We start from the raw sequence: 136,964 nt of genomic DNA, 5'->3' as shown, positions 1-136,964 counted from the left end.
CGCCAGAGTTTCTTCTAGTTAGTATTGTGGGAAACTCTATGGCAACCACGGAGACTGCAACAGATTTTGTTTGATAGCGATGACGATTAATTTGTGCCTTACCAAGGTTCGCTTTCACATTCCTCCTGATGTTTTCTAACGAGCAAATTTTTTACTTTAAATGCCAGTGTTTAAATCACTGTTTAGTCATATCTCATTCTCCGAAGGATCGTAATTAATCTGGAGATGTATTTATTCTATGAATAAAGTTCTACCATCCATCCACATCCTTCGCCATCACCATGACACTGTCTGAAAAAACCTCTGAAGCCAAAATTGAGACATCAAGATGTTTGTGTTGTTTCAATGTCTTGTATACGGTGAAACGTCTTACCAATTATTACAGTACTGTAGAAGTTAATTTAAAGATATTTGCATTATCTAGTTTTAAAGTAGACGCGAGTAATCATTTTAGCTGGCAGCACATTGCAACATTGCCCCGGGCAATGTTTATAGAACAAGGTCAGTTTTAAAACTCTCCGCCTCCACCTAACCCACAACACGGCGCCCAAGCTGCTTGCTGCGCCTGGTGACGCCGCCGTCGCAACCGGCTCCCTGCAGCTGGCGAAGAAGCACGAACAAAAGCGGCGGTTGCCACAGCTGCTACGGCCGTTGTGAGGGAAATCGCAATATACCGATTACCATGATTATAAATCCCTATTTACGTTTGTGAGTGGCAAATCTAGACACAGGTTACCGAAGCTACGGCGCTCTATCGGCGACAACGATTGCGAAGTGGCCGCATGCATTTGCAAGGCCGAGAACTTGCTGGGCTAGTTGGTGAATAGTTGCCATGAGCTGAAGCGCAACAAAATACACGGACGATGAATACAGAGTAGACAAGACAGGCGCCTGTGATGTATACTCTGTATTCATCGTCCGGCCGTGTTTGCGCTTGAAATCATGGCAAACTTGCAAGGCCGCGGTTTTGTGTCTGAAACTCCTCATTCGTTTACTGCATTGTCTGCCGCTTCCTATAATAGAATTTACGTTTCTTGCTGAGGCGGCTGCATGTTTAAACCGCTAAACCTAGTAATAAATGCACGCAGCAAACACTGTCAGTTAGAGTACTAAAACAGTGGATGCTTTTTATTGACAAGACACGACCATCAGCAGCTTCGCGCGGTGGATGAAGCAGAGCGGGGAGCAATGAAGCAGACGATCGCAGGCTGCCACATAATACCATGGCACCTATAAAAAAAAGCTATATACAATTGCATTTACAAGACTGCAAGAGCTATTTACAGGAGGCGAGCGGCAGCCTCTTAGGTGCCGAAAAGGCTACGCCGCAACAATTTCATGGTAACAATGCACAAAAGCTATTTTACAACAGTATTTACGAGCCAGCAAGAGCTATTCACAGAAGGCGAGCATCAGCTTACTTGCCATGAAGGCTACCTCATAATATTATCATGGCAACAATGCTCAAAAGCTGTTGACAAGAGGCAAGCCTTCTTCCTCGCATTTTTTACGTTTTCGCTAACCTGGCTCCTCTCAGCAAGAAATCGAGTGTAGAAATGCATGCGCATTGTCAAGTAGAATTTCACTATACGAACCGTGAATTCCTCGTAGTGCACATTACAGTCGACCCTTGCAAGTGTCAAATCTGAGATGATGTCAACTATCTTCCAAAACAAGTTTTCGAAGATCTTTTGTGTTTTGGTTTCCGCCTCTACAACTGACTCAACGGCACCCAGCAGCTCGGTTAGCGATTTTGATGGGTGCTTCAAGACTCCAGGCACAAATGATCTAGCTTCTGTGAGAACAGACGCGGCAGGCACGCTCTGTGTATCTGTAATCGTTGCCCTACACTCGACACATTCGGAAAACTTCAAAGCTTTCTTCACGACATATCCAGCAAGGTAGTACAAAACAGCGTCTTTGGGTGTGGCGCTGCTGTAGGAGTGTTCAGGTGCACCTTCAGGACATTCTTCAAGGTTGACCGAAGCAACAAGACTGAAGTTTCTCATTTCTGGCTTCTTTCTCCAACAAGGCTGACATCTTCATGTTGCTCAATGTCTCCTCCAGAGAAATGAGGACCGGATTGGCTTCACCTGTGCAGTTTCTCTTTGTGGCCATTTCGAGAGGCGTATGCAAGCTGAGGAGGCGGAAGACTTGGCTGAAGTTAGTAATGGTGGGGTGGTCCTCGTTACCGCCAAATGTTCGCACAACACCAAAGAAAAGCTGAGAGAAACAAACAAGACTTGCTTTATATCTTCTACTGATGTGGAAACTCTATGAATGTATATTTCTGGAAATGTGAAATTTTTGAATCAAAAGAAAAAGTGGTGCACCTCCAGTGGGTCCTGATTCAACTTAACCGTGAGTACGTACGGCACCCCTTGTTTATGAAAGAGGTCGATTACATCAAGAACAGACATCAAAGTGACTCGCAGAGACTCAACGCTCATCTGATAAGCAAACATCCTGGTCTTGTCCTCTTTGCAGCTCTTCTCAGTGGAGTTCAGCATTTCCAGAAATTCTCTTATTACCTGCTAACAAAAAATTCTTATAAGTTAGTTTTATGAACTCTAATCAAGGAATTCTTCTGCTGCGTAGCTAATGCCACCTCTATGCAACTCACCTGAATTTGACAAGAGCTCTGTATTATTCCCTCCACAGGAATTATTGCGTTTAGGGCGTCAAAGGGATTGTTCAGTATCAAGGTGAACTCCTCTGTACCATGGGTATCTGCAAAGACCGGTGTTTTTTGTTCTCTGTAGAATTTCAGGCCAATTGCAACGCTCCGGCTGAAAAGCTACAGAGGGAACAAACGTAGAGGATTAGCAAATGCAATGTGTAGGTATACTCGTAAATGACAAAACGATCGTGTCATATGGGTCCAAATTTTACATACTTGTGTTGCCAGCCGCACATTCATTTTTTGCAGCTTACTGGGGTTGACGTGAGATGTCGTAAGCTTTGGCACAACTTTCAGTTGGTTTTCTTCCTCCGTTTTGTAAAGTTGCTTTAGTTATCAAAGTTGACTTTGTGTGTGCCAGCCTAAAAGGAAATACATAAATTCAGATAAAATGAAAATTGTCTGTGCTTAACATCCATAATGCGTCACTGCTTTAGTGTTTATTAATCATTTGCATCTGTGTTGTAAAAAATTATTTTCTTTAGTGTTTACCTATTTGTAAAGCGATCGTGATCGAACACTGACATCTCCGGTAATGCCGTACCAATGCGGTCAAATCGTGGCAACTTACGGCAACTTTCACTTACATTAGTCTTGATACTTTTTGTAAAAAAATAGTACTTACCATATCATATGTGTGCGTTAATAGGTGGTTCCTGATGCACTTCATTATGTGCGGTACATCGCACAAGAAATGCAAGAACCGCCCTTCTTCTAGTGATGGATGTGGAACTTTGTTTTGTGGCTTGGTCAAGCTTTCCAGAGATTTCCAGGTGCGTCCACATCGATCGATTGTTTCCGGCACTATCAAACACCACAGCAAGAATGGATGCTCCGTGGCGTTCTAGTTCCAGTACTGACTCTAGCACCATTTTTGCGAGCACGATGCCAGGTGCTGCACCTCTGGTAGCAAAAATAGCAACTGGCTGCACCCAGGAGTCGAAAATAGGGACCAACATCACAACTAGAGCATGATAAGCAAGCTTCCCATTTTTATCGGGAGCAGTGCCAGCGAAGTCTTCAAATCCGTCAAATTTGTAGGTTGAGGGGTTGAATTCTACGGACTGGCGCAGCTTGATCTCGTCAATGAGTATAGTACCATGGTTCCACTTCTCTGGGTTGTTCTGGAAGTAGGTTTTTATGGTCTCAAGTGCGACCCTATTAAAACCATACTGGCATGGTGCTCCTGCAATGAGTTGGCTCAACCGGCTACATGTTGGCAAGGCTAGAAGGTTCATTGCTCTTATCAGCTTGTATGCTTTTGGGCTTGCGATGCGGAGGAGGAGGCAGTTCATTAGCCATGTGGTGCTATACCACATACCTTGAGAACCCTTGTCCTTCGCTTGCTTGAACGGTGATCGAAAGGATTCTTGCTGTATGGGTGGCAGAACATCGATGGCTTCTCTGAGGCTGTCATCTGGGTTCGAAGTGAGCTTTGTTTTAAGCTCTTGTATCTTGCTTAAAAGCCTGGTTTGTCGTACAGCAGCCCGTACCGCTCTCTTTTGAAATATGCCTGAGCACCTGAGTCGTTCCTGGAAGAGTTTCTTGCTCAAGTCAAGTTTTAGCTTTAAGCAAGGACCACATCTTTGGCTCTTCGTCAGGCGCTCGCACTTTGTACTTCTATGTTCGTTCAGTGCGCTACCGGCCGAACCATTTGAAGAGTCTACACACACCCTTATTTGGTCAACGTTCTGCAACAGGCTCATTAACTGAGTGATGATGTTGACACGGCTGCACGATTTCACAATGCAACCGCGGGTGCTGACAGTCACTGCTCCTAATTCGCCGATTATTACACACTTTTCGACGAAAAGCATTTTGTCCTCCACTTTCTGAACAAAGAAAGCGACGTAACTTCCACCGTCATCGCTGTCGACAATCTTTTTCCAGTTCGTTGATGGCAAACAAACTTCTGCCATCTCCGTCAACGTAAGCTCGCTACTTGCTGCCGGCACGTCTAAATCTGCCGCACTTTCTTCGGCAACAGCACTAGCGCTTGTCTTCGCTTTCTTTCGAGACGAGGTCTGCGCAACAACCTGGTCTCGGCATGGCAATTTCCTTCTTTTTGCCGGGGGCTTGGATAGATAAGGAGGCAAGTTCGGAAATATTTTTGGCACCGCTCCTTCGACGAGGCTCCACTTTCCTCGCTCCGTTTCCACTTTTTCACCTTTGATGAAGGGCGTGTACGTTTTCGCTATGTCATCCGGGTAAAAATGAACGTCGCACACGTGCGATTTGGATGAAAGGCTGCGGTCGAGACGAGGAATGGCACGGTCTCATGCTGCACGGAGGCCGGGATCACTTGGAGGCGAGAAGTGCCTTGGGGTTTTGTTTCCTCTGTAGCTGCTCGTGCAACCGGGGACACAACACGTCGGCATGACGCTTGCCGTACCATCTACAGGTGGAGCACGCGAACACACAAAGAAAATAACATGAACTGAGTCGAAATGCTGGCCGAACGATCGCGGGTGTATCCGGAGGAACGCACTGACCGCCGCCGTCAGGTGCCCCGAGCGGGAGCCGGGTGCGATTGCAGCGCCATTGATGCAGCTGAGAGCGGCGGGGCCGGGAAACACTTCCAAGTTTTAAAACTGACTTTGTTCTACAAACGTTGGCCCCGGGTGTGGCGTAGACCGACGCCCTTGTGACGTTTCGCGAGTAGGGCGAGAATTGTCGACGCCAGGAAATATTTGCCGGCGCACACAATATCCCGACTGGCATGGTTACAGTACAGTGAACAAGGTAGGAGTAGTGGATCGAGGAAATCCTCCCGGTGAGGTCGTTTTCACGGAAAGCACTAGGCGGCGCTGCGGTGCCTTTAACCGATATTGGTGCATTCATACATGAAAGTATGAGTTGGCGAAGAGTCAAGCAGCGATGCATGGAGCATTTATGGTTAAGAGTTAAAGTAGCTGGGCAGACGAAACTCCTTGGTTTGGTGTACTTGTGGACGGGAGCAAAGGCCAGAGAGGAAAACCAGGCAATGGGAGAGTGTATATCAAAGGACATTGAGGAGTTAGGAGGAGAGTGCGAGATAATTATACTAGGAGATATGAAGGAGCGCATAGAAGATATAGATGGGTATACCGACCCAGCAGGCAAAATAATCATGGATGTGTGTGAAATGCATGATTTGATCATTTTCAACAGTACCGAGAAGTGTGAAGGGCAAACAACATGGGAGGCGGGAAGGCTGCAGTCGACGATAGGTTACGCATTGATGTCACATAGGATGTATGATAAGCTCAGAGGAAGGCACATAGATGAAGGTGGCTCCAGAAGTCTGGGTAGTGATCGCAAACGTATCAAGCTAAGTTTTGGAAGAACAGTGAAAGTGGAAAGGAGAGAAGATGAGCAACTACAAGAAAATTTTTATTCAGAAAGGCAAATAGAAATAGCTACTAAACAAATTGAGAAAATAATCACTGATGGTAATAAAACAGTGTGGACATACACGAATATAATTAGACTGTTTGAGCTAGAGCTTGCTAAGACACGTGACAAGTCACCCCGGAAAAGAAGACACCAACCCAAGAGTTGGTGGGACGAGGAAGTTAAGAGAGCCATAGCAAAACGTTAGGAAGCCTCTAGGGAACACAGACATGCTAAGCAGCGGGGTGAACCAACAGATGATGTTGAATGAAAATGGGAAATCTTTCTAAGCTGTAGAAGGGATGTATCCCTTCTGATCAATGAAAAGATTAGAAGAAAGGGAGCCCATTGTCTGGCAGAAGTACATAAAAGAAGATAGAAAGGCAGCTGCGAAATTTTGGAACCAGCTAAACTCCCTAAGAAATGGGACGAGCCTAGAGCAGAGGTTTATAATTACAGCTCAAGGTGCTAGGCTAGAAGGGGATGAAGCTATTGAATATATAAGAACAAGAGTGACAAAAAATTGCCCGCAGCTTCCCTCGGGGGAACACTGAGGAGGATGCGGACCATATAATTGGTTAACGGGGTGTTAAAGTGCGACTTACTTGGGTCGATGGCTAAATTGGTTAACGTGGTTGTGAAATGGGGTGTTAAATTGCGACTTACTTGGGTCGATGGCTAAATTGGTTAACGTGGTTGTAGGAGGGGGTGTTAAATGAGTGAACACGTACACACGTATGCGAAAGGGCGGCGCTGGTCGAAGGGACGTCGATCATTGTGTTTGTGGATTCGTTGGAATTCATTTCACCGCGACCTTGGACGTCGACGCGCTGTACAAACCAACCGACGAGCGGCAACTGAGCGAGCGAGCGCCGACCTTGAGTATATATACAGCACGACGGCGCATGCACTGTCAGCTGTTGAATGTTCTCGAAGCGCGACGCCACATGCGCGTCCACTGGAGAATCAGGAGAATTGTAGATGTCGAACGCGGTGTGTAGAGGAGGAAGGGTGCACAGATGGTGGAGGAGTGAAGCGCGCGCGGTGTGTAGAGAAGGAAGGGATGCACAGATGGTGGAAGAGTGGGCGACGGCGCGACGGCGCATGCGCGCGCGTCAGCTGTCGAATGTTTGAGAAGCGGTGCGGACGGCGCGGACGGCGCGGACGGCGCACTACAAGGCGCGAGTATAAGATGCTCCGCATCTAAAATTTCAACAAAGAAGTGCTTTATGCACCACAATAGACAAGGATGGATCAAGTGGCGCAATGGCTCAATTTTCACAACGAGAGTGGAAAAGGGCTGAGAAGAGGGTTCCTATAGTACATCAACAGGCCCAGATGGCATTCCAATTATGCTGATGAAGAGATTAGGTGCGAAGTCTAGGCAGGCTTTGAGAGAGGCAGTTAGCAAAATAATAATCGATGGTGAAGGCCCCGATGGATGGAAACTTAGCAGGATGAGCATGATTCATAAAGGAAAGGGGGACAAAGCTGACAAAAACAACTACCTTCCTATAACAGTGACATCAGTGGTCTACAGGCTGGCAATGCAGATTATAAAGGAAAGACTGCAGACATAGATAGAGGATGAGGGGGTGCTGGGGGAACTGCAGAATTGATTTCGAAAACACAGGAGGTCGGAAGACAATCTGTTCTCACTGACGCAGTGCATCGAAATAGCAGAAAAGGAACGCAGGCTCTCGTAGCTAGCATTTTTGGATATCAAGGGAGCGTACGATAACGTGGTTCAATATGACTTGTGGGGAATACTGGACACACTAGGTGTGGAATTTGGAGTCACTAATCTTTTAAAGAATACCTCTAAAAGTAACAAGGTAGTTATAAAGTGGGAAAAACAGGTATCCAAGCCCACAGAGGTAAAACGGGGGCTTAGGCAGGGGTGTTTTTTGTCACCACTATTATTCATGATGTACCTACAAGAATTCGAGGCCAAATTACAGAGAAGTGGACTTGGCTTCAACCTCTCTTTCGTCAAACAAGAAAAACTCACTGAACAGGCACTACCAGCATTGATGTACGCAGATAATATAGTGCTAATGGCTGACAACAAGGAAAATTTGCAGAGATTGATGGACATCTGTGGTAATGAGGAAGATAGGTTAGATTTAAGATTCAGTAAGCAAAAACCAGCAGTCATGAATTTTAATGATAATGAAGGTAGTGAGCTTAGCATACAGGAGGTCACGCTAGAGATAACAGATAAATACAATTATCTGGGTGTATGGATAAGCAATGGGGCCGTACCTAAGGGAACACGAATTATACGTGACGACTAAAGGTAACAGGAATGCAGCGGTGGTGAAAAACAGGGCACTGTGGAATTACAGTAGGTATGATGTTGTGAGAAGAATATAGAAAGGGGTCATGGTTCCTGGTCTGACGTTCGAGAATGTGGTCTTGTGCATGAGATGAGAAGTTCAAGCTAGGTTAGAAATCAAGCAACGTGGAATAGGTAGGCTTGCTTTAGGAGCTGATGGCAATACACCTAATCAGGGAGTACATGGTGATATGGGATGGGCATCATTTGAGGGCAGGAAAGCTAGCAGCAAGATAAAATTTGAGAAGCGATCGAGAGAAATGGGGGAGGAGGGTTGGGGTAGGAAGGTATTCAGCAACTTGTACATGAAGAATATCGATACCAAATGGAGGAAGCGAACCAGAAAATTGACGGGTAAATACTCAGAAAACAGCAGGGGGTAAAATCAAAAAGAACTATCAGTTAAGAAGAAGGTGAAGGGAACGGAGACTGACATGTGGAGAATTGGCATGATTAAGAAGTGCGCACTAGATTAAGAAGTCCGCACCCCGCCCTTGGACTGCTTCGACCGGATCCCCACTTTCCTATCTCCTTCTTTTTCCGTCGCTTGCCTGTCTTCTTCTTCGTCTATTTTCCTTCTATTCTTTTTATCCCTTCTTCTCCCCACCCCTATAAGGCACTGCGCCGTGTCGCCTGAAGGCAGACAGAAATTAGGTGCCTTTTTCCTCTTCTTTCTAACCACTACCACCACCACCACTTGATAACGTTCTGTAAAGGGCTTCACCCTAGAGTTAAGGATGATGGCGCAGAGTTTTCCAAAGCACTGGGGTTTAGGGACAGGGAGGGCAAAGTAGTGTTTAAGCGGGTAGAATCAACTAGAAGGAGGTATCTGATTGGTGGCTAAAGTCAAGGCACGAGGGAAAATTAAACCATTCTAAGCAAAGTACGAGTCCTCAACTTCACTATTTAAGGAGAAAAAAATAAATCGAGATTTTGGTTCACTAGGTATTACGGCTTGGTGGCCGCCCGATCTAAAGGGTACAGCTATTTAAATCCATCCATCCATCCATCCTGAAGCGTGCCGCAGTGGACGCTTGTTTGCCGCACTTTCAAATGACGAGTGCGATATGTTTAACGCCGATGCCAGACCCCTGACTGCCTAAACTGTAAACTGAGTCAATAAAAAGAGAACAAGTTCTTTTGTCTTGAGGGCTGGAAGGCGTGAGATTTCAGAAAGAAGCCTCTCAGGGAGGAAGCTTTTGGAACTGCGCGTGGCTACTCACACAGAACGGAATGCGTCCCTGCACAGCCGATGCTTTGCTCGCAAAAAAAAGACAGAAATGAACGAAACAGCTAGAGATGAGCAATGGAATGAATGGATCAAACCATTTTAATTCACACAAGGACACTCTTCAAAAGCTCTATGTGGGAACACAAGCCCAGGCTTTCAGGTCATTTGGCTGAGCTTTTTTTTTCTTTTGCTCTCTCTCCAAGCGCAAATGCGTGATAGCACAGATTAAATAATTCTCGTGTTTGTTTCTTCCTTGTGAGTGTCACGTAGAATATCATTAGAGCAGAGAAAGTTTTTCTTCACGGGATTCCTATTGTTACAAAATAACGCTGTTTCTGTGCAGCTCCGAGACAATAGTGCACGTCTTTTGGCATAAACAGGGCAGGGCTGAGACATTCATAAAAGTATTTTGAAAGTACAGTTATCTAAATACAGGTGCTGCAAGCCTAAAAATAAAAGTACTGAGAAGTATTTATAGAAGACATAACGAGATATTCTGAAAATAATTTTGAAAAAAAATGCGCAGCAGATAATTAAAATGCAACTGAGTCAGCCGTATTGCTCGACTCAGTAACCACTGATGAGAGGTAAAGTATGCCCTTTTTTATTTATTACACACATTTTTTAAATTGAAATCGAAAATAAACGAAGGAGTTTTTGTCACCGTTACTTGGCGACGGCGACGCCTTTCCACACACATTATTGATTTGTTTTGCTAGAAATGCTCGCACTAATTACATCAAAGTAAGAGCAGCTTATAAAATGGACTGTCAGTAGACAGAGCGCAGGTTCAGTTTCGATGCAAGACTAGCGATATAGAAAAGGTTGTCTATTCTGGTAGGTGAACACAACTCTGTGTTATAGCTACTAAACATCAAAATTGTCCCCGAAAATTAAATTGATTGTGTTTCACAGGCCTGTGTTTCACCGACTGGCGTGGCGCTTTTGACTAGCTAAGTGCAAACAAGCTTTTCTCTCGATATTAGATACACATCGGCTCAGTTCCGACAAAAAAGTGGCGAGATAACCTTGTCTTCGCAGTATCGATACAAAGGAAAAGTATTTCACTACTGCGATAAAAGTACGTTTTTCAAATGTATCTCGATACAGGAACTCAAGGTGCCCCTGAGATACTACTAAATTGCGATACTGCCCGGCCCTGTACTACAAATCTTGTGAAGGGTACAAACACGGAGGAAGAAAAGGTAAGGAGAGGGCATGCCCAGCCGGCGCAGGGCGTAAAAAATGTGGCGGAAATGACATCATGGCGGCCATATTCACTAGGCACAATGGCGGCGTTGCTATGGTTATGTGTTGCGCAGTGGAGCTGGTCTAGCAGTGAGCGGCCGCAGCTGGCGGCGGAACGTGTGCCTCCCCAGGTCTCGTGCTGAGCCGTGGCGGACATATCTGTGCTCTGCGCCGCGTTAGTGGTTACGCAGTGTTCTCCTGGCTGTTACATTACTCTTAGCAACGTTTACAAATCCCTTTGTCCATCACGGCGTTTCAACAGTGCGTAGAACAAGTGCATATCCATGTGCCGTGCGGCGGATGACGCGGATAAAGCAGTTAGTGTTCAGCGAAATTGCGTTGTGCACCATGCCGAAGCTGAATGACGACGAACGCCTTGCAGCACAGTGACGGTTGGGCAGTGCTCCTGCTTGTGACAACGGACGACGCTGTTGAGGCCCAGCAAGACGCCGTGAGGACCATGTGCACATACATAGTTTCGTGTTGTGTATGTACAGTAACAACTTGCATGTGCGTATTAAAACACCTTTTCTGTTCCGCTTGGTACACTCTCCACCAGCATTGCATGTAATCTCAACGTAACAGCAACCACGTTCAACTGTCACTAGCACCGTGCTCAAAGTCACCACGGTCGCAGAATGCTGACGCCGGTGAGTTTCACGCAGAACACTGGACACAGTGGCAGGACGCTGTGTCGGCCGCGTGGCGGAATGCAACCGTAGAAGGCGTACGACCGATCGTGTTGTCTGTACAGTTGCTTAATCAATGACGTGAAAGCACTCGCCGTTGTCAGTGCATCTAGCGCGCGTTCTCTCGTAGTTGCTTCGTTGTCGGCGAGCTGTACGTTACTCCCTGTTATTACTCGGACGAAGCGATTTCGCTGAAGGTGCCCGCTGGCTCAGAGTTATGAGCCCAGTTCCATTAGTTTCGGATCGTCACGACACACGCGCTGCGCAGCCCACGTGCTTTCCGAGCCAGAGAGGGAGTCGCGCCTTCTGCTTGGCATTCATATGAAAACAAGAGAGGAGAATTTGCCTAGTCAATATGGCCGACTTCCGGCTTCATCGCGGCTTCACAACGAGGGACGTCAGGGCCTCTCCTTACCTTTCCTTCCTCCATGGGTACAAACAACACCACCTAGAGGAAATTCTTTCCAGGCCGGGGGGCTGCCTCTGTGACGTAGCCGGGATGGGGCCGACGGAAGCGGGGGAACACTTGAACAGAAGTCCTTATATTATTTATTCAGACACCCTAAGGGCGCCGGAGGGCATTACGGAGGGCATAAGTTGTGCGCTTGGCTGACTTTTTTTGCTGCTACACGTGTAATATACTTATATAATAATATCTGGGGTTTAGCATCCCCAAACCAAGATATGATTATGACAGACGCCGTAGTGGAGGGCTCCGAAAATTTTGACCACCTGGGGTTCTTTAACGTGCACCTAAATCTAAGTACTACATGTGTAATATACTGAATAAAATTAGGAAGGAAAAGACAAAAGAGACCACTCATATTTACACCCATCGCCGTTTTATTCATTTACTTGTTAGAGTTTGCAGCTTCCGCTTCTTAGACTTGTTGTCCGGGTCCGAAACTTTGTTGTTCAATCGCCGGCAAAAGTTCTTCAGCAGAATGTTCGTGCTGCACCACAATATATATTTGAGCACCACTTCACTTGCGTGTTCCTTTTCAGACGTCGAAATCTGAAGGCTCCTCGTCGCTGAGCAGTTGCAGTGTTAGTTCTGTGGCCACTTGACGTTGGTTTTGAACTTTTGAAAATTCGGCACATTTGGAAAGCTCTTCCACAACAACGTAATAAGAGCCACCGCATTCACAGCTGACACTGCTGGGTAAACCAGCCCTCCCCTGTCAATTTCTTTGACAAGACTGTACATGTGATTTTCCGGAGAAACTGCGACAGTCTTGTCAATTGTGAGGAGCTCTCTGCATTTGTCACATTTTAACCTCTGCACAGCGATGTGCGCCGAGTAACCAGCAACATAGGTAACCACTAGATTGACATCCTTCAGTTTTGATAGCGCCTCCTGGGTCACAACAACGTTGAATTTTCTACTTGGCACTGCTGCCTGCGTTTGGAGCTCTTTCCAATTTTGATTTTAGTCGTTGTCGATTGCGGACGCCGTGCTGACTTGTGGTAGTGTGGTTTGCAGTCGCAAATTGTTCTCGCACTCGTAAATCTGTCTTACGGACAAATGATACTGCGAGCCAGCCAGTCGTCGGTAACAACCAAAACGCTCTTCCAGAAGGTCTGTTTGGAACTTCCCAAGAAGCACAAAGGACATCTTGAGCTCCTCAAAGCAATATGTGCAGATTTAGATGAACGCCCGAGCCGTCTGAATAAGAGCCCCATGTGTCTCATCAGACAACTTACAGGCATCCGCTCTCCCTTTCTTCTACCCCTCCAACCAGTCCAAAAAATCGTTCAAGAAGGAAACCTTGGGGTCGAATGGAAAAGGGTAGACTGGCTTTTGCAAGTCCACCCTTAGTCTCAGTTCTTTGAAAGGAGTTTTTACGTTGACAACCTTCCACCATCTCACTATTACATCAGTGAAACTGGCGGTTTCTTCGTAGTGCTTCAGGTTGTGCTTGGCTCCAATGACTCGAAGTGCATTCGGTCCGTACTCGCTGAATACCTGCAAAGAAGGTTTAACATCCTGTTTCTCGATGTATATTGGGGAAACAGCTTTTCTGGACAAAGTGTTGCCATACCGGAGTAACTGCTCACTCTATAAATTATATGCGTCTTTAACTGTCTTGAAATACGCATACTTCATGCGCCGCTGACCCGTTGTGCTTGGTTCGAACTGAGGTAACCAGAAACACCGGTCATTTTGTTTTAACCAGTTGTTGCGCACGCACTTCAGTAAATGCACTGGGTCGATGACTAAGAACAATGGCCTGTGGGGATCTGATGGGTGCGGAAACATGAAATCATTTGCCAGTGATTTTTTTGAAACGGCTTGAGGGGTCTTGCTCACCGAATATTTAAACGGCACCGGGGGGGGGGGGCGGCACGGGGACGACGACGAAGTGATTGCTTAGCAGATCGCTGTTTCAGTAGGTGCTTTCTTTGTTCACCTAATTATAAGTGAACTTTGCTAATATCACATCCGTGTCCGTCGGTGATGGACGTGGACCCCCACGGACGTCCGCCAGTTACGGCGGCGTCGGCGGTGGCCGCATCCAGGAAGCGTATCGGACTCTACAGCGACTACGACAGCAAGGGCGCTCTTGTTTACCCAATGAGCAGCGAAGAGCCTTCCGACGACGAAGATTTTAAGCTGGTGCTTAGCCGTAAAGCGAAGAGGCGGAACGTCAGAACATCTTCGTCATCGAGTACGTTGAACGACAAAGTGCCAAGGAGACCCGTGACAAACACTATCCTTTTTGTCCCTGAGGTACCGGACGGTAACATGAAGCGCCTCAACAGGCAATCTGTTTCGGTGATGCTGGAAGGACTCGTGCCAAACGAGATCACAGACATCAGAGTGAACACGCGTAAGAACATATTGGCCATCGACGTTTTGCATGCTGCGGCACTTAATATACTGCGCAACGTCAAAGAGCTGGGGGGAATGAAAGTTCGATCCTACATTCCTGTGAGCTCCAACGTCGTCACTGGAGTCATCTACGATGTAGATACTGCCATTCCCAGCTTCGACGTCGATGTTCTGGTCAAACCGGCAAATAAAGCCAGCGTCATCGAAAAAGTTGTCCGTTTGGGAAACTCACGCTGCTTGAAGATCATGTGCAAGGGTGACTCTCTTCCTTCACACGTAAATGTGGGCCATTTTCGGCATTTTGTGCGACCTTTCGTACCGAAGCCCTTACAGTGTTATAAGTGCATGAAGATGGGCCACGTGAGAAGCGTATGCGAAAATAGGACGGTGTGTCCTCGTTGCGCGGAAGCCCATTCTGCGGATGACTGCGAAGCAACTACCCTCAAATGCTTGAATTGTCATGGGTCACATGCAGCTTCGTCAAAAGAATGCCCCAAAATCCAAAGAGAAATAGCGGTATTGAAACAAATGGTCAGAGACAATTCTTCGCATCTAGAGGCTGCCAGGACCGTCCGAAAGAGGCGTCATCGTCGCCGCAGTTCATCAAAGAATGCCGCAGACGCTGCATCGAAAGCGCCACTCCACCACCTTTTTCTTCCACCGCCCTTGCCTCCCAGACCAAAGGCGGCCAGCACGGTCAACAAACCAACGAGCAGCACTGTTGCAGATGAATCAGTTTGGCCTTCATTGCCGAAATCACAGCCACCTGCAAATCCCAAGCGCAACATCGACAGTCACATCACTCCAGCAAGCCGCTGACAAGCTGCCTGAGGAGGACACAGAAGTCATCAAAATGTTCCGAACACTGCTGGATGCCATGCGAAAGCTGTGCAGCAGCCTGAAGTCTCCACTCGCTCAGAGTGCACTACAAGTACTGGATGCTCTAAGTCCAGTATTTGCAAGTCTCCAGTAGCAACCATGGCTCGACCAATTTTCTCCTTCCGCAACGAGGTCCGACAAGCGTCGATAATGCAGTGGAACGCGGGAGGCCTGAGATCCCGCATCTCTTCATTCCGTCAGTATATATTCATGAATCGTATTCCTATAATAGTTATGTGTGAACCAAACGTGCAACAACCTCCTAAACTATAAGGGCATGAATATTTCGTTTCTTCAACGTGCGAGGAACGCAGCAAGGTGGTTGTTTACATTCGCACAGATTTCACATATGTACATCATGCAGTTCAACCGCATGACGACTATCAATATGTCTGCTTACGTGTTAAAAAGGGAAAAGTGTCATTCACTCTCATTGGTGTCTACATATCACCATCCGGACGATTTGAACAAGACCGACTACGAGACATACTGACAACAACTACGGGCCCATGGGTTATAACTGGAGACTTCAACGCACATCACTTAATCCGGGGTAGTTTGATGATCAACGCTAAAGGAAGAAACCTCGTGTCATTCGCCTCCAAGCATGACCTATGTTTCTTAAATGATGGCAGTCCTACATACCTGTGGGGCATTACGTACAGCAGTTGCCTCGATTTGACTCTGGTATCCAGAAACTTCCGGTCGCAAGTGCACTGGTTTTCAGACATCGAAACGCATGGGAGTGACCACATTCCAACTTAAATGCGAATGAGGGGTCTTACTAACTCCTCTCCTAAGACCACAATACGAAGAATTGATTGGTCCGAATTTCAGCGACTCATGGAAAATACATGCCGTGAAGACCCTGACCAGAACTTGGAGGATGTCATCAAAGAGGCAACGAGGGAAGCTTCCTGTCTCCTCCCGTTCGCCGGCAAGCGTTCAGATTTCGACGTTGAACTGGAAAAACTGTGCGCGCTTCGCCGAAGGGCGGAAAGAAGATACAGGCGGACAAAGGCTATATGCGACTTGAGGCTGGCACGACGCATACAGAAAAAAGTCCAACGACGTTTAGACAAACTTGAACAGGAACGCTGGAAATCATTCTGCGAATCATTGGATCCCCGAAAGCCGTTGTCACGCATCTGAAGCACTATTCGTGGCCTGCGCTCGCCTCCCCAACAAAGACATCCTTTCATGGCTTTAGCCCTACATTGAGGCCAGACCCAACTTGAAGTGGCAAATGAGTTTTGCACGCGAATCGCTGGTGTGTCCACCTTGTCCGCTGGCACCATTAGGAGTGCTATCCCTGAACCCCGCATCTCCGAAATGGACAATCTTTTCACTGTAGAAGAACTTGACGCATCTTTGGCGGCTTCCCGAAGATCATCTTCACCAGGACCCGACGGCATCACCTGCGCCACTCTAGACAACCTTCAACAGGAGGCAAGGGGACAGTTGTTAAGCTATTACAACCACTCATGGCAGGCGGGCATTGTTCCCCAGGATTGGAAGACAGGTCGACTTGTGCCACTACTCAAAGCAGGAAAGTCACCATCTGATTTGACATCATTTCGCCCTGTTGCCCTCGCAAGTTGCGTCAGAAAAGTCATGGAAAGGATGATACTTACACGCCTAGAATGGTACCTCGAGCGCTACAACGTATACCAAAACTGCATGAGGGGTTTTCGGCGAGGTAGGTCATCTCTTGACAACGTGATTGATCTCACAACATTTATCCAGCAACAGAAGAGCCTCAAGCGCATTCCACTGGCACTCTTCCTCGACGTCAAAGGGGCTTATGATAACGTAACACATAAAGCCATCCTAGACTCGTTGGAAGCTGTTGGAATAGGTGGTCGGATGTTCCAATGGATCCAGGATTATTTGACGAGAAGGTCCTTTTTTGTACAAACCTCAGATGGACCTACCACAAATTTCTACACCTCCCGTGGCTTCCCTCAGGGCACCATATTAAGTCCCACTTTATTTAACCTCGTGATGGTGAAATTTTGCCAAGTACTATCCTCATATCCATATATGCTGACGATATTTGTCTATGGACTTCGGCTGTAACTCGTCTACAAGTACGTGCAAGAGTCCAGCAGGCTGCCACCCTGACATGCTCATATCTCCGCAAGCAAGGTCTTTCCGTCTCAACGGAGAAATGTGCATTGGTTGCGTTTACTCGCAGAGCCATGACACAATACCCCGTTACCATCAATGGGCAAAATATTCCATACACGAAGAACCATCGCCTCCTGGGTGTGATTATTGACAGGGACCTTTCGTGGAGTGCCCACCTCAATTACCTGAAGAGAAGGCTAACTTCCATCGTCCATATAATGCGGTTCTTCTGCGGAAAAGTTTGGGGCACATCAATACGATCAGTGATGCAGCTATACAGGACACTGTTTCTGGGATTTTCGCGCTACAGCTGAGCGTTACTGGCAAGTACGTGCAAGACGAAAATCCGCACCCTCGAAAGTCTGCAAGGACAAGCACTACGCGTGTGCTTAGGATTGCCGCGATGCACCTCAACCTATGGGGCAATTATGATCGCAAGAGAGCATCCAATTCAAACATACAACACCACTGACAATTTGAGAGCCCACATAAGACACCTCTGCAGAGTTCCTGGTCACCATGTTCATGTTGCAGTGTTGCCACTTCAAAGACCACAAGCGATGTTTTCAAAAATTATTTCTGCCCATAGAAAATGCCTTCCTTTCGGCTTCACTCCAGCATTAAGACCAGCGTCACCTCCCTGGTGCCTACAACAACCACAGGTGTGCCTCACTATTCCGGGAATAACAAACAAGAGCCGTCATTCAACAGTGGTCCTACGGCAGGTGACATTGTCGCTACTCAACGAAAAATACGGCCAGAGGACCCACATTTACACCGATTGATCGATCTCGGCTGACAGCACCACAGGTGCTGTTGTCATCCCGCCGTACCAGGTCACTATAAAGCTCAAACTGTCGCATAGGAAAACATCCACAGCAACGGAGCTTGCCGCCTTACGTGCTGCTATACTTTATATCGCGGAAGCCCGACCTCAAAAATGGGCTGTGTTCTGCGACTCCAGGGCATCCTTTCAGAGCTTGCAATAAGCTTTACGACAAAGGGAGCATCAACAACTAGTGAATGAATTAAGAGAAGTGATTCACGAGGTTTTATCGAAAGGACATGACGTGGTGTTCCAGTGGTTACCGGGACATTGTGGTATTGTCGGTAATGACCTTGCTGATAATGCTGCCTGATGCGCCCACGCGGACGCCCAGACAACCCCAATTCCATTGTCGAAAACCGACGCTGCAAGGGGCCTTCACTCGTTCACTAACACCATGTCGGAAACTTGGCTTAGTGACCCCAGTGTCAGGAACCACCGCCTACACAAATTGGACCCATCGAGAAAGCTTCAAGCTCTATTGGACCTCTCCCGCCAGGATGCAACTTTACTGTGCCGCCTGTGGTTAGGAGTAGCTTTTACAAAGGCGTACTCCTTTCGCATTGGAATGGCGGATAGCTCCCGATGGGAATCGTGTGACACTGATGAGACAATAGGACATCTACTGAGTTTATGTGAACGTTTTTCGAGCGAACGCAACTTGCTACGCGAAACGTTAGAGACACTAGACAGTAGACCTTTCTCCGAAAAGAAGATCCTTGGTTCATTGCTGTACGCGTCGCCGGCCAGCAAAGCGACGCGAGCATTGCTAAGTTTTCTAAAAACGACCAGACTACGCGACCGCTTATAAGCGTGCAATGGACAAGGTCGCATCTACACACGTTGCCCTTCACTTCTCTCTCTTTTCTCCTTCGTCCCCTCACCCCTTCCCCCAGTGCAGGGTAGCAAACCGTACGTGCGTCTGGTTGACCTCCCTGCCTTTCATTCCTTTCCTTCCTCCTCCTCCTCTTCCTCCTCCTCCCCCTCCTAAACGGCACCATTGCGCTTCGATTCACGGCGTTGTTGTCGGTCACGACACACATTACTTTGTATACAATTTTTTCTAAGCCGCGAATGACATCTCCTAAAATGTTGTGCAGAAATTATCCATTAGCCTTTTGAACGGGAACAATGTGCGCTAGCTCCTTAAACTTACACATGAGGCTGTGTACCATAAATACAAATGCACTATTTGCTGCTTCTGCGTTGTTCAACGCGATACCAGCGATGTTGCCTCCCTTATAGTAAAAAAATGGCTTTAGATGAATTTCGTCAACCATCAAAGTCACTTAGCGTTGCTGCTCATTCAGCTCGGATATCTTCTTGGCCATTTAGCGGAGGAATGTATTGTCTTGATGCTCTAGTTGAGGTTCATTCCGAAAGACGAACATATTGACCTAATGGTTCTTGGGTGTGGCATGATGATGCTCCCGTGACTGCGCATGTACTTGTACGCGTGAGGCAATATAGTAAATAGTATGCAGCAGTACACCATAAATTCTACAGAGTAGCGCCGTCGTTCTTTTTTCGTTGACATTAACTTCACTTGCTCAGCGAGCAATTGAATGATCGGTGTGTTATCGCTTTCTTGAGCTGTGTATAGTTCGTTCAGAAGAGAAGCGACAGTCTCGAAGATGTCTGCGGTTGAGTTTTCAGAGCTTGACCTCTGAGCACTGTCGAACCCCTCGACTCCTTCCAGCAATTCCAGCAGCTGTCGTTTGCCGTCGATCACGGACGGAACTACCATTTTGGACCCGCGCCGCTTCACTGATGCTTTTGCGACGTTCACCGTATGAGTTAGGTTGGTTTTTACGACAACAGAGTACTTAATCCAAGGAGTGTCATAATTACAAATGTGAGCGAAAATGACGTGGTCACTGCATTCGATGACATACCAAAATGTCAGCTTCTGCCTCGAACGACGTTTGCGACATCTCTCAAACAGCAAAGCTTATCTGCTTCTTCCTCTTTTTTGGCAGTGAGAATTGACTCGGCGAGCACTTTCTCAAGGAAAGCGGCCTCTGAGTGCATTTGCTTGCTCTCTGTGTCCTCTCTTTTAGAGCTTTCTATAGACAGGTAGCTTGGGCAGTCAGGGAATACCGTCGGTACTGCCTCAGCTCAAAGCCGCAAACGTGAGAACGGTGCGGTCACTGGGCGGCCGGTGGCTTGGTCAATATAGCTTGTTTCCCGAACGATGTCTTCGGCTTTAAAGTGATCTTCGCACACCTAAAGAAAAGAAACATATCCTAGCATCAGTACGGCTACCTCGTAGCAGCAACAGTACATTGAGGGCTTTGCGTGACGCGTTTAGGCGTCACGTGCTACAAACTACAAGGCTCGCCACGCAACGGTAGGAGCAACCTCCATAAGAAAATTATAAAGCATTCAAAATTTCTTACCCTGGCATTCGCTCACACGACCAGGTTTTCACATAGAATGGCACGTATCCACGCTTGTCTTGCTTCGTCGGCTTGAGGGAACGAAAAAACGTGCACCTTTGGGCATGTCTTGTAATTGCCGTTGCACCCTGGCACACTACACTTTCCTGGCATTTCGGCGCTGATTCTAACTCTGCACGAGCCTGTTCGCCACACATAACACGCGATAAACACTTAGGTCACTCGCCGTTGCCCAACTACGCACAGAAACGAATATCCAAGCAGCAACGTGCATCCGCGCCACGAACGCTCACAGCGCGTCCAAACAGGTCACTCGCCGTTGCCCAACAACGCACAGAAACGAATATCCAAGCAGCAACGTGCATCCGCGCCACGAACGCTCACAGCGCGTCCAAACAGGTCACTCGCTGTTGCCCAACTATGCACAGAAACGAATATCCAAGCAGAAACGTGCATCCGCGCAACGAACGCTCACAGCGCGTCCAAACAGGTCACTCACCATTGCCCAACTACGCACAGAAACGAATATCTAAGCAGCAACATGCATCCGCGCCACGAAAGCTCACAGCGCGTCCAAACAGGTCACTTGCACTTGCCCAACTACGCACAGAAACGAATATCCAAGCAGCAACATGCATCCGCGCCACGAACGCTCACAGCGCGTCCAAACAGGTCACTCGCCGTTGCCCAACTATGCACTAAAACGAATATCCAAGCAGCAACGTGCATCCGCGCCACGAACGATCACAGCGCGTCCAAACAGGTCACTCGTTGTTGCCCAACTACGCACAGAAACGAATATCCAAGCAGCAACAAGCATCCGCGCCACGAACGCTCACAGCGCGTCAAAACAGGTCACTCGCCGTTGCCCAACTACGCACGGAAACGAATATCCAAGCAGCAACATGCATCCGCGCCACGAACGCTCACAGCGCGTCCAAACAGGTCACTCGCCGTTGCCCAACTACGCACAGAAACAAATATCCAAGCAGCAACATGCATCCGCGCCACGAAAGCTCACAGCACGTCCAAACAGGTCACTCGCCCTTGCCCAACTACGCACAGAAACGAATATCCAAGCAGCAACATGCATCCGCGCCACGAACGCTCACAGCGCGTCCAAACAGGTCACTCGCCGTTGCCCAACTATGCACAAAAACGAATATCCAAGAAGCAACATGCATCCGCGCCACGAACGCTCACAGCGCGTCCAAACAGGTCACTCGCCGCTGTTTACCTACGCACAGAAATGAATATCCAAGCAGCAACATGCATCCGCGCCACGAACTCTCACAGCACGTCCAAACAGGTCACTCGCTGTGGCCCAACTACGCACAAAAACGAATATCTAAGCAGCAACATGCATCCGCGCCACGAATGCTCACAGCGCGTCCAAACAGGTCACTCGCCGTTGCCGAACTACGCACAGTAACAAATATCCAAGCAGCAACATGCATCCGCGCCACGAACGCTCACAGCGTGTCCAAACAGGTCACTCGCCGTTGTTTAACTACGCACAGAAATGAATATCCAAGCAGCAACATGCACCTGCGCCACGAACGTTCACAGCGCGTCTAAACAGGTCACTCGCTGTTGCCCAACTACGCACAGAAATGAATATCCAAGCAGCAACATGCATCCGCGCGACGAACTCTCACAGCACGTCCAAACAGGTCACTCGCCGTTGTTTAACTACGCACAGAAATGAATATCCAAGCAGCAACGTGCGTCCGCGCCACGAACGATCACAGCGCGTCCAAACAGGTCACTCGTTGTTGCCCAACTACGCACAGAAACGAATATCCAAGCAGCAACAAGCATCCGCGCCACGAAAGCTCACAGCGCGTCCAAACAGGTCACTCGCCCTTGCCCAACTACGCACAGAAACGAATATCCAAGCAGCAACATGCATCCGCGCCACGAACGCTCACAGCGCGTCCAAACAGGTCACTCGCCGTTGCCCAACTATGCACAAAAACGAATATCCAAGCAGCAACATGCATCCGCGCCACGAACGCTCACAGCGCGTCCAAACAGGTCACTCGCCGTTGTTTAACTACGCACAGAAATGAATATCCAAGCAGCAACATGCATCTGCGCCGCGAACGTTTACAGCGCGTCTAAACAGGTCACTCGCTGTTGCCAACTACGCACAGAAATGAATATCCAAGCAGCAACATGCATCCGCGCCACGAACTCTCACAGCACGTCCAAACAGGTCACTCGCTGTGGCCCAACTACGCACAGAAACGAATATCTAAGCAGCAACATGCATCCGCGCCACGAATGCTCACAGCGCGTCCAAACAGGTCACTCGCCGTTGCCCAACTACGCACAGAAACGAATATCCAAGCAGCAACGTGCATCCGCGCCACGAACGCTCACAGCGCGTCCAAGCAGGTCACTCGCCGTTGCCTAACTACGCACAGAAACGAATATCCAAGCAGCAACGTGCATCCGCGCCACGAACGCTCACAGCGCGTCCAAACAGGTCACTCGCTGTTGCCCAACTATGCACAGAAACGAATATCCAAGCAGCAACGTGCATCCGCGCAACGAACGCTCACAGCGCGTCCAAACAGGTCACTCACCATTGCCCAACTACGCACAGAAACGAATATCTAAGCAGCAACATGCATCCGCGCCACGAAAGCTCACAGCGCGTCCAAACAGGTCACTTGCACTGGCCCAACTACGCACAGAAACGAATATCCAAGCAGCAACAAGCATCCGCGCCACGAACGCTCACAGCGCGTCAAAACAGGTCACTCGCCGTTGCCCAACTACGCACGGAAACGAATATCCAAGCAGCAACATGCATCCGCGCCACGAACGCTCACAGCGCGTCCAAACAGGTCACTCGCCGTTGCCCAACTACGCACAGAAACGAATATCCAAGCAGCAACATGCATCCGCGCCACGAAAGCTCACAGCGCGTCCAAACAGGTCACTCGCCCTTGCCCAACTACGCACAGAAACGAATATCCAAGCAGCAACATGCATCCGCGCCACGAACGCTCACAGCGCGTCGAAACAGGTCACTCGCCGTTGCCCATCTATGCACAAAAACGAATATCCAAGCAGCAACATGCATCCGCGCCACGAACGCTCACAGCGCGTCCAAACAGGTCACTCGCCGTTGTTTAACTACGCACAGAAATGAATATCCAAGCAGCAACATGCATCTGCGCCACGAACGTTCACAGCGCGTCTAAACAGGTCACTCGCTGTTGCCCAACTACGCACAGAAATGAATATCCAAGCAGCAACATGCATCCGCGCCACGAACTCTCACAGCACGTCCAAACAGGTCACTCGCTGTGGCCCAACTACGCACAGAAACGAATATCTAAGCAGCAACATGCATCCGCGCCACGAATGCTCACAGCGCGTCCAAACAGGTCACTCGCCGTTGCCCAACTACGCACAGAAACGAATATCCAAGCAGCAACATGCATCCGCGCCACGAACTCTCACAGCACGTCCAAACAGGTCACTCGCTGTGGCCCAACTACGCACAGAAACGAATATCTAAGCAGCAACATGCATCCGCGCCACGAATGCTCACAGCGCGTCCAAACAGGTCACTCGCCGTTGCCCAACTACGCACAGTAACAAATATCCAAGCAGCAACATGCATCCGCGCCACGAACGCTCACAGCGCGTCCAAACAGGTCACTCGTCGTTGCCCAACTACGAACAGAAACGAATATCCAAGCAGCAACATGCATCCGCGCCACGAACGCTCACAGCGCGTCCAAACAGGTCACTCGTTGTTGCCCAACTACGCACAGAAACGAATATCTAAGCAGCAACATGCATCCGCGCCACGAACTCTCACAGCGCATCCAAACAGGTCACTCGCTGTGGCCCAACTACGCACAGAAACGAATATCTAAGCAGCAACATGCATCCGCGCCACGAATGCTCACAGCGCGTCCAAACAGGTCACTCGTCGTTGCCCAACTACGCACAGTAACAAATAACCAAGCAGCAACATGCATCCGCGCCACGAACGCTCACAGCGCGTCAAAACAGGTCACTCGCCGTTGCCCAACTACGCACGGAAACGAATATCCAAGCAGCAACATGCATCCGCGCCACGAACGCTCACAGCGCGTCCAAACAGGTCACTCGCCGTTGCCCAACTACGCACAGAAACGAATATCCAAGCAGCAACATGCATCCGCGCCACGAACGCTCACAGCGCGTCCAAACAGGTCACTCGCTGTTGCCCAACTACGCAAAGAAACGAATATCCAAGCAGCAACATGCATCCGTGCCACGAACGCTCATAGCGCGTCAAAACAGGTCACTCGCCGTTGCCCAACTACGCACAGAACCGAATATCCAAGCAGCAACATGCATCCGCGCCACGAACGCTCACAGCGCGTCCAAACAGGTCACTCGCCGTTGTTTAACTACGCACAGAAATGAATATCCAAGCAGCAACATGCATCTGCGCCACGAACGTTCACAGCGCGTCTAAACAGGTCACTCGCTGTTGCCCAACTACGCACAGAAACGAATATCTAAGCAGCAACATGCATCCGCGCCACGAACTCTCACAGCGCGTCCAAACAGGTCACTCGCTGTGGCCCAACTACGCACAGAAACGAATATCTAAGCAGCAACATGCATCCGCGCCACGAATGCTCACAGCGCGTCCAAACAGGTCACTCGCCGTTGCCCAACTACGCACAGTAACAAATAATCAAGCAGCAACATGCATCCGCGCCACGAACTCTCACAGCGCGTCCAAACAGGTCACTCGCCGTTGCCCAACTACGCACAGAAACGAATATCCAAGCAGCAACATGCATCCGCGTCACGAACGCTCACAGCGCGTCAGAACAGGTCACTCGCCGTTGCCCAACTACGCACGGAAACGAATATCCAAGCAGCAACATGCATCCGCGCCACGAACTCTCACAGCACGTCCAAACAGGTCACTCACTGTTGCCCAACTACGCTCAGAAACGAATATCTAAGCAGCAACATGCATCCGCGCCACGAATGCTCACAGCGCGTCCAAACAGGTCACTCGCCGTTGCCCAACTACGCACAGTAACAAATAACCAAGCAGCAACATGCATCCGCGCCACGAACGCTCACAGCGCGTCAGAACAGGTCACTCGCCGTTGCCCAACTACGCACGGAAACGAATATCCAAGCAGCAACATGCATCCGCGCCACGAACTCTCACAGCACGTCCAAACAGGTCACTCACTGTTGCCCAACTACGCACAGAAACGAATATCCAAGCAGCAACATGCATCCGCGCCACGAACGCTCACAGCGCGTCCAAACAGGTCAGTCGTTGTTGCCCAACTACGCACAGAAACGAATATCTAAGCAGCAACATGCATCCGCGCCACGAACTCTCACAGCGCGTCCAAACAGGTCACTCGCTGTGGCCCAACTACGCACAGAAACGAATATCTAAGCAGCAACATGCATCCGCGCCACGAATGCTCACAGCGCGTCCAAACAGGTCACTCGCCGTTGCTCAACTACGCACAGTAACAAATAACCAAGCAGCAACATGCATCCGCGCCACGAACTCTCACAGCGCGTCCAAACAGGTCACTCGCCGTTGCCCAACTACGCACAGAAACGAATATCCAAGCAGCAACATGCATCCGCGCCACGAACACTCACTGCGCGTCCAAACAGGTCACTCGCTATTGCCCAACTACGCACAGAAACGAATATCGAAGCAGCAACATGCATCCGCGCCACGAACGCTCACAGCGCGTCCAAAGAGGTCACTCGCCCTTGCCCAACTACGCACAGAAACGAATATCCAAGCATCAACATGCATCCGCGCCACGAACGCTCACAGCGCGTCCAAACAGGTCACTCGCCGTTGTTTAACTACACACAGAAACGAATATCTAAGCAGCAACATGCATCCGCGCCACGAAAGCTCAAAGCGCGTCCAAAGAGGTCACTCGCCCTTGCCCAACTACGCACAGAAACGAATATCCAAGCAGCAACATGAATCCGCGTCACGAAAGTTCACAGCGCGTCCAAACAGGTCACTCACTGTTGCCCAACTACGCACAGAAACGAATATCCAAGCAGCAACATGCATCCGCGCCACGAACGCTCACAGCGCGTCCAAACAGGTCACTCGTTGTTGCCCAACTACGCACAGAAACGAATATCTAAGCAGCAACATGCATCCGCGCCACGAACTCTCACAGCGCGTCCAAACAGGTCACTCGCTGTGGCCCAACTATGCACAGAAACGAATATCTAAGCAGCAACATGCATCCGCGCCACGAATGCTCACAGCGCGTCCAAACAGGTCACTCGCCGTTGCCCAACTACGCACAGTAACAAATAACCAAGCAGCAACATGCATCCGCGTCACGAACGCTCACAGCGCGTCAGAACAGGTCACTCGCCGTTGCCCAACTACGCACGGAAACGAATATCCAAGCAGCAACATGCATCCGCGCCACGAACTCTCACAGCACGTCCAAACAGGTCACTCACTGTTGCCCAACTACGCACAGAAACGAATATCCAAGCAGCAACATGCATCCGCGCCACGAACGCTCACAGCGCGTCCAAACAGGTCAGTCGTTGTTGCCCAACTACGCACAGAAACGAATATCCAAGCAGCAACATGCATCCGCGCCACGAACGCTCACAGCGCGTCCAAACAGGTCACTCGCCGTTGCTCAACTACGCACAGTAACAAATAACCAAGCAGCAACATGCATCCGCGCCACGAACTCTCACAGCGCGTCCAAACAGGTCACTCGCCGTTGCCCAACTACGCACAGAAACGAATATCCAAGCAGCAACATGCATCCGCGCCACGAACACTCACTGCGCGTCCAAACAGGTCACTCGCTATTGCCCAACTACGCACAGAAACGAATATCGAAGCAGCAACATGCATCCGCGCCACGAACGCTCACAGCGCGTCCAAAGAGGTCACTCGCCCTTGCCCAACTACGCACAGAAACGAATATCCAAGCATCAACATGCATCCGCGCCACGAACGCTCACAGCGCGTCCAAACAGGTCACTCGCCGTTGTTTAACTACACACAGAAACGAATATCTAAGCAGCAACATGCATCCGCGCCACGAAAGCTCAAAGCGCGTCCAAAGAGGTCACTCGCCCTTGCCCAACTACGCACAGAAACGAATATCCAAGCAGCAACATGAATCCGCGTCACGAAAGTTCACAGCGCGTCCAAACAGGTCACTCACTGTTGCCCAACTACGCACAGAAACGAATATCCAAGCAGCAACATGCATCCGCGCCACGAACGCTCACAGCGCGTCCAAACAGGTCACTCGTTGTTGCCCAACTACGCACAGAAACGAATATCTAAGCAGCAACATGCATCCGCGCCACGAACTCTCACAGCGCGTCCAAACAGGTCACTCGCTGTGGCCCAACTATGCACAGAAACGAATATCTAAGCAGCAACATGCATCCGCGCCACGAATGCTCACAGCGCGTCCAAACAGGTCACTCGCCGTTGCCCAACTACGCACAGTAACAAATAACCAAGCAGCAACATGCATCCGCGTCACGAACGCTCACAGCGCGTCAGAACAGGTCACTCGCCGTTGCCCAACTACGCACGGAAACGAATATCCAAGCAGCAACATGCATCCGCGCCACGAACTCTCACAGCACGTCCAAACAGGTCACTCACTGTTGCCCAACTACGCACAGAAACGAATATCCAAGCAGCAACATGCATCCGCGCCACGAACGCTCACAGCGCGTCCAAACAGGTCAGTCGTTGTTGCCCAACTACGCACAGAAACGAATATCCAAGCAGCAACATGCATCCGCGCCACGAACGCTCACAGCGCGTCCAAACAGGTCACTCGCCGTTGCCCAACTATGCACTAAAACGAATATCCAAGCAGCAACGTGCATCCGCGCCACGAACGATCACAGCGCGTCCAAACAGGTCACTCGTTGTTGCCCAACTACGCACAGAAACGAATATCCAAGCAGCAACAAGCATCCGCGCCACGAACGCTCACAGCGCGTCAAAACAGGTCACTCGCCGTTGCCCAACTACGCACGGAAACGAATATCCAAGCAGCAACATGCATCCGCGCCACGAACGCTCACAGCGCGTCCAAACAGGTCACTCGCCGTTGCCCAACTACGCACAGAAACGAATATCCAAGCAGCAACAAGCATCCGCGCCACGAAAGCTCACAGCACGTCCAAACAGGTCACTCGCCCTTGCCCAACTACGCACAGAAACGAATATCCAAGCAGCAACATGCATCCGCGCCACGAACGCTCACAGCGCGTCCAAACAGGTCACTCGCCGTTGCCCAACTATGCACAAAAACGAATATCCAAGAAGCAACATGCATCCGCGCCACGAACGCTCACAGCGCGTCCAAACAGGTCACTCGCCGCTGTTTACCTACGCACAGAAATGAATATCCAAGCAGCAACATGCATCCGCGCCACGAACTCTCACAGCACGTCCAAACAGGTCACTCGCTGTGGCCCAACTACGCACAGAAACGAATATCTAAGCAGCAACATGCATCCGCGCCACGAACGCTCACAGCGCGTCCAAACAGGTCACTCGCCGTTGCCGAACTACGCACAGTAACAAATATCCAAGCAGCAACATGCATCCGCGCCACGAACGCTCACAGCGTGTCCAAACAGGTCACTCGCCGTTGTTTAACTACGCACAGAAAGGAATATCCAAGCAGCAACATGCACCTGCGCCACGAACGTTCACAGCGCGTCTAAACAGGTCACTCGCTGTTGCCCAACTACGCACAGAAATGAATATCCAAGCAGCAACATGCATCCGCGCGACGAACTCTCACAGCACGTCCAAACAGGTCACTCGCCGTTGTTTAACTACGCACAGAAATGAATATCAAAGCAGCAACGTGCATCCGCGCCACGAACGATCACAGCGCGTCCAAACAGGTCACTCGTTGTTGCCCAACTACGCACAGAAACGAATATCCAAGCAGCAACAAGCATCCGCGCCACGAAAGCTCACAGCGCGTCCAAACAGGTCACTCTCCCTTGCCCAACTACGCACAGAAACGAATATCCAAGCAGCAACATGCATCCGCGCCACGAACGCTCACAGCGCGTCCAAACAGGTCACTCGCCGTTGCCCAACTATGCACAAAAACGAATATCCAAGCAGCAACATGCATCCGCGCCACGAACGCTCACAGCGCGTCCAAACAGGTCACTCGCCGTTGTTTAACTACGCACAGAAATGAATATCCAAGCAGCAACATGCATCTGCGCCACGAACGTTTACAGCGCGTCTAAACAGGTCACTCGCTGTTGCCAACTACGCACAGAAATGAATATCCAAGCAGGAACATGCATCCGCGCCACGAACTCTCACAGCACGTCCAAACAGGTCACTCGCTGTGGCCCAACTACGCACAGAAACGAATATCTAAGCAGCAACATGCATCCGCGCCACGAATGCTCACAGCGCGTCCAAACAGGTCACTCGCCGTTGCCCAACTACGCACAGAAACGAATATCCAAGCAGCAACGTGCATCCGCGCCACGAACGCTCACAGCGCGTCCAAACAGGTCACTCGCCGCTGTTTACCTACGCACAGAAATGAATATCCAAGCAGCAACGTGCATCCGCGCAACGAACGCTCACAGCGCGTCCAAACAGGTCACTCACCATTGCCCAACTACGCACAGAAACGAATATCTAAGCAGCAACATGCATCCGCGCCACGAAAGCTCACAGCGCGTCCAAACAGGTCACTTGCACTTGCCCAACTACGCACAGAAACGAATATCCAAGCAGCAACATGCATCCGCGCCACGAACGCTCACAGCGCGTCCAAACAGGTCACTCGCCGTTGCCCAACTATGCACTAAAACGAATATCCAAGCAGCAACGTGCATCCACGCCACGAACGATCACAGCGCGTCCAAACAGGTCACTCGTTGTTGCCCAACTACGCACAGAAACTAATATCCAAGCAGCAACAAGCATCCGCGCCACGAACGCTCACAGCGCGTCAAAACAGGTCACTCGCCGTTGCCCAACTACGCACGGAAACGAATATCCAAGCAGCAACATGCATCCGCGCCACGAACGCTCACAGCGCGTCCAAACAGGTCACTCGCCGTTGCCCAACTACGCACAGAAACGAATATCCAAGCAGCAACATGCATCCGCGCCACGAAAGCTCACAGCGCGTCCAAACAGGTCACTCGCCCTTGCCCAACTACGCACAGAAACGAATATCCAAGCAGCAACATGCATCCGCGCCACGAACGCTCACAGCGCGTCCAAACAGGTCACTAGCCGTTGCCCATCTATGCACAAAAACGAATATCCAAGCAGCAACATGCATCCGCGCCACGAACGCTCACAGCGCGTCCAAACAGGTCACTCGCCGTTGTTTAACTACGCACAGAAATGAATATCCAAGCAGCAACATGCATCTGCGCCACGAACGTTCACAGCGCGTCTAAACAGGTCACTCGCTGTTGCCCAACTACGCACAGAAATGAATATCCAAGCAGCAACATGCATCCGCGCCACGAACTCTCACAGCACGTCCAAACAGGTCACTCGCTGTGGCCCAACTACGCACAGAAACGAATATCTAAGCAGCAACATGCATCCGCGCCACGAATGCTCACAGCGCGTCCAAACAGGTCACTCGCCGTTGCCCAACTACGCACAGAAACGAATATCCAAGCAGCAACATGCATCCGCGCCACGAACTCTCACAGCACGTCCAAACAGGTCACTCGCTGTGGCCCAACTACGCACAGAAACGAATATCTAAGCAGCAACATGCATCCGCGCCACGAATGCTCACAGCGCGTCCAAACAGGTCACTCGCCGTTGCCCAACTACGCACAGTAACAAATATCCAAGCAGCAACATGCATCCGCGCCACGAACGCTCACAGCGCGTCCAAACAGGTCACTCGTCGTTGCCCAACTACGAACAGAAACGAATATCCAAGCAGCAACATGCATCCGCGCCACGAACGCTCACAGCGCGTCCAAACAGGTCACTCGTTGTTGCCCAACTACGCACAGAAACGAATATCTAAGCAGCAACATGCATCCGCGCCACGAACTCTCACAGCGCATCCAAACAGGTCACTCGCTGTGGCCCAACTACGCACAGAAACGAATATCTAAGCAGCAACATGCATCCGCGCCACGAATGCTCACAGCGCGTCCAAACAGGCCACTCGTCGTTGCCCAACTACGCACAGTAACAAATAACCAAGCAGCAACATGCATCCGCGCCACGAACGCTCACAGCGCGTCAAAACAGGTCACTCGCCGTTGCCCAACTACGCACGGAAACGAATATCCAAGCAGCAACATGCATCCGCGCCACGAACGCTCACAGCGCGTCCAAACAGGTCACTCGCCGTTGCCCAACTACGCACAGAAACGAATATCCAAGCAGCAACATGCATCCGCGCCACGAACGCTCACAGCGCGTCCGAACAGGTCACTCGCTGTTGCCCAACTACGCAAAGAAACGAATATCCAAGCAGCAACATGCATCCGTGCCACGAACGCTCATAGCGCGTCAAAACAGGTCACTCGCCGTTGCCCAACTACGCACAGAACCGAATATCCAAGCAGCAACATGCATCCGCGCCACGAACGCTCACAGCGCGTCCAAACAGGTCACTCGCCGTTGTTTAACTACGCACAGAAATGAATATCCAAGCAGCAACATGCATCTGCGCCACGAACGTTCACAGCGCGTCTAAACAGGTCACTCGCTGTTGCCCAACTACGCACAGAAACGAATATCTAAGCAGCAACATGCATCCGCGCCACGAACTCTCACAGCGCGTCCAAACAGGTCACTCGCTGTGGCCCAACTACGCACAGAAACGAATATCTAAGCAGCAACATGCATCCGCGCCACGAATGCTCACAGCGCGTCCAAACAGGTCACTCGCCGTTGCCCAACTACGCACAGTAACAAATAATCAAGCAGCAACATGCATCCGCGCCACGAACTCTCACAGCGCGTCCAAACAGGTCACTCGCCGTTGCCCAACTACGCACAGAAACGAATATCCAAGCAGCAACATGCATCCGCGTCACGAACGCTCACAGCGCGTCAGAACAGGTCACTCGCCGTTGCCCAACTACGCACGGAAACGAATATCCAAGCAGCAACATGCATCCGCGCCACGAACTCTCACAGCACGTCCAAACAGGTCACTCACTGTTGCCCAACTACGCACAGAAACGAATATCTAAGCAGCAACATGCATCCGCGCCACGAATGCTCACAGCGCGTCCAAACAGGTCACTCGCCGTTGCCCAACTACGCACAGTAACAAATAACCAAGCAGCAACATGCATCCGCGCCACGAACGCTCACAGCGCGTCAGAACAGGTCACTCGCCGTTGCCCAACTACGCACGGAAACGAATATCCAAGCAGCAACATGCATCCGCGCCACGAACTCTCACAGCACGTCCAAACAGGTCACTCACTGTTGCCCAACTACGCACAGAAACGAATATCCAAGCAGCAACATGCATCCGCGCCACGAACGCTCACAGCGCGTCCAAACAGGTCAGTCGTTGTTGCCCAACTACGCACAGAAACGAATATCTAAGCAGCAACATGCATCCGCGCCACGAACTCTCACAGCGCGTCCAAACAGGTCACTCGCTGTGGCCCAACTACGCACAGAAACGAATATCTAAGCAGCAACATGCATCCGCGCCACGAATGCTCACAGCGCGTCCAAACAGGTCACTCGCCGTTGCTCAACTACGCACAGTAACAAATAACCAAGCAGCAACATGCATCCGCGCCACGAACTCTCACAGCGCGTCCAAACAGGTCACTCGCCGTTGCCCAACTACGCACAGAAACGAATATCCAAGCAGCAACATGCATCCGCGCCACGAACACTCACTGCGCGTCCAAACAGGTCACTCGCTATTGCCCAACTACGCACAGAAACGAATATCGAAGCAGCAACATGCATCCGCGCCACGAACGCTCACAGCGCGTCCAAAGAGGTCACTCGCCCTTGCCCAACTACGCACAGAAACGAATATCCAAGCATCAACATGCATCCGCGCCACGAACGCTCACAGCGCGTCCAAACAGGTCACTCGCCGTTGTTTAACTTCACACAGAAACGAATATCTAAGCAGCAACATGCATCCGCGCCACGAAAGCTCAAAGCGCGTCCAAAGAGGTCACTCGCCCTTGCCCAACTACGCACAGAAACGAATATCCAAGCAGCAACATGAATCCGCGTCACGAAAGTTCACAGCGCGTCCAAACAGGTCACTCACTGTTGCCCAACTACGCACAGAAACGAATATCCAAGCAGCAACATGCATCCGCGCCACGAACGCTCACAGCGCGTCCAAACAGGTCACTCGTTGTTGCCCAACTACGCACAGAAACGAATATCTAAGCAGCAACATGCATCCGCGCCACGAACTCTCACAGCGCGTCCAAACAGGTCACTCGCTGTGGCCCAACTATGCACAGAAACGAATATCTAAGCAGCAACATGCATCCGCGCCACGAATGCTCACAGCGCGTCCAAATAGGTCACTCGCCGTTGCCCAACTACGCACAGTAAGAAATAACCAAGCAGCAACATGCATCCGCGTCACGAACGCTCACAGCGCGTCAGAACAGGTCACTCGCCGTTGCCCAACTACGCACGGAAACGAATATCCAAGCAGCAACATGCATCCACGCCACGAACTCTCACAGCACGTCCAAACAGGTCACTCACTGTTGCCCAACTACGCACAGAAACGAATATCCAAGCAGCAACATGCATCCGCGCCACGAACGCTCACAGCGCGTCCAAACAGGTCAGTCGTTGTTGCCCAACTACGCACAGAAACGAATATCTAAGCAGCAACATGCATCCGCGCCACGAACTCTCACAGCGCGTCCAAACAGGTCACTCGCTGTGGCCCAACTACGCACAGAAACGAATATCTAAGCAGCAACATGCATCCGCGCCACGAATGCTCACAGCGCGTCCAAACAGGTCACTCGCCGTTGCCCAACTACGCACAGTAACAAATAACCAAGCAGCAACATGCATCCGCGCCACGAACGCTCACAGCGCGTCAAAACAGGTCACTCGCCGTTGCCCAACTACACACGGAAACGAATATCCAAGCAGCAACATGCATCCGCGCCACGAACTCTCACAGCACGTCCAAACAGGTCACTCGCTGTGGCCCAACTACGCACAGAAACGAATATCTAAGCAGCAACATGCATTCGCGCCACGAATGCTCACAGTGCGTCCAAACAGGTCACTCGCCGTTGCCCAACTACGCACAGTAACAAATATCCAAGCAGCAACATGCATCCGCGCCACGAACGCTCACAGCGCGTCCAAACAGGTCACTCGCCGTTGCCCAACTACGCACAGAAACGAATATCCAAGCAGCAACATGCATCCGCGCCACGAACGCTCACTGCGCGTCCAAACAGGTCACTCGCTATTGACCAACTACGCACAGAAACGAATATCGAAGGAGCAACATGCATCCGCGCCACGAACGCTCACAGCGCGTCCAAACAGGTCACTCGCCGTTGCCCAACTACGCACAGAAACGAATATCTAAGCAGCAACATGCATCCGCGCCACGAATGCTCACAGCGCGTCCAAACAGGTCACTCGCCGTTGCCCAACTACGCACAGTAACAAATAACCAAGCAGCAACATGCATCCGCGCCACGAACGCTCACAGCACGTCAAAACAGGTCACTCGCCGTTGCCCAACTACGCACGGAAACGAATATCCAAGCAGCAACATGCAACCGCGCCACGAACGCTCACAGCGCGTCCAAACAGGTCACTCGCCGTTGCCCAACTACGCACAGAAACGAATATCCAAGCAGCAACAAGCATCCGCGCCACGAACGCTCACAGCGCGTCCAAACAGGTCACTCGCCCTTGCCCAACTTGCACAGAAACGAATATCCAAGCAGCAACATGCATCCGCGCCACGAACGCTCACAGCGCGTCCAAACAGGTCACTCGCCGTTGTTTAACTACGCACAGAAACGAATATCTAAGCAGCAACATGCATCCGCGCCAAAGAAGCTCACAGCGCGTCCAAAGAGGTCACTCGCCCTTGCCCAACTACGCACAGAAACGAATATCCAAGCAGCAACATGCATCCGCGCCACGAAAGCTCACAGCGCGTCCAAACAGGTCACTCACTGTTGCCAAACTACGCACACAAACGAATATCCAAGCAGCAACATGCATCCGCGCCACGAACGCTCACAGCACGTCCAAACAGGTCACTCGTTGTTGCCCAACTACGCACAGAAACGAATATCTAAGCAGCAACATGCATCCGCGCCACGAACTCTCACAGCGCGTCCAAACAGGTCACTCGTTGTTGCCCAACTACGCACAGAAACGAATATCTAAGCAGCAACATGCATCCGCGCCACGAATGCTCACAGCGCGTCCAAACAGGTCACTCGCCGTTGCCCAACTACGCACAGTAACAAATAACCAAGCAGCAACATGCATCCGCGCCACGAACGCTCACAGCGCGTCAAAGCAGGTCACTCGCCGTTGCCCAACTACGCACGGAAACGAATATCCAAGCAGCAACATGCATCCGCGCCACGAACACTCACAACGCGTCCAAACATGTCACTCGCCGTTGCCCAACTACGCACAGAAACGAATATCCAAGCAGCAACATGCATCCGCGCCACGAACGCTCACAGCGCGTCCAAACAGGTCACTCGCTGTGTCCCAACTACGAACAGAAACGAATATCCAAGCAGCAACATGCATCTGCGCCACGAAAGCTCACAGCGCGTCGAAACAGGTCACTCGCTGTTGCCCAACTACGCACGGAAACGAATATCCAAGCAGCAACATGCATCCGCGCCACGAACGCTCACAGCGTGTCCAAACAGGTCACTCTCCGTTGCCCAACTACGCACAGAAACGAATATCCAAGCAGCAACATGCATCCGTGCCACGAACGCTCACAGCGCGTCCAAACAGGTCACTCGCCGTTGCCCAACTACGCACAGAAACGAATATCCAAGCAGCAACATGCATCCGCGCCACGAACGCTCGCAGCGCGTCCAAACAGGTCACTCGCCGTTGTTTAACTACGCACAGAAATGAATATCCAAGCAGCAACATGCATCTGCGCCACGAACGTTCACAGCGCGTCTAAACAGGTCACTCGCTGTTGCCCAACTACGCACAGAAACGAATATCTAAGCAGCAACATGCATCCGCGCCACGAACTCTCACAGCGCGTCCAAACGGGTCACTCGCTGTGGCCCAACTACGCACAGAAACGAATATCTAAGCAGCAACATGCATCCGCGCCACGAATGCTCACAGCGCGTCAAAACAGGTCACTCGCCGTTGCCCAACTACGCACAGTAACAAATAACCAAGTAGCAACATGCATCCGCGCCACGAACTCTTACAGCGCGTCCAAACAGGTCACTCGCCGTTGCCCAACTACGCACAGAAACGAATATCCAAGCAGCAACATGCATCCGCGCCACGAACACTCACTGCGCGTCCAAACAGGTCACTCGCTATTGCCCAACTACGCACAGAAACGAATATCGAAGCAGCAACATGCATCCGCGCCACGAACGCTCACAGCGCGTCCAAACAGGTCACTCGCCGTTGCCCAACTACGCACAGAAACGAATATCTAAGCAGCAACATGCATCCGCGCCACGAAAGCTCACAGCGCGTCCAAACAGGTCACTCGCCCTTGCCCAACTATGCACAGAAACGAATATCCAAGCAGCAACATGCATCCGCGCCACGAACGCTCACAGCGCGTCCAAACAGGTCACTCGCCGTTGCCCAACTATGCACAGAAACGAATATCCAAGCAGCAACGTGCATCCGCGCCACGAACGCTCACAGCGCGTCCAAACAGGTCACTCGCCGTTGCCCAACTACCCACAGAAGCGAATATTCAAGCAGCAACATGCATCCGCGCCACGAACGCTCACAGCGCGTCCAAACAGGTCACTCGCCGTTGCCCAACTACGCACACAAGCGAATATCCAAGCAGCAACATGCATTCGCGCCACGAACGCTCACAGCGCGTCCAAACAGGTCACTCGCCGTTGCCCAACTACGCACAGAAACGAATATCCAAGCAGCAACATGCATCCGCGCCACAAACGCTCACAGCACGTCCAAACTGGTCACTCGCTGTTGCCCAACTACGCACAGAAACGAATATCCAAGCAGCAACATGCATCCGCGCCACGAACGCTCACAGCGCGTCCAAACAGGTCACTCGTTGTTGCCCAACTACGCACAGAAACGAATATCTAAGCAGCAACATGCATCCGCGCCACGAACTCTCACAGCGCGTCCAAACAGGTCACTCGCCGTTGTTTAACTACGCACAGAAACGAATATCTAAGCAGCAACATGCATCCGCGCCACGAAAGCTCACAGCGCGTCCAAAGAGGTCACTCGCCCTTGCCCAACTACGCACAGAAACGAATATCCAAGCAGCAACATGCATCCGCGCCACGAACTCTCACAGCGCGTCCAAACAGGTCACTCAATGTTGCCCAACTACGCACAGAAACGAATATCCAAGCAGCAACATGCATCCGCGCCACGAACGCTCACAGCGCGTCCAAACAGGTCACTCGTTGTTGCCCAACTACGCACAGAAACGAATATCTAAGCAGCAACATGCATCCGCGCCACGAACTCTCACAGCGCGTCCAAACAGGTCACTCGTTGTTGCCCAACTACGCACAGAAACGAATATCTAAGCAGCAACATGCATCCGCGCCACGAATGCTCACAGCGCGTCCAAACAGGTCACTCGCCGTTGCCCAACTACGCACAGTAACAAATAACCAAGCAGCAACATGCATCCGCGCCACGAACGCTCACAGCGCGTCAAAACAGGTCACTCGCCGTTGCCCAACTACGCACGGAAACGAATATCCAAGCAGCAACATGCATCCGCGCCACGAACGCTCACAACGCGTCCAAACAGGTCACTCGCCGTTGCCCAACTACGCACAGAAACGAATATCCAAGCAGCAACATGCATCCGCGCCACGAACGCTCACAGCGCGTCCAAACAGGTCACTCGCTGTGTCCCAACTACGAACAGAAACGAATATCCAAGCAGCAACATGCATCTGCGCCACGAAAGCTCACAGCGCGTCTAAACAGGTCACTCGCTGTTGCCCAACTACGCACGGAAACGAATATCCAAGCAGCAACATGCATCCGCGCCACGAACGCTCACAGCGTGTCCAAACAGGTCACTCTCCGTTGCCCAACTACGCACAGAAACGAATATCCAAGCAGCAACATGCATCCGTGCCACGAACGCTCACAGCGCGTCCAAACAGGTCACTCGCCGTTGCCCAACTACGCACAGAAACGAATATCCAAGCAGCAACATGCATCCGCGCCACGAACGCTCGCAGCGCGTCCAAACAGGTCACTCGCCGTTGTTTAACTACGCACAGAAATGAATATCCAAGCAGCAACATGCATCTGCGCCACGAACGTTCACAGCGCGTCTAAACAGGTCAATCGCTGTTGCCCAACTACGCACAGAAACGAATATCTAAGCAGCAACATGCATCCGCGCCACGAACTCTCACAGCGCGTCCAAACAGGTCACTCGCTGTGGCCCAACTACGCACAGAAACGAATATCTAAGCAGCAACATGCATCCGCGCCACGAATGCTCACAGCGCGTCAAAACAGGTCACTCGCCGTTGCCCAACTACGCACAGTAACAAATAACCAAGTAGCAACATGCATCCGCGCCACGAACTCTTACAGCGCGTCCAAACAGGTCACTCGCCGTTGCCCAACTACGCACAGAAACGAATATCCAAGCAGCAACATGCATCCGCGCCACGAACACTCACTGCGCGTCCAAACAGGTCACTCGCTATTGCCCAACTACGCACAGAAACGAATATCGAAGCAGCAACATGCATCCGCGCCACGAACGCTCACAGCGCGTCCAAACAGGTCACTCGCTGTTGCCCAACTACGCACAGAAACGAATATCTAAGCAGCAACATGCATCCGCGCCACGAAAGCTCACAGCGCGTCCAAACAGGTCACTCGCCCTTGCCCAACTATGCACAGAAACGAATATCCAAGCAGCAACATGCATCCGCGCCACGAACGCTCACAGCGCGTCCAAACAGGTCACTCGCCGTTGCCCAACTATGCACAGAAACGAATATCCAAGCAGCAACGTGCATCCGCGCCACGAACGCTCACAGCGCGTCCAAACAGGTCACTCGCCGTTGCCCAACTACCCACAGAAGCGAATATTCAAGCAGCAACATGCATCCGCGCCACGAACGCTCACAGCGCGTCCAAACAGGTCACTCGCCGTTGCCCAACTACGCACACAAGCGAATATCCAAGCAGCAACATGCATCCGCGCCACGAACGCTCACAGCGCGTCCAAACAGGTCACTCGTTGTTGCCCAACTACGCACAGAAACGAATATCTAAGCAGCAACATGCATCCGCGCCACGAACTCTCACAGCGCGTCCAAACAGGTCACTCGTTGTTGCCCAACTACGCACAGAAACGAATATCTAAGCAGCAACATGCATCCGCGCCACGAATGCTCACAGCGCGTCCAAACAGGTCACTCGCCGTTGCCCAACTACGCACAGTAACAAATAACCAAGCAGCAACATGCATCCGCGCCACGAACGCTCACAGCGCGTCAAAACAGGTCACTCGCCGTTGCCCAACTACGCACGGAAACGAATATCCAAGCAGCAACATGCATCCGCGCCACGAACGCTCACAACGCGTCCAAACAGGTCACTCGCCGTTGCCCAACTACGCACAGAAACGAATATCCAAGCAGCAACATGCATCCGCGCCACGAACGCTCACAGCGCGTCCAAACAGGTCACTCGCTGTGTCCCAACTACGAACAGAAACGAATATCCAAGCAGCAACATGCATCTGCGCCACGAAAGCTCACAGCGCGTCTAAACAGGTCACTCGCTGTTGCCCAACTACGCACGGAAACGAATATCCAAGCAGCAACATGCATCCGCGCCACGAACGCTCACAGCGTGTCCAAACAGGTCACTCTCCGTTGCCCAACTACGCACAGAAACGAATATCCAAGCAACAACATGCATCCGTGCCACGAACGCTCACAGCGCGTCCAAACAGGTCACTCGCCGTTGCCCAACTACGCACAGAAACGAATATCCAAGCAGCAACATGCATCCGCGCCACGAACGCTCGCAGCGCGTCCAAACAGGTCACTCGCCGTTGTTTAACTACGCACAGAAATGAATATCCAAGCAGCAACATGCATCTGCGCCACGAACGTTCACAGCGCGTCTAAACAGGTCACTCGCTGTTGCCCAACTACGCACAGAAACGAATATCTAAGCAGCAACATGCATCCGCGCCACGAACTCTCACAGCGCGTCCAAACAGGTCACTCGCTGTGGCCCAACTACGCACAGAAACGAATATCTAAGCAGCAACATGCATCCGCGCCACGAATGCTCACAGCGCGTCAAAACAGGTCACTCGCCGTTGCCCAACTACGCACAGTAACAAATAACCAAGTAGCAACATGCATCCGCGCCACGAACTCTTACAGCGCGTCCAAACAGGTCACTCGCCGTTGCCCAACTACGCACAGAAACGAATATCCAAGCAGCAACATGCATCCGCGCCACGAACACTCACTGCGCGTCCAAACAGGTCACTCGCTATTGCCCAACTACGCACAGAAACGAATATCGAAGCAGCAACATGCATCCGCGCCACGAACGCTCACAGCGCGTCCAAACAGGTCACTCGCCGTTGCCCAACTACGCACAGAAACGAATATCTAAGCAGCAACATGCATCCGCGCCACGAAAGCTCACAGCGCGTCCAAACAGGTCACTCGCCCTTGCCCAACTATGCACAGAAACGAATATCCAAGCAGCAACATGCATCCGCGCCACGAACGCTCACAGCGCGTCCAAACAGGTCACTCGCCGTTGCCCAACTATGCACAGAAACGAATATCCAAGCAGCAACGTGCATCCGCGCCACGAACGCTCACAGCGCGTCCAAACAGGTCACTCGCCGTTGCCCAACTACCCACAGAAGCGAATATTCAAGCAGCAACATGCATCCGCGCCACGAACGCTCACAGCGCGTCCAAACAGGTCACTCGCCGTTGCCCAACTACGCACACAAGCGAATATCCAAGCAGCAACATGCATTCGCGCCACGAACGCTCACAGCGCGTCCAAACAGGTCACTCGCCGTTGCCCAACTACGCACAGAAACAAATATCCAAGCAGCAACATGCATCCGCGCCACAAACGCTCACAGCGTGTCCAAACTGGTCACTCGCTGTTGCCCAACTACGCACAGAAACGAATATCCAAGCAGCAACATGCATCCGCGCCACGAACGCTCACAGCGCGTCCAAACAGGTCACTCGCCGTTGCCGAACTACGCACAGAAACGAATATTCAAGCAGCAACATGCATCCGCGCCACGAACGCTCACAGCGCGTCCAAACAGGTCAGTCGCCGTTGCCCAACTACGCACAGAAACGAATATCCAAGCAGCAACATTCATCCGCGCCACGAACGCTCACAGCGCGTCCAAACAGGTCAGTCGTTGTTGCCCAACTACGCACAGAAACGAATATCCAAGCAGCAACATGCATCCGCGCCACGAACGCTCACAGCGCGTCCAAACAGGTCACTCGCCGTTGCCCAGCTACGCACAGAAACGAATATCTAAGCAGCAACATGCATCCGCGCCACGAAAGCTCACAGCGCGTCCAAACAGGTTACTCGCCCTTGCCCAACTATGCACAGAAACGAATATCCAAGCAGCAACATGCATCCGCGCCACGAACGCTCACAGCGCGTCCAAACAGGTCACTCGCCGTTGCCCAACTATGCACAGAAACGAATATCCAAGCAGCAACATGCATCCGCCCCACGAACGCTCACAGCGCGTCCAAACAGGTCACTCGCCGTTGCCCAACTACGCACAGAAACGAATAACCAAGCAGCAACGTGCATCCGTGCCACGAACGCTCACAGCGCGTCCAAACAGGTCACTCGCCGTTGCCCAACTACGCACAGAAACGAATATTCAAGCAGCAACATGCATCCGCGCCACGAACGCTCACAGCGCGTCCAAACAGGTCACTCGCCGTTGCCCAACTACGCACAGAAACGAATATCCAAGCAGCAACATTCATCCGCGCCACGAACGCTCACAGCGCGTCCAAGCAGGTCACTCGCTGTTGCCCAACTACGCACAGAAACGAATATCCAAGCAGCAACATGCATCCGCGCCACGAACGCTCACAGGGCGTCCAAACTGGTCACTCGCTGTTGCCCAACTACGCACAGAAACAAATATCCAAGCAGCAACATGCATCCGCGCCACGAACGCTCACAGGGCGTCCAAACAGGTCACTCGCCGTTGCCCAACTACGCACAGAAACGAATATCTAAGCAGCAACATGCATCCGCGCCACGAACTCTCACAGCGCGTCCAAACAGGTCACTCGCTGTGGCCCAACTACGCACAGAAACGAATATCTAAGCAGCAACATGCATCCGCGCCACGAATGCTCACAGCGCGTCAAAACAGGTCACTCGCTGTTGCCCAACTACGCACAGTAACAAATAACCAAGTAGCAACATGCATCCGCGCCACGAACTCTTACAGCGCGTCCAAACAGGTCACTCGCCGTTGCCCAACTACGCACAGAAACGAATATCCAAGCAGCAACATGCATCCGCGCCACGAACACTCACTGCGCGTCCAAACAGGTCATTCGCTATTGCCCAACTACGCACAGAAACGAATATCGAAGCAGCAACATGCATCCGCGCCACGAACGCTCACAGCGCATCCAAACAGGTCACTCGCCGTTGCCCAACTACGCACAGAAACGAATATCTAAGCAGCAACATGCATCCGCGCCACGAAAGCTCACAGCGCGTCCAAACAGGTCACTCGCCCTTGCCCAACTATGCACAGAAACGAATATCCAAGCAGCAACATGCATCCGCGCCACGAACGCTCACAGTGCGTCCAAACAGGTCACTCGCCGTTGCCCAACTATGCACAGAAACGAATATCCAAGCAGCAACGTGCATCCGCGCCACGAACGCTCACAGCGCGTCCAAACAGGTCACTCGCCGTTGCCCAACTACCCACAGAAGCGAATATTCAAGCAGCAACATGCATCCGCGCCACGAACGCTCACAGCGCGTCCAAACAGGTCACTCGCCGTTGCCCAACTACGCACACAAGCGAATATCCAAGCAGCAACATGCATTCGCGCCACGAACGCTCACAGCGCGTCCAAACAGGTCACTCGCCGTTGCCCAACTACGCACAGAAACGAATATCCAAGCAGCAACATGCATCCGCGCCACAAACGCTCACAGCGCGTCCAAACTGGTCACTCGCCATTGCCCAACTACGCACAGAAACGAATATCCAAGCAGCAACATGCATCCGCGCCACGAACACTCACTGCGCGTCCAAACAGGTCACTCGCTATTGCCCAACTACGCACAGAAACGAATATCGAAGCAGCAACATGCATCCGCGCCACGAACGCTCACAGCGCATCCAAACAGGTCACTCGCCGTTGCCCAACTACGCACAGAAACGAATATCTAAGCAGCAACATGCATCCGCGCCACGAAAGCTCACAGCGCGTCCAAACAGGTCACTCGCCCTTGCCCAACTATGCACAGAAACGAATATCCAAGCAGCAACATGCATCCGCGCCACGAACGCTCACAGTGCGTCCAAACAGGTCACTCGCCGTTGCCCAACTATGCACAGAAACGAATATCCAAGCAGCAACGTGCATCCGCGCCACGAACGCTCACAGCGCGTCCAAACAGGTCACTCGCCGTTGCCCAACTACCCACAGAAGCGAATATTCAAGCAGCAACATGCATCCGCGCCACGAACGCTCACAGCGCGTCCAAACAGGTCACTCGCCGTTTCCCAACTACGCACACAAGCGAATATCCAAGCAGCAACATGCATTCGCGCCACGAACGCTCACAGCGCGTCCAAACAGGTCACTCGCCGTTGCCCAACTACGCACAGAAACGAATATCCAAGCAGCAACATGCATCCGCGCCACAAACGCTCACAGCGCGTCCAAACTGGTCACTCGCTGTTGCCCAACTACGCACAGAAACGAATATCCAAGCAGCAACATGCATCCGCGCCACGAACGCTCACAGCGCGTCCAAACAGGTCACTCGTTGTTGCCCAACTACGCACAGAAACGAATATCTAAGCAGCAACATGCATCCGCGCCACGAACTCTCACAGCGCGTCCAAACAGGTCACTCGCCGTTGTTTAACTACGCACAGAAACGAATATCTAAGCAGCAACATGCATCCGCGCCACGAAAGCTCACAGCGCGTCCAAAGAGGTCACTCGCCCTTGCCCAACTACGCACAGAAACGAATATCCAAGCAGCAACATGCATCCGCGCCACGAAAGCTCACAGCGCGTCCAAACAGGTCACTCACTGTTGCCCAACTACGCACAGAAACGAATATCCAAGCAGCAACATGCATCCGCCCCACGAACGCTCACAGCGCGTCCAAACAGGTCACTCGCCGTTGCCCAACTACGCACAGAAACGAATAACCAAGCAGCAACGTGCATCCGTGCCACGAACGCTCACAGCGCGTCCAAACAGGTCACTCGCCGTTGCCCAACTACGCACAGAAACGAATATTCAAGCAGCAACATGCATCCGCGCCACGAACGCTCACAGCGCGTCCAAACAGGTCACTCGCCGTTGCCCAACTACGCACAGAAACGAATATCCAAGCAGCAACATTCATCCGCGCCACGAACGCTCACAGCGCGTCCAAGCAGGTCACTCGCTGTTGCCCAACTACGCACAGAAACGAATATCCAAGCAGCAACATGCATCCGCGCCACGAACGCTCACAGGGCGTCCAAACTGGTCACTCGCTGTTGCCCAACTACGCACAGAAACAAATATCCAAGCAGCAACATGCATCCGCGCCACGAACGCTCACAGGGCGTCCAAACAGGTCACTCGCCGTTGCCCAACTACGCACAGAAACGAATATCTAAGCAGCAACATGCATCCGCGCCACGAACGTTCACAGCGCGTCTAAACAGGTCACTCGCTGTTGCCCAACTACGCACAGAAACGAATATCTAAGCAGCAACATGCATCCGCGCCACGAACTCTCACAGCGCGTCCAAACAGGTCACTCGCTGTGGCCCAACTACGCACAGAAACGAATATCTAAGCAGCAACATGCATCCGCGCCACGAATGCTCACAGCGCGTCAAAACAGGTCACTCGCCGTTACCCAACTACGCACAGTAACAAATAACCAAGTAGCAACATGCATCCGCGCCACGAACTCTTACAGCGCGTCCAAACAGGTCACTCGCCGTTGCCCAACTACGCACAGAAACGAATATCCAAGCAGCAACATGCATCCGCGCCACGAACACTCACTGCGCGTCCAAACAGGTCACTCGCTATTGCCCAACTACGCACAGAAACGAATATCGAAGCAGCAACATGCATCCGCGCCACGAACGCTCACAGCGCGTCCAAACAGGTCACTCGCCGTTGCCCAACTACGCACAGAAACGAATATCTAAGCAGCAACATGCATCCGCGCCACGAAAGCTCACAGCGCGTCCAAACAGGTCACTCGCCCTTGCCCAACTATGCACAGAAACGAATATCCAAGCAGCAACATGCATCCGCGCCACGAACGCTCACAGCGCGTCCAAACAGGTCACTCGCCGTTGCCCAACTATGCACAGAAACGAATATCCAAGCAGCAACATGCATCCGCGCCACGAACGCTCACAGGGCGTCCAAACTGGTCACTCGCTGTTGCCCAACTACGCACAGAAACGAATATCCAAGCAGCAACATGCATCCGCCCCACGAACGCTCACAGCGCGTCCAAACAGGTCACTCGCCGTTGCCCAACTACGCACAGAAACGAATAACCAAGCAGCAACGTGCATCCGTGCCACGAACGCTCACAGCGCGTCCAAACAGGTCACTCGCCGTTGCCCAACTACGCACAGAAACGAATATTCAAGCAGCAACATGCATCCGCGCCACGAACGCTCACAGCGCGTCCAAACAGGTCACTCGCCGTTGCCCAACTACGCACAGAAACGAATATCCAAGCAGCAACATTCATCCGCGCCACGAACGCTCACAGCGCGTCCAAGCAGGTCACTCGCTGTTGCCCAACTACGCACAGAAACGAATATCCAAGCAGCAACATGCATCCGCGCCACGAACGCTCACAGGGCGTCCAAACTGGTCACTCGCTGTTGCCCAACTACGCACAGAAACAAATATCCAAGCAGCAACATGCATCCGCGCCACGAACGCTCACAGGGCGTCCAAACAGGTCACTCGCCGTTGCCCAACTACGCACAGAAACGAATATCTAAGCAGCAACATGCATCCGCGCCACGAACTCTCACAGCGCGTCCAAACAGGTCACTCGCTGTGGCCCAACTACGCACAGAAACGAATATCTAAGCAGCAACATGCATCCGCGCCACGAATGCTCACAGCGCGTCAAAACAGGTCACTCGCTGTTGCCCAACTACGCACAGTAACAAATAACCAAGTAGCAACATGCATCCGCGCCACGAACTCTTACAGCGCGTCCAAACAGGTCACTCGCCGTTGCCCAACTACGCACAGAAACGAATATCCAAGCAGCAACATGCATCCGCGCCACGAACACTCACTGCGCGTCCAAACAGGTCATTCGCTATTGCCCAACTACGCACAGAAACGAATATCGAAGCAGCAACATGCATCCGCGCCACGAACGCTCACAGCGCATCCAAACAGGTCACTCGCCGTTGCCCAACTACGCACAGAAACGAATATCTAAGCAGCAACATGCATCCGCGCCACGAAAGCTCACAGCGCGTCCAAACAGGTCACTCGCCCTTGCCCAACTATGCACAGAAACGAATATCCAAGCAGCAACATGCATCCGCGCCACGAACGCTCACAGTGCGTCCAAACAGGTCACTCGCCGTTGCCCAACTATGCACAGAAACGAATATCCAAGCAGCAACGTGCATCCGCGCCACGAACGCTCACAGCGCGTCCAAACAGGTCACTCGCCGTTGCCCAACTACCCACAGAAGCGAATATTCAAGCAGCAACATGCATCCGCGCCACGAACGCTCACAGCGCGTCCAAACAGGTCACTCGCCGTTGCCCAACTACGCACACAAGCGAATATCCAAGCAGCAACATGCATTCGCGCCACGAACGCTCACAGCGCGTCCAAACAGGTCACTCGCCGTTGCCCAACTACGCACAGAAACGAATATCCAAGCAGCAACATGCATCCGCGCCACAAACGCTCACAGCGCGTCCAAACTGGTCACTCGCCGTTGCCCAACTACGCACAGAAACGAATATCCAAGCAGCAACATGCATCCGCGCCACGAACACTCACTGCGCGTCCAAACAGGTCACTCGCTATTGCCCAACTACGCACAGAAACGAATATCGAAGCAGCAACATGCATCCGCGCCACGAACGCTCACAGCGCATCCAAACAGGTCACTCGCCGTTGCCCAACTACGCACAGAAACGAATATCTAAGCAGCAACATGCATCCGCGCCACGAAAGCTCACAGCGCGTCCAAACAGGTCACTCGCCCTTGCCCAACTATGCACAGAAACGAATATCCAAGCAGCAACATGCATCCGCGCCACGAACGCTCACAGTGCGTCCAAACAGGTCACTCGCCGTTGCCCAACTATGCACAGAAACGAATATCCAAGCAGCAACGTGCATCCGCGCCACGAACGCTCACAGCGCGTCCAAACAGGTCACTCGCCGTTGCCCAACTACCCACAGAAGCGAATATTCAAGCAGCAACATGCATCCGCGCCACGAACGCTCACAGCGCGTCCAAACAGGTCACTCGCCGTTGCCCAACTACGCACACAAGCGAATATCCAAGCAGCAACATGCATTCGCGCCACGAACGCTCACAGCGCGTCCAAACAGGTCACTCGCCGTTGCCCAACTACGCACAGAAACGAATATCCAAGCAGCAACATGCATCCGCGCCACAAACGCTCACAGCGCGTCCAAACTGGTCACTCGCTGTTGCCCAACTACGCACAGAAACGAATATCCAAGCAGCAACATGCATCCGCGCCACGAACGCTCACAGCGCGTCCAAACAGGTCACTCGTTGTTGCCCAACTACGCACAGAAACGAATATCTAAGCAGCAACATGCATCCGCGCCACGAACTCTCACAGCGCGTCCAAACAGGTCACTCGCCGTTGTTTAACTACGCACAGAAACGAATATCTAAGCAGCAACATGCATCCGCGCCACGAAAGCTCACAGCGCGTCCAAAGAGGTTACTCGCCCTTGCCCAACTACGCACAGAAACGAATATCCAAGCAGCAACATGCATCCGCGCCACGAAAGCTCACAGCGCGTCCAAACAGGTCACTCACTGTTGCCCAACTACGCACAGAAACGAATATCCAAGCAGCAACATGCATCCGCGCCACGAACGCTCACAGCGCGTCCAAACAGGTCACTCGTTGTTACCCAACTACGCACAGAAACGAATATCTAAGCAGCAACATGCATCCGCGCCACGAACTCTCACAGCGCGTCCAAACAGGTCACTCGTTGTTGCCCAACTACGCACAGAAACGAATATCTAAGCAGCAACATGCATCCGCGCCACGAATGCTCACAGCGCGTCCAAACAGGTCACTCGCCGTTGCCCAACTACGCACAGTAACAAATAACCAAGCAGCAACATGCATCCGCGCCACGAACGCTCACAGCGCGTCAAAACAGGTCACTCGCCGTTGCCCAACTACGCACGGAAACGAATATCCAAGCAGCAACATGCATCCGCGCCACGAACGCTCACAACGCGTCCAAACAGGTCACTCGCCGTTGCCCAACTACGCACAGAAACGAATATCCAAGCAGCAACATGCATCCGCGCCACGAACGCTCACAGCGCGTCCAAACAGGTCACTCGCTGTGTCCCAACTACGAACAGAAACGAATATCCAAGCAGCAACATGCATCTGCGCCACGAAAGCTCACAGCGCGTCTAAACACGTCACTCGCTGTTGCCCAACTACGCACGGAAACGAATATCCAAGCAGCAACATGCATCCGCGCCACGAACGCTCACAGCGTGTCCAAACAGGTCACTCTCCGTTGCCCAACTACGCACAGAAACGAATATCCAAGCAGCAACATGCATCCGTGCCACGAACGCTCACAGCGCGTCCAAACAGGTCACTCGCCGTTGCCCAACTACGCACAGAAACGAATATCCAAGCAGCAACATGCATCCGCGCCACGAACGCTCGCAGCGCGTCCAAACAGGTCACTCGCCGTTGTTTAACTACGCACAGAAATGAATATCCAAGCAGCAACATGCATCTGCGCCACGAACGTTCACAGCGCGTCTAAACAGGTCACTCGCTGTTGCCCAACTACACACAGAAACGAATATCTAAGCAGCAACATGCATCCGCGCCACGAACTCTCACAGCGCGTCCAAACAGGTCACTCGCTGTGGCCCAACTACGCACAGAAACGAATATCTAAGCAGCAACATGCATCCGCGCCACGAACGCTCACAGCGCGTCAAAACAGGTCACTCGCTGTTGCCCAACTACGCACAGAAACGAATATCCAAGCAGCAACATGCATCCGCGCCACGAACGCTCACAGCGCGTCCAAACAGGTCACTCGCCGTTGCAAAGCTACGCACAGAAACGAATATCTAAGCAGCAACATGCATCCGCGCCACGAAAGCTCACAGCGCGTCCAAACAGGTTACTCGCCCTTGCCCAACTATGCACAGAAACGAATATCCAAGCAGCAACATGCATCCGCGCCACGAACGCTCACAGCGCGTCCAAACAGGTCACTCGCCATTGCCCAACTATGCACAGAAACGAATATCCAAGCAGCAACATGCATCCGCCCCACGAACGCTCACAGCGCGTCCAAACAGGTCACTCGCCGTTGCCCAACTACGCACAGAAACGAATAACCAAGCAGCAACGTGCATCCGTGCCACGAACGCTCACAGCGCGTCCAAACAGGTCACTCGCCGTTGCCCAACTACGCACAGAAACGAATATTCAAGCAGCAACATGCATCCGCGCCACGAACGCTCACAGCGCGTCCAAACAGGTCACTCGCCGTTGCCCAACTACGCACAGAAACGAATATCCAAGCAGCAACATTCATCCGCGCCACGAACGCTCACAGCGCGTCCAAGCAGGTCACTCGCTGTTGCCCAACTACGCACAGAAACGAATATCCAAGCAGCAACATGCATCCGCGCCACGAACGCTCACAGGGCGTCCAAACTGGTCACTCGCTGTTGCCCAACTACGCACAGAAACAAATATCCAAGCAGCAACATGCATCCGCGCCACGAACGCTCACAGGGCGTCCAAACAGGTCACTCGCCGTTGCCCAACTACGCACAGAAACGAATATCTAAGCAGCAACATGCATCCGCGCCACGAAAGCTCTCAGCGCGTCCAAACAGGTCACTCGCCCTTGCCCAACTACGCACTGAAACGAATATCCAAGCAGCAACATGCATCCGCGCCACGAACGCTCACAGCGCGTCCAAACAGGTCACTCGCCGTTGCCCAACTACGCACAGAAACGAATAACCAAGCAGCAACGTGCATCCGTGCCACGAACGCTCACAGCGCGTCCAAACAGGTCACTCGCCGTTGCCTAACTACGCACAGAAACGAATATTCAAGCAGCAACATGCATCCGCGCCACGAACGCTCACAGCGCGTCCAAACAGGTCACTCGCCGTTGCCCAACTACGCACAGAAACGAATATCCAAGCAGCAACATGCATCCGCGCCACGAACGCTCACAGCGCGTCCAAACTGGTCACTCGCTGTTGCCCAACTACGCACAGAAACGAATATCCAAGCAGCAACATGCATCCGCGCCACGAACGCTCACAGCGCGTCCAAACAGGTCACTCGCCGTTGCCCAGCTACGCACAGAAACGAATATTTAAGCAGCAACATGCATCCGCGCCACGAAAGCTCACAGCGCGTCCAAAGAGGTCACTCGCCCTTGCCCAACTACGCACAGAAACGAATATCCAAGCAGCAACATGCATCCGCGCCACGAACGCTCACAGCGCGTCCAAACAGGTCACTCGCCGTTGCCCAACTATGCACAAAAACGAATATCCAAGCAGCAACATGCATCCGCGCCACGAACGCTCACAGCGCGTCCAAACAGGTCACTCGCCGTTGTTTAACTACGCACAGAAATGAATATCCAAGCAGCAACATGCATCTGCGCCACGAACGTTCACAGCGCGTCTAAACAGGTCACTCGCTGTTGTCCAACTACGCACAGAAACGAATATCCAAGCAGCAACATGCATCCGCGCCACGAACTCTCACAGCACGTCCAAACAGGTCACTCGCTGTGGCCCAACTACGCACAGAAATGAATATCTTAGCAGCAACATGCATCCGCGCCACGAATGCTCACAGCGCGTCCAAACAGGTCACTCGCCGTTGCCCAACTACGCACAGTAACAAATATCCAAGCAGCAACATGCATCCGCGCCACGAACGCTCACAGCGCGTCCAAACAGGTCACTCGCCGTTGCCCAACTACGCACAGAAACGAATATCCAAGCAGCAACATGCATCCGCGCCACGAACGCTCACTGCGCGTCCAAACAGGTCACTCGCCGTTGCCCAACTACGCACAGAAACGAATATCCAAGCAGCAACATGCATCCGCGCCACGAACGCTCACAGCGCGTCCAAACAGGTCACTCGCCGTTGCCCAACTACGCACAGAAACGAATATCTAAGCAGCAACATGCATCCGCGCCACGAACGCTCACAGCGCGTCCAAACAGGTCACTCGCTGTTGCCCAACTACGCACAGAAACGAATATCCAAGCAGCAACATGCATCCGCGCCACGATCGCTCACAGCGCGTCCAAACAGGTCACTCGCCGTTGCCCAACTACGCACAGAAACGAATATCTAAGCAGCAACATGCATCCGCGCCACGAAAGCTCACAGCGCGTCCAAACAGGTCACTCGCCCTTGCCCAACTACGCACAGAAACGAATATCCAAGCAGCAACATGCATCCGCGCCACAAACGCTCACAGCGCGTCCAAACAGGTCACTCGCCGTTGCCCAACTATGCACAGAAACGAATATCCAAGCAGCAACATGCATCCGCGCCACGAACGCTCACAGCGCGTCCAAACAGGTCACTCGCCCTTGCCCAACTACGCACAGAAACGAATATCCAAGCAGCAACATGCATCCGCGCCACGAACGCTCACAGCGCGTCCAAACAGGTCACTCGCTGTTGCCCAACTACGCACAGAAACGAATATCCAAGCAGCAACGTGCATCCGCGCCACGAACGCTCACAGCGCGTCCAAACGTGCCCGCCGCGCCGAGGCTGCCGAGGCCCCGCCGCTCAGGGAACCAACGCCATGTAGTGGAGACGTGGGACCAGGCCTCTTACTGATGACGTATATTCACGGCCCGACGGGAGCCCCCCGGCCTTGAGTCAGTCTCGGTGGCGTTGGTACAAACGACCACCCCAGTCATTCAGTGTTGTCAGACGGCAGCATTTTCATTCTGTGATACCCAGTTCTACAACCTTGCGCAAAGAATAATTCTTCCGCCGAGGTTTTCCTATCTAACTCAGCGTTACCACCACCAAACATAGCACGCACAAACAAGTACAATCTTCAGTGCCTGGGAGTAGCGACAGCATGCGACGGACGCGAATCACATCGGCTCCGGTTCACGTTCATTTTCAAGAAGAATTTCTTTCTGGCGATCTGTTGCGATGATACGAACTTTTTCCTAGCATCACCACTGTCAAGCTTATACCAGACTTCAACCTGTGAGTGCGCTTTTAAACGTCTTAACGCTTTCGAAAGTTCTTGAAGAGGTCCACCTCGCTAACCCTAACAAGCCAGAGACGCGGCATGGACAGAACGCCACCCTGCTCTACAGCGGAGTGCGAGCGTCTCTGGGAGCGTCGCAGCCGACGAGAGGCACTCATTGCCCTCTCGCTCCATGGACCACATGATGGATACGCAGACCAGTCAAGACGCTAATACGCAGGTGAGCAATGAGCACAACGCACATCCATGGATCACTGTTACCAAGAGAGCGAACAAACGCCGACAGCTGCAACCCCATACACTACCGACTCAACAGCTGCCCAGCACGCCGTCTGAGCCCGCTCTATGCCAGAGCCGGCCTAAGACGCGTCTACCAAGACTCCCATCGCTGCCTGCCGAGAACTACAAGCTAGCAATCCGTCCCCATGGTGGATAAAATCTGAGCAAGGTTAGCCCGAAGACGTTACTTCTCGCCGTAGTTCATGCAGCAAATATACGCAGTGAGAAGCCTGATATCAAGCTTCGAGTCGACGAAAATCAAAATGTACTAACAATAAGCACCTCGTCTGAACGCATCGCCACGGCACTTGGACAAATCACCAAAATTACAGTCCACGCAGCAACCTACGACATCACCTCTTATGGTATTGCGCCTGATAATTCGTGCAAAGGGGTGGTCAACGGAATAGGCCATGAAATCACACCAGACGACTTCTTGACAGAAGTTGAAGTACCGGGCTACGAGGTCCTTACGTGCAGACGCCTCGACAACTCCGGAGCAGTGGTGCTCACATTTTGTGGCAAGCGAGTCCCTTTCTTCGTCAATGCGTACGGACAGGCTCTTCGCTGCTACCTCTACAAACGGACTATTCCCCACTGTAGAAAGTGCAACAAAACAGGACACCGCGAGGATGTGTGCCCACAGCCTCATGACACACCGAAATGTCGAGTGTGCGGGGATTCACTATCACCCAACAACCACGAGTGCCACCCTTCTTGCATGCTTTGTGGTGGCGACCACCCGACGGCTGCCAAACCATGCCCAAAGCGGTTTTTGCCACCAGTCAACCGACGCAAACCACCCCGGTCAGCTACTCCCACCAAGAAGGCCCAGTCACCATCCCCCAGCCCCGGACGGCAGAGCAGTGCGTCCGGGAGTGCAGCCAGGCGAAGGAGCCATTCCAGGGATAAGTCGGGGCCCAAGCGAGGAAACTCGTCATCGCGGAGCGGTTTCGCTGGCCAGCCGGGATCTCAAGGCTGGCCCACGGACGGGACAACGCATCATCATGGCCAGCAAAGCGGTTTCCACAAGAAAGCACAAACGGTAAGCTGGGCAGGGCAGTTCCCTCCTCTTCCTCCTTCTCCACACCAGTCCCACTCCCTCACACAAACATCAACGCAGGAAAGAACACTACTACCAACGCCACCTAGACTACCACAACCCATGTCAGTAGACACTCAGCTTCACCCTGACATGTTGTCAACTACGGCACGTTCCGACTATTGCACACGAGAGGCGTTGAACGAAATGGCTACTTCTTTAAGGAACGAATTTGCAGCTATGATGCAGGTGGAAATGCAGAAAATGAAGGATGGCATTACGGCTGAACTAACAGCTCCACTCCAACAATTGATCCAGCAGGCCCCGCAACCTGCTATCCAGCAGATTGTAACGGATGTTAAACAGCAGATATCGGCTGCACTTGCACAACTTAATATTTTGCCATCTGCACCAAAACGCACCATGTCTCCGACACGTGAAACACAGCGACCGCATCCTTACATACGCCTCTCCCGTTTCCTATCACCGTCCAGAAAAACCGTCCCAACAGCCGCAGCTGCTGCAGTCCCGCTTCCCACCACCCTCCACCAAGATTTAGCACAGTCCGAAATGCCTCCGCATACTACCGAGGCCCTGCTATTGCATGATCATGGCGAGAAACCGTAGGTCAACGCGTGACACCCCTCAACTCCTACGTGTGTGGCAGTGGAATTGCAGGGGGTATCGTAGGAAACGCGGAGCTCTAATGCAATTCATTGCGACGCACCGGATTACTCCCGATGTCTTGCGTTACAAGAAGTACAATGTACCCCTACGCTTCCGGGTTACACCACATACACGGACGTAACGAACAATACACCACATCGCACAGCTACATTAGTTTCTAAGCATGTCACTGTCATAGAACACACCCTTCAAAGCACCTCCATCTCACACGTACTTCTCGAAGTAGTCCCGTGCTCTCGTTCCAGTAGCAGCCTGTACGTGCTTAACGTTTACAGTGCACCTAACGCCAGGAACGATGACTTCGGTCATCTATTTGCACAACTATGCAAGTTGGGTAAACAAATAGTTATTGTAGGAGATTTTAATGCCCCCCATCCGGCGTGGGGCTACGCAACAGAAACGCCTAAAGGCCGACGACTTGCACAGGTTCTCGCGATTCATCGCATGACCCTGCTGACAGAACCTGATCAACCCACTATAGTGTGAGCAGGGACACATGCCCCGACCTTACGATAGTCAAGGGCGTTAGTCACCATTCCTGGTGCAACCTCATGGTGAACCCAGGCAGTGATCACCATATACTAACTACAGAGCTCCAAGTAGCAGCCACGCGTACCCCAGAGCGCATCATAAAACTAACGAATTGGGATGCATTTAGGCGTAATCGTACAACTACTCATCAAGACTCTCCTTCCCTAGAGGCTTGGATATTACAACTTCACTCCGATTTTCAAAGAGCTACCAAGCTCATCGCTGTGACGACAGAAACGCCGGATGTGGACCGGCGTCTGCTACATCTCTGAAATGCCCCCAGAGGTTTGACACGGCGGTGGCGCCGACAGAAACATAACCAAAAACTTCGTCTCCAAATCGCCCAACTAGCTACTGAGGCACATGACTATGCGAACATCCTCACTAGCAACAATTGGTATAACTTCTGTGATCGACTCAACGGCTCACTAAGTACACCTCGAACGTGGCGTATACTCCGTGCTCTTTTAAATCCCACGCAGACAAAATCACACACTGCTAATGCAATCCGCACTATTCTCCACAAATCAGGGCTCGACGATGCCACTCTGCTGTACACCTTAAAGCAACACTATGTATCCACGGGCCCCCGTCCCGCCTACCGTGATTATCCACACGTACACGATACGCCTCTAGATGAGGACATTACAGAAGCAGAGGTTAGGGCAGCTTTGCAAAGCGTTAAGCGCAACACAGCACCCGGTACAGACGGGATTACGTACACACTTCTGCGTAATTTAGATGACCCGTCCATCGAATATTTAACCGCTTTTTACAACGAACATTGAAAAAACGGCACGCTACCGCAGGAGTGGCGACACGCAGAAATCATACTTATTCCAAAGCCTGGCAAGCCGCTATCCCTCCAGAATCTTCGCCCTATATCCTCAACTTCATGTGTAGCTAAACTCTTTGAACGCGTTGTCTTCTCTCGACTACAACCATTTCTTGAAGACAATCGCTTTTTTCCTGATACACTACTCGGCTGCCGTCCTGGTATCTCTACACAGGACGTATTATTACAGCTTAAGGAGGACGTGTTGGATAGCCCCACTTCAAACCAGGTCCGAGCTATTCTGGCCCTAGATCTGAAGGGTGCTTTTGACAACGTCTGCCACGACCTTATTCTTGACAATCTCGCTTCATCTCAGTGTGGCTCACGTATCTACAATTACGTCAGGTCCTTTCTTTCTGACCGCACGGCCACTATTGGGATTGGAGACTTCCGGTCGGACGTCATTCGTCTCGCAGGCAGAGGAACACCACAGGGCTCGGTTCTCTCGCCCACTTTGTTCAACGTGGCTATGGCTAGACTTCCTTATCTATTACAACAGGTTCCCAACATCCAGCATGCCATATATGCAGATGACATTACAATTTGGGCAACCAAAGGAGCAGACGGAACCATTCAGGACGCCCTACAGGAAGCTGTGTCTGTGGTACAAGACTATGCTGCTGCCGGCAGCCTTACGTGCTCAGTGGATAAGTCGGAGTTGTTATTGGTATACAAGCGGCACCGCAAAACCGCTGATTCTCCTGACATTTCGCTGTTTTTTGATGGCCATCCTATCCCTCTGGTACCATGAATTCGCATATTAGGCCTCTAACTTCAGTCCAACAGCAAGGCCTCGCACACTACACACCTTCTGGCTCAGCAAATAACTCAAATTACACTTATGATCCAACGCATCGCCAATCGCAGGAGAGGCCTCTGTGAGAAGGGTGTCCTCCGCTTAATACAAGCACTCATAGTTAGTCGGCTCACCTATCATCTTCCCTTTCACAATCTCCTGCTTGCTCAAATCAAAAAGATGGACATCCTTCTACGGACAGCTGTGAAGGTGGCTATCGGCTTGCCTACACACGCATCTACACAATGCCTCCTTCAATTAGGAGTCCACAACACCGTAACCGAACTCATTGAGGCCCAGCACAACAGTCAGCTCCAATGGCTCAGGCAGACCCGTCAGGGCTGCGCCATCCTGTCTCGTCTTGGCTACCCGATTCCCCAAAAACCCGCACAAGTACCGCGACATAAACTTGCTTCTACTGTCCGCGCACTCATCAAAGTGCCTCCGATTCCACGCAATATGAATCCCTCCCGCCACGCCAGTCGTCGACATGCCCGAGTTCAGGCTATGACACGCGTCTTTGGTGGTGGTACCTCAGACTTACAAGTACTTTACACTGATGCAGCACGCTACCCAGAGAAGTCAGCCATGTGTTTAGCCGTGACAGATGACACAGACGCCCTTGTGGCGTCTGCCACACTTCGCACTACAGACAGTGTCTGGCAGAGGAGGGAGATCTCGCTCTGGCAATTGTTCACGCTACGACACTGTCACATGACTCCCCTGTCACTATTGTAACAGATTCACAAGCTGCTTGCCGTGCCTTCGCTGAAGGACTTGTGGCTGCACATACACACAATATCCTCTCTTCTGTCTCACCATCCGCATTAAGTCCTGTGCGTATCGTCTGGACTCCTGGACACGCCTCTCTCCATGGTAATGAACGCGTTCATGTGGTTGCCCGAGAGCTGACCGGCCGGGCTCCATAAGAAGAGCTGTCCAATCCAGACGACGCATCGACAGAACCACTAAACTACAACGCTACGCTGGAGTACTACCGACAGAGCCGTTATACGTATCCTCCCCCTCATCCTTCACTCAACAGAGCAGATGCTGTCGCTTGGCGGCAACTACAGACCAATTCATTTCCTTGCCTGTATATGCTGAATCGCTTTCATCCGACTCTCTACCCCTCCTACTGCCCCTTCTGTGGATCCGTACCGACGGTGTACCACTCCACGCGGGAATGCTCTGCCCCACAGGGCGTTCCTCTCATTCCCAATCCCACACCTTTTTCTTGGGAGTCTGCACTGCTCAGCTTACGCCGGCAGGAACAGCAGCAGCCGGTCCAGCGGGCTCGCAAGGCAATGGAGCCCTGGACTGAGGGCCCCACCCAAAGAAGGCTCAGTGTGCATTTGTTGTTAATAAAAGTTTATTCTCTCTCTCTCTTCAGTGCCCGCTGTCAAACGCACGTTGCTGGACTGAGGCTTCAGGAGAAAGGCACAGTGGCGCGACCACACCACGCCCAAAGATTTCCGTGTGTTTCGCCTCGCCACCGCTCCTTGCTTTCGCTCTCCGCTCGTGCCACTGCCCCTGTCTAGTTTACTGTAGTTACGGTAGCACGGTCTCGGCGAGGATTATATATTGTACGTCATCCTCTCGCTTTCTTGTCGGGGTGTTGCGGCTGTTCTTTTTCCTGGAGGGACGCACTAAAATGCTTTCCTTTTTCCTGAGGGGGACGCGCTGAAAGCACCCACATCGTTTCATTGTTTTCCACTGCGTTCAGCGTCACCGCGTGTTCAGTGTCACCTTCTTATTATGTGATTCTTAAAGGGAAAAGAAGAGAAAAGTGAGCCCCGTAACTGTCTGCATCAGAGTGTGACACCTCAACAATAGCTCACAAGGGATGGGGGTAAGAAGGGATTAAAAGGATAGGATTAGAAGGTACATATAGAGGGAGCAAGGAGAGAGCGAGGCGCAGGGACAGAGAGCGACGGAAGTAAAGAGGAGATAGAAAAAATAGACATAGTCGCCCGAGTCCGAGGATGGGGCACCACTCGGCGAGAGCTCTTGTCGGCGTCAGGAGATGGCGTAGGGGGAGCCCAGTCGGCTAGAGCTGCGCTGTCGTCGGAGATCGCGGGGGCACAACCAGTCGGCACGAAATCCAGTGAGCGAGTCCAGTGTCACCTAAACTGATTGATTGATTGATATGTGGGGTTTAACGTCCCAAAACCACCATATGATTATGAGAGACACCGTAGTGGAGGGCTCCGGAAATTTCGACCACTTGGGGTTCTTTAACGTGCGCCCAAATCTGAGCACACGGGCCTACAACATTTTCGCCTCCATCGGAAATGCAGCCGCCGCAGCCGGGATTCGATCCCGCGACCTGCGGGTTAGCAGCCGAGTACCTTAGCCACTAGACCACCACGGCGGGGCTCACCTAAACTGAGCGTTTCACAAATGCGCGTTCAGCGTTCATCGTATTGACGCGCGAGTGTGCCAGTGGCGGCGACAACGAAGCAGCGTGAGTGCCCTTGGCCCAGGGCAGAGACGAAGAAGACGTTGCAGTCTTTGAGGAGTTACCTTTATGTCAGGTTATAGCCTCCTAGATTTCCCTTGCCTGCCAGATGAGCGCGAAACGCCTGTCATATATGGTGGCGCTGTCCACGTATCGGTAAGGGTCTTTGTACTTGGCCTTTGAGATCGGCAATTATGGCGTTTGCTACTAGTTTCAGAGGCTATACCCTGTATTGAAGGAGTTGTCTGTTGAATGACGGCGTCACTTACGTAGGGTTATTGATAACTATGCTTACGCCGTTCAAAAACTTTTTACGTTATTTTTGTTGCACAGAAGCTCCAAAACGTAAAAAATCATTTGAAAACACTCCTACTTAGGTGGCGCCACCACCATAGTTCCGACGACCACTGATAATCCGGCAGGCAAGGGAAATCTAGGAGGCTATGGTCATGTTTGCGAAGAAATGGAAACGATAAATCATTTTTTTTACTCCGTCGCCAGTATTCTTATCAGCGGGAAAGATACATAATAGCTACACTAGAAAAATTAGGATTAGAATTGAATGTAGCCGTAATTTTATTGTTTGGCAGCATTAAAATTGGTTATAGCCACAGGGTCATCTGCTCTGCGGTATTTGACTACAGAATTGAAATAAAGTGATTGCTATGTTAAAGTGCCTTATATATATATATATATATATATATATATATATATATATATATATATATATATATATATATATATATATATATATATTATTCGTTTTAGACCCATCATTACCTCTGTCTCAAATCGCATCTGACAGCCTGCATCGATTCTGCTCAAATATTCTCCTTTTACGATTTTTGGCTTTTCTTTCTATAAAATTTTTTTCAGTTCAAAATTTGTGTTTGTAAAACCATAAGCCTTTTACTTAAAGATCCTGCCACCCGATTCTTGGCCGATCCCTCTTTGTGATGTGTGCCAGAGTAACAACGATCATCATCATCATCATCTTTATCGATAAAGCGTATTTGTTCGAGGTGCTTCTTGTGCTCGTCGATCCCGCGTCGTCACACTGGTGGAGGTGCTGGGTAGTCATCGTGCTTGGCACCCCTCCGCGGACCCGACATTAGAGCCCGAAATCACTACCACGCGTCGACACACCCGTCCACCGTTTCAGTCGCCGTCTACTAGGCCTGGCTCCTGAGCTCAATTCCTTGCGAGAAACTGCCAGCAATCGCTTGCCTCCTTCAGCCACCATGGCCATTGCAGCTCCAGTGCACATGACACTACATAATCCCATGATTCCTGATTGTTTTCATGGTGAGGCTTATGAAGACGCCCAAGACTGGCTGGACCAGTTCGAACGCTGTGTGAAGTACAACCAGTGGGCCACCCCAGAAGACGAAGTTCGCGAATGTGTACTTTTACCTGAAAGGCGACGGCCAGGCATGGTACATCGACAGGGAAAGAAGCTTGGCCCGTGGGATGACTTCCGCAACCAGCTGGTTGACACCTTTACCAGTCTCGACAGAAAGGAGATTGCGCAATGCCTTTTGGAAGTTCAAATTCAAAAACCGAATGAGAGCGTTGCTATGTTCGCTGTGGACATGGCCCGTGTTTTCGGCAGGGTGGATCCCGAGATGCCGGAAGACAGGAAGCTGCGGTATCTAATGCGAGGCATGAAGGAGCAACTGTTTGCTGGGCTTGTGAGAAATCCACCAACCACAGTAGCTGAGTTCACGAAAGAAGCCACAACTATTGAACGGACCCTACAGCAACGGTACCACAAGCAGAACCCGGTAAACTTTCGAGCGAGTAGTCCTGTTACGGCTGTGATGAGCCTCTCCGACGACGACTGGCCTCTGCGGGAAGTCATCCAGGAGATTTTGAGGGAGGAGCTTGGGCAGCTTGGTTTAATTCCAGCAACCCAACCGACGCCGTCATTGTCTTTTGTCACCGATGCTGTCCGGGATGAGGTCCGTCAGGCTCTCTCTTCATCGGGCTATGGTGATGTGCGACGACATCTTATGCGGATGCACTTTGACGCCCCGTCGTCGCGCCTTCGGCACAACGGGCTCCAATGGCTGGACCACCACCAACCCTGCAAACACAGCTGCTCTCAGCACCGACGACTTTCCCAACCTCGCCGATTTCTCCGACAAGGCGAATGCCATATAGCCAACATGTGAACCCCACAACGTGGCCCAGTAGTGAGTACCCGCTTACCTACCAGCGTCGGAAAACCAATTTGTCGCGTACCGCTGACCGTCGACCGGTATGCTTTCTTTGTGGCGAAGCTGAGCACTTCTACAGAGTTTGCCGTTATCGCGACGCTCAGTGCTCGAAATATCCTCGCTACACTGGTTACGCTACGTACAACGATCGACGCATGCACAACGACGCTCCTGTGAACACACCACCGCAGAATCCAGTAATGCCCGGATCACGTTCTCCATTTCCTGTGCGGGCCAGTTCACCAAATCGTCACAGTTTTGCCGACGTCATCAAGGGCAGGTTCCCTAGCCCGCGAAGCGGAAAATAGACGCAGTGACCTCGGGGGGCGGGGTTGCCAATAATCGGAATTCCGAACAGCCCCCGTTGCAGACAAATGACAGCTCGAAGCCACCGATGGCGAATAAGATGACAGCAACCACTAATCCGATGAATGGGACAAATGCCGACGTAACCGACGTTATCAGCGTTGACTTCGTTGTTCACATTGACGGCCACCAAGTGACGGCTCTTGCGGACACTGGCTTCCACATTTTTATAATAAGCCTACAGCTATAGCCGAAAGACTAAGGAAGTTGAAAATGCCATGGCACGGACACAATATAAGAACTGCAGGAGGTCAGTTGATGACGCCGGTTGGAAAGTGCACGGCCCGACTCTTCTTCGCTGGTTCCACCTTTGTTGGTCTAGTGGCTAAGATACTCGGCTGCTGGCCCGCAGGTCGCGGGATCAAATCCCGGCTGTGGCGGCTGAATTTCCGATGGAGACAGAAACGTTGTAGGCCCGTGTACTCAGATTTGGGTGCACGTTAAAGAACCCCAGGTGGTCGAAATTTCCGGAGCCCTCCACTACGGCATCTCTCATAATCAAATAGTGGTTTTGGGATGTTAAACTACACAAATCAATCGATTCACCTACCATCGAGCACTTAGTGTCACTTTGACCTTCTTGTCCCACCATGGCTTCCGACGCACCCCTCCACGAGAGTTAACGCATACTTCATGTGCTTCCATTATCTGTTGCAGAGCTTCTACATATTGGTCATAGGAAGGTGACTCCATATTCATGAGCCTGCCTTCAAACTCTTGGGCGATGTCTTCATATGTCTCTTCCGGTAGGTAACGTGCGGCCGACTCACGACAGTTTGTCCGTTTTTGGCGCCATGATGAAGTCGAGAAGGTCAATTTAATTCGGTTGCAATCACTTCACACACTGAACTTCCCATCCTCGTCTATTGTGATTGATGTAGCGTGGCGGAACAGCTTGGGTGAAATAAGTACATAGTCGATGCATGAATGAGTGTTCCTAAGACACTATGTGAATTCACCCTCGCTGTCAAAGTGAAGGTTGGCTATTTCCAAGTTTTGTTCACGTGCTGTCAGGTTTACCAGGTCTACATTAAAGTCCTGGAACCCGTTCAGTGCCTGCAGGTGGCCATTGAAGTCGCCCGTGAGTAAAACTTCTCAGTCAGCTGCCGATCGTTGTACATCCATTGACACATATTTCATGATTCGAGCATTTCTGTCATGTTGGCCTTTGCTCACTGCAAGGTAGACCACACCTACTATCACGGGAATCCCTAAGATGCTACCACGGAGCCACATGTGTTCTGTGCATGGGTAGGTCAATCGTTCCCACATCGCTCCGGACTGCCATAGGATACGTATTCCCCCGCCTTTGCGTGTATTCCCTTCGCGGTTGGAGCATGACCAATCCTAGATTGGATGTACAGGGGGTTCCTCCAGCCCACGATGGTGCGTCTCTGTTAGCGCATAAAGTTCCATTTTTTTACTCTCTAGCATCGCACATAGCTCTTCCCACTTGATCGGCTTTCTTGCGCCATGAACATTGAGAAGACCCACGTTGGTTTCCCTTACACATAGGCCACGGTGGTGGTGACGGCGGTGTACATGCTTTACTTCTGACGGGAGGAATGAGGGGGCTTTCTGCGCGTCACGTCACCTGGTACTGTTTCTCTGCCATCTGTAGCATCGCCTGTCCGAGGGCTGCCATAAGCGGTGCCAGGGGGTGCGAGTAACCGCTTGTTAGTATCCGCATTATTGTAAGTCCAACCGGCTTGAGTCCCAAAAAACACAAAGCCTGTGTCCTGTTCCTCAGCCGTGCCGACCTTTTAGAGCAAGCTGTACACCCTACCTGTCGGCGCTCGTGTGGTGCTTACAAACTCCACTTGTTGGCCAGTTCGTCGCAGACCTTCCGGAGCTTTTCGTTCCACAGCTTGAATTTGCTCAGCATGACGTCATTACAGTGTTCCGGTCCAGGAACACCGTACGCAATAAAGTGATGCTCATTGGATCTCACCTGCCTCGTCTGCATAGCCTTGAGCTCCTGTATTATGTATCTGGGGAGGCATCATTATCCACGATATCGCTGCTTCCGCAATTTACGACCACAACTGCCTCTGGTGCGCACCAAATGTCCACCGCAGCATTCATTTTATCCATCACATTCTGGAGGGTGGCATTCTTCCATGTGAACGGCTGAACTAGCCTGCTTCACTTCACAGCACGTAAAGTGGTGCGCTTCAATTTGAAGGCATTCTTGTCTCCATATATGAAAGCACACCGACTTTCGTCGGGCGCCTCCATGAAGCGCTTTTTGTTGTTTAAGAACCTATTTGTTGGAAGATCCCGTTTCTCTCGAGCTCTTTCCTAGCTCCTTACGCCTTTTGTTTCCCAAGGTGGGCCTCCACCCTTGGAGCTCCAAGGCACATTCGTCATCCAGTTGGCTGCAGTGTTGCCATCGCTGAGCGTCAGACATCCGCTAAAAAGCAATGAGAAATCCACCAGATTCCGCTAGATTCTAAAGCATATACGCTAAGCTTCCCGCTAGGGCCTATTTTATTGAAAACACTGCAATTTCGTATGATAAATACTTTTATTGTTCTTTAAAACTCTCCAAAACTACCAGAGCAGGAATAACATACAAAAAAGTTTTTCAAGGAGTCTAACTAGAACACTTGAGGCTTCAGTGATGCGGTGGTCGTCATTGGTGGATCTTATTACAGATGAGGCTAAAAGTTATAAATGTTCACTCTGAATAAAATAAAAAAACTCACAGGTCCACGCAAAACACATCGATGTCTTTGTTGCCGCTGTTGTGGTCTGATGCCATCTACACAGAACCATTGGTACTTGTTGAGGGACCAGACAGGTGACTTGGCTTTACATACGTTGCAGATGTCCCGATTGCACTAACTGCCACAGGAAATTCATAATCAAAACAACTTTTCTGGTGTCGCTTGAGCCCCGCTCTTACTACAAGGGTGACTTTGTTGTTTCAGGCTTGAGCTTGCTCCTCAGCTTGGATTTTATCATGTTAAACTGACCAAATGCCCTCTCTACTTCGGCATTTGAATACGGCAGCACGAGCATCGACATGGATAATCTGGCCAGCTCGGCGAACGGGTTTTCACCGCAGGCGTCATTACAGGAGTGAACTTCACACCAGAACGACTGCGTGGATGATATTTGCTTCCAGACCAGGAGGGCGACTTTGCCCCTCTGGTTTTGAATTTTTGCGATCGTTTCAGTGGGCACTACCATTGCTTACAGCAGAGAAAGCAATGGCTATTTCAAGACGCACAAAGCGTTTTCGACCGATAACAGTGATGTTTTTTTAAAGAACTGTGATGTTGTCGGGGAGTCACTATCTGATTTGATCTACTAGCACAGTAATAAACCTTATGCAGCTTTCTTGCACCACAGCTTCATCTGCCACAGAGAACTCGTCGGTCTTCTGAGCTTTCATGTTGTCAACGTACGTCTCAAACAGGTAGCTTAGATGTGGCTTGGGATTCAAGTGGTCCTCAAGTATGGACGCCAGAACGTGAATCTGCTCTGTCGGAAATACGACTTTTTCAACCAAGCTTGAAACTAATGTCATGAGGTATTTCAGCAGCTTTGTTTAACTCGCATCTTTCACCTCGAATGCCTTGTTAACCTTCTGAACATCTGTCAGAATCAGTCTACAAAAAGCAAGTACCCCAGATTGATCTGCTTTTCGTACATAATACACAGTACCTCTGCCGCATAGCACTTTTCAGTGCGCCTTGCAATCTCGAAGTGCGCCTTCAATTCGGTCCACTGGTCTATGATCCTCAATACAGCTATTTCGAGAGATAGCCATCGCGTCCTGCACGCTTGCACAATCTTCAGTGGTTCATCGCCGTCATTCATAAGACTGTAGAGCTTCTTGTGCGCCATTTGTCGGGCAGGGAATTTTGTGACCCAGTTGTTCGTTTAGCTTATTAAATACTCAAGTATTTTTCAAGTATTAAATACTCCAAGATTCTCGGCAATGCTTCCATCGTAGCAGCTGACGTGGCTAGCTGCAAAGAGTGGCAGGCGCCGCGTATCAGTACGAGGTGGGGAGCCTCAGCTTTCAACTTCCGATGAACGCCATTATTGGTCCCCTTCATAACGCTAGCATTGTCTGTCCTTACGCCTGTCATCCTTTCCAGTTTAAGACAGTACTAACATGGGAATTTAAGACAGTAACACGGAAATGGTTTCTTGCAGGGCGATTTGAATCGGTCCACTGCGTGAGGCATTCACCAGAAAGCCGATATGTATAAAAATGGCCCGTCAAATAATTCGCTAGCCGCTAGACAAATTTTTCTCGTCAAAACAAAATAAAATCCGTCAGACTTAGCGGGAAATCTGCTAAATTGGCATCACTGGTTGGCTGCGCTGTTCCCTTCTCGGTTCGAGTGATTCTGAGCAGCTTCCCGCAGCTGCCTGGCTACGCACTTTGTCACGTGTGGGACGTTCCTTGCCTTGATCTTGTGGCAAACGTGACGTGCCTTTGTCCTCCGTTGCAGCATGATGCGACCCTTCTGGCTTTTCCATCCGGGACACTTCCGTCACGCTCTTTAATGTGTCTGCAGCTGAGAAACCCGCGGCTGGAGTTCTTCGCGATGCGGGTCTCTCACCTCAGCTTAGAAAGAGCGTCGTTCAGCTTTGTATCAGTATTCTCAAGCTGTAACACACACTCCTCCGGCTGCGGCGGCTGCATTTCCGATGGAGGCGTAAATGTTGTAGGCCTGCGTGCTCAGATTTGGGCGCACGTTAAAGAACCCCAGGTGGTCAAAATTTTCGGAGCCCTTCACTATAGCGTCTATCACAATCATATCGTGGTTTTGGGACGTTAAACCCCACAAATAAATAAATCAATCAAACACACACTCCCCTTTATGCTGCCGCAACAACTGCGCAAATTCCTCTCGCAAGACGTTCAGCCGGACGCACTGCTTGCAGTCATAACGTGCTGTCGCGCTTGCCTCCACTACACTTTCAAAAGGCGTGTCCTCATTGTCGATCCACACAACGCAACTTGTACACGCCACCCAGCTCTCTCTCTTGTTATTGGCTTCGGCGGACGGGCTTCTTTTCGCTCGCGTTCTGCCCATGCTGCGGTTCTTGGCCACCTTTAGTGCTCAAGTATACCGCTTCCACGTACCACCACGATCGAAGTCACGCTGCTAGTGCCATCTGGTATCTGCCTCGTCAAGTAGCTTGTTACCGATGGGTCAACGGTCAGTTGGTTAGGCCTACCTTTTCGATGGCATGGTAAGCTGCACATTGACCAACGGGGACAGCAGACAGAGCCTCACGACATGCACCTCACTCACAGCCCAACACACCGCACAGCACTTCTCGCAGATCGCGGCAAAATCACAGACACATCATTCAAGACGTCCCAACGGCGCACACAACGCACAGGCAAGATCACACAAATCACACACCATTTGCAAAAAAAAAAAAAACACGGGACAGGAGGTACCATCTAGCGCGGTGCAGTTGAAACAAAAACGTCTGCAATCTCGAAGCCATATGGCGGGAAATTAAACAATGGCCGTTGTTGCTGCTGTGGCTCCCGCTGCTTTAGGTCTGCTGCTACTAGTGCAGTAAAGCCGGGCAATGTTGTGCACCGCAACAGTGACGTGAGACGGTCCGGTCGGTCCGCTTCTTGAGGCGGGTAAATTGAAGTGCGCTAACCCGATGCGGAGCACTAAAACGAGATTTTGTTTCGAAATGGGCCCTTCCTTGGCCCTAAAGTAACACTACAAGATTTCTAGACTGCCATTTCAACAATCAACCTTGACCTATTAGTTGGCTTTAGTGTTCTTTCAAGTGAAAAGCATAAAGACATTGTTTCATTTAAAAAGTGTTTGTTGGACTTGTGGCCCCCAGATACACAAAAACGGGCTCAATGGAGATGGATGAATTTTCTGATAGCATTAACATTGAGTGGAGAGGCATTGTAATATTTAGAATTCATTCCGTAGATCAAATTGTGTCTCTCTTTTTTTTCTAAAGCTGGACACGCTATTAAAGCATACTTTTTTCTTACAGTCAGAGGCTCCTTGTAATGCTGGTAATCTGGCAGCCAACACTTCTTAGCGAATATTGTGCAGTCCCATCGAGGTCATCATGATCGTCGACCACCTATGCTCGCTCGGGTGGGTGAGGTCGAGGAAGAAGAGGTGCAACTGGGCCTCGCTCGTTGGCGCTGAACAGGTAGCGACCGGCGGCGATGCGGTGGCGATTTGGAGCCCAAGGCACGCCCGTCGTCTCCAACGTCATGTAAAACCGGGCAGCGTGCTTTCCATCAGTGGGTTATCGACGTCATCCACCGTGGCCGAGCACTGCCGGAGCAAAGTGGTCCACGAAGGGATGCGTTCGAGTCGGCCTGACACGTACGCTTCATTTTGCTTTCTTCGCTTCATTACAACTCATTTGTAAGCTTTAGCGTTGGCTTCAGTGTAGGGCACCTTCCAGCTTTTTAACAAGTATTCATAAAATTAACGCACTATTGTAGTTTGTATCACGAGTGGACTTATTGACAGGATTAGGAGGCAGCTGTACGTGGCACCATCTCTCCGTGGCCGCCACGGCGTCCCTCTATAACAATGGGTAGTATGCAAAAAAAATTTACACTTTTGCCGCAAAGGTGAAGCAATGAACGTGATAGCAACAAATTGGAAAGCCACGCGTGGAATGCTTAGCATATCGAAAAGTGCCCAGCATTTCTCACGCATAAATGACGCACGAAATGTACTCACAGGTACAGATGAACGCGAATAAGCGTCTACGTGGTTACTTCGCTGTGCGTTAGTGAGTGAAACAACTTTAATGTTGATCCGGCATAAAAGGGGAAAAGGTAGGAGAATCAAAGCAAGACTCCAGCATCCCGGAGCAGCAGCCAGCTCCGTGGTTAACCAGCTCCGTGGCTCAGTGGTTAACGCCTCGCATTCGCGATTCAGCGGTTCCATGTTCGATTTCGCGCGCCGGAGTCTTTTATGGGTGAAGCTCCTTAAGACATGGGTCTGCACATGATCTGATGTATGTAGTAGTAGTAGTAGTAGTAGTAGTAGTAGTAGTAGTAGTGGTAGTAGTAGTAGTAGTAGTAGTAGTTTTAAGTAGCCATCAATAGCACATAACCGCTCTAGAGCGGGCATGTGCCACAAGGGAAGCGAGATGGAAGATGGCGGTACTTGGAGTGTTCACTAGATGGACGCACGGATGGACAGACAGACAGACTAGCAGACGGACGACGGATGGTCGGACGCGTGGACGTACGGATGAATGGACGCACGAACCGACGGACAGATGGATGGACAGACTCACGGATGGACGTATGAATAGTCGCGCGGAAGGACGAAAGCAAGAACGAACGGACGGACGGAAGCACGGACGGGCTGACGGATGCTTTGCCCATGGTCAGTGATGGCGACGTCGACGTCAGCGGCAAAATGCAGCCAAAATTCAGCTGATAGCAATATAAGTGCTATCGCGATAAAAACAATATCAGACGAAAAAAGCTAGTTTTCAAGGATGGCTCACGATTATATGCCGCAGGGACCCGCTGCAGCCTACCGGTAAAATTGCAGTATCACACTACAAAGCGCGTGGCTTCCCAGGAGCACCACCCAATAAACATGCATGTTATCTCATAGTAAAGTATTAAGCACCCTGCGAAGCCAGGCGTTTTGCAGGGTGACACTATAATTTTACCAGAATGTTTCAGTGGGTCTCTGCTGAATTTCGCCGGGATTTACCCTGGGTAAGCAGGTCGTTTCGTCAGATATGATTTTTTTAGTGTCTTCACCTATAAGTTAGAGTAGGCCACCACTGTCGCCGACGAGAGGTGGCGCTACGTGCAGCAGGTCTTGCAGCACGGCACTGCTACATTGCAGTCCTGCTAGTATTTGTAAGCACTGAAATCTTCTCATTAGTAATATAATGATTAATATGGAACACTGGGCGAGTTGATGCAGATTCATCGTGGCTAGCAGCACAAAAACACACAGACTAGAAGTGGACACGCCACAGCGGTGGCCTGCATGCGCTTCTTAGTCTGTGTCTGTTTCTTGTGCTGTTAGCCACAATAATATGATTATCGGCGTTTAGGTCCCAAAACAATGATACGATTACCAGGGACGCTGCGAAAGAGGGCTTTGAAAATATAAGTCCTCTGGTGTTGCTTAACGGGAACCTAAATTCAAGTACATGGGCTTCTGGTGACTGCCACGACCAGGATTTAATCTCATTAACTTTTGGTTTAGTCATAGGTTGGGGAAATCGCGTATAAGTCGACTCACTCAGACCGAGATTGAGCCACGTGTTGGAGTGACTCCGGGGGGGGGGTAATATTGTGGTGAGTTTGAGTTGGAATGAGTTTGATTCAAGGACATTTCGGCGAGACTGAGTCCGAGTGAGTCCAAAGTGCAAGATATATTCCCTGAGTGAGTTCCACTGTTTTTGTGGACTTGTGGCCCCATCTACTCATCTTCAGCATTGCTATCAGCCTTACCTGGATTCATGTTTATACTCTCGTTTACTCGCACGTATTCCAAAGCAGTGTGGTTCATGAATCATTTCAATATTCATTGATCAGAGGCGCAACGCGAGCACTTATGGTAATGGAACGTGTCGCGTGGACTTACCGTTGTGTATGAGTATGGTGCTGGGAGTCGTCAGCGTATAGCGATTCAAGCTGACACTTTGTGGTGAGTGATGGAAACACGTCGTTACTTTCGTGCAAAGTTTCTTGCCTTTCGCCGCTTTCTAGAACTAGAAATAGTTCACTCGTCTTTTCATCCACTTACGTTTTTAGGCTAACCGTAGATTTAACTACTAGTACGTATATCTGACTCCCGACTTAGGGACACTGTCTACTTCCGTGAGCCATCCGTGAGCCCGTCCATGCACCTGTCTGTGTGTCCGTTCGTCCATCTATTCAACACTCCAAGTACCACCATCTCGCATCTTTTCATCATATATTCCGCATATGCACCGCCATCCAGCGGACATTCTAAGGATTAAACGGGAGGTGGCTCATGCACATTTTCTCATGGCTTGCGCTTTGTGTCTACTTCCCACCTTAAACCACCTCAAGTTCATGGTATATACTATTTCACTGTATTCATGGCACTATGGCCCAACGCTCGGTAAACCTTTCTAAAACGAAGAAGGTTATGCCCAGCTAGTATAACGTAGCAACCCTTGTTGTCAGATAGTGCTCAAAGTACATGCCAATGGCTGCTAAGGGGGAATGAAAGACAGCAGAATTCAGCTTTTAGTTAAGCGCACGCTGCACACTTTTTATTGTTCAACAACGCACAGAAGGAATCTCTCACCGGCACCACCTTGGAGGTTAAATTGTAAGACTGGTTACACACTACGACTACTACTACGACTACGAGAGACGAACGGGGGCCGCTATAAGGAGCTTTGCCCCTAAAAGAAAATAATATGCACGCGCAAGTTTGGTTTTTCTGCACCTGCTCGCTAAGCTACGCATTGGAAGACTCGGTTTTGCTGCGCCAACTCGTTACGGTGTGTTCTGGAGCTACCATCAGATCTCGTAAACTGCATTGCCGTGTTCCTATATTCGGCGGCAACTTTTCTTGACACGGAAGTGATAGCTACGGAGGCGGAGCTTCTGCACATGTAGCACTACACGAAGTAGTCTGTTCTGGCGCGCGTCTCGTAACGCTGTGGAAAGTGACTGGGGCGCATCATGAGCGTTTCATGTAGACACAGACGCCGCTTAGCGCTTCTTGAGGTGCACGTAAAAAGGCCTACTTTTCACGTGGTAAAAAACGCGAAGTCAGAACAGATAACAGAAATATGAATATCTTGCAGGTGTGAGCTGCGTCCTGTCTCAAATAGCCCCACGTAGAAAAAAATTGGCAGATCTCACATACAGTGGTAATCGATGATATGCGAAGCACGAATGAGAAAAGCTGATATGTCATTTTAAAATCAGAACATTGCTGCGAGGTGGAGGTAAATTATGCTGTACATGACTTCCATGTCCTGATTATCATGTTTAGATGTGTCGTTTACTTTTGTCATCTATTCACATCACGTGAGCAAAACGACCGTGAGCACGCTATGAGTGTGGTATGTTGTCATGTTCTTACATGACACGCGTGTCAGGATTACCATGTTTGTACCAGTAATACACTTTCGTCCTCCATTGACGTCACCTAACACGAAATTTGGTGAATGTGGAGGTAGCAGAACGGCCGCGAGCGCATCATGAAGAGCCCATCATACTGCAATGTAGCGTTGACGCGTGCGCACAGCGACGCTACGTTAGCACAACGCGAGCACTCTACATTCTTACGCCAGGTGCGACCAACGCTGTTGGCGTGGCCTGATGGCAACTGGCGCGAAATGCGACCTGCTGCGTTTCGTGCCGATGCGCTACCCAGAGAACACTGCGTCTCCCTCTTTTTGTGACGGAGGGACGCTGGATGCGCTGAAATGCGCATGCGTCAAAGCAACGTAGCTCGAGGCGCGCGGGGACGCTCGGGAGGCGCTCACGAGTGAAGACGCGCTCACATTGAGCTCCTGCGTTTTGGGTATCTTTGTGCAAATTCTTCAGGTGCAAGGGCCATAAATGTGCTTATCGTCTTCCTAAGGTGAACAGAAACCCAACGACATCGATATTTCGGGCGTGGACGTCTCCACATCCGAAAATTCACCGAAAGTAAACCGGCTGCAAGCGGGCACGACGCCTACCCTAGCATCGACGCCGGCGGCGTTGCGGTGACGAGGTGGATGAGCGGTAGCTCGCAGCGACGCTGAGGGACGCCCTGAGCCCTGTGACGATGAATTATGGACCGAAACTAACTTCGGAAACCACAAGTGCCAGTGGTGAGCCTTTTTGAATCATTTACGCTCGCCCGCGATCAACCGTCAGGCAGCGCAAAGTGGCAGACGCCACGTTTGGAAGATTATGCAGTACGCTGTAGAAGGCGTATAACTAGACCCAGCGGAGCTCGAAGACGGCACCTGGGTCACACCAAAAACGACGCAGGGTGGCTTAGACCCCCTAGATCTGCAGCACAAGTACAGAACGGCTGCGCCCAAGCCCTCAAAGGCAATGTCTGAACGCGCCAGTACCCCGGCACTCGTCGTGCAAGCAGTGCGCCCACCGCAGCTTCCACGCCGGAGGCCCATGCTGAGGCTGCCAAGCGATTATTACAAAATTGTAATTCGACCCAGACAACCAATCAACCTGTCGAACAGTGGCCTCACTACGCTGATGGAAGGCATCCGAAACACTGCCAAAGTCGACCCGGCCCGAGCAGAAGAAGAAGACCAAATAAGAAATCACCCTGTTAAAAATACCCTTACAGTCAGTACACCCGAGAGAATCAGGGCAGAAGCCTACCGCTCACTGGAAGTGCTCAGAAGTCAGAGGTACAATATAAACTTGCCAGTGGCCACCTACGTACCGGCGCCGGACGACTGCATCCAAGGAGTAGTTTACAAGGCCTACACGGACGAAACAGACCACGATCTTCAAGCACAACCCATGAAGAAAAACCCTGACATCCCCGTAGTAAATGCCAGGAGACTAGGCTCATCAAAACACCTGGTCATCACCTTCGCCGGACACAAGCTTCCTGCCACGATCCGCTTCAGGTGTTTCACCTTAGAAGTGCATCCTTTCAGGGAGAGACCTGAGCCCTGCTGCAACTGCAGGAAGCTTGGGCACCACACAGATGTGTGCCCGCTGCCGGCCCTGGAATACCAAAATGCCGAAGATGCGGTGGAGAACATCCCCTACCGCCACTAGGAGAACAGCCAACATGTACACCACAGTGTGTAGTCGGCCTCGTCGAACATCCCACTGGCAGAAGGACACCTGTCAAACCTAATAACAGCAAGAAGACATCGATGTTCTCCAGCACCAATGAGGGAGGAAGATCAAAATCAGCCAGCCGTCGATCAAGATCGAGGTCGCGAAGAAGAAGCAAGAGCAGGAACAGAAATTCTTCGATCTCTGCGCAGAAGAGCTGTAGTCCCAGTCAGGAGACATCCGCTTCTATGCCAGCAATACACAACAACAAGAACGCCAGGAGCAACGGCCCACCAAAGAGCGTAGGTTGGAGTACCGACGATTCAGGGCAAACCAGCAAAGCGGCGACTACTCTGCCAGCATCCAACACCGAACAAGCGGGCAAGACCAGAAACCAGTCAACATACCAAACTCGAGGTGGCCATTCCAGATCCTGTTCGAGATCAAGGACGCAGCCGCCGGCCAGACCTCAAGACGATCAGGTAAGGGAACTGACAGGGCTGGTAAACTCTTTACAGCAACAGTTGGCTTCGGCCAAAACAGATCAGGCAACTGAAAAACAATTTCAGTTCGACCTTTAACCCACCCGCGGCTGAGGAACAAATGGCATGCGCTCACAGTGAGGTAAATAACATGGAAACTGACAGAATTAGTGGAGAAAAGCGCAGAGCTTCTGTCCCAGTGCAAGAAATTGCCACAGAAGAAAAACAAGAAAAAGTAAAAAAAACTAGACACTCAGAATAGCCAAGCTAGAAACTGCAATAAATGCGCGCTTCAAGGGGCTAGAAGCCAAACAGGCTGAGTTTCAGGCATCTACTGAGGCTCGCCTCACCAGAATCGAAGCTGCGATCGAAAACATGCTGGCAGGTCTTAATCAGCTCAAAGTAGCTAACACAGGCACACTGACACAGCAGCAGCAACAACACCAAAGCCCTGTTGCACAATTACCACTCCTAGTTAGAGGCGAGGGACCTAACAACAATACTAGCTTAGATCAACGACTCCCAGCGGGAGGCCCAATCAAAATACACGGACCACGTGCAGAAACTCCTAAGCATTCATGATGGCCAGCGACCAAATTTTGATCTGGCAATGGAACTGCAGAGGGTTCCGAGCTAAAAGACGTGATCTCGAATATAAGATCCACCATTCCACATTCAAACCTGATGTTATTGCGCTACAGGAAACTGGCGTAAACGCCAAGCTTGTTGGCTACACAACGTTCAACACGACAGTGGCGGAAGGCTTTAATCCCTTCACGGCACTCATGATACATAGAAAACTCACCGCTTACGCTATAGATCTCGCAATCGAGGATATAGCATACAACTTTGTAGAAATCCTCCGCAAGAAGAAAACTGACCCCACCCTGTTCATCCTAAATGCATATCCACCAAAAAACAGTGGCATGGTCACCTCTAAGCTTATTGTAAAGGCGCAGAAACATGCCAGAAGCTCACCACTAATCATAGTAGGTGACTTCAATGCTCACCATCTGGCATGCCACTATAAGTCTTGTGACTAGAAGGGGACCAGCCTATGGACAACCTCACTAGAGCTGGGCTTAGCCATCCTCACAGACCCCGAGTGCCCCACCCGAGTAGGTAACAGCATCTGTCGAAACACATCACCTGATCTAACATTCATCAAAAACATAGAATTCGCCAATTGGGAAAACACAGAAACTGATGCAGGCAGCGATCATTACATCATAGCCACCACATTCCTATTCAGTAAAATTAAGAAATGAAAATTCAGAGTGAAACATACTAATTGGGACACTTTCACAGAAATTAGAAATGAGAGAGAAACCACTGAACTCACAAACTTGGCAGAATGGACATCCACTCTAATTCAAGACGCGAACAGGGTCACCACTGAAGCCGAGATTGAGGAGGATCACTCGGCACCTGACTAACGGCTTATACACCTGTGGGAGGCTAGGGAAAGTATTCAGAAGAGGTGGATGTCACAAAAATACACCAGAACCTTACGAAAAAAGATAGCTCGAATCGACAAAGAAGTAGAGCATTCTACACAAGCGTTGAGTCGAGAACAATGGCATCAAATGTGTGACCGGCTCAATGACCGATTCGCTAACCAAAACTCCTGGTTTCTACTCAGACATCTCATAGATCCCGAACAAACGAATTCTAACGAAAGTAAGAGCCTGCAGAAACTTATCCATTCCTATTTCGGGGAGGAGAATGACCGAATACGGGAACATAAATGTGGCTTCCACTAGAGCCGCATCAATCAAAGAGGCCGAAGAGATGGCCATAGCGCTGGCCATTATGCATCCAACCACCCACACTGTCCTTAGAGACTCTAAGAGCACTATTTACAGCTTTGTAAGGGGAAGTGTGGGACTAAATACAGCCAAGGTCCTGAGAAACTATAATCAGAATCATAGAATCAAAATCAATCTGGTCTGGGTCCCCGCTCACTCGGGAAACCCCGGTAACGATGAAGCGCATAAAGAGGCCCGAGGGTTAGCGAACCGAGTCACGCTTTCATTGGAACAGGGCTCCCCGATAGCAGAGGCAGTGACCTCCTATAACGAACTTACAAATATGTATAAAGATGACAGGAGGTTATATCCCATACCGCACAGCAACCTCACGAGAGCGCAGGCCACTATCCTCCGCCGAATTCAAACAAACAGCCTAAAGAGTCCTCACCGCCTTGCAATATTCACAGGTGGAGAGGTTGAATCAACATGCGAAAATTGCGACAAAAATGCCATAGCAAAATAAAGTCACATCATCTGGGAATGCGAGGGCCTTCCCCCACCCAGAGAGCTTCTGCCAGTTCCCTCCGAAATGACATGGGAGACCTCAATACGGTCCCCCGCAGAAAAACTTCAGAAAACAGTCATTGCACGGGCACAAGAGGTCACCGCAGACAAGCGGACATCTCTAAACCCATGAAATCTCTTTTAATAAAGTTGTATCCTCCTCCCTCCTCGAGGCGCGCCTGCGGGTATATGCCAGGACCGGTGCCTGGCGTCGCAACGAACGCCGGTGAGCACGCGCACCGCGCCACGTTGAAATGTTTTGGCGCTTGACTGAGATGTAGTCATATTCTCACATGACACATCTCATGATTATCATGTTTGCACCAGTCACGTACCTTCGTTATCCATTGACGTCACGTAATACCAAATTTGGCATGTGTGAAGTGTTATGACCGTCGTCAGTAGGCGCCATGCTGTCGCTGAGAAATATAGCCGGGCAGTGCTCCCACGCCTGGAACCCCAGTTCTCTCGGAACCAGCGTCGAGCGGCGGGAAGCGACAAAAGGATTAGAAGACGGTTCATGAGTCAATCTCCGCACAAGCGATTCCTCCGGGCCGGCTTGTTTAGAGGGACAGCGAAGCAGACCAACCACGCAGGTCATGTCTCCATGATTCAAGTATCTACTCCTTGGCTGCCCTTCCTGAACCCCGTTTCGCCGATCCTCAGGGAATTGCGTCAAGAGGTGCAATGACTATTTGGCAGACCATGTGCTACTGAATTATGCCCTGTGGGTGGTGTCTTGTGCATGTGATTGGCGTTCCAATCAAGGAGGAGGAGCCCGACAGGGTTTCAAATGACGCTGCAGAGTGCAGGACGTCGCTCTGAACTATTAACGGTTCAACCACCACGCTCGTGGTTTGTGAAAACCCTAACCTTTCTATGCTGTAAATAATTGTAAATAGTGCCATAAACCTGTTTGTTTTTCGTATCCCCATCTTGTCAGCACTCGTTTCCTCCACCCGAAGTTGCGCCACGCTACCACAAAAGACCGGGTAACCCCGGTCCGCAACAACTGGTGATCAGCGCTGGGATTCAGACAGCGCCGAGAGCCGCTACAGAAGGCAGCGAAACGGCCGTGAGCGCATCATAAGTGTGGCATGCAGTCACGCTGTTACATGACACGCATGTCATAGTTATCATGTTTGTATGTGTCATTTACCTATGTCGTCCATTCACGTCACGTAATACCGAGTTTGGTACGTACATGTGAAACTAGCGAAACGGCCGCAAACACACCATGAGCGTAGCACGTAGTCATGTAGTTACATGACATGCATCTGATGTTTATCATGTTTGCACCAGTATCATACCTTCGTCATCCATTCACCTACCGTAATACTAAATTTGGTATATGTGACGCTAGCGAAACAGCCGCGAGCGCATGATGAGTGTGGCATGTAGTCATGTTGTTACGTGACACGCATATCATGATTTCATGTTAGGGTCTGTCGCTTGTGTTCGCCATGCAATCATGTCATACCCTACCAGTTTTGCAACATGCCACGTAAACGAAAACACCACAAGAGCTGCAGGACCATGAAATGTAAATCTTGACATTCATGACATCCATATTACGATTTTCAATTTATGACTAATGAAATATGCTCTTCATACAGTCATGTTATGCCATACCAAGTTTGGTATTGATACCATTATTGAAATGTCCAGGACAGCTAAATGTCGTAGGTATCTAGCTAGCTTAATAGCTAGCTAGCTAGATAGATAGATAGATAGATAAATAGATAGATAGATAGATAGATAGATAGATAGATAGATAGATAGATAGATACGCTCAAAGTCACCGAAGTTCGCTATGAAATGCTTCGCATTTAAAAATCGGCAGATCCCACGTACCGGGAAAATCAATGATATGCGAAGCACGGATGACAAACATTGATATGTCAGTTTAAAATAGCACAACGTTAGAAATACCAAATTAGGTCGTACATGTCGTGATTATCATGTTTAGATGTGTTGTTTACTTTCGTCATCTATTCACCTCACGTGATACCAAATTTAGTATATGTGGAGGTAGCGAAATGGCTGCGAGCACGCTATTAGCGTGGTATGTTGTCATGTTCTCACATGACATGCGTGGCAGGATTATCATGTTTGCACCAGTCATATATTTTGTCATTCATTGACGTCACGTAACAATAAACTCGGTATATGTTGAGCTAGCAAAACGGCCGCGAGCGCATCATGAAGAGAGCAAAATACTCCAATGTAGCGGTGAAGCACGCGCACGCTGGGCAGAGCTAGGCAACGTTAGCAAAACGCGAGCACTCTACAGTCGGACGCCAGGCGCAACCAGCGTCCGTCGGCGTGGCCCGGTGGCAACTGGTGCGAAGTGTGACATGCTGCATTTCGCGCCGATGCGCTCCCTCTTTTTGTGACGGAGGGACGCTGGACGCGCAGAAACGCGCGTTCGTCAAAGCGACACAGCGTGGCGCGCACCTGCGAGTATATAAATGGCAGGACTGGCGCCTGGCGTGGCAACGCCGGCTCGACGCGATGAAATGAACGCCAGTAATCACGCGCACCACGTCACGTCGAATTGTATATGCGTCTTGACTGTGGCATGTAGTCATGTTCTCACATGACACGAACCTCGTGATTATCATGTTTGCACCAGTCACTTACGTTCGTCATCCATCGGCGTCGCGTAATACCGAGTTCGGTACACGTGAAGGTGGTGAAACGGCCACGAGTGCATCATGAGCGTAGCATGTAGTCATGCTGTTACATGACACGTATGTCGTGATTATCATGTTTGTATGTGTCATTTACCTATGTCGTCCATTCGCATCTAGTATACCGAGTTCGGTATATGTGAAGCTATCAAAACGCCTGCGAGCGCATCATTAGCTCAGCATGAAGTCATGTTGCTTCATGACAGGCATGTCATGATTTTCATGTTTGGGTCTCTTTCTTGTGTCCACCATGCAATCATGTCATACCGTACCAGTTTTGCAACATGGCTTGTGAACGAAACCACCGCAAGAGCTGCAAGACCATGAAATGTAATTCATGACATTCATGACATCCATATCATGATTTTCCTGTTATGTCTAATCGAATATGTTGTTCGTACAGTCATGTTATGCCATACGAAGTTTGGTATTGATACCATTATCGAAACGGCCAGGAGAGCTACTAGTCGTAGGCGGCTAGGTAGATTTGATAGATACGCGCAAAGTCGCTGAAGTTGGCTAAGAAATGCTAAGAAATAAAGGAGGATTATTTATGTTTCATGTTGAAAATACGAGCGCTACTCTGAAACTATCTTCCCTGGCGGTAGGATGCATGTGATTTGGCTTTGTAGCTTTCCCTTCAGTGGCAAGAAAAGTTGTCGCCGAGAATAGAACGGTAGTCCGGACAGGCCGCTATTGGAATCATAACTTGGCTATACCTACAACGCTAGAACGCTATCTAGTGAGGTATAGTCTAGCTGTGCTATTCGAGGAATCAGAGGGTGTTAAATGGTATGTAGTAGGACTCAGAAAATTTAGGAGGACACGTGAGGCTTATACATACAGTGCTGAAGAACAGACACGTTCCATGCTACCATAGATTAGGTGACAGAAAAAAAACTAGGGGTGGGGTTTTTTATACAGAGGCATATCGCCGGCAACATAAAAGTGTGGCAGCTCGGGCTAGTTAGTATGGCGTGATGATAGTTACAGCGCGAGAACAAAACGACGACACAGAGACCTGTCTTTCCTGCTCGTGTACTTCGTTTCCTTCTTGTCTCTGTGTCGTCGTTTTGATCTCGTGCTTCAACTATCGGCAACATAGAAGACGACTATAGCATCAGTGAGAGGTCGGCAAGTATTATAAATAGGTTCAAGAAAAGGTACAAGATCAAGGTTGATGATGATGAAGATGATGTAGACATAGAGTTTCCTAATATACACTAGAGGGAACTTTGGCGCTAGTGTATATGGGAGCGGCAACCCACGGCACTTCAGTGAGCATGGGAATGATGGGTAGTACACACATTTGTCTAATATTCGTACTTCTTGCCTGCTTTTCGCTCCCTGTGTGTTCGTGTGGCTTGGAGCTGTTTTCTTACGAAACAAATATTAGCAAATGTTCAGCGGTTGCGCTTTATCACCTTGTTCTTTTAGACTTACCTTTTCAAATCGGGTCACAAAGATCAAAAAGGTTGAATCTTTCTTTGAAAACAAAACCGAAACACAGCAATAAACGAAGCCGCAACTACAATTACCCATCCGCAAGTACGAAGACTAGGCAAATATGTGTACTACCCATCATTTCCATTGTCGCTGAACAATTGCAGCGACAGAGTCCCTTCTAACTAACTTTAAGGAATTCTATGGATGTACATGCCCGCAAATCTTTTAGTTGTGTGCTGCAAAAGCATTTAGACTCGAAGTACAAGCGGAGATTCAGCAATTAATCGCCCGCTCTATGTGGTTTTTCTCTCGTTTCGTCACAATGACAGCTCCGAAAGCTAATAATAATAACGTCGGGGCTTTAACACCCCAAAACTACGATATGATTATGAAGAAAGCCGTAGGGAAGGGCTCCGGAAATTTCGACAACGTGGGGTTCTTTAACATGCACCTAATTCTAAGTACACGGACCTCCAGTATTTTCTACATGGCCGTTCAATGAGTGCTTAAGGCGTGACCTTAAGGCGGGACCGGTACGGTTTGCAGCGCGTGACGTGTAGAGTCGGCGCTACGCCCTCTCCTCGTGCACTAACAAGGAGGGCCAGCGAAATCATTATCTTTCTTTTCTTTTTTGTTTTCACGAAATCTTCTAGACGTATACATGTTTCGTTATTGCTGCAGCCTCTTGAGGTGGTATTTCAGCTGGCTACGTGATGTTCACAACTCTATCGCCTTCAGAATGCACTCGTAAATCTTGTCGCACTCCTCGCGGAGGTTCAGATGTGGTTCAGAAGTGGCTAAAACTCCGCGCAGCCAGCGCTATTCACCGCAGCATTGCTTTATGTGTGTGATTTGTGCTAACTTACTGTTCCACAACGTGATGCGCATTGTTAGGCACGTGTTGGAACACAAAAAATTACCAACTGCACAGTGCACAACAAAGCAGAGACACAGAGCTGTCCTGATAGGGACACTGGGGGACTCGGAACGCTGTACGAAAAATCAGGACTGTACCGCAAAATCTGCAACGGTTGGGAACCTTAGCTAGAACGCGTATGTGTGGTCACTCCTTGACACTTGCAGGGCGTGCTCTGGCGCACCGTTTGACATTTGACCATGCTGTTCTCACATCGCTCACTTCGCATTCAAGCACGAAAAGAGACAGCATGAGAACGGCTTCACACGTAAGAGCGGGGGAATTCCCTTAAGTCTTCGTTTTGTAGAGTTACGCTAGATATAAACCCCGAAGTGCCGTGCTCATGGCCTGATGGGCATGCATGTTAAATTTGCAGTTGTATATTGCAGCACGAGTGCCCATATAGGCGCTCTCTTCTTTCACCCACAGAGCGTGCATATCAGCGCAAATAGGTCACGTGATGGCTCGTTACAGCGTGAGCCATATTCTGGGGCGATCTCGTTCGCGAATATGCCGAATTCAGGGCTCACAGGTTTGGGGAAGGCAAGCCACTTCAGTGATTGAATGCGGAAGATTCTACGTGACGTAAGGCAACACTAGTCGCCGAAAGTGACAATCTCATAGTACGGCTCGTAACACGGCCCTGTGATAGAATTAGCTGGCAACAAAAAGGGCAGTAATTGGTAAGGTTGTTGTAATCGATCGATGTATACTGCATGGCTGCACGCTGGACAGACGAAAAGGTTGTTATTCTGAATATTGATATCTTGTTGTTATTAGGGGCGAAGCTCCTTAGGGCGTGGGCTGTGCGTCCCCTGTATGTATCCACCTCTAGTTTAGTTCTTGCAGTGTTCACTAGATGGCGGTACTGTCGCCTGTATGTAGCCACCTCTAGTTTAGTTCTTGCAGTGTTCACTAGATGGCGGTACCGTCCCCTGTATGTGGCCACCTCTAGTTTAGTTCTTGCAGTGTTCACTAGATGGCGGTACCGTCTCCTGTATGGCTCCATTTTCACAACAAGAGTGGGAAAGGGCTGAGAAAAGGGTGCCTAGTAGTACATCAACAGGCCCAGATGGCATTCCAATTAGGCTGATAAAGACATTAGGTCCGAAGTCTAAGCAGGCTTTGAGAGAGTCAGTGAGCACAATAATAATCGATGGTGAAGTTCCCGATGGATGGAAACTTAGCAGGATGAGCATGATTTATAAAGGAAAGGGGGACAAAGCTGACATAAACAACTACCGTCCTATAACAGTGACATCAGTGGTGTACAGGCTGGCGATGCAGATTATAAAGGAAAGACTGCAGGCGTGGATAGATGATGAGGGGGTGCTGGGGAAACTGCAGAATGGGTTTCGGAAACACAGGAGGTTGGAAGACAATCTGTTCTCACTGACGCAGTGCATCGAAATAGCAGAAAAGGAACACAGGCCTCTGTGGCTAGCATTTTTGGATATCAAGGGAGCGTATGATAGCGTGGTTCAAGAGGAATTGTGGGGAATTCTGGACACACTAGGCGTGGAACATGTAGTCACTAATCTTTTAAAGGGTATCTATAAAGGTAACAAGGTAGTTATAAAGTGTGAAAAACAGGTATCCAAGCCTGCAGAGGTAAAACGGGGGCTTAGGCAGGGGTGCCCCCTGTCACCCTTATTATTCATGATGTACCTACAAGGATTAGAAGCAAAATTAGAGGGAAGTGGGCTGGGCTTCAACCTCTCTTTAGTCAAACAAAGAAAACTTATTGATCAGGCACTACCAGCATTAATGTACGCAGATGATATAGTGCTAATGGCCAACAACAAGGAAGATTTGCAGCGATTGATGGACATCTGCGGTAATGAGGGAGATAGGTTAGATTTTAGATTCTCTAAGGAAAAATCAGCAGTCATGATTTTCAATGACAACGAAGGTAGTGAGCTTAGAACACAGGAGGTCACGCTAGAGATTACACATAAGTACAAATATCTGGGCGTATGGATAAGCAATGGGACCGAGTATCTGAGGGAACACGAAATATCTGTGACGACTAAAGGTAACAGGAATGCAGCAGTCATGAAAAATAGGGCCCTGTGGAATTACAATAGGTATGATGTTGTGAGAGGAATATGGAAAGGGGTCATGGTTCATGGGCTGACGTTCGGCAATGCGGTATTGTGCATGAGATCAGAAGTTCAAGCAAGATTAGAAATTAAGCAACGGGGAATAGGTAGGCTTGCTTTAGGAGCTCACGGGAATACACCAAATCAGGGAGTACAAGGTGATATGGGATGGACACCATTTGAGGGCAGGCAAGCTAGCAGCAAGATAAAATTTGAGAAACGATTGAGAGAAATGGGGGAAGAGCGTTGGGCTAGGAAGGTTTTCAGCTACTTATACTTAAAGAATGTCGATACGAAATGGAGGAAGCGAACCAGGAAGTTGACTGGTAAATACTTAGAAAACAGCAGGTGGCCAAACCAAAAAGAACTGTCGGTTAAGAAGAAAGTGAAGGAAACTGAGACTGACATGTGGAGAATGGGCATGATTAAGAAGTCCGCACTAGAGACCTATCGAACCTTTAAGCAGGAAATTGCCAGGGAAAGGATCTATGATAATACTCGGGGTAGTTCTCTACTGTTTGAGGCCCGGACGGGAGTACTGCGAACCAAGACATATCGGGCCAAATACGAAGGGGTAGACACAGTATGCAGTGCGTGTGGAGAGGAAGAAGAAACTGCCGAACACTTGATAATGTTCTGTAAAGGGCTTCACCCTATAGTTCAGGATGATGGCGCTGCGTTTTTCAAAGCACTGGGGTTTAGGGACCAAGAGGGCAAAATAGACTTTAAGCGGGTAGACTTAACTGGAAGGAGGTTATCTGATTGGTGGCTAAAGTCGAGGCACGAGTGAAAATTAAACTCTTCACTGCAAAGTACGAATCCTCAAACTCACTTTTTAAGAAACAAAAATAAATATAGTTTTTGGTTCATTAGGTATTACGGCTTGGTGGCGCTAGCCACCGCCCGATCTAAAGGGTACAGCCATATCCATCCATCCATCCATCCATGTAGCCACCTCTCGTTTAGTTCTTGTAGTGTTTACTAGATGGTGGTACTTGTAGCTGATGATGAAAAGATGCAAGATGTTATAAACTAGAAAGCGGTACTTGTAGTTGATGAAAGACGCGAGATCTTATAAAATAGGAATGATGTCACATATATGGCGCGTGTCATTGGTTGAAGGCAATCGTTCAATTTAGTGCGGCGACGTATGCTAGGGGGAGCGATGTAATAAAATTGAGTGGGCAAAATGTACAGAGGATTCATGGTTTACAAGGTTTACCTCCGGAGCTTCGCCCACTCATCATCATTCACTTCGTGGATATGGCGGCACTTTGTTTTATTATTTCGATTACTATTCACTACTGCCTCTATGGCCATTTCATGATCCAAGCACGTCCCATACAAACGGGAACGCTTCCCCTCAAAATTTTCACTGTTCGCAGCAAGAGCCTCGTTGATCCGGTTCATTCACAGTCACTCATGTGGCTCGAAAGAGAAAATGGGTTATCAACGCTATCCACGAAAGAAGTGGAGAAATTATTTCTCCGAAGCACACACAAAAAAAGAAATGAGAACCTTTCGTTCTCACTGTACGTGGTTGACAGAAACACAAATGGCATCGGCAGGCTACAAGCCTATCGAAAGTGCCTAATTAAAATACCGCGATAAAAACGTTTTCTGTTGTACTTACATAACGGACGTGCCTCGCCGGCTTATGCGCAGATCGACCAGCGAAGCCTTGGAACGACTAGTCGCTCTTCTATCCTGGTAGCCACGGGCAGGTGACCAAGATCTGCAAGGACGTGAACGGGGTCAGCGACCAGTGACAGCGACATCCAGCACTCGTGATGGCCCTTAAGCGCATCAAGAAGGAGCTAGAAGACATCAGCCGCGACCCGCCGGCCAACTGTTCGGCGGGCCCCATCGACCATGCGGACCTGTTCAACTGGCAGGCTACCATCATGGGGCCGACGGAGAGTCCCTTCGAAGGCGGAGTGTTCAGGCTTAACATCGTCTTCCCGAAGGACTACCCGTTCAAGCCTCCCAAGGTGCGTGCGCCAAGCCGCGGACAAAGAGGCCCTTGTGTCGTGACACAGCCGCAGATGTACTAGCTGGTACGCAAGGCATAAGGGGATTGAGCAAGGGGTCCACGGGAAACTTAGGGGAAGTTATCCGTGTGCGTCTTAATTTTAGTATAGTAATTATGGACTGAGTGACTGAGGCGACGAAGTAGACTGCCATGGCTAGGAAGCGAACTTGCGACCTTCGAATTACGCGGACGTGTTGAGGCATATGAGACGGGACAAGGGGACGGCGCTTATTTTATTAAATCTCACATGGCAAGTGTTACACAATTAACCTTTGCCATATTGCTATATGACGGCAGTTATGTTTCTCAGTTCTGTCGGATATTGTTTTTGCTTTATAGGTTTCATTTTTGGCAGGCGACGTCCCAGTTCATGCCAGAAAACGGGGTGCCGAGAAGTTACATTTCTCAAAACATTTTTTTCTAATTACCAGAGGCTCTAATGCAACAACATGGTACTGTTGGCGGGCTAAATTGACAGGGGGCCTATAAATAGGTGTAATAATTGTATATTGTAGAAGATTTTTTTGAACCTCGGTTAAACTTTGGTGAGACGCTCCTTACACGTATAGACTATCTTACGGATCCGTGACCTGGCACAGTGGCTTCATTTCCGATGAACGCAAAAACGCTTGAGAACTCCAGGCGGTCGAAATTTCCGAAGCCCTCCGTACGGCACCCCTCAATATCGTATTTAGGTTTTGGCCCGTTAAACCCTAATACAACTATCCCAAATACGCTGGAGGGCCGGTGTCCATGACTGTTGGAGTTGGAGTTGCTGTTTTGTATCCGTGACGACTAAGCGAGCATCGATGATTACAATATAGACTCACGCTTATGAGAAGGTCTGTACAGATTTAGTGATCATTTTGTGACTTCATTAATTTGACGTCACGGCATACAAATAAGTGAAATTATTCGCGTAAGAGCACTACACGACGGCGCTCATGATTCTAAGAGGTAATTTCCATGCCTGTTCGCTTACAGAGGGAAACGACAAAGGTAAAAATGACATCACGAGCGCTGTCTAACGGCTCAAGTTCTTTTATATATAAAATCGTCGAAGAAAACACAAAAAAAGTTGAACTATGTGCGAGTTGGTATGTTATGCAGGCAGAAAAAAAAAGTTAGGTATGTCGATTTCAGGCGATTGTATATTGGACACCGAGGACGGCTCCAAACGAGCTACGTAGGAACACACACGGAATGCTGTCCCGGCATCGCTCGTTTGGCCCCGTCCAGGTTCATTGCGCCACTGCGTGATGTGATGACTCGCCAACAAATACGACGTGCTACATTAGTAGGTTTCATGACCCAACAAAACTTGCTGGTGGGTTAGAAATGCAATAACGTTGAAAGTTGGGCGAATTGGTGACAGTTCATGTTTACTTGTGAAGCAGCACAGAGAGACAGACACAAAAGAAGGTGTCCTTTTCGTTCCTTTTGTGCATTGTCCCCATGCGCTAGCTGCTTCACAAGTAAATATAGAGGTGCAATCTTCGTGCAGCTTCTTTAAGTGGAAGGCTTCCGCAATCTCAGGAGCTCTTTTTGCCGTTGTGCGGATGGCAATGATAGCACTTTCGAAGAAAGGTTTGCACCCATGTACGCTTTGTAATTAGCTATTCGACGAGAGATCAGCGCCCGCTTCCTTACGCACTTTCCCGCCTGCCCAATCTAAGCTGTTTCTAAGAGTAACGAATCTACTAATGAAGTCAATAAATGCACGTGGAAAACGCTGCTGGGGGCGGTGGGGGTGGGGGGTGCAGTCAAGGGAAGCAGTTCCTTTGGGAATGCGCTGGCTTACAGTGCAACAAAATATTGAATATTGAGGAATGTCAACCGACACGCTCTGCTTGAATTCCTCACTTTCTTTTGATATCCGTATCGTGCATTACGAAAACCTCACAGGGTCTATTGTGCATCCACTTAAGACGACCCTATGCTGAGAGCCATATTGTTTGTTCTTTGAGACCGATGTATATGGTATATACGAGCGTCCGATTATACGAGCGTCCTTTCACCGCCGCCGCTGCCACCCGTGTGTCTAGGTCGAAAACCGGCATCGGAAACACAGCAAAACTTCCATGGGGTCAGTGATGTCACGATATGGTTCCGGGCCACGGCAGCAGTTTTTAGGCAGTCTGAGTATTTGAAAAAAAGCTGATTATACGAGCGTCCTCTCACCGCCACTGCTGCCACCCGTGTGACGGCAGTTCAGATAGATACATTGATAAAAACACTCAAAGTGTATACAGTTGGCAAAGAAATGTTTTGCATTTAAAAGGAGAAAATTTCACGTGAATATACAGATTTCACTGATCACGTTCTCGCGTGCTTTTATTTCTTACAGGTTTTGGGTCTTAGGGAGCGTTGGTAATAGGTTATCATGCCGCTAAGTCTGCATTGCGTTTTTTCCTGTCATTAAAAAAAACAACATTGCCAAATCACGGTCATATTAAAAATAGTATGTAGATAGTAGCACCGGTGATTCAGTTGTGCTTTCGTAAGTCAGACCTTACGTTTGTGGTGTATAATTTAGTGGAGATGTAAAAAACAAGCCCTATTTTGTAGTGCATAGAATTCTGCGGCCCGTGGTTCGCGCTGATCTCAATTATTTGCCGCTTTTCCCGTTCCACACAGGTGAGCTTCGCCACCAAGATTTACCACCCGAACATCAGCACGCATGGTGACATCTGCCTGGACATCCTGAAGTCGCAGTGGTCGCCAGCACTGTCTATCGCCAAGGTGCTGCTTTCCATCTGCGTGCTTATGTGCGACCCCAACCCGGATGACCCGTTGATGCCTCGCGTGGCATCCGTCTACAAGAACAACCGGAGTCTGTACGAGGCGACAGCAAGGGAGTGGACGAGGACGTACGCCATGGAGTAGGGGCGACGCCACTCCGGGGCAGTCTCGCACAGTGACGCTTACGCCGATGCTGATCATAGATTTGTTCGGTCACTTTGTTCGAATGCTGCGTCTAAGACGATCATGCGGCAAATAGAGTGTGGTTCCATCGACTGTGTGTTGTTACCTCCGTACTTACGACCAAGGAATCTACGCTGACCTGCACTCGACGGCAGGCGCTGCATATGTTTATATTGCCACGCATTAAACGCCCTGGTTCGCCTGTTAAAAAAAAAAACCAATGTTAGTTTTGGTTTGGCTTACTGTATATAAAACAACGTTTATATGAGCGGTGAGAAACACCGTGGGAAGCTGACAGCTGAATTTTTTACAAATTGATTAAAAACGGGACGTTGACGTCAAAGCACCTGTGTTGAAGCGTACGAGCAATTTCATAGAAGTGTCGGGCTTCTGGGCTGAGCGACTGATGTAGTGTTAGCTATTTGGGAGTATATCATATGCAGGCCGGGATAGTTTCGTAGGACCTCCAGAAAACGTGTTAAGGATTAGGACGTAAAGGTTAACATCAATGTGGTTTATGATGGACGTGCTATCACACTAAATTTCTGGAGAAGTGATTTTCTTTTGCAGGCACACGTTTCTATACTGAATCGGGATACAGTAGGAATTGATCGCATTAAGCTTCTTCAGAGTAGCTTAAACAAACATTTATCAGTATTGTTCTAAGACCATTGCGCTGCGCGCTCATGCACGACTGCTTTCTTTCTGTTGCACCGAGATGTCGCGTTTTGAGGTGAAGGCTCACACAAGAAACTCCCGTTCCGGTACATAGGACTTGACAAGGCTCCATCAGCTCATGCACGTGAACTACCTCGTCAACTGGAACAACGAGGTGTCACAAAATGCGAACTGCGCAACGAGTGGGGCGTCAAATGCTTCAACCCTTTACAAAAGCTTGATCTTGTCCCATTATTAACTGTGTCGCGTACCCAGTGTGGGGGATTGTGGGGAATACAAAAGCTTCTGAGATAATTCTTTGTCGTCAGCAGCCTTAGCACAAAAAATTGCACGAAGTTCCTTGCAAGTGTGCAGCGGGTACCACGATCCTCCGAAAAATGACAAAAAATGGCATAGTGAATGCCTGTCTACTACGCAATGATTTATGGCGTAGTGGGTACTCTGAAAATGTGCTTGCAGTGTGCTTCCCAAAGAGCGTTCAAAAAAAGGGCTCTGAAAGGCCTCTCTCCCAGCTTTCGATGTGACAGTGCTGTGCATTCCACGCAGGCCTGGTGGTCTTTTTTTTTCAACTGTGCGAAACATTATGAAGGGGCGCTAAATATATGTAAAAATGCACACAGCATACGTTGAACAGTCGCATACGTTTTACAAAGCCAGTTTTTTACAGTTGCGTGACGATGTGAACAACAACATGAATATTAGCAACACCAGAAGCGTTAAGCTGGTAAGAGCAGTTGCTCACTAGAATAGTAACCCCGGACACTGCAACACAAGTCAACCTCTATGAATGGCGCATGAAAACAACTGACGTTATTCGATGTGACGGCTGGATCATAGGAGTACATATGTAATGTAATGTTTATATAACTCGTTAGTCAGCACTGCAACTATTATTGACGTTTCCCGAACATTGGTCTATTGAATAGCATAGTTCTGAGACCTGGCGTGGCTTTGTGATAGAACACTTGATTGCCACTCAGAATGCTGGGGTCCGATTCCTGCTAAGACTCCGACATTTATTATTTGCATTCATCGGGTCAACGCTGCTGATGCCAGCTTTTTCTTAACGCGTTGAAATTACCCAGGTATACCATCTGTTTCATAGCCGCTCCCCCGTGGTGGGTTACGCCAAGACTTTGAGGAACGACCAATCAACGAACCATGTTTGTTCTCATTGTTCCTGGGGAGATATGAACCGTCTATCACCTGTGGCACATACTCGCATACCCGTGACACATACTAGCCCGCTGGTATGTGCCACACGTCTGGCGGAGAGGATTCGACGACTTGCGAAACGGGTTCAGACATTGGTATTGCTACGCTAACGCGACAAGGAGGACAAAGAGACGAAGAGGACGAAGAGCGCTTGTCTTGCGAGTGGATTAGTGCCGGACGGCAGCCACTCAGCCCCTTTCCATCAGCCTATCTTCAAATAAACATCTGTCATCGTAATAGTTTGGTGAGAGGTGCTGGGTAAGACAACGGCGCTCCATACGAACGATGATGCACCGACTGCAGGGACGCAACTAGTCCGTGGTGATTAAGTAGACGAGTCGCTGGTCAGCCACCAGAGATGGATTACGGCACGGACAACAAGAATCTGGCACCTGTTTCCGGTCTCCCGACACCGGCCGCCTCCGGTCACCCATGGCAACCCTACATCGAGCCAAGAACATTCGCAGGAAAAGATGGTGAGGATGTTGACGCATGGCTGAGCTTCTACCAACGGGCAGGTCGGTTCAACGGTTGGAATGCCACCGGTTAGCTCGCCAATGTCGGCCTCTTCCTTAAAGGAACCACGTCTGTGTGGTATAAAAACCGCGAGAAGAGCTTGACAACGTGGCAGAAGTTCGTCGACGAGATTAAGAAGTGCTTCGGAGGTCCAGCGGCCAGAAAGAAGCGTGCCGAGCAAACGCTGACGCAGCGCGCTCAGGTTCCTGGGGAAACCTGCACAACGTACATTAAAGAAGTGCTGAAGTTGTGCAAGGTCCTGGACCATCGGATGGCCGAAGAGGACAAAGTGGGTCACCTTCTGAAAGGAATAGTAGAGGACGTCTACCAGTACCTCATCGCGAAGCACAGTCTGGAGTCCGTGAGTGACGCCATCCTGCACTGCCGCACATTTGAAGCCTTAAGAGCTCGGCGCATCATACCGAAGTTCGGCCGCTTGACCAACGTAATGACTGTACCGAGCGTTGACGTTGCTCCAGCCCCGTCTGACCTCGCGTCAATTGTCCGTCAAGTGGTGCGGGAAGAGCTCGACCGACGTGAAGCGGCGTCTGTTCCGCCTCCTCGAGTTTGGGAGCCTCCTCCTGCATGCGATTCAGGTGTGACGTCCATCAACGCTGCTTCCGTTGATGCATACAACTTCGCACGTCGTCCAATGATACCCTGCACTGCAATGAACGCCCATCTCGGTTACGAGGTCCACGACGGATTCATACGTGGTCCATCTGCAGTCTCTCATCCGTGGGACAGCCGCACCATTTATCCTACCGCTGGCAATTGCAGCATATCTCGTGAGAGCCCTGCCTGCTTCCAATGTGGCGTCTGCGGCCACGTCGCCCCGTTTTGTCCTCAGCACCATCGCATGTCAGCACCATCAAGGGACCGACCACGCACTTTCTGCTGGCGCAACAATTACCACGGTGACGGAGCTAACTGGCCTTCCGGCCCTGATAGCAAGACGCCCTGTCGGCTGAATTACCGCAGTGACTCGCCAGCTTCCGTGCCGAGCTTGACGCCACCGCCTGCACCGCAGTAAAGGTCTCCATCTCCCCGGCGACGTCTGAAGTCCCTACTGCCGGGAAACTAGGTGGTGCGACCGATGGAGGTGAGGTCGCTAATCATCTTCAGCCACATTTCCCCATGCCTCTGCCAGTCACCATGCATCACAACAAGATTAGTGTTTTAGTAAACAATGTTACTTCGTCAGTTTTAGTAGACAGGGGAGCGAGTGTATCTGTCGTCAGTCTGGATTTCAAAATGAAACTCGGTCGTAAAGGAATGTTTCGCTGGGACAAAACCCACACATTTCGTGCCGTAAGTGGAGAATTGCTCCGACCCCTTGGTGTGTGTGCACCGTGAACGTTTATTTCTCTGAGAAGTTATATCAAGCTGAATTGGCAGTTATTGCTCAATCTACACAAGATGTAATTCTGGGCCTCGACTTCCTGCAGCAGTGTGGTGCCACGCTTGACTGTGGGGTCAGCGAGCTTTTCCTGCCCCCTCTTGCCGACCTACCTTGTACCTGTTCGCACACCCTCACCGTCCTTGAAGATGTCGCCCTCTCGGCACATTCCATATACAGAGTTCGAGTAGCTGCTGATAGTGTCGACATTGATGCACTTGCTGCTACTGCCGAGTCCGTGCCTCCAATCATAACGAAGAAAAGTACATTCCTACTACGATGCGTCATCTCTTTGGTCCGTGGAACAACCATACTGTGGGGGGCAGATGTATCTGGCGAGTCTGTTGTGCTACCCAGGGGTATGAGGCTTGCGTCGTTTGAAGTGGATACCAGCATCGATATAGCAGCTTTAAATAATGACACATCGCACGAAGACCAAGCAACTGATATTAGCCCTGGTGTTCCTCAATACTCCCCACTTTTCCTGAATATGGTTAACAAGTCACTCACCTCCGAGAAACGTCAAGTGCTGGTCAGTGTCCTAAGGAAGCACGCATCACGGTTTGATTTCAGCCAGGAAGCTAAGGAAGTGCGCATTCCCAACACACGGGCTCGTCACAGGATCGACTCCGGGTAAGCACATCCAATTAGGCAGGAGCCTTACCGCGTGTATGCGTTGAAGCGAACGTTATCACTGACCAGGTGGATGACATGCTCGCCAAGGGCGTGATTCAAGATTCTTCTAGCCCTTGGGCTACGCCGGTCATACTTGTGAAAATAAAAAGTGATCTTAGAGGTTTTACAACGACTACTAGTGCCTCAGTGACGAAAAAGGATGTGTATCCGCTTCCCCGTATCAACGATGTCATTGATTGTCTCCGCTCGTCGTCCTACTTTTCATCTGTGGACCTCCGATCGGGCAGACACCAATGCATTCCAGTGACAAAGAGAACAGCTTTTGTGACACCAGACGGCTTGTTTGAATTCGACGTTATGCCGTTTGGTGTGTGCAACGCGCCCGCAACGTTGGAAAGATTCATGGACACGGTTCTGCGCGGCATAAAATGGGAGATTTGTTTATGCTATTTTGATGACATCGTAATTTTCGGTCGCACTTTTGGAGAACACAATTAGTGACTTGACGTTGTTCTGACGTGCCTCGTACAGGCTGCCCTTACCCTGAACTCAAGAAAATGCCAGTTTGGCCAACGAGACGCACTAGTACTCGGGCATCCAGTAGACACACTCGGCGTATGGCCAGACCCACAGAATGCTAACATCGAACCAGAAAGAGATATTAAACATCGAGCCAGAAAGAGATATTACGACACGCGTGTAGCTGTGCACCTTGGGCGGCTTGAACGGGTAGTCATTCGGGAAAGTGATGTTAAGCTTGAACATCCCTCCTTCGAAAGGCATGCTCTCGGGTCCTACGATGACTGCCTGCCAGTTGAAGAGGTCATTCGGGTCCTTCAGTCCAGCCGAGCAGTTGCTCGGAGGGCCCGTGACCATCTCGTGCAGTTCCTTCTGGAGGCGATTTTGGGTCATACTCGCTACTCGAATAGTTTTGTGCTCGTCCGAAAGTCTTCCATCACTTTCGTCTGTCAAAAATATGCTAAAAAGTTAGTGCCACCGCAAGGGCGAAGCAATGAATGTGATAGCAATGATTTAGAACGTTATACAAAGTAAGCCTAGCGGTCATCTCTTTTGGGGCATGGCCACACGCACGCTTTGCAGCATGTCGGCCCGCGGCTTGTATACTCGGCGCCGCTCCCTCTCCATACGAAGAGAGGCCGCATGACTTTGTGTAGCCGCTTGCCCTTTCCCTTTATAGGAAGAGGCTGCGGTGCCGATTCTACGCGCCACGCACTGACGCGCTGCAAAGCGTACGTGTGACGGTCAAGCCTTTAGCGTTCGACCTGCCCTGATTGAACAAAATGCTAAAAATGCAGCCGGTCCAGAAAGCGATGAGGACATGCGACTGCTGCGGCAAGTGGAACAACCTTCGCGCCATCTATCGCTTTAGACGAAGACACAGCTTAGAACACAGCGCATGCATAGGTACGAACCATCTGCTGATCCCTGTCACCAAACAAGCGCGTGACATTGCCCGGTAACTCAAGCACGTTCGCAAAGAAAAGACTGGGAAATGCTTTGTTCACCGAAGTGGTTCTGTTCCGGAAGGTTTTCGCGCACGAATACTAGACGTGTACTGTTTGATTAGCTTCATGTTGATGCCGATATTATAGCGCAGGTATCGTTCTAAAATCGGACAGACTTTTCTTACTCGAGATTTTTAGCGCCGGTGTTCCCAAGTGGCTTGCGTACGTAAACATTTGCGTTTCTTGCTAATCTATGTGGGTAGCCACCTTACCATGAGTGTGTTTGGAAGTACAAAAAAGAATGCAATGGCGTACTTAGGCAAGAGGCTTGGGATCAACGCCACTAAAACTCTAATAATAATGATTTCTTGGGTTTTACGTGCAAAAACTACGATATAGTTACGCGGTACGCCGTAGTGGAGGGTCCTAATTTTTTGGACCATTTGGTGTTTGTTGGCGTCACCACACACTCTCCCGGGTCCTGAGCGTTTCACCATTATCCAAATGTGACTATCGTGGTCGGGTTCGAATTGACTACTTTCGGGTCTGCACCCAAGCACAGCAACTTCTGTATCAAAGCGTTGGATGAGAATTATATTATGGTTTATTTACACAGCGAGTGAAATTCTGTTTTAAAGCATTTCATTCATTATTCTCTCCCATTCCCACCGGTTTTCTTTCTTCTATTTTAGGGGCGAAGCTCCTAATGGTCGAGGCTTTTTCATTGGCATCGGCGTCGGCGTTGTGCGGCATTAGCCACCACTGATGACGAGGAAGAACAAGCGCATTCTAGACCACGAGAAGAAGCGTAGCCATTGAGGTAGCCTCAGCGACGGCGTTCGTGCCTGCGGCTGCGTTCCTTGTTCCATCCTCAGGGTTGCGGTCAAGTAGCCGGCGGTCACTTTTATTTTATTTTATTTTATTAGATCTACCTCTTGTTCCGCAACTGTTTTAGTGCATTGATAAGTGTAACTTCTTCTTATTTCATGTCTGTTTCTTCTCCGGGCCAGAGGCCTGCCCTCTGGTCAGCCTCTGTTCCCCCTCAAGATCTTCCTCTGGAGTTGTTTCTCCGCAATGGAACCCGTAGCGTTCCTGTCGCTTTGGTGCCGACCACCGGTGGGTTCATCCGCATAAAAAACCCCAAGACAATCCAAACGGAACTTCGTGCGATCACTCCCCACTCTCTACTGATAACAGAGGTTCGTCAGTTTGGATGCGGGGGGATACTATGCTGCTCACCAGACAAGGCCTGCATCCAAGACCTTCTGAAGTGCACTACTTTTGCATCACATCCGGTGAGCTCTTTTATCCCACCTCATCTAGCTTGCTGCAAAGGATTGGTTCGGGGGGTAGACGCAAGTCTAAGCCCAGCAGAAGTCTTGGACATCTTTTCCCCAGCAGGTGTTATTTCTGTTTACCGCTGTACCAAACAGGAAAACCAACAGAAAGTTCCCACTGAAACTGTAATTGCCACATTCGCTGGAACAGATCGCCCTTCGGAGATCAAGGCATGGCCGCTTATCTATAAGGTCGAAGCTTTGGCTCCCCGTCCGCTGCAATGTGCTAAATGTTGGCGCTTTGGACACAGTACTAAAGGTTGTCGATCGGAGACTCGATGCCGCATATGCGGAGCCATATACGGGGCTGGTCATAGTACTGCTGAGTGTCAATCAGACAATAAGACATGCTGTTTGTGCAAGGCAAATCACGCTGCAGACGATCCTAACTGCCCTGCAAGATCCAAGGAACTTCAGGTGATTGAAATCATTGAAAGGAGACGATGCTCTCGTAGAGAAGCAATTGCAGAAATTCAAAGCAGGAGTCAGGGTTATGCCGGTATAGCAGCTCGTCCACCTCTTTCTATGAATGCATCACTTTCTCAGTCCATTTCTGCTATGGTAGAAAAGGCCGTAGAAAAAGTATTAGAAAATTTTTTACTCAATCTGTCCGACTCACTCAATAGTATTATGGATTCACAGATGTGGGGTGCATCTGATCGAATAACTAAGCGTATCCAACCTCCTAGTGCCTCAATTAGTAAACCTGCCGAACATCAGTCAGATGTCTCTATCGATAATGAGGCAATGCTTTCCAGTCCTAACACAACTGAGCAGGAAGGTATATCTGATTCAGAATCAATAATTAATCGGGATGTAGATATGGATGCTCGCCTTTTGAAACGCACCAGATCACCCACTAGCAAACTTAATAATTCTTCTCATCCGAAAACAAAAAAAGAGTGTGAAGGAACCTAGGACTAAAGCGGACTTCTTAAAAGATAGTATTTTAGATCAAGCAGTTGCTACTGCTTGCTTATCATCATAGGGCACCTTAGAGTACTTCAGTGGAACTGCCGTTCAATTCTCTCTGCAACTACAGACTTATTATACCTAATTTCTCAACAATCTCCAGACGTCATACTTTTACAAGAAACTTGGCTGTCTGCTGATCAAAACTTCTATCTAAAAGACTATCAGTGCTTTCGACTGGACCGAGACTCACGTGGTGGAGGATTAATGTTTTTCATTTCATCCGAAATTTGCCATAAAGCACACTTAGTTTACCAACAAATATTACACGATTATGAAGTATTGGTTCTGGAAATTCACTTTCCCGGATGCGCGCCACTATCTATAGTCAACAACTACTTTCCGGCTCGAATACAAGATGAAAGAGCCCTTGACGTGACTGCGAGTTTTTGCAGAAACAGTATGCTATTTGCGGGAGACTTCAATTCCCATCACGTTTCATGGGGATTCCGCACTGATTCATCAGGAAAACGGTTGTGGGACTGGACTAACCAGAATAACCTTATTTGTTGGAACTCCAGAGTTCCGACATTCGTTCGATGTAATTCGAGGTCCGTCTTAGACTTGACATTTGCTAGCTCAAGTATGACAATATCGTCTTGGACTGTTCTTGATACTGCTACAAGTAGTGATCACTGCCCCCTGGTATTTGAAGTCAGCATTCCTTTAGTGACGGTAGATCGCCAGGTGCAAAGTTTTGTAAACTACTCTAAATTTAAAAAGAACTTACAGTCAACGCTGTCTTCCTTGCCCAATATGGAAACAAATATGAAAGCTATGAGCCTTTGTTCCACCCTAAAGTGTACAATTAAAAAATCACAGTTCACTATATCTTCAACAAAGGTAAAATTCATATCTGCCTGGTGGAATGCGGATTGCGCCAGAGATTATAGACGCCGCAACGCTGCATGGAAAAAACTCCTCACCAACCAATGTCCGACTAATTGGAGAAATTATTTATTTGATAAAGCTACCTTTAGGAGAACAGTTTCATTAGCGAAAGACGATTATGAAGAAAAACGGTACAGCTACTTATCCAAGAGTGGCAACAAGAAAGCTCTATTCAGATTTCTCGGTAATCGTAAAGCTATCACAGCACACGTAAATATTGACTCAGTTATTTTTTCTCCAACTGATTTAGAAAATACATTAACGGAAATTGCAATAGAATTGGAGAAGAGATTTACATCACAAATCAAAATAAAGTGTGCAAAACCATCACTCGGAAATGATTTTATTGAAGTAAGTAGGAATGAACTTGCGCACGTCGTTCGTATTCTGCCAAACACAGGTCCTGGACCAGATGGCGTCACTTCGGAAATGTTAAAAATATTATTCGACATCTCTCCTGAAGACCTCCTTAACGTTGTCAACTATTCATTTGAAAATAGTTGGATACCTCCTCACTGGAGACTTGCAAAAATAATACCGCTTCTTAAAAAACAGGGACTAGGAATGCAGATAGATAACATTAGGCCAATCGCTTTAACATCACACGTAGTTAAGTTAATAGAAAGAATACTTTACATTAGAGTTACGAAGTTCATAACAGATAATGCGATACTCAGTGCGTGCCAGATTGGATTTAGACCAGGTTACTCTATATGGTGGGCGCATGTTGATTTAGAGCCTCGTATAAAGCTTGCTCGGCACAGACGATAATATGCGGCCCTAGTAACCCTTGATTTAGCCAAGGCATATGACAGTGTTGAACATGCTATTCTTATCAATGTCCTAAAAGAGCTTACGTTCCCGCAGTACATAACAAATTGGATATACGAATTTTTAAAAGACAGAAAATTTTATTGCTTCCAACGAGGTATTTCCACGCCGAAGTATAGCCAAACGAGAGGTGTTCCTTAAGGCTCTGTTCTATCGCCTATGCTATTTAACATTTTGTTAAGTTCAATACCACAGAGTGATAAGGTACACGTATATGTATATGCAGATGATATCGCGTTCTTTGCATCTGACAACGATATTTATTCACTACATTCGGCTTTACAGTGTTATTTGGCAACATTGGAAACCTGGTTTCAGAAAATTCATATGAACCTGAACGTAACTAAAAGTGCTATAATAGTTTTTCCGTTGGACGCACCAGTTACTATTTCTCTTCAGTACCATCAAGAAATAATACCCCAGGTTAATTGTATTAAATATCTGGGTATACTGTACGATCAAAAACTGAGCTGGCGTGACCACATTGAATATATTAAAATTAAGGCTACACGCGCTGTTGGAATGATAAGTAGGCTTGGCCGCCTCCGTTCCGGTCTTCGCAGAGATACGATGATCATGATTTATCGCATGTACGTTCGTCCGATTCTTGAATTCGGATGTGTACTATTCTCTGGTGGACCAGCATACAAAATAAACCCCCTCATTCTCTTAGAGCGGGAAGCCCTACGTAGTTGTTTAGGTGTGCCAAAATTCACAGTTAACAATGTTTTGTATCAAGAAGCTCGGATACCCACCCTTGCTTGCAGATTTCGTATTTTAACAGTAAACACCTATTTAAAATTTTCTGAATCCACTTTAAGAAGGCGACAATTTGTATTCTTTGCCGAGCCTGGTGTCTTTTTCAATGAGCATTGGTCCCGTGTATATAAACCCCAAGTGCTATTTGTTCAAACACTTCTAGATGCTTTATATGTTAATATATTCGAGATCACACCATCTGTCAAACCAATCGGCCAAGTGCAAATAGAATTTGACGATATCTTCCCCATGAACGCTAAACACTTGCCCTCTAAATATTTGATTGGTTTATTAGAACAACACCTGTCTCAATTAGGTACTAATACAGTAATTGCAACGGATGCATCTATGACTGGCGAGAAGGCAGGTGTGGGTATTTTTTCTCTCTCATTATTCTGGTCATTTTCATTACGCCTCCCAGATTATACACCAATATTTGAAGCGGAATTAACGGCCGGTATACTAGCTATTTGTAAACTTCCTGCGACTCATTCGACAGCTGTGATAGTGAGTGACTCGTATTCCGTGTGTTCATTCTTATCATCGTCGTCGACATCAGCAGTACTAGAGACTTTTAAATCATTAATCCCAGCAAACATTCATCTAGTGCGAATGATATGGGTGCCAGGCCATCGTAGTATGTTTATAAACGAGATGGCTGACAAACTTGCGCGAACATCTCTTGATCTTCCGATTGTGCCAATCATGCCTCCTACAGCTTATGTAACAGCAGCGAGGTTTAGAAAACTTTCCCTTCTTGAAGACTCATCAAAAATCATGATACCGAATCCAGATTTCTCGCACCTGCACTTCACATGGAATAATAAATGGTGTCCCACGCGTAAATTGGAAGTCTTGGTAACAAAATTACGTTGCCGTGTACCACCTCTTAAATTCTACTTAAACAGGTCTGGTCTGGTGCCATCCCCTCTGTGCTCAAGCTGTAACGAACCTGAACATATCGACCATTATCTTATCACATGTCACCAATTCAAAAATCAAAGAAAAAACTGCTTCAAAATTTTATTCAGAAAATTAGGAATATCACTTAATACTCCCAATATTTTGTCTTTTGGGGCCATTTCATTGGGACATAGCGACAGGAACATCTGCGGGGCTCTCTGCGAATTCATATATAACACAAGAAGATTACCTTGCTGAGTCAGCCATCAGCTCTCGAATTTTACTAGGCACACTACCACTTAATATTTAGCTGATACACTGCAATGATTCAACTTTCAGGAGAATTTCATATAACGATTCCCCCACAGATATTCAACAAATTCTATTATTTCTCCCCCCCCCCTTTTTTTTCTTTTTTTACATTGCGCCAAATTAATTTCACAGTCAAAACACAGTAATCATATTCCCCTAATCTAGAAAATATATAGGTATTTACTTGCATTAACCACCGGCTTCTTGGCCAATCCCCCTTAGTGGGTGAGAGCCACAAAAGAAAGGAACAAGCAAGCAAGCAAACCACGCATACTCTAGTTGCCATCACGGCAGAGCTCATGCAAGGCACCCACTACACGCCATGGCAATGACAACGACGCTGATGACGATGAAGCTGATGACGATGAAGCTGATGACGATGAAGTGGAGGGCAATGATGATCAAAGACAACGACCAACTTGTGCAGTAGATGACCTCTGAGTATGCTCTACGATGCATTACATGCGAGTGGAGACAACCAGCAACCCCAAGGAGAACATGCCCAGACTTCATCTGTGCTAATTTCAGGCTTGATACACTAGCAGAAAGGAGTAATAATGCAGGCAAAACGAAATTCACAACGCAGCATGACACACCAGTTATGACCACGAAACATTGTTTATAACTGTACACAGCTTGGCACTCATTTACATGCGTGAGTAGTCAATGTGACAGGTGATTTAACACTGAACAATTCCACTGCTTCTTCCACTCATCATCATTACCTTCGTGAGTATGCCGTGATTTTTTTCTTCCCCTCTTTTCCCTCTCTGGTACAGTGCAGTGCTAGCCACATCACCTCTTTGTTTAGCCGGCCTCCGAGGAGCGCTTGCAGGGATTGGCGGGAGCCGGTCACATGGTATGGCGGCCCACGTCGACGTCAAGGCCCCAAACCTGTGGACGCGTCAAGGGCGCCCGCTTTTTCGTCTTCTTGTTTCGTTTAGTTTTCAAACAATGGCTACTACAAACTGCTGGACATGGGCAAATACCACCTTTTGAACGAAATAACGTTGAAAAGCTCATTTTGGTGCAGGCGTCCTCCGTTGAGACCGAAACATTGACGTCTGTGTCCATGAGCGAAAATTCGTGATAGACGCGAAAAGAAAAAAAAAGAGATGAAACCTGCATCAAGTTACGCAAGGCTTCAAACAGTGAAGCCTGGTGATTTGAAGTGTAATCTGGTTAGGGTGGTGCGGGGTATATAAAATGAGTCATGGGGAAAACGCGACATTTTCACTTTTCCGGCCCCTGTAGCTAATACAAAAAGTACAGTTATTTTTTTTATCTTTGTCAGCGACAAGTGCCCGTACGTGTATACCTTTTCATGATTAAAAGTAAATGGCTGCACGCAGCGTTCGTAAGGTTCGAATTCAGTTCGGCAAGTGTGAAATTAACATAGTGAGTGTCTATATTGAACTAAGAAACCAACTTATTACTACTGACTTGGAACAACTTTGAACATCCATGTCGGGGTGGATTATAGTGGGCGGTGACTTCCATGCTCACCACACTCTCTGGGGTGGAACGTATTGCAATTCTAGAGGAAAACTCGTACAGATAATTATGAATCGCTACAATCTATGCGCCACAAATGATGAATCACTGACCTTTTTTTGCGGACCATACTATATAGAGCATGTTAAGACGTGACATTTTGCTCATCAGACATTTCAGCAGAATTGTAATAGACAGTGGACATTGAGTAACGTGAAAGTGACCACCGGCCAGTGTTACTAAAACACCCTCTCATGAAGTTTGGTGATACCCAAAATAGTAGATGTGCGCGGATCACGAATTAAGGCAATTATTCAGGTACTTGATACAAGCAATTTACGCTACTGTAGTGACTCGGAAGTGTTCATTAGCACGATGCTCACCAAATTGGAATCTAGCAGCAAAAAACTTCGTATACCAGCAGGACACACAAGCATGAACGCTGAATACCAACAACCTAACGCGATTCGCCGAAGGGCCGAGCACTGATATCGTCGTACAGGCAGCGTGGACGAGTGTAGCGAAGCACAAAAGATTTTCTCGGCGAGCGCAGAAAACTGATTAAACTTTGACAGAAGAAATGAACAGAATTTTGTGGAACTTTAAGCCCTCGTTGTTTAGTCTCAAAAGTATGACAATCATTTCGCTAACTAAAATCTCGAGTAAGAGACACTCATCCTTTTCGGGCGATAGTATTGGCAACAAATTTGACGAAAGAGACTACGTCTGACGGCTTTGGTGCTTTGTGAACATTACTAGCTGAGGCAGTGTCCACAAACCTGTTCATTTCAAAAGAACATGCTTTGAAGCGAATAATCAGCGATGCACTTACGAAGGAGCACTCGTCCTTGGACGTAGAATTCAGCCTTGCTAAACTGCAGTCTACCTTACGTAACATCCAGCAAAAAACTTCCCTAGGCCAAGTGTTGTAAATTACAGCATGCCGGGCAATCTGAAACCTTCAGGAAGTGTGGCGCCTCTTGGCACGTGTAATAACAGCTAGAAACGTGCGTCGGCGCCACTTTCCTGGACGATGGCAAAGGTCGTTCCGATTCTTAAACCCGGATAGCCCGCAAATCTGTTTTCATCTTTTCGACCAGTAAGCCTAATCAACTGCATCAGCAAAGTCAAAGAGAAAGTTCTGCAAGAGCGCTTGCAGTGGTGAAAAAAAAATCGTTGAAGAATTTCCTGAGTTATCAGTTTTTCGTCCACGTCGCAGTGCTTTAGACTCTGTTTCAGACCTTGTCATTCATGTGGAGCATGAGAAGACTATCGAAAGAATGACAACTGCAGCTTTCTAAGACATTAGGCGTGCCTTTTTAACAGTTAGCCTCGTACATGTTTTGTACGGGCTATATGCTATATATTCTGAGAATGATGGGATGCCCAACTCGTCGGATTTCTGATTTTCTGACTGGTAGAACTGTATTCATGGCGACAAGTACTGGTAGCAGCACTCCACAAGGCCTCAAAGCAGGGGTTACCTCAAGGAAGTGCATTAAGCCCTATACGATTACGGGCGAAGCTCTCTAAGGCGTGGGCTGTACGGGTCCTAATGTAGTAGCCACCTTCCATTTTAGTCCTAGGAACGTACGCTAGATGGGGGTACTTCTATATGATGAATATATGATGAAAATATGTGAGATGGCGGTACTTGGAGCGTTCACTTGATGGATGGACATACAGACGAATGGACAGACAGACAGACAGACAGACAGACAGACAGACAGACAGACAGACAGACAGACAGACAGACAGACAGACAGACAGACAGATATATGGGCCGACGGACAGGCGGGCGGACAGATGGACTGACAGACAGACGACAGACAGACAGACTGATAGATAGGCCGACGGACAGGTGGTCGGACGGATTGATGGATGGGCATACATACATACAAATGAACGGACGGACGGACGGACCGACGGTTGGATTGACAGACAGACAGACAGACAGACAGACAGACAGACAGACAGACAGACAGACAGACAGACTGACTGATATATGGGTTGGCGGACGGACAGATGGACGGACTGACAGACAGACAGACTGATAGATGGGCTGACGGACAGGCGGACGAACGGATGGACGAACGGGCATACATACATACAAATAAACGGACGGACCAACGGGTGGATAAACAGACAGACAGACAGACAGACAGACAGACAGACAGACAGACAGACAGACAGACAGACAGACAGACGGGTGGATGGACGGATGGACGCGGCCAGCGGGTGATTCATGGTTTGCTTATAAAGCCCTTCGAAGCTTCGCTCCACTCATCATTCACGCCATGGATATGCTGTAATTTTTTATTATAGTAATGCACCAACTGCCGACTATTTTACCATAACCAGTACACATTTCAATGTACGCAAATTATATCCGCCTCTGGTCGTCGGGGCATGAATGCCGAGAAGTACAGAATCTGCTTCAGGAAGGCATAGATATAACTGAGTGCTTTCTGACAAAATGCGGCTTGGACGTTTCACCAGTGAAATATGCGGTGTTACCTTTTACCATAAGAATTCACAACTAGCTCAATGTCTCGGTCAACCAGATTGTAGTATATGTTGTGCGGAAGCATCGTTTCTTTGGCATAACATTGGAACGCATGCTATCCCGGGGACCTCATATCTCTAACATTGAAGAGTGGTTTAGCTGTACACTGAATGTTCTCCGACGTATTACAGGAATTGAATGGGGTGGCACATCAAGATCCCTTTTGAAGCTTCATAAAACTTTAGTTCGAAAAGCCATCGCATGTGCATTAGAAGGGATGCAATGTGTGTCTTAGACAAATGATCTTAAACCAAACAACATCGTACACGCAGTCTTCATATTTACCTGGGCTTACCGTGATCAACTCACTTTGGCCTCGTAATCACAGAAGCAAGAGAACCGCCAATTCAATGATGAAGATGTTGGATGATTTCTGGCGAAAGGGCCATTCTATAGCCAGAGAGCACCTGGTCATGGGACTAGGGATGTCAACAATGATTATGATATGTAGCTGTATAAGGGCCTTGAAATTCCTCGCGCCCAGGTACGTAAAAACACAGAAGTAAATAAATCATTACCATGAGGTGAAATGTGTGTAGTGTGAATAGATGGTGAAGGTTCATATTAATAAAACCATGGTGGACATATACGGCACTAGCACAAGTGACCTCGATCGTCCATGCCCTTGTGTCGAAGGGCCGTGAGGCAAGTGCTTTGTTCAATGTAGCCATCACAGCATCAACCTCCTCAGAGAGGTCATGCTGCAGGGATGCCTGAAAATGTGACGTGAAAACTCTTTCTATCCTTTAAAATACGAAGAAGTATTGACAACTAAAAAGCGGTTCCCTCCCTATAAACATCGTTGAGTGCAAGAGAATTCGATAGCAGAAGGAAAATGGAAAGCGTATATTTTCTAATTACATCCAGTTCTTTGCACTGTATTAAAACTTGAAGCACGGTAATTGGTTCACCACACTTTTTACAGAGAGGTGGATTACCACCAGACAAAATGTGCGAGGATTAGGATTGGGATTAGGATGCTGTAAGCAGCCGGCAGATATAGTCTTGCATAATTTGCAGGCAATGGGGGGGGGGGGCTGTGTGTATGCCCTATTCTTAATCTGGTGTTACTTCTGTGTAGCGTGACTTCGATATTGGCGGCTAACGCGCGATATGTGGTTGTATTGGGTGAAGTTTATTTGATATGTGAATCATTTCGTGGCAAACTTCGGCGACATTGAGCGTATCTATCTATCTATCTATCTATCTATCTATCTATCTATCTATCTATCTATCTATCTATCTATCTATCTATCTATCTATCTATCTATCTATCTATCTATCTATCTATCTATCTATCTATCTATCTATCTATCTATCTATCTATCTATCTATCTATCTATCTATCTATCTATCTATCTATCTATCTATCTATCTATCTATCTATCTATCTATCTATCTATCTATCTATCTATCTATCTATCTATCTATCTATCTATCTATCTATCTATCTATCTATCTATCTATCTATCTATCTATCTATCTATCTATCTATCTATCTATCTATCTATCTATCTATCTATCTATCTATCTATCTATCTATCTATCTATCTATCTATCTGTCTATCTATCTATCTATCTATCTATCTGTCTATCTATCTATCTATCTATCTATCTATCTATCTATCTATCTATCTATCTATCTATCTATCTATCTATCTATCTATCTATCTATCTATCTATCTATCTATCTATCTATCTATCTATCTATCTATCTATCTAGCCGCCTGCGACTTTTAGCTCTCCTGGACGTTTCGATAATGCTATCGATACCAAACTTGGTATGGCATAGAATGCCTGCATGAAGAACATGTCTGGTTAGTCATAACATGAAAATCATGACACGTATGTCATGAATGTCATGATTTTCATTTCTTCGTCCTGCAGCTTTCGTGGTGCTTTCGTTCACATGGCATGTTGAAAAACTGGTATGGTATGACCTGATTGCATGGCGAACACAAGCGACAAACCTTAACGTGAAAATTATGACATGCGTGTCATGTAACAAAAAGACTCCATGCCACCCTCATGATGCGCTCGCGGCTGTTTCGCTAGCTTCACATGCACCATACAAGGTATTACATGACGCGAACGAACGACACAGGTAAATGAAACATCCAAACATGATAATAACGATATGCGTGTCATGTAAGAACATGACTACATGCCACACTCGTGATGCGCTCGCGGCCGTTTCGTTACTTCACATATGCCAAATTTGGTATACGTGACGCCAATGAATGATGAAGGTATGTGACTGGTGCAAACATGGAAATCGTAAGATGCGGGTCATGTGAGAATATGACTACTTGCCACAGTCAAGGCGCCAAAACATTTAAACGTGACGCGATGCGCGTGCTCGCGAGCGTTCATTTCGTCACTTTACGCCGGCATTGCCACGCCAGGCGCCGGTCTTGCCATATACTTGCAGGCGCACGCTGCGCGGCGTTGCTATGAAGCATGTGCGTTTCAGCGCGTCCGCCGTCACGAAAAAAAAGGGAGATGCAGTGTTGTCTGGGTAACGCATCGGTGCGAAATGCAGCATGTCGGATTTCGCGCCGGTTGCTATCTGGCTGTGGCGACGGATGCTGGTCGCGCCTGGCGGCATACTAAGGAGTGCTTGCGGTTTGCTAACGTAGCGTCGCGGTGCCCAGCGTGCGCGCGCGTCAACGCAACATTGGAGCATGTTGGGCCCTTCATGATGTGCTCGCGGCCGTTTTGCTAGCTCCACATATACCAAATTTGGTGTTATATGACGTCAATGAATGACGAAATATATGATTGGGTGCAAACGTGATAATACTGACGTGCGTATCATGAAAGAACATGACGACATACCACACTCATAACGTGATTGCGGCCGTTTCGCGAGCTCCACATATACTAAATTTGGTATCACGTGACGTGAATAGATGACGAAGGTATATGACGCATCAAAACATGGTAATCATGATAGGGAAGTCATGTACGGCATCATTTACCTCCACCTCGTAACGTTGTGCTAATTTTAACTGACCTATCAACATTTCTCATTCGTGCTTCGCAGATCATTGATTCGCACTGTACGTTGAATCTGCCAATTTTTTCTTTGCATATATCCAATAAATGCTGCCAATAATTGCAGTGCTTTCGATTATTGAAGGGTTTGAGGTCAAGTGCGGGGACAGCTATAAATGTATTGACGGTGGTATTCTCGTGGGCGGAAACAGCTATGCCCCGGCACCCAGCCGACTACGACTGACTGATACTGTGCATAGATCGCACATAGAAGTCAGTTGACAGAAACGAGAATAAGATTCGTGTGTTTTTTAAGAGATTTCAAAGCTGGTACCATGCTTAGAGAATCAGTATATATCACAGCATTTGACAGTTTTACTTCTTTTATATGTTTGATGGCCACTAATATCGTGGAAGCTTCTGCAATGAAGATGCTCGCATTGGTGCGCAGAAAATTTACACCTGAAAAAGATGAACTAACCGCAGCACACACGCACCCGAAGTTTCTTCCTATTTATTTTATTTTTATTTTCCTGGGTTTTTTTCTCTGACAAGATAATGATTTATCGCTCACACTCAACGACACCTTCACTGACACCGACGCCTATACCACTATTTCTGCGAAAAAACTCCTTAACGCTCTCGCGTTAACAACCTGTCGCTTTACTGTCAACTTGTTGAGGAATCTTTTGCAGCGCCATTGTGCAAGGGTTCCTTTGTAAGCGGTAAAATGCTCCTGTGAATATAAATAATAATATAATCAACATTTAAAGGTTTCGTCATTCTCGTTCTGAACTGTTACTATTATTTTCCGCGTATTGTATGTACCGCCTCCTTCTTACGCAACACGACTTGTTCAGGGCCCATCCCTCTCTGTGGGTGATTGGCATCAGAAAAGGGATATCATCATTATAATAATCACTTGTGGACATGTGTCATATTAGAGCATAGAAATAGTCATCCACATCTCACCCTTTGAAACCCATCACCACTGAAAAGAGGTCTCTGCTTTGGTTGATACAATATAAAGCACCTGTATCGCCGCCCTTGGACGCAAGGGAGATTGAAAGACACTTGTGCTCTATCATATCTCTTTTGCAGCATAACCCTTTGCCTCTAATTTTGATTGCACGCATTTTATGCCACTCTTATGATTTTATAGCCTATATGTTTTACCCACCTTTAGGGCGAGTGTAATTAGGCCCCCATACAACCAGTCACCATACCCATCGCCCACATCTTTTGTCTCATGTAATGGTGCTCTTTTGCCATCAAAGAGTCATTGTACCATTAAACTCCATATACCATCACCATCATTTGAACCACATCATCACCACCAAATTCGGTGCGAGCAGGGCAAGGTGGCAGCAGGCGGCAGTCACGGGCTCTGCCGACCAAGCGTGCCTCTCGAGACGTGTCCTAGGAGGTCGCGTGGCCCGTGTCCGCTCGACAGAGCCGTTTGTCAGCGACTTTACGAGCCGGGGCATGGCACATTCCCAGGAAAGGCACCCGTACCACAGGTAATGGGGCTCATATGCCGTTGTATGGATCACGCGCAGTGTTCAACACAGAATTTTGGGCTGCTTGAAATTTACTGTACTTGAATATCTAAATAGGCGTGAAGCAACATTCAAACAAGAAAAAGGCTGGAAGGCAGGACGTCCTGCTGGTGTGTTTTGCCCTTGAGTGAGTTTTGTTTTTAGCGAGTTAGGATGTCTGAGAACGTGTAGGGATTTGCGCATTTCAGTTCGAAAATTTCAGTAGCGGCTAGTATTGTCAGTTTTGTTTATTTTGGGCAACAAACGGTGGTCAATAAAAGGCGTTCTGCGTTGGTCCTTGACTAAGGGATGAAACTAAGGGTAGGGTAGCCCAAAGAAGAAAATTTCAGAGTCATTGCAAAGAGAACTGTGATTTGCTTCTGTTGGGTGCCGTTTTAGAACACCCAGCAAAAAAATTCCAAGTAACCGCTAAAACGGGCAGTAAGTCGGAAAGCAGGTAGAATTGAAGGACTGGATTGCGCACAAAAATTCTGACACCTCGTTTTTTGTCTTGAATGCAAATTTTTTTGCCCGGTTCAGATGATTGTCTCGTGCGTCAACGCGGCCCACTGTTGAGATCTCCGCGCAAGGAGGAGTGTGAGACGACGGTGTTTTATTATCCTCTTCACGAGTTTGCGCTCGTCAGCTATGCAATATCAACGAGATGGACACGAAGTTCCACTCATAGTCAACTACGCGGTATTTTGAAACGGTGAAAGGTATAGCTGAAGAGGTGTTCACGACTTTAACAGGGCCAGAACAAGGTGAACGTTATAAAATACACTGAAATGGGTGCCTTCATACTTACATGATGCCACGGTTTTTCGCAAAAGCTAAAAACTTTTTTGAAGGGGTTCACACTCCAGCTGGCAATGATGAAGCACGTGTCCAAGAGTGAGGTGTTGACGACATTTGCATGTACGATCTATTCTATTGTAAAGTCCGTGACATCTCTAGTGACGTAATATCTATTTTAGCCGATGGGCATAGCGCCTCGACGATAGCTGCAACAAACGCAAAAGCGGAAGATAGAGTATGAATGACCTCTATGAAGTATAACAGAAGCGTGCGCGAAAGAACCTTATCTTCCATTCTAGGAAGTTTTTCCTAAAAATTATGTCTCTATATATTATTACTCCATTAGCTTTTGAGTGCCGGCATACCATGCACTTCAAGAGGACCATCATGGAGGTAATCATTTTACAGGCCTTTGTTACTCGGGGGCAAAGGACAGCTCCTAAAGGCAGAGATATTCGTCGCAGTTGTAGTATCGTGCGTCGGCCGCGACGCACGGAGAACACAGGGCACGGTGCCGAAGTGCCGGCCGTCAAGAAGTATGCAGCAGCTGGTAGCCAAGCAGGAACTCATTTAATAGATAGAATGCCGTGCGTGTATACACAGGGTAGCGCCCCTTAAGGGCGAAAATATTTTGCATGAAACCGAAACTAGCCAACACACCACATCAGCACCCCCCCCCTTGAATGGAAAGGACATGCGGCTCTAAGATCCTTATACAATCATTATAGTAGGCTATTATCGTTATTTCGAATTATTATCAGAATTAATAATGGTACAAAAGTAGCATGTATAACCATATACAATTTTAGAGGAGTGGTATGGCACATAGAACTTGTACGCCCTTGAACTACTGTATTAACAACCTTAGACTCCCCCCTCCTTTTGTTGTAAAGTAACCAATTGAAGAGAGAGAAGTGTCATGAGAAGGAGAAAAGAAAAGCGTAGCTATGTACGCAGCGCACCATGGCTGAAAGCGCTTATTCAAACAACATATAACAAAAAACACAACATACCAGTGTACCAAGTGGTCGACTTAACGCTTATACAATAAATAAATGCGCAGCATACACACAACAATGCACACGTATGGTACAGACTCCAACATACGAGTAAGACCAAGAATTTAGGACACGAAGTCCTTAAACCTGGATGGTTTCTTACACGAATGTTTAGAACGCCGAAGCTCCTTGTGCTCTGAAGTACTGTCTTGCGAAGCGGCAAGTTCTGTATGGGAGGATGAGGCTACTGTCTTGCTTACGCACTGCTCAGGTACAGCTGAGAGCGTAGAGGAATAACTAGAGTAGACCAACGACTCGCTTAGGCTTCTCTCAGTTGTAGCTGGGGACGGAGAACCCTGACGCGAAACATGGCAACCTGAAGGTTCGGAAGCATGTCCATTAGTGTTAGGAAGGATACTGGCATAGAGACTGCAGGCTCGTCAGTTAAGTATTGATAAAGAGCATGAGAAGAGTCTGAGGACTCTGAAGCGTGTTAGGTGCACGGTAACACTTCATGGTGGCTGGGCACCACAGATGGGCTAGAAACCGTTGCCTGAATATCATTCTCCCCCAGGGAAAGATAGTGATGCTGCAGGAAAAAGGAGAGAAACCAGTCGTGGAACCGACACAGAGTATTGTGACTTGTTCTACGAAGGCATCGAATAGTGCAAGTGAGAAGGTGGTTTCCGTTCGGAATGGACGATTACAAGTTTAGAAGCATTCCAAACCGATTCATCACTGAGCCTAAATGCCTGGGATCCCTCCGCAGTCATAACGGTAAACGGACCTCTGTACTTGTGTTTTTTCCCTGGAACACGTACTTTTGGCCAACCTGAATGACTGAAGGTCTGGCTCTTCGCTTCTGATCGACATAATTCTTCATGTACTTCTGCCTATGAAACACTCGCGTCTTTATGGTATTGTACGAAAAGGACTGAGAAGTAGAAGGCCGCTTATGAAGCAACATCGCGGGAGACGATCCCGTAATTGCCAGAGAAGAAAAACGGGAAGTACCCAAGTACTCTGTAATTGCTTTTTTGAGGACGTTGTTCTAGTTGGGCTAGTTGAATGTACCCTTTAAAACCCTGTTAATCCACTCAACCTGGCAATCGGCTTGAGGATAGTAGCTGGAAGAACAGAGGTGCTGAATACCTCGTTTGGAAAGAAAAGTTTCAAACTGATGAGACTTGAACTGGGGAGCGTTTGCTGTTACTAAGCATGCTGTAAAACCTTCACGGCAGAAGACGGAAGTCAAGAAGGTGGTGACTGCATCAGTCGAAACGTCTCGAATGAAACAAACCGCTGGCCGTTTGGAGTAACAGTGAATTAAAGGGACTGCAAAGCGACAATCTAAGAAAAAATTTGAAAGATGACCAATAATGTTCATGCCTAACTTCTTCCACAGTTTTTTAGAAAAAAAACTAGTTGTAGGGGTGCAAAGACAGGTTTCGCTGACTTGTCGGCAGCCTGACAGATGTAACAATGCCGAAACCACACTTTCCACTTGTTTGTCAAGACATGGCCACCAAACCTGTCACAAAGCAGCTGCTTTGTACGGATTATGCCTGGATGACTTTCGTGGGCTAACTGTATTATTGCCCCCTTCAAGTTTCTGGAACCGTAACACGTTCCCCGTGGAAAATGAGCCCATTGCCATAAGACACTTCGTAATTCACTGCAATGTAAGTTCAAGTACTGAAGTCACATGCTTCTTCTTAGGCCAACCCTCAGAAATGTATTATTAAGCTGCTGGAAGATACTGTCATTAGCAGTGACTGCCTGTAACTCGTCCTTATTTAGGCATGCAGCAAACAAAGAAACTTTCTTTTCTTCCGGCGTCTGTGCTGGCGGAAGCTGGACTGGTAGCCGAGATAATGCTTCCACAACGACATTATCGGCACCTTTGTAATATTGTACAGAAAAGTTAAAATATAAAAGCCTGGCGCACCATCGTGAAATTCGCAAGGGGCGTCGCCCCACCGCGCCAGCAGACAGTAAACTAGATAAAGCATAATGGTCAGTCTGTAATGTGAAATGCGGACCTCAGAGATACACATGCCATCTTTCTACCGTCAACAAACAAGCAAGAGCTACGCGCTTCCTTGCTGAATACCGGCGTTCTGCCGGAGACAATGTTTTAGATGCAAAAGCAACAGTAAGCAGCTGATCTCTATGTTTTTGAAGCACTGGTCCGATGCCGACATCGGATGTATCAGTGGTAACCACCAGCGGAAGATTGTTATCAAAAATATTTATGACCGCACTGTCAACAAGTAGTTCTTTAACTTGGTTGAAACTGGCATTGACCCTCAACTGGTCGCGGCGTGTCTGCGTGCCCACTTCAAAGCTCTGCGTCAGGGACCAGACAAGTCGGCGGCGGGATTTATTCACGAGGTACGCCGAATAGCCAAGTTTCGTGAATGCGGCACGGCGGGCGATATCCTCGCTTTCGACTAGATCGTCTATGGCATCACGTCGCGGCACCTCCAAAGATTTTAAAGATTTTCTTTAAGATGGGGAAGGACTTCTCTCTACAGAAGGCGCTTGACGTAGCGAGGGAGGAGGAGCGCGTTGACGGTGCGTTGCTACAGGTATTTGGAGCACAAGTCGACGTCATGTCGTCGCACCCGGTTCAAGATGGTGGCTCAGCTCGCCAAATTATTCAAGATGCCAGGCCATAAAGAATACAGGGCACGGAGAACAAAGGGGGAAGGGGGGAACGGAGAACACAGGGCACGGCGCCGAAGCGCCGGCCGTCAAGAGGTATGCTACAGCTGGTAGCCAAACAGGAATTCCATTATTAGATACAATGCCGCGCATATATACACAGGGTAGCGCCCCCTAAGAGCGAAAATACTTTGCATGAAACCGAAACTACCTTAGAATGAAACCGAAACTAAATACCACATCGCCGCCGCAGTTAGTCTCGACTTGAAGGCCCACAATGTGCCACTGCGAGATAATGATGCGAGATAACGCCATTGACATTAGTGTCCACATCATAAGGTTACACTGGGCTGCGGTACCACCGACGTCGTGGTTGTAGCATAGTTTTACTTGTCGAGTCAGTCGCTGCAGAGAGGAGGGAGTGGTCCTGCTATCACCGCTGCCATTGATGCGAGCATTCTTATAGTGGAATTTGCTGTAGCTTTTGCAAACAGGCAACATAAAACAGTTTAATACCGCAAGGATCACACTATAGGGGATATATCTTCGCTATTGGGAAACACTATTAAGTGTGAATACACTTTATAAGCGACCCCAAACCATCCACCGCCGTCGGCGGCGTCCGCAGTCTTCTCTCTATCTTTAAAAGAAAGAGGACTTGGCGGGCCGCAGCGTGACGCTCTACCGAATAAGCCACGGACGCGACGCTGATATCGGTGTCAGTAACGCGCCTTATAGCCCCTCGCCCTTCGCTCGCTCCTCCGCTCTCCTCGCTCGCAGCAGCTGCGCGCGCACCCCTCTCTCTCGCGCGCCCGCCTTCTCTCTCAGTCTCCCGTCGAGAGCGGGTTGTGAGGAGGAGTAAAGTGAAAATCCGTTAGCATTCGCCAGTGAGTTAACGTAAACTCCCCCGTGTGATCAAATTGCGATTCCCAGAAACCATTAAACCATAAAGGCACCGTAGTGTGATTAATAAATATAATAGTGCGAAATAACAAATACCTCTCATAGAATCACCCCGTGTATTCGCACTTAACCATGTTCACCCTCGGGAAAATGCTTGGGAGTTTTTTAAACTGGGCCATCTCCACAAGTAGCGCTATTTGGTGACAGAGACTTCAGCAACATCCCAAGCAAAGTCGAAGTGACTCGTGAATGTGTATGCAATTCAGTGCCATAGGTGGTATCTCAAGTGCCAAGACAGCAAGTGCACGATGAAGAAGAAAAAAACAACTAAATGTAAGTGCCATGAAACGAAAGATTTATGCAGTCGCACTCAGCGTGAAAGGTGTAGGCAATGCGCTGCAGTGATTTACCAGCCATTCGGCGACGCTTGCGGTTGCGGGCAAGTGCTCGTTGGCATTGCGAACGTGCAAACTGCTTGGTGTCCTTGCTGAAGTGTCCTCTCCTGTATTCATTTATCGTCTCACTCCCTCACTTTCCTCCTTCTCGCTCACACAGCGTTTTCAGACCCCATTGCAACAATGTACTATGCAAGGTTGTGCTATGCCTTACACTTTCCGTCCTAACCGTCACTTTTCTTTCCTACCCTTTGCTGCACTATCTATTACACATGACTATTCTATACTACAATAGCTATGCTATGATTTGACCTTTGTCTCATTTCCCCCTCACATCACTTCTTTTTGCCCTGACTTCCCTTTCCCACACCCTTACTAACTATGCTATACAAGGCTGTTCTATGCCTGGTTTCACTTGCGTGACGCCGTAATTGGCAAGCTATGTGCTTACACCGTGTACCCCGTTCTTTTTCGGCTTTCCCTCTCAATTCTAACTTCTGCTTCCTTGCTACACTATAATATACACGGCTAATCTGTACGCGGTTTCACCTGTGTGACGTTAAGCGACGGCATAAGATGACTTAAGGCACAGCCCAGGCTCCTAATGTGCTCCGTACTTAACTACGAGAAACGTTCCTCTCTGGAGACTTGTGACTTTTAAAATGCTACTAAATGCTGGCGAACCGCTACACCCATATCTGTAAACCTGGGAACAGAGCGAATATTTCAACGACGGGTTTAAATTTGAAGAGCTGCGTATCGCGTTTACGAATATGGAACTCGACAGCGTTTGTGTCTCGGTACCGAATAACGGAAGCTGCCTACAAACGTTAGCATATCTTCTCATTGCACGTGTGGCCTAGTCAACGACGAGACGTGACCATCGACGGCGTCGGTGTGAGCACTAGTGTTACGAAAGGTCACGCCCTTCCAGATGACGCACTGTTTCTTTGAATTTGACATCGTAATTTCCAATATAGGCAATTGTGCGTCATTGTGACACTTCATGAAATGTCAGCGCACGATTTTGTCACCTAGAAAAAAGCTGACCGATTTTGGAGTAACTGCCGCATCACGTCATGTGCACGAAGCTGTAGAGGGAGTAGGGAGGGTTCAATACCGTTGACTCAGAAGACGTAGAACAAAGTGGCTTCGAGCCATGTTAGGCATATACATCTTAAACCTTGAGACATCCCTTTCTGTTTCCAATGTTTGGGCCACGTTTAGTGTATCTTATTCCAAAAAAATTAGGACGCAGGGCACCAAGGATGTGGACGGTAGAATTGAATAGGACAGCGCTTACACTGATAAGCAATTCTTTATTAGCCTGAAAAACAAAAACAAAAGCATATACACAATACATGGTTTTACGCACACGCGTAGCAGAGCAAGGCGCACAATAAAAGTGGGGCCATGATTAGTTATCGGAAGAATTTTCTCCACGATATGTCTTTTATAAGTTATCAAAAGCGCTACGCGTCCAGAAACGCGCACTCTCCTCTTACGGATGTGGTACGATTTTGCTATATCGCGAGTCATTTGATCAGTATGCCGAAAGGGCAGTCCTGTGCACCTCTATATCATTCGCGTGATCAGTTTGCTTCATCCTAATTCTTGAATAATGAACGTAGACCGATTATTGCAACTAACCATCTTGTTTATTACTTCATTGCTGTTGTCTTGTACTGAGTAACTCGTGACGGGTCAGCCTTTAGAGAGCTGTCTCTGACTTGTTCTGCAAATTTGACATCTTTAAACCATGTGTTTTTTTCTTTTGACAGCATGGCCGAGGGAGCTTCCGATGACGATCGCATGAAGGCAACGCAGAGGGCGAGCATCAAACGCATCATGAGGGAACTCGAAGACGTTCAAGCCGATCCGCACAAACAGTGCACGGCGGGCCTGATCGACCCCACAAACCCGTACCGCTGGAATGCCGTCATTTTGGGACCCGAGGGCAGTCCATACGAGGGTGGACTGTTTCATCTGCGCATCCAGCTTCCGAGACACTATCCTCTCGGAGCTCCAAAGGTACGTGCTAAAACGCGTGAAGCTTATATCTAATCACCGGAATATAATTTCGCAATCACCCCAGATTCTCGGACTTCATGTCGCGAAAGCTGATGAATCCGCCGATTCACCTTGCACAGTTTTAAACTTAACGTTAGATACAAGGTGGTCACGTTGAGCTCAGCTTCTCGAGCTAGAAGGGGGCACTACCGTCTCGGTAGCCGAGTTAATCGTGCTCTACATGGGCTCCATACGTTTTCACGCGCATCCCCGGAAATTCTCATCTTAGTGAATTCGCATCGATACCAGCTGATTCCTGACGTTTCCACTAATCTGCGGAAACCTACTTCGACGTAAATCGACCTATTTCAAGTCTTTTTTGGCATGTTTTCCATGCCTCCACGCCCCCGGCTAGTGAAGCTTAACATGCCGTGTCGCGCTCGTTATCTCTCGCCGCCTGCTGCGCTGAGCATCGAGCGCGCTTGCGTGCGGCCGGTGTGCCATTAAGGTGATCATCGCGGGCACGGAAATTACGCCGAATAAATTTGAAGCCAGCGAACGGGTTACGCAAGTGAACAAGAGCCGCGAAGCCCGTACATCAACAGGGACCGCCATCCTCCCGGCTTCTGACACCCAGGACGGACGATCTGACACCCAGGACGGACTGAATTGCCACGAATGATGACGCCACAGCGATCGAGCGTTCGCTCGCACCACGCCAACGTGGGCGGCGATTAGCCCTCAACTCGGTGTCTTCTAAGCAGCTTCGGCTGCCCAGCGATGCCCTCAAGCTCATCGCCCACCCCAGGGGAGGACTCCTACTCTCTGAGATTACCAACTTTCAATTGTTCGAAGTGGTCTGCGCTGCAGCAAACTTCCCCATAGCCTCAATTCGCGGTGAATAAATCATTCAATAAACCCCAAACAGAACACATTCGCCTATTCTACCCCAGCCATCGAATGAGCCGAACGGTTTCTGCGACGCAAAGAATTGCTGAGTGACACCCGCCAATACGAAATTTCGGTGTACTGTGCACCCGATGAAAGTCAAAGACGTGGTGTGATTCGATGGGTTGACCACTGCCTAGACCGCCAAGGTATCCAAGAAGAATTAAAAGATCCTCGTACCCCCCCCCCCCCCCCCCCATCGCTGACTTTCGCCGTCTGGGAAACAACATCACCGTGCTGTTGAACTCCAAGAAACCTCAGGTTCCTACGTGGATATACCTCTGCAGTGCCCGTTACCATTTCAACCTGTACAAGAAGAAGTTCGAAGTGTGTTACCGGGGCAGTTAACTAGGCCACAGAGCTGATGTGTGTGCCAGTACAGTGGTCAAGTGTCGGGGCTGCGCCATCGCCATCCCAACCAGTGATCACGAATGCGTTCCAACGTGCCGCCTTTGCGGAAAACAGCATATTACCGGAAACACCTGCTGTAAGGAAACCTACAGGACCCCGTATATCATAAAGCGGCGCCAATGGGAGGCCCTCCGGCAGGAGGAAGACTCCAAGCAACAAGATCAAGTGACTCAACGGTGGGTCACCCTTAAACGCTCCAGTCGCTGGGTCTGGTAGTACTCAGCGCAATCATAGGGACCGCTCTTCCTCGTTCCCACCCCTTACGCCGACTCTTCCCACAATTCACCGCGGCCATCGTTCAGCTCGAGGGTGCGTACCCCTGCTACAACTTTGCCAGGTCTACCGGCAGGGAAGCTACGTGGACTTGCAGCTTCCGGAACTTTTGCAGCGGTGCCGGTGAGTATGCAGGGAGGGACTTCAAACTTCACACTTGGGAAAGTCATTACTCACCTCACTGCTGTAGTCACACAGCTTATGCACAAAGTTACAACAGTAGAACAGCGCATAGTATACGGTGCTTTTTCACATCCACCTACCATGACAGAAACACCCACATCCATCCCCATGGACACTGAATTATCGGCAATCACAGCCACAAAACGAAAGGCCTAGGAGGTGGGTGGCACACAACCGGGTGACACGCAGGCCTAAATTGAGCGCCTTACGTCAGGTCTGACTATAAGTGAAACACGCACAGACCAACGTTTAGCGGCTCTGGAAAACACCATGAAGAAATAATTTCAAACATTGACAGCGCAGTTCACCCAGGAACTCGACTCGTTGAGTAAAGGATTAGACGGTTGGTGCAAATATTACGACTCTGCCCTACACCCAGCTTCTTCCTCGGTGCCAGGCAGCACAAACTATTATCCTAACAATGGCGGGCCGGTCACGTAACACCACCATCTGGCAGCGGAACTGCCGGGGCTTCGCACGTAAGCGTCGAGTGCTTCAGCAGTTTCTTGCCTCCCGCAATCGTCCAGAAATCATAGCGCTTCAAGAGGGTGGCAAGCACGCTCAATTAGCCGGATACAAGACATACACGTCGGGGCGCACTAACTCTTAAGTGGCAACTCTAGTGAAGCGCAACATGAATGCCATCCCCCATAATATTGGGTCTAATTTCCCTGATCACGTACTTTTCGAAAGGCTGCCCCACCCTTCTCGTAAACCTGGTCACTGTCTTCTTGTGCTTAACGTCTACAGTCCACCCCGAGACCACCGGGTCGAATTCAGCCCCTTATTTCTCCGCGTTCAACAACTAGCCCAGCACCAGCCGCATAATATAAATGGGGGACTTCAACGCTTCCCACTCATCATGGGGCTACCACTACGACTGCCCCAAAGGCCCCCTCTATGTGACGAGTGACACTTACTACACCTGAACCTTCTTACTGACCCAGCACATCCTACACGTAGAGCTAGAGGAGTGGCGCGTGACACCACACTGGATTTCACCTTCGTGGGGCATGGAGTAAATGCCGCCTGGTGCAATACACAAGAAACTTACGGCAGTGACCATTATGTTCTGGAAATAGTCATCCAGGAGCCCACACGTGAACGTTTTCGTTCAGCCAGACTGATTGACTGTGATCGATTTCGCACTAAGCGCCAAGAATCTGGAAACTCGCAGCTTACGTATTACTGATATTTCCACATGGTCCGCTACTCTCCTCCAGCACGTCGCGAACGCCACAACGGATGTCGAAATAGAGGAGTCGGTGCCTAGCTGTGACAGATACTACGTCAAACTTTGGGCGCGGAAACGCAAACTTGAGACCCTTCTGTAGGCCCCAAAATGGAATAAAGGCATCCGCCGCCGGATGGCTCGAGTGCACACAAACATTCAATACTACGCCATAGAACTCACCCATCATAACTGGAATGACATCTGTCCCCAAATGGATAAGGCGCCGAACTCTAAGAACGTACGGCAACTTCTGCGTCACTTGCTGGATCATGACAGTGGCAAACGGCAAGCTAAATATCAACTTGAACGTATATTGCGTGAATTTTCTGGCTGATCCGCTTCCCTTCGTCAAGAGCTCATTGACACCTATATTCGTTCTGGACCCGTTATTCCTCTTCCTGCATATGAAGGGGATGATAACATGCGTCTTGATGCCCCCATCAATATAGCAGAGGTGTGGGCAGAAATAAACCGTCTCAAGACAAATTCTCAGCTGGTCCAGATCGATTCACCAATTGCATGCTCCGAAACCTAGACTATTCCTCTATCCTAGCCCTCACGGGCTATATGCAGCAATGTTGGGAGCAAGGCACCGTGCCCCTGAGCTGGAAACTTGCCAACCTCATCCTTATTCGCAAGTTTGCTAGCGGGGAAAAGCCCCACGCTAGCAAACTTGCGTCAAATCTCCCTCACATCCTGTGTAGGCGAATTGATTGAGCATGTTGTCCAGACCCGTCTTATTCGCTACTTGGAGGATCATCATCTACTTCCCGACACCATGTTCCGCTTCTGCCTACACCTGGTGGCACCGGATATCATGCTCCTACTCAAACACCAGGTGCTCTACAACCGCTCTCTAGACACCGAAGCCATTGTTGGTCTAGATGTTTCCAAAGCCTTTGATAATGTACAGCACACCGCCATCCTGCAGAATTTACAGGTTTTGGGAGTGGGGAACAGGACGTAAGCGTACGTGAAGGATTTCCTAACCATTCGCCAAGTGCAACTTGACATCGGTGTAAGGAGAGCCTTCCACCATCACCCCCGGCAGCCGTGGAACACCCCAAGGCTCCGTGCTATCCCGACTCCTCTTCAATGTTGCACTGTTAGGACTTCCCAAACTTGTGACTGACATCCCAAATCTGCATCACACACTCTATGCAGATGACATCGCCCTGTGGGTTACAAGGGGTAGTGATGGCCAAATCGAAGAAACCCTACAAACAGCAATTAACCACGTGGACAGCTATCTCATTGCGGTAGGCCTGTTCCGCTCGGCGACCTCATCCGAATACATTGTTATCAGATCACAGGGACGCAAACCCAAACAGGTCTCTATCAATCTCCAAGTGCAGGGGATGCAAATTCCCCAAACGAGATCATATCCGCATCTTAGGATTGCCCCTACAGACCAATGGTGGCAACTCTACCACTCTTCAGCGAATCGACCGATCTGCCAACGAAATTAGTCACCTTCTCAAGCGCGTTGCCAACAAGCATGCAGTCATGCGCGAATCCAACCTTCTTCGACTGGTTCAGGCATTCGGCGGCACACGCACCACCTACGTGGCTCCCTACCTCCGCCTTATGTGCACTGATCTCGATCACCTCGATACTTGGCTTCGCAAGGTATACACGACCGCCTTAGAACTCTTGATGTCCACTTCTACCTCCAAACTTATGGCTCTTGGGGTGTCGAACATTGTCAAGACCTTATAAAAGCTACCCTTACGTCCCAGTACCAGCGGCTCTCACTCACGCATGCGGGACGTGCTGTATTGCACCAAATTGGACCCATCCTCACGCGGGCGGCCACCACTTACCAAAATGTACCGACAGATCAACGACTCAGTCTTCGTATTCCTCCGATCCCCAAGCACATTCAGCCTGAACATCATGCGGATCGTAGGGCTGACCGAGCGCGCCAATTACAGAAACGTCTCTGAAATCGTTCCGATGTCTCGTACACAGACGCCTCGCGACACCCACATCGACCAAGAATGGTGGCTTTCGCCCTGGCCCCACATCGTGGGTGGACCACGGCATGGAGTGTAATTCACTCCACCGATATAACAGTTGCCGAAGACTTGCCATTGCTTTGGCAATGACCGACTCAATAACCAAGATGATCGTAAGTGATTCTCAATTCACCATCCGTAATTTTGACGCGGTTCGTATCTCTACACAGGCATACTCAATCATAAAGCATCACACCCCGCCTGTCTCACCTCGTTTTCTTATCTGGGCTCCAGCTCATGAATACCTTAGGGAAAATGCGCAGGCACACACTCTCGCCCGAGATCTCAACTGCCAGGGGGGGGGGGGGGGGAGTTCCTTACACCTCACATTTATCATTCTTCACCCTTCCAGGCCTGCGAAGAATTAACTCCTTTGGTTACTTACATAGACATTCAACAGCACTACAGACTAGGCCATCTCCGCGATCCTCCAGCTGATAAAGACCTCCCTCGACCTGATGCCATCCTGTGGCGCAAGCTACAGACAGGTGTCTTTCCCCACCCCGGGCTTTATATCAAGATATACCCACACCTCGTGACACCAAACTGTAAATACTGCTCACGATCGGCCACCCTCATACACTTGGCATAGATGGGCCCACAGTACGCTGGCGCTTCGCACACAGAAGATACATGGGAGTCCCTTCTGCATATCACTTACTCGGCACAGCAACGCCGGGTAATCTCACGCGCATTGGAGGCCGCGGTGTCCCAAGGGATCCCCGCTGACCTCCTATAAGCAGCGTAACCGACGTCTCGGCCGGTCCCCTCTTTTGGGAGTAATAAAGTTTTGATAATCATCATCATCGAGCTAGAAGCTATGAACCTTCTGAACTTCGACAGCTTTTAGCTTCGGCGTCTCTTGCACCAGCTTTTGGGTGATAGCGACATCGCATTGATGTTCCCGCGGCTATTCCCGCTGACAATCCCGACGGGCAGCTTCTTCTTGCGGAGAACGCACAACCATCGCAGAACACTTGAGAACTAACCTTGGGCTTCTTGATCAGATGCGTTTGCATCCTGGTGGCAAACTAGTGCCCTTATTGCATAGCACATGATCTGTGGGACATTCGCCTTACGTTGACAGCTTCATTTTTAGTCGGCTGGTGGCGAGTAGTCATGCTGACCTAGTGACATGCTGATCTTAGTGACACATATACGCTAGGATCCTTATACCAGTGCTACACGGACACCTTTATTCGCGGTTAGGGTGATCTCGAATGGTTTTCTTGATCGCGATCAACTTTATGACCACTGATAGACGGCCAAAGCTGATCCGGTTCGAGCTTGGGTCAGATGAAATGCACCAGGTGGTGCTTGCGTGCCATAAAAAATGTCACCAACAACACTCAGCGTACCATATTCAAATAGAGTCCTTTATCATCAATCTTATTCGCGCAAGAACCACTGAAACGTCAAAAACGTTGCGTACCACTACAAAGGTCATTTCGTAGATGTATCATTCGATAGAGTTTTCGTCTTTTCATCCGACCACGAAGGGCGCGTGCGTTGCGACGAAGTCGAAAAGCTGGCGACACTCATAATAAGTTCACTTCGAGGGGCTTCAACAGCTCTGACGGTGCGACAGTTGAACTAAGCGTGGAAGGCAACGGCCCTGTGCTTGTCGTCTGCTGCTCCTGTAGGTACGTGCGGTCGATACGAATGTTACCATACGCTATATTTAAGATATTGGTCCAGTTGAAACAGTTTAAATTCTGATTTTTAATGAGATATAGCGGATTTATAGCGTTGTTATTGAATTTGCTCGACTTTCTTGTTTATTGTGCTTCCAACAAGCTCAGCCAGGGGGTGCCGACGACTGCTAAATCGCAATCTCTCAGCCGCATAACGATGCGCGGATCGCGATAGCCTTGATCTCGATCACGCCTGATCATGATTAAAAGTGACCGTGAAGCAGCACCTAATTTGGATCGCGGTTAATCCGGATCGACACTGATCCTGATTAAAGGTGTCCATGTGACAATGCTAGTATACTTGGTGGGCTGGAAGTGAGTGGTGGCATCTGTCCGATTTATGTGCACCTATCTGCTAGCAGCGGTGGGCGTCGTTACAGCGAAAGTATCCTGGTACTATTTAACCGGGATAATCAAGACCATAAACAGCTTCGTCAATTACAATGAAGCTTTACGCATCAAATTCGGGATGTCATTAGCATGCAGAATTTATAAATTTACCCTTGCTCGCGAAGCTGAAGTGTCCTTCAAGTTTTTCCTCCCTGCTGCCATTTCGCTGTGTTTTGGGTTTCTCATTTAAGTTTTCATAAATTCTGTGCCCTTCTTGCCTCCTGATGAAGAAACAACAACTTTGACATATGCTAAGTTAACTAGTCGTAAACGTAGTTTAATACGGCACATGTTTTTTTATAAAGAATCATTGTATGTGCATACCTAATTTCTTATACCGTAGAAGTACCACATTACGCAGTGCAAGACTGAGTAACAAATCAATCAATCAATAATTAAATAATCAATCAATCAATCAATCAATCAATCAATCAATCAATCAATCAATCAATCAATCAGTGAATCAATCAATCAATCAATCAATAGTAAAACGATTGCTTATATCTGTTGTAGTCGCGCAGGCATACCGGGATGTTAGTTACACTTTTAACAACATGACTTTTTGAAACTCGTTGATACGAAATCATCCATAAATCACTCGCACTCTTCAACGGTGGGAGTTCTTTGCAACTGTGACTACTTGAACTTCGTAGGTGAATTTCCTCACCACCATCTATCACCCCAACATCAGCACCACCGACGGTGAGGTCCACATGGACCTGCTCAAGTGGAAATGGTCGCCGTCGCTGTCCGTTGGAAAAGTGCTGGCCTTCATTCGCTCGCTGATGTGCAACCCGAACCTGGACACGACTGTCGAATACGGCATTGCCGCCGAGTACAAGAACAATCGCGAACGCTTCATATGGAACGCCAAGCTCTCGACGATGGCGTTCGCGAAGAAGTGAGCCTACGTTACCGAAATCGTCACTCGAGCACAGTAACTCATCTACCACGCACCTTGGGTGTCTCTAAGAAAAAGCAAAGGACGGGAAAAAAGCACGTAGGGTGGCCTACACTGTCCAGCTCAGAGAACTAAAATAACACAACTGGAACGTTTTCTGAGGAAGAACTACACAGATAAAACGCCACTGTCGCCGTTCGTGCGTAGGCTCCTCGTAAAATTCGATTGGTTAAAAAGCAGGTTGCTTGGGTGGTGGAACGTGAGCCACCTTTTTCTCTGTAATACCAACCAGCCTTGCACTCCTTTACATAGAAGCCTATCTATTCACTTAGCGAGAGCTTGCAGGCGTGATACGACTTTCGAGTAAACAAAAGTCTCAGGATTTACATATACGCCTACATTAATTTATAGATGATCTATGCATTCGTCTTACGGTGTGTTGACAAAAAAACGTTGCTGATCCCTCTATTTAGAAATCAGTATAGCACGAAAGGGAGACGTGTCTTCACAGAAGTAGTCTAGCCTTTATTGTGCATTGTTTCAGCAACAACAACAAATTGCTAAGTCAAGTGAACAACGACAAGCAGCTCGAAACTTGTGGTGCACACAAACGCACTAAACGAGCGCACAAGTATACACAGAACAAGCGCTAACAACTGCCCCAATTTTCACTTCGTCGTGGGGTAGCAGCGCACTCTTTTCGTAAACGCTGCCGCGGCAGCGAGTTAAGTGACCTTCGTCCTTTCCCGAATTGCGACTCTGACAAGCACGCGCGCAGGAGAGACCACGCTCCGTGGAGGCGGCGCTTCGTCGAAGTGACGACCTTTAGAGTGTGCCTAACGCGAGCCCGTCACGCCATTTCGCAACTGATAACAAAAGCGCGCTGAAGTTTTGGAGCTCCGAGGACCGCTAAAAGCTTCATGGTAGATGCAAATGGCTTGCCGTTAGCACCTCCAGCAGCGTTCCATTACTTAAAAGTACTATGAATTTTAGCAAACCCCTGCATACCCCACAGTGTGTGAGCCAAAGCTGGAGGTGAATAAGAACAAGATTGAGACCGTGGAAAAGGGTGTTTTCCACTATGCCCACGCGGCGACATTCCGATAACACCGCTCGTGCTCCCAAATTTACGAGGGAAATGCGTATTTCGCGAGAAAAAAAACCCGAGGCTTTGTGAGAGGCAGCCAAATTTTAGGGGTGTCTCGCGCTGTTTAAATGTCCCGCGTACTTTAACGCGAGAAAGTTCAAGAACTCGTTTCCCGTAAATTCAGGCGTCGATGTCGGTGCTGGTGTTGTTTGTTATGAGTGATAAAAACATCTTGTATGTGAGCATAAGATTTACAAAGATGGAATAAAATAAGTAATAAAGATTTTCAGCTATTGGTGAAAATCGAACGCAGGCCATCAGTGTGGTAACCAAGGGTTCTGCCACACAGACACGTCATTCCTTTCAATAATAAAAAACGGCACATGAATGTCACGCAGGGAAGGGGCTCTCCCTAACGCGATATGTATTGTGTGACATAATCCTAGAATATCACCAGGCGTCCAAACCAGGCGTGAAAACGTACAAATTGCGCAACGAGTGGGCAGTTTTTAGCTGCATATTCACTGCCAAGTATGGCAGCTTACGAGCCAATATGGGGTAGTTCATCCATTAGGGGAAAAAGAAGCTATGGCGTCATGGGCACTTAGCAACTCTACATCCGGTAGAGGTTGAAAACGGCTAATGTTACGCGCACAAACGTTCCTTGCCTTGAGGAATGGTAAGACAGTGCGAAGTGGAATGGTAAAACAGTGCTACTGGAGGCGAAGCTCGATCGTCTTCCAAGTGCGATGTAGCAGCAAATTTTATTGTGCATTAGCGTTTCAGCATTGTCCCATCACACCCAAAAATTGTTCGAAATAAAGGACGATTTGATATATCTGAGTCATATGTAGTTCGAAATGGCTGCATGCTTAAGTGGACACTCGTCAGAGTAATAACGTCTGCAAGAATGATACATCTTGGTTTCTGAAAAAAAAAAGATATCGTGAAACATGCGAATGGTACACTACGTTGGCCCAATGCTTTGTCTCCTAATCAGAAATGAGTAAATGTAATAAAGCTAATTGTTTCTTAAACGGTGGGCTCTGCGAAATTACTCGCTAGAAAATCTGTCAATGGTGAAGTCGATGAAAATGGTTGAGTTAGATTTTCTGCTGTTCAATTTTTTTTAATGTGATACTCCGTGAAGACCGGAAAGTTATCCGCCCCGATATTTCCTCTGGTTCGGTTGCGTAAATTTCATGTGATAATTCCCATTAATTCGCTTTTCCGCGGATTTCCGCTCACTTGTTCCACCCTTTATAAAACCAGCCAAGAGCTCTCACAAATACAGAGTCATAAGCGAGAAAGTCGCATTAAGGCAGAACAATTACTGAGCAGCTCACTCTGATAGATTTTGTGGACACAGGTAAGTGTGCATTTTGCATTAGTTTTCTGCCAAATTATTTGCCAAAAGCAGTCGTGTTTTTTTTGACCAGCGAATCTCTGCCATGCTATTTTTTTTATTCCAACGTAAGAGGGCGATTGAGCAGGTTTGCAGAAATTTCAGTGTTGGCCTCGTTGGTTGTGGCCGACATAATCGGCGTTTTGGGTAAGCTAGATAGGTTAAAATATTCACAATAAAATCTTAGTTTTGTTCGCTTCTGCCACGCAATCTTACGTTATGTCCTTCCTGGAGATCCCACACACTTCATGAAGTTCGAAGAATTGGAAACAATTTAAGACAGGCATCTGCAATTGTGACGGCAATCTTCGGTTTTAGCGGAAACAAAATAGAGGTCTACTGCATGGCAGTATGCCTGCTTTCCATTCAGAAGACCTCTATTCCATTTCAGCTCAAACCGAAGATTCCCGCCACAGCCGCAGATGCACGCTTTAAACTGCTTCGAATTCCTCGAACTTAATGACGAAATTCATGTGGTGTGAGGGATTTCCAGGAGGTACATAAGATTGCGTGGCATAAGCGAACAGCCCCACTAGGGGTGAAAACACGATCGCGCGACAGGTGGGCGGTTCACATACTCACCCAATAAAGAGTGCTCAGTCGTAAACAGTAATCATCAACAGCGCAGGCATCAACAAAGTGTGTCAGCACTGGGGTGCATGTTGTCTTAGAGGCGCATAGTGCTTACTTGAGCCACTCGCAGAACGAATCATTGTGGTGTAGCGGGCCCATCACTACTGTTGATGCAATTTTGCAGTCTAAAATGGCATTCTACCCTGTAACGGTTAACGTAAAGCGCACACGAATTCCTGTCCTTGGTACACAATCTAATTGTCGACGCAGACGTGATACAAGGCTGTAAATTGGGACGTCGGTGCTAACAGAGTGCGATTACTCTGTCACGTTTTACTCATGAAGTCTGGTTGGTTGGATGGTTGTTTTTTCTAGCGCAAAACACTACGGGGGATCAGCCATGTAACGACTGGCACCTTATTTTAAAGATAAAATTGTTTTATGAGCCGAATATGTTCAAAATAGGTGGTTTACAAATGAACAGAATGGTAAAACGAAGAATAAAGTGCAATAAAGAAAAAATAATAAAAAACCCTACAAACTAATATGATTGAATATGAAGTAATTTTAGACGTAAGCCTAATATTCCATTAGCTTTGTTTTCTTTGGTTAACCGCATATGGCTTCGCTAAACGTCCTGCGGCTAAATCTATTTTCAGTTGCCCTAAACGAAAAAGACATTCCTCTTCTACTTCTTGTGCTGCTTTGCGACAAGCATTACGACTGGCGGTCTATAAACGAGGAAAAACCACATAAGCTGATTCCAAAGTATTGCATAGCAAATTTAGGCCAAGTGAAGGCGTTCAATAAAAAATTGTGTATTTTAAAGTCATATATTGTAATTCCCAAATTTCAAATGATTATCTTTAGGGAACAAGACCTATAGAAGACCATATAACTAAAATTTAATAGTTCTTTACGTTTTGTTACGGACTGCAGAGTGTTTGAGCCGTTGTGTATTTTCCGCTTTGAGGATTCCAGTTTCATCTCAGTGGTATTTATCACCATCACGGATTATATGAAAGGTTGGATGGTGTTTAGATATGGGCCATGTATTATTTGTCTCAATAATCCTCATACATCACCGTCGTTCACATGACATATGCAGATAGTTCCCGATAAAGCTTACAGGCTTTGAAATAGCACGCTTGTCATCCGGTACAAGCGCTATCTCGGTAACACATACAAACTAGTGTCATTTGTCAGCCAACGTTGCGTTGAATCTGCGTTGTTTCTCGTGATTGCTTTCTTTTTATTTTGTGAAGTAATCGTAAGCTCTAGCCGTAAAATATACGAAACCAAGTCATCTGTTTCCTGGAGCGCCCATCTAGCGCACGGATAACGTTTTGATGTATTCACGCGTACAGGTACTTACAGGTATGTCACCTGTGCACGACAACATGCGTTGAAGCGGTGGTTGGCGCAGCGGATGGTAGTCGCACAAGCGAAATCTTCACTTCGAAAAATTGCTGCGTGCCATCGCAGCTCTGCTTCACGACAATGACTCACCAGCTGTGCCATATCAAATTTCCTGGGCTGACTCAGACAGAGGAATTATCGAGCTGTGCAAACCGCAGCACTGATGCAATCATGCTGGCATGTTGGGCGCATGATGCGTTAGTCAAATGTGTGCGGAAATAGACGTCACATCTATTCAACACTCCACCCTTTATAAAAGCAGCCAAGAGCTCTCATAAAGACAGAGCCATTCGTGAGCAAGTCGCATTGATAGCTTTCCTGTAGACTGGTAAGAGTGCATGTTCCATTCGTTTTCTTTTGCTGAATTATGCTGCTAAAGCAGTCACGTCTCCTCTTAGTACCGGGCGGGTGATTTCTACAATAGCACTAAACACGCTACGCGGGCTATCAGAGCCAGAATTCTCCAGAAATGTTAGTGAACGATCTGAAAAGCACTAAAGAGTATGCAGTGTCTATCGCTATAAATAATTAATGGTTGACAGCCTTCATACAAAGCGGGGTACAATCAAGTAGGTCTTCCTATTGACATTTTGTAGTATAATGCGTTAGACATTTAAATAGACACTCAAGAGAAACATAAATTTTGAAAGCGCTAAAGGCACGTGCGTGATACGAGGGAAGGACACAGGCCAAGCTCTTGTCCTGTGTCCTTCGCTCGTCTTACGTATACATGCCTTTAGCGCTTACAAAATTTATGAATCAATACCAACTAGCCCCTAACCCAGTGCCTTCTAAAGTGAAACGATCTCTCGGTTTCGGTTGACAAACTTCATTGTGAGTATAGTAATGACATACGTTTCGCCATTATAAATTCATTATTAGCGGAGAAAGTCAAGGTTGAAGTTCATTTTTGAAATTTTGTGACCAAATCTTCGCACGTGACATGAAAAATTCAAGATGTGTTTTTCACATTTTCGCGACATTGGCTCGATGGAACTTTCCCAAACGTCGTATGCTAGGCCTATGGCACCCACAAATGACAATTTATTTCAATTTCATTGATTAGAAGCTACGTAGAATACAGTAGACGCCTTCAAATCTGTAATGCCGCGGTATTTGGTGCAAAAATCCCGAGGTGGCGTTGCAGCCCATATTTTTTTATCGCACGTTTCCTCGCTTACCATGAGTTAGGTCTTGGTCAGAGTGGTGTTTTGGGAATTGGGAAATTGTAGTTTACTAATACGCCAAAATATTTTAGCTCTTTATTGTCGCTTAAGTTCTGAAATCTACTTATAGCCATGGCTAAGGGATGCGATGTAATTGACATCATGTTTTAATAAAGCGATGCACGTCTTGCACTCTGAAAAAACTAAGGACCCCGCGAGTCCATTTTCAGAGTCCTGACTTCCCAAATATGTTGTTCTCTTTCAAGAGACGCGCAAACTTCCCTTTGAGCCCCGTTGCACACCCACGAGGGTATGATGATCTTCGCAAAGCTCAGAATTAAAAACAAGCCGCTCATTTTTTTTTTGCTTGGAGTGTGAGCGACCGACTTCATTTAGTGCATTAGCCACTGGAAAAAACTGCACCCACAGCCTGTTTGCACCTAAAGAGATGTGTGTTTCTGTGCGCAGATCCCTAGAAGTACCACATTGTTGTCGAAAAATGCGGACCCTGGTTGTGGCTGCCATCACGCTTGGTAAGAACATCTGACCCGGTGGACTGGTTCTCCTTTACGAGAGTAACACTTCTCCAAATCTGGAGCACCAGAAAGTCACAACTATAGATACTGCCTTTTTTTTCGGCCATTTACGAGAGTAACACTTCTCTGCATCTGGAGTACCTGAAGGCCGCTTGTTTTGTAACGTTCGAAATGTTAAAGGTAACAGCGTTCGTTCCGTGTGTTTTCTGTCTCTAGGCGTGTTTCTTTCGCTTTGTTTACCGTTGACTGTAAACAGTCAATTAGCCAAGTCAGTTACTTTATCGTGCTGATACATGCTCAATGCATGTCTAATATTACGTCGTCGAATTTTAAATGGTGCTTCGGAAATATCGCGCGTTGATGTGTATATCACACATATACTTCATTGTCTACATATTGCGTATTTCAATATTGTATTTGCAGCCATGTTGACCATAGCATCGGGACGCAGCGATCCTGCATTTGATAGCAGCCAGGCAGAAGCCAGCAGGGAAGACGGCCAGATGAGCTTGAGTTCACTTTGGGAGAGTGTGAAACCCAGTTTCGATGCTCTTTGGAAAAAAATTCTTGAGCTCTTGTTTAAAGCAGTGGGTTTATTTATGTAACGAATTGCCGGTGCAGTGGTTTTCGGCATATGGGCTTCTGAATTTACTGTTGTGTCTCAATTCAAACTTATTCAGCGTCCAATAAAAAAACGCCATTTTATTGAGCTCCTTACCATAATATTTGTATGACTCTTGGTGATTTGACACTGATGCTATTTTGTGGTTTTTTAGGCCGGCTTAGCGGGACCATCTTGAACAATGAGCACTTCGAAAGCATTGTAATATTTTTACGTTGTTTTGTTTGTAATGAGAGATGCCACCCCATCCATGCTACAGCCAAAACCTTGCGTTACATTGAATGGCCTGTTTCCTTATGGTTTGGATAACTGACTACAAATCTCATATGAGCTTTTCTTCAATGAATAAAATAAATTGTACCTAATCTGTGTTGCATGCCTGGGTGAAAAGCGGATCTGGCGGGATTATCGCCGGCTCTGCTCCCACCGGCGCTCCTAAGATGTGTGACTCCTCGGGCGTTGCCATCACATGCGTGCGCAAGGGGGGTGCCGGGGAGCGGCCGCCTTCACTAGTCTGTTAAGAGGAGGAGGAGGCGCAAAGTGAGCCTTACCATACAGTTTCTTAAAATTAACTAAAGTGGACTCTGGCGCTGCGATCATCCAGCAAGCATGGCAACGACGGGTAGTGCACGGACTTGCCTAGTCTTCGTACTTGCGGCCCTCGAACGCACTTGTGCCCCACCGTGGTGCTCTAGTGGCTAAGGTACTAGGCTGCTGACCTGCAGGTCGCGGGATCGAATCCCAGCGGCGGCGGCTGCATTTCCGATGGAGGTTAAAATGTCGTATGCCCGTGTGCTCAGATTTGGGTGCACGTTAAAGAACCCCAGGTGGTCGAAATCTCCGGAGCCCTCCACTACGGCCTCTCTCATAAACATAAGGTGGTCTTGAGCCGTTAAACCCCACATATCAATCAATCAATCAATCAATCAATCAATCAATCAATCAATCAATCAATCAATCAATCAATCAATCAATCAATCAATCAATCAATCAATCAATCAATCAATCAATCAATCAATCAAATAATCAATCAATCAATCAGTCAATCAATCAATCAATCGATCGATCGAACGCACTTGTGGCTTCATTATTTACAGTGTTTTGGTTATGTTTCGAATGAAAAAACGACCCATTTTGAGTTTCGTGAGTAGATTTGAAATGTCGAACCGAAAGGTTGAAGTGGTGTTGAAGTGCACCAGCTGAATATTTGCTGATTGTAGTTTCATGACAGAGCAAATTCAAGCCACACGAAGTCAACGTGAGTTGAAAGTGCGAAAATTTGACAAACTCACGCACTACCCATAATTCTCATGCTCGCTGTGGCGCTGTGTATTGCAGCTCCCATAGACAGTTGTGTGAGAGGTATTTATAGAGTATTTAAAGGAAACTATGTGAGCCCCGCTACGTCCGCATGATAGAAAGGGGGGGGGGGCACTGCCGTGACTTTCACCAGTGAGTCGGAACGGAACGAAAACGTAACCGAAACGTTATCTATTACTTCTATCCAGAGTAAAAACGAATTTCTTCAATAGTTTTTCTGTTCACGGAAAGGCTTGGCTATTCGGAATTACCGAAGACACGAAACGTGAGCAATAATGTATACCCCGAAATGCAGTAATAGCGCGTCTTTCCGACAGGAACTTGTAAGTAAACATGCGGTGAACTTGTGTGAAAGACGAAAACGGTGGTGACCAGGCTTGTTAATGCTAAGGGAAATATACTTTGGTGTGTGCTGGCCAGCGTGAAAAGGGCATTCTCGGCGCTGGTTTGTCTTATCAGAAAGGTGGTCTCGCACATAAGAGAAACAATGGTGGTGTACTGCTTCTGAGATAACGCACACTCTTTTGATACAAAGCAATGGGCCTCCGAGCGAAAATTTGTGGCTGAATTTTCATAAAACGAATACTGTGACTAAGCTTACTAAACAATTGCTGTACAGTTACTTTCACTCCTCTGAAGAACGTGTTTTGCCCCAGTCTCACTTTTTAAAGATAAGCTCTATCCCTAGTTTACCTTCAAATCTTACATACCAATAAAATCCATTACGTATCGCTTAGGACGTTTTTTTTCATTCCTGTGCCGGAACGAAATACAACCTTTTTTCCTGATAAAGTGAAACTAAATCGGAAATGAGAAACCTTTCATTCCCACACCCTGAACCCCCACCCCCTTCGATTGGGAACGCGGCACATGCCTGTAGTGGTCATCATACGCGGCATACCTTTACATGCCACGAATAACCACGCCATATGCAGCGCCTAGACTCTATGTGGCGAAAACGGACGTGGCTATACGCGCTCCACTCTCATGGTAGCTTTCTTCACGCCACGTGAGGTTGCAGTGCCGTCGGCATTGATTCAAAGTAATCCAATGAACAGTGTTAATTATTATTGCCATGAGAGGCCGTGTGGCATGACGCTGACATGATACGTTTTGGTAATAGGTGAAGTTTTGGTGACGTCACATTACGACGTCATTACAACGCTGCCCCCGTAGTTTCGGCGAACGCGTGAGTAAAAAAAGAACGGCAGGCGTTACACTTTCGCAACAAAAGAAGAATGCCTGGCTGCACTCGCGCAAGACTAATGAACAGCAATGATAGAGTACAGTCACGACCATTGTTAGAGGGAACACGGAGCGGGTGACCGCACTCCGCGGAGCGCCATGACGGGCGCCTTGCGAACCATTGTGGCACAAGTGGAATTTCCAAAAGTTAATTCTAGTGCGAAAACTTGACCCGTTAACAAACACGCACACACCCATGCATCACACAGCGCCACAGGCGGAGTTAGCTGCGCGTAGTCTGCTACGGTGCTTACCACTTCGCCTCGAGCGTCGAAACCCAGATAGCGTGTGCAAAGTGGGAGACATCGTAGCAGACTACGCACAGCTAACTCCGCCTCTGGCGCTGGTTGCGCTTGTACCGCAATGCTTCGTGCGGCGCCCGCTTGGTGGCGCGACGAGAGCGACCACGTGGGCCGCGTTCCCTCTAGCAGTGGCCACGACTCTACTTATGCTTTGCCTTTAAACGACCGCTTGAATGCATCATCCAATCACTTACATTGTCGTTCTCTTTATCTTGAAACATGTGCAGATTTTAAGGAAAAAGCAAGTACGGTAATATGGTGCATTAAACGCCACTACGCAGCTGCGCTCGTTTGGGCGGTGTCACACATAAAAGAAATTATGACGAACGGACAAGCCTCGGGTACAGAGTGGAAAGCATTACACCACTCCTTGTGCCATTCTGATAGTGCAAAACTTCAGCCACGCAAAATTGGATTTGACGTCACAGACATTCGAATTGGAGCCTGTATAGACTCCTTTTAACAATGAAGCTGTTTAGGACAGCCGTGAAAGAGTTGGTGAGCACCAATGTGAGCAAATGATGATGATTTGTGGGGTGTTACAGTGCAAGAGCCGCAGTTGGCTGAAGAGCGCCAGTTCAATAATGTGTTTCGGGAGCAGTAGGTAGAGTACATGCTGGAAACGTCATCAGTTTGAAAACATAACAAGGGGCAAAGTTTTTGGCTTAACTTTGTTCCTTCAGCATTCCGAGTTCCTCTCTGTGTGCAGCAAGGGACACAGCAATACGTCGGCATTGTGATTATCAGCAAATACGCGCTTCATGTCGATAAGCCTTACGTATACGTAAGCGCATGTGGACTGTACATACTGCACCGTGCTCGATCCTCTAACATGGCGGTATGCATACGACGGCTGACAGATGGCTGCACTTTTACTTATACGCAGCACTGTTAGGGGCTTACCGCTTCTTTCACAGATCGGTGGGTCCACTTTGGACAAAATATGTGCGTGTGTGCTGTGTGTGTCCTATTCTAAGTCTGCAAATTGTGACATCTCTCCCACGTGTTTTTGATATAGGTGGCCAATTTCAGAATGGTGGCTTCACAAAGTACAATTTATTTCTAGTTTAATAGCCCCACAAACGCTGCCAACAGGCCCTGTACTTTCGTTTTAGAAAGGCTTTTAGATCCAGTGCATTGACAGCTTTAATTGTATTGGAAATGTTTTGTGCGGATGCAGCTAGCTAGCCCGCCAGCATGTTTGCATCAATCTCGTGGTGCCCTGCACATAGCGCAGTACAACATGCTGTTTGAAAGCATAAGAACATAGTAGAGAACAAAGTGAGACGAGGCTTGCAGTTTTGAAAGTTATTTTAGAGCTTTCGTGGCATTTAAAACACTTTCGGAATCCATGTATATAACTGCGCTT

At 49.0% G+C, this 136,964-nt stretch overlaps 2 protein-coding genes, 1 long non-coding RNA gene and 1 pseudogene across 3 annotated transcripts; all 4 read left to right on the top strand.

Annotated features, from left to right (window-relative positions):
- Nucleotides 1-69,135: 69,135 nt before the first annotated feature.
- LOC119179812 (ubiquitin-conjugating enzyme E2 2) lies at nt 69,136-89,679 on the top strand. The gene is made up of 3 exons (XM_037430931.2): nt 69,136-69,274; nt 86,296-86,621; nt 89,300-89,679. Exons 2-3 carry the CDS (start codon nt 86,421-86,423, stop codon nt 89,546-89,548), a joined length of 450 nt encoding a protein of 149 aa, XP_037286828.1. The 5' UTR covers nt 69,136-69,274; nt 86,296-86,420; the 3' UTR covers nt 89,549-89,679.
- Nucleotides 89,680-107,844: 18,165 nt separating this feature from the next.
- On the top strand, nt 107,845-126,305 carry LOC119180391 (ubiquitin-conjugating enzyme E2 D4-like). Its single transcript, XM_037431582.2, has 4 exons — nt 107,845-107,855; nt 109,837-110,079; nt 117,640-117,889; nt 125,673-126,305. The coding sequence occupies exons 1-4, from the start codon at nt 107,845-107,847 to the stop codon at nt 125,922-125,924; spliced, it is 756 nt and encodes a 251-aa protein (XP_037287479.2). The 3' UTR covers nt 125,925-126,305.
- On the top strand, nt 120,105-123,674 carry LOC119172882 (uncharacterized; annotated as a pseudogene).
- Nucleotides 126,306-130,619: 4,314 nt separating the features above from the next.
- On the top strand, nt 130,620-132,829 carry LOC119179645 (uncharacterized). The gene is made up of 3 exons (XR_005110840.2): nt 130,620-130,732; nt 132,039-132,103; nt 132,530-132,829. It is a non-coding gene; the product is annotated as an uncharacterized LOC119179645 (long non-coding RNA).
- Nucleotides 132,830-136,964: the final 4,135 nt, after the last annotated feature.

This window comes from Rhipicephalus microplus, chromosome 7 (assembly GCF_043290135.1).
Source record: "Rhipicephalus microplus isolate Deutch F79 chromosome 7, USDA_Rmic, whole genome shotgun sequence".
NCBI classification, from domain to species: Eukaryota; Metazoa; Arthropoda; class Arachnida; order Ixodida; family Ixodidae; genus Rhipicephalus; species Rhipicephalus microplus.
This window is presented reverse-complemented; position numbering and strand designations above follow the sequence as displayed.

What these genes read in the sequence shown, in the direction of transcription:
- LOC119179812 (XM_037430931.2), top strand. Translation starts at nt 86,421, where the DNA reads ATGGCCCTTAAGCGCATCAAGAAGGAGCTAGAAGACATCAGCCGCGAC. An exon ending in ACCCGTTCAAGCCTCCCAAG is followed by an intron (nt 86,622 to 89,299) that starts GTGCGTGCGCCA and finishes CGTTCCACACAG; the next exon opens with GTGAGCTTCGCCACCAAGAT.
- LOC119180391 (XM_037431582.2), top strand. An exon ending in GAAAGGCACCCGTACCACAG is followed by an intron (nt 110,080 to 117,639) that starts GTAATGGGGCTC and finishes TTCTTTTGACAG; the next exon opens with CATGGCCGAGGGAGCTTCCG. An exon ending in ATCCTCTCGGAGCTCCAAAG is followed by an intron (nt 117,890 to 125,672) that starts GTACGTGCTAAA and finishes TGAACTTCGTAG; the next exon opens with GTGAATTTCCTCACCACCAT.